General features: G+C 36.1%; 4 protein-coding genes across 6 annotated transcripts; 2 read left to right on the plus strand and 2 right to left on the minus strand.

The window, feature by feature from the left end:
• The first annotated feature begins 1,550 nt into the window (after positions 1–1,550).
• MYOZ2 (myozenin 2) lies at positions 1,551–37,813 on the plus strand. 2 transcript variants are annotated; one of them, XM_027103608.1, is made up of 6 exons: positions 1,551–2,622; positions 3,182–3,275; positions 18,935–19,104; positions 24,147–24,276; positions 29,416–29,599; positions 36,976–37,813. In XM_027103608.1, exons 2-6 carry the CDS (start codon positions 3,200–3,202, stop codon positions 37,208–37,210), a joined length of 795 nt encoding a protein of 264 aa, XP_026959409.1. In that variant the 5' UTR covers positions 1,551–2,622; positions 3,182–3,199; the 3' UTR covers positions 37,211–37,813. The 2 variants fall into 2 exon arrangements, with proteins under 2 accessions (XP_026959409.1, XP_026959408.1); XM_027103607.1 differs by lacking the exon at positions 1,551–2,622 and having other exon boundaries at positions 2,629–3,275.
• Positions 37,814–45,705: 7,892 nt separating this feature from the next.
• On the minus strand, positions 45,706–55,739 carry LOC113619273 (uncharacterized). The gene is made up of 4 exons (XM_027104046.1): positions 55,645–55,739; positions 55,157–55,535; positions 50,570–50,642; positions 45,706–47,921 (listed from the first exon to the last, which is right to left on the minus strand). Exons 1-4 carry the CDS (start codon positions 55,737–55,739, stop codon positions 47,851–47,853), a joined length of 618 nt encoding a protein of 205 aa, XP_026959847.1. The 3' UTR covers positions 45,706–47,850.
• USP53 (ubiquitin specific peptidase 53) lies at positions 55,483–119,899 on the plus strand. 2 transcript variants are annotated; one of them, XM_027103610.1, is made up of 16 exons: positions 55,483–55,685; positions 75,115–75,802; positions 81,899–81,991; positions 85,255–85,389; positions 87,430–87,543; positions 87,624–87,706; positions 89,960–90,065; positions 90,660–90,806; positions 91,602–91,751; positions 96,063–96,225; positions 96,720–96,872; positions 98,238–98,384; positions 99,332–100,070; positions 101,148–101,224; positions 115,159–115,255; positions 116,749–119,899. In XM_027103610.1, exons 2-16 carry the CDS (start codon positions 75,659–75,661, stop codon positions 117,761–117,763), a joined length of 3,363 nt encoding a protein of 1,120 aa, XP_026959411.1. In that variant the 5' UTR covers positions 55,483–55,685; positions 75,115–75,658; the 3' UTR covers positions 117,764–119,899. The 2 variants fall into 2 exon arrangements, with proteins under 2 accessions (XP_026959411.1, XP_026959412.1); XM_027103611.1 differs by lacking the exon at positions 81,899–81,991.
• A 1,141-nt stretch (positions 119,900–121,040) lies between these two features.
• Positions 121,041–128,803, minus strand: ARLN (allregulin). Its single transcript, XM_027104047.1, is given in 5 exon segments — positions 121,041–122,416; positions 123,915–124,241; positions 127,416–127,575; positions 128,613–128,646; positions 128,648–128,803. Coding segments are annotated over 5 exon segments (678 nt in total). The 3' UTR covers positions 121,041–122,415.
• Between the last annotated feature and the right edge of the window lie 13,481 nt (positions 128,804–142,284).

The following is a 142,284-nucleotide window of genomic DNA, read 5'->3' on the forward strand; positions in this document are numbered from 1 at the left end:
AACATATAAAGGTGACCAAATAGGAAAATGGTCTTTCTGAATATATTTTAATTTTTTACTGAGTAATGCAGTTGATTATTCTAAGGTTCTAAATTCTTCCATATTGCAGGAATAAAACAGTAAAAGGAAAAATTAACACTTACTAAACTTTTATTAAGTAACAAGAATTTCTAAAATTGTTACATGTAAAATGTCCATGGTTCTATGTGGTAGATACTGTAACCTCCATTTTACAGACGAAAAAACTAAGAGTTTCAGAGACTTTACTAATAGCACACCACTGTAAATGCTTAAGCCAGGAATATAAAAGCAATTTAGAGATCTTGAGAGGGAACTTAAATTCATTGGCTTGGCTAAATGTTTCTCACTGGTACCTAATTAATAAATTCAATGCAAACTTTTACTTAGAAGCAGTTGCAACAGGTCAGCTTACACCTACCATTTACTACCTTGAACTGTTCATCCTATGATCAGGCACTTATTTTGGTCGCATATAAAACAACTTCTCCCTTAAGTAGCCACCATCATCTCATACTCAATTGACTGTTTATTACAATTCTATTTCCCCCCAAGTGTTTGACATAACAGGAAAATAATTCCAAACTCATGCATTCCACAATCTCCAACCCACTCATTTATTCATTCACTTAATGAATATTGAATGTCTACAATTCTTGCTGCTGAAGATATAAAGTCTAAGTCTTATGAAGTTCAATAGGAAAAAGAGATACCAGATAGATGATAGAGATAGATTGATAGATGGATGACAGCTAGCTAGCTAGCTAGACAAATAGATATAGATATAGGTATAGATAAAATAGTGTTATGCCCTTGTGGCAAAAACTGAGAGTTGTCACCCAGTAATCATTATCTTCTTTGTCAGTAAATTAACCTCTGAATTTAACTGGGCGTGGCCACCCAGAATAAATCTACATTTCCCAACATCTCTTGAGCTGTGTTTGGCTATGTGACTAAGTTCTGCCAAAGGGATGTAAACAAAAGAGATCTGAGCAATATCAGGACATGTTTGAAGGAGACCTTCATCACTTTTTCTTTTTCTTTTTCCTGCTGCCTTTCTCATTACTTTTTCTTTTTTCCTGCTGACTGAAATAAGAGCATGCTGACTAGAGCTGAAGCAATCATGTAAGCCCAAGGGGCTGCATTTTAGGGCCAATGAAGCAAAATGTTAAGAGTTGACTGCGCCCGTGATAATTATGTCAATCACACAAACCCTAGATTATTTACCTCTGGGCAAAATTTATGTGTGAGAAAAACAAACTTCCATCTTTTTGAAATTTCTGTTTTTAGGGTTTTCTGTCACTCCCATTCGACTTTAATCTTAACTAATACAAAAATATTTAAAAAGTAAAGCAGAGTAAGGGATTAGAGTGTGGCACCATGTGATATTTTATTTTTTTCTTTTTGCGGTACGTGGGCCTCTCACTGCTGTGGCCTCTCCCGCTGCGGAGCACAGGCTCCGGACGTGCAGGCTCAGCGGCCATGGCTCACAGGCCCAGCCGCTCCGCGGCATGTGGGATCTTCCCAGACCGGGACACGAACCCGTGTCCCCTGCATTGGCAGGCGGACTCTCAACCACTGTGCCACCAGGGAAGCCCCATGTGATATTTTAGACAGGGTGACTGGGGAAGGACTTTATGAGGAATCAATAGTTGGAGGGAGTCCTGAATGCATGAGTAAGCCAAGTGGTAGGGGGAGAGCATGTTCCAGGAAGTGGGAAATAGTAAGAGCCAAAGCCTGGATGTGGGAGGGAACATGCTTCTGTGTTCAAAGACCAGCAAGGAGGCCAACATGGCCTACCTTCCCAACTTCTTATCCTGATTCCCAAACAGAAATCCTTGACTCCAGACCTTGAAGAGATCAGTCAACTTTGCAGGCACTGTTCTCTACAGGGTCTCTTCAGAAAGACTCATGACCCAGCTGTGAGTCTAAGCTTTTACTCAGATAGCTTCAAGGCTCAACCTCTAAGGCCCATTACAGAATGCTCCCCCACTTCGCCATTCAAATATAACACATTTTTCTGAACTTACTATAGGTTCTCACTCTTGCTTAAGGGATGGCACTATTGATCTGCCCCATATTGCTTTCTTTCTTCTTGAAACTCCTTAGATATTATGGTCAATACTTTCATGTTAATTGTTAATAATCTATCATTCTGTTCTAATTGACGTATTCAATATGTATCTTTTGCCACCTCAATTAAGATGTAATGTAAGGGGTACATCTTTAAAAGTTTTAAAACTCTTTTTTGGCTAGTATCTCTTCAAACAGAAGGTACTCCATAAAAATCTTCTGTATGTTCATTCAAACATCTCACAAACTAGAAACACAATGGAGAGAACCTAATCTTTCTTGGTTCCTCCCTTTTGCCAGGAAGATATGAGTAGCTGAAGTATTTGGTGCTATATATAGTCAGTTGATGTCAGCTGGATGCCAGTCTCTTCAGAAAGGCTCAGTCCCCAGTTTGAGTCAGAGCTAGGGACCATGCTATCCCAGGCTCAAGGATAAAAACCATCGGGCCCAAGTGCCATCCATATTCCATCTCCAGTCTTTCCTCCACAAATCAGGATTCATCCTTCCTGAAAAGCACGGTCTAAGAGCAAGGTAAGTATATTGTTTCCTAAAATGTTCTATTAGTCAGTTGTCCAAGGAAGTTCAGAGTTGTGACTCATTAATGGGCTTTTTTGCTTTAAAGGACAGCTGTTGATGCCAATATTAAAATACTACCACCAAAGAGTTCTGGTTTAATCTGGCGTCCTTTCTTCATTCTTACAATTTGCTGGAATTGATGTACTGTGATGTTGGTACAAATGGAGGCCAGTAAGGAAACAATGACAGATTAAAATAAACTGTGGAAAAGAGAGAGGAAGGGGAAAGGAGTCCAGCTCTTTCATTGTTTCTTATTGCCCAATAATCATTGTACTAGTATATAGATAAGACTGGGCTGGAAACTCTGAGAAACAGCCTCTGTTCACTGTGACATTGCCTGTCAATGAATAGCATGCTCTGTCACCAGACAAGGAATGGTATTAAAGTCTTTCAGTAGAAAGCAATAATAAACTCTTAATAAAGAACAAAGATGCTGTCTCTCAAAAGGATGATTATAAAACACTCCAAATGAGTTCTTGACATTGCCTCAATAATGTTCCTTTATTTTTCACAGGGAGGGAACAAAAAAATCATGCTATCACATAATACCATGGTGAAGCAGAGGAAACAGCAAGCATCAGCCATCATGAAGGAAATCCATGGAAATGGTATCAGTGAAAACCCTTCACAGCAATAATATAGCTCAGCATTAATGTAGACTCTTCCTGATGTTATTTAATATTCTATAGTTTACTTCCTTTAAATTCTTGCTATTCTGTCATAACAAACCTGGAGCTCTAGGGGGTGTATAAAAGCCTATGGTAACTAATCCTTTTGTAGTCATCCTTTCTCATTTGAAAGCTATTTTCAGATGAACAACTGCTCTAAAGGAATGAAGCAATCTGACAGCTGATGTACATTCTACTTGGCTTGCCTTTCACATTTCACATTATAAGTTAATATCACCACTCTCAGATCTTTTTTTCTCTTTTTTGGACAGGTCTCATACAATCTTGTCTACATCGTCCATCCCACAAGATCTATCTTGATTTCTTTTACCTTATATTACATAAATCATTCAAAATCTGTTCTAGCATCCTTTTTTTTTTTTTTAAAAAAAGGTGTTAAGTTGGAATTCATATTCATTGTGAACTTCTTTAACCCTGAAACCAGTCTTCATATTTAGTAACTGATTTACCGAGATATTCTGTGTGGAAATCTACTTCTATTTATAATTTCTAGGAAAATATAGATTTCTTATAGTCTCAAGCATATAACTCAAAAAAAATTTAATATAAATTAGATGCAAGATGATATTCCACTCTCTTCTCTAAGTTCTAGCAAAACACTCTAGAAAGTAATGCTTTATACATTGCATTTTGATTGTTATAAGGGAAATGCAACTTTGATTGTTATAAAGGAAATTGAGCAAAGGATAGCATCAATTTTAAAAGTTAATAAGTAGAATATCTAGATAGTTTTAAGGGCTGATTTGAGCCATTCCAGAATATATTTGTGGAGTTTTCAGGGCACCTCCTTATTTCCCTTCTATTAACAAGGAATGTGACCTTTTACCTGAACAATACTAAGACCTAGAGCAATGAGATCTTTCACCAGGTAGCTGGGAAAAGGCATAAGTATAGCATTTTCATATTTCACCTTCCATAAAGCAAGCTGAATAGAACCAATCAGAGACTGTGTTTGATGCTTCCCCCCACAATGCAGTCATATCTAAAGGGTTCTGTTATTAAGTTTTGTTTTCTATTTTTTTGCAGTACAAAATCACCATACTGGATTCAACTTAGACCCATGTTTTACTAAGATGTCAAACTAGTTTGGAATAAAGTGAAAATAATTCTGAATCAGACACCAGAACTAAATTTGTACCAATGCAAGGTTCCAAAATTCAGGCTTCTTTTAAATTTTTGCACTTCTTTGTATTTCCTGCTTCATGTAGTTTACTTGAAATTGTTTTAATAGTTTCCTTGATCAATAAGGAAAAAATCAGATAATCACTTGAGTTTGAGACTAAATTATTTATCTTAAAACTAGGCTTGGGATAAGTTATCATTTTCTAATTGCATCATAATCATAAATCAATCCATCATTTTAATGTATTCCCAGTTTAAATCATGTGTTGGATTCTACTCTCTTATTTCTGACATAGACCTATAAGAGTATCTTTTCCTTTTTTTATAATATAACTTTTATTTTTTTATGAAATATAAAGAAAAAGTACAATTATATCTCAAGGGGAAAAAAACCCTCAAGACTATAATCTCACCACCAACAGGTCCTGGACAAGTAAAGTCTGCTGAAGCCCTCCCTCCCAAGTCACGGGAAGATTTCTAGTCCCTTAAATGGAGTCACATGCTCTGCCTTTGTTTGGAGGTCAAGTACTACAGATAACAGGGATAATCACAGACTTCTTTCTTAACTCATCTCAGATAAAACAGCTGCAGTACTTTAGGAAGCAGTTTAAATAATTTCCCTCTTTTATTTCCTCTGACATCTTACATGGAACTTTACTATTTGTATATGACATAGTGTTTAGAGATCTGGAGCTAGGGGAGTATCATTTTTTCTAAGGAGGCAGAAATGAGACATGGACTGCAGAGAAATCTTTCTGGGAATAATTCTCCAAACTTTCAAACACTTCAACCAACAAAAACCTGGATAATTTAAGATAAAGCATGCAACTCTTTTGATCTTAATTCTAAGACTAATTAAAATTTGGACTGGATCGTCCTCTACAAAAATGAATAGAGAAGCTATTTGAAGTTCTTCTCCCACTCCCTTCTCCCCTTGTGCATCAAGATTTTTTTTTCAGTATTATAATTCATTTATTTTTTATATCACTCTTCAAAGACATTTAGCCTGGAGGAGAATGAAATGTGACAGTGAGATGGCTAAATGAGCTGTCTTCTAAACCTGAGCTAGGAGTTCAGTCCAGTTCTTGCTGTGGGGAGAGAGACTATAGCTGGTGAGCCTTGAGATGATCAGTAGGAAAATATAAGAATCAAAAAGGAGAGTTTTTCATCAGAGCACTCATTGAATCTGAAGGAGAAATAACCTCAAAGGATTACTGAGAAATCCTACCCATATAGACTAAAATACATAGAACTGGATAGCACAAGTAAAAATGTAGATAACTCACAGCCTCTACTAACTATATGCCAAATTGTTCACTCATTATGGATCCATCATGATTTGGTGTCAAATAATGTACCAGAAGCAAAAGTAATTAATGAAAAGTATCTCCTAACACTAAGGCTCTATACCTTCAGACAGACCATCCTCAGCATCATATCATGATGATCATCAGCATGGTCATCAACATCAATATTAAAAGTGTTAGAGCTGATGATTAGTAGCTGTTTTGTGTTACTACTGTGATGCAAAACCCAGAAGCTTTAAACAGAAATATCAGAGCCATGTTGCAACTGTATAACAAGTGCCATTCTAAAAGACAAAAACACCAAAATACTTTGCCATTATCTGTCATGAATTAGTTGTGGAGGCAAGAAAAGATGGCTTATAATGGTTCCATGCCCACCAGCCCTGTGCTATTTACTCCTGATGCTGTACATATTCTCCAGTGGTGATCATGTTTCTCTCTCACTCAGTAACTCATTTGAGACTTGATTACTGAAGGAAGGGAGAGAGAGAGGGAAGGATAAAAGAATAGGAAGTAATAAGTCTATAGAGAAAGAGAATGGGGAATGAGAATGGAGGAAGGAGAGGCACTCTAGAGCAACTGGCATCCGTCCAGAAATGGTGGGGAAAAGGAATAGGAATTAAAATTATCTAAGAACTGGGAGTATGCTGTCCCCTGATCTTAAGCACAGATATTGCTGACAGTTTAGAAGAAGAGCTTCAGAAATAAAAAGACTACAGTTGTTTCAGTCACCCTACAGTTTTCACACCTGGGCTCTGTGAGGGCTTTTTTGGTATGTTTTTTTTTTGTTTGTTTTTTCCCTCATGACTGGTGAACAGCTTTTCCCAGCACACAGAAGAGGACTGAGCAGATTGTTTTTGTGATTTCAGGAAAAGAGTTTAGTCTGTGGTCTGAAAACAGGAAGCCAGGTTCTAAATGGAGTGCTGTTGTTGATATCGTACCAGGAGCCCTGAGTTCCAGACCAGACAGCAGATACCTCATCTGAAAATGAAGAGGTTGGATCTGTTGAGTCATCTAATTCTAAAATTTCATGATTCTAATAAATTGAGCTATGTGCTCAAACATCAGTGTATTTGAGTTTTTCCACCAATAACAGAGGCAGTGATAATATTAACACAAATTGCAGGGGTACTTTGAAAAGCATAGATATAATGTCTTGACTTTCAGACAAAAGATAATGTGAAGACCGCTTTTACTTTTCCTGTATAAGCATATCTTAAAGTATACTTAATCAAGTCATCAATATAAAAATGAGGACACCAGGAAGGACTTAAACACTACAGATCAAATGTAAAAAGTCTAAGGGAGAAAAAGAACTTAACCTAATGCTTAATGTACAAATTTGTTAGTTTTCTTTGGTTTAAAATTTCACATTAGCATTCTCATAACCCGAAGAAAAAGCATGCTTTATCTTGAAAATTGGTGTGCAATAATATGTTGTGAAATCATGGATTTTTCTAAGCATGCCATAGATTTCTAAACCTCTAATAACGCTCTCCAGCAAAGTAGCAGCAGAGAACTAGGCTAAATTCCAATTTATACCAAAGTTGAAATTACAATGTTTAATTCTTGCCATATTCTATCATCCTAGAAGAATGATGAACATCATTTCTTTGTTGCCTTTTTCACTCTAATATGCTCTAGATATACGTCCTATAAACAGTACTAGATGAATTACTGGTTTGTGTAACTCAATTTGCATAATTCAATACATTGGTAATCTCATTTTTTAAATGTTTATAGATTTACACAGTTATTGAATGGTAATACATTAACAGTAAATTTTTGAACTCAAATCAAGGCAAGGAGATATGAAATAGGAAAATATAGAATCCCAGATGAGTTTCAAAATCAACTTTTTAATCTAGAGAAAATTATTAAAGATTACTAATAAACTTTTAATCAAATGTAGACTTTTCAAGTATTATTCAAAACCACAGTCTGGACTATTAACTTTTATATAATATGTATATATGCATGTTGCAGTATGCAATAATGTATATTTATGGACTATTATTCAATCTACACAGGCCAACTGTCTGTAAACAGGCAGAAAAGTCCTGTTAAGTGTAGAGAAAATCTCTTGGCTTCAATCAGGCTTTTAAGTAAATTGATAGGACCACCCTAAAGCAAATCAATTTCAGTTATCTCCCCTTCTGTGGTTTTGCCCATTTTACCAGAATTGCAGCTGCCCGTGAATCATGGCGAAACAGTTTTAAAAGATCTTTCGTCTTACTACTATTATTTATAAGTGGGTATCTTTACAAACTATGAATTGGATTCACTGATCTAACTAAATATGTAACTTTGGCAGGATCAAAATTACAAATTAAAAATACAGAACTACCTGTGCACACATAAATCCTTGTTGACTAAGTTTTAGGATGTTAACCTATGAAATAAATGTGAAAAAAAAATGTTTTTTGGAGGAATTTGGGTTCAGTGTCTGCTCATAAGACTGCATATTGAAGAAAGGTTTGAAAAAGGAATTGATCACATTTTCAAAGATCACTGATACTCTCCCAATAAAATGCAATTTTCCATTTGGTTTCCAGTACTCATAGTAATATGGTTAAAGTGGAAGGAAAGTATATTCAAAAATCAAAAGTTTGAACTTTTTAATGTAAGATTTTAAATCTTAATTTAGCTACAAAAATAATGCACATTTGAGGACATTACTGAGAAAGAATATTGATTACAATTATTTAATATTTCTAGTAGATTGAAAAATGTGGAGGTTTTTGTGGAAATTAATTTGATAATGGTCAAGACCCTAAAGTTATATTGTAATAGTTTTTTATAATTAGATATTTATTCCAAAATAATCATTATTTCCTTAAAATAATAGCAAACTATAATAGATTAAGTCCTATAAAATCTTTAAAGAATAAATGGAAAATTCTGGATCACTATAAACGACATTAACAGGAAAGCATACCTAGCAATATTATTTTCAATAGATGATCTAATGCCACAAAGACAACCTTCTAATCCATCAGGGCAAGGATATGAACCCTGAATAAGTTATATCATTTATCAGGCATCCAGATTAAACACACTGTTAAGACCCTGCACAGAGGTTTGCAATAAAGGGCAGGGAACAGCTGAACTTGGATTCTATCTGCTCAGTTGACACCATTCTTTTCACTCTGAAAGTTTAAATAAATGAAAGTGTTCATACATTAGATTTCCCAACTCACAGATGGTCTGGGACTCCAGCTCCAATTACATCATAAACTTAACTACTGGAAGGGAAGGGGAAAAAAACCTTGGAGAATTTAGTTTATGTCTTTTATTGTTTGTTTGTTTATGCAAAATATATTGACTTAAAATGTTCCTATGTCTCTATCAGTATGCTAGTGAATATTTAACTGGTTCTTTGGGGGAAAAATGCCTTGGTTTGTAGAATTTGCCAGTTTCTGTGGTATAAATACTCTTGCCATGGCCAATTTTGAGCTACCATCAAGGAGAAACTGAATGCAGAGTTGGGAAGAGATGTGTAGTAATACAACACTATACAGTATTTCCACCATACAGATATAATAGATATAAGAAAACATCAAGAGCATAGATAATAGCAAAAAGGAGTAAAACATTTAGAAAGTGATATTTTTGAGTATTTATTGTTTTCTTTTTAATATAACTTATTATTAAGTTTCTATAATTTAATTTTAATAGTGGTTATGTTCACTGAGTTTAACTACTGGCTAACAGAATTTCTGAAAATTTATCAGTCGACTCTTGTGAACCAGTACAAGCCTGCTCCAGGCACCACTAGATTTCTCATGCAGTGCTTCTGGTCCCAGAGATACACAGGACCTTTAGATGGTCACTCAAAGCCAACTATTAACTCACTGTCTGTTACTTATAGAGTAAGAGGGAGAAAATTTAGGCTTAAAGGTAGTAGAAGGAAGTATGAAGAATAAGCAAAGAGAGTTGAGAGTTGGTCAATTATTTTGTGTGCCTTCTGCTCTTTCCTTTTTGTCTCTTTTATCTCCTCTCTTGTGGTATAAATTTACTAGTAATAATGGATTGTACCAACTGATTATTGAGGGTAGGTAAGTTCCTCATGGCTCTTGCTGCACATCTACTCCTTGTAGCAACCTGGGTGATGATTACTGTGTTTTGCTAAAAAGGAGTGAATGTTTCTTATGAGCCCAAATGAGTCTGGCCAGAGGTATATCCATATTTTATACTTCTGCTCTTTTTTTCCTCTCCTCTTCGAGGCCCCCACTGCTGGGCTTCTAGGCTATTCTTCTTTACTCTTTCTTGATTCCAATCTTAATAGACTTTTTGGACCTACATCAGTGAGATGAAGATCTGAAGAGAATAACCACAGTTAGCATGCTTTTAGTTGAAAATAGCAGAAAATCAGAAACGAACTAAAGGGAATTTATTGCCTCACATAACTGAAAAGTTCAGAGGTGATTTGATAAGTCTTCATCTGGCAGCTCAAGTATGCCATTAAGGACCAGGTTTCTTTCTCCCTCTGCTCTGATTTTCTTGGGGTAAGCTTCACCCCACATCTGGCTCTATCATTTTATCAAGTACATACCAACAGTTTCCTGGGCAATATACATCCGTGCTTACCTGCAGCAGGAAAAGAAAGTATCTTTGACACAATGTACACAAAGAAAAGTCCTGATATTTTGCCTCATTGACCTAGGTCAGGTCACACACCTGTTCCTGTATCAATCACAAAGGTTAATTAATTCCTGTCAAATATATCCCAGAAAACTATTGTAAATCTAAGTGGCCAGAGGGATGGAATTCAAGTAGGGCATGTGGTTATTTCAGAAACATTGGTGGAATCAGCTAATATTGCGGGCCATTAGGAAGAGGAAAATGAGATAAAAACATTTTCTCAAATTTTTGTCTTGGGATCCCCAAATTAAACTTATGCCATAGCTTGAAATTTAGAACTTATAGAAAATAACATAATAATATGCTATTCCTTTTTCTAGCTCCTCTATTTTCATTTAACTGTTTATAATGACTCAAATTGGTAACAGAAAAGGAGAGAAAGAGAAAAGCTGCATCCCTGTTTTGGTTTCCTTATGAAAAAACTTTGTAGCCTTAACTGTAAGGAGAGATTCCATTGCTATAATATAAAGACTGTTGTTTTTGCATTTTCTAGTGGCTGCCTGCTTTGGGGCATTTTTATTTCCTGAAAATGTCCCATTAAAAAATTTGTTTAAAAACATTATTTGTAATATATAAATACATTATTTGTAATATATAAATATTTGTAATATATAAAATATAAATAGAATGTGTATTCCTAGAAGGTTAATGGACAAAAAAATCTATCGATTTCGATTTTCTGTGTTATTATTTTATCCTGTTTCTCTCTCTTGCATTGCTAATTGAATTATTTTAAGAAGCATTTAAAGGAGATTTCCCCTCCACCCCGTAGTATTGCATCAAATTACTATAAGCCATATTGTGTCTTTTTGGTCATTTGTTGATCTAAAGGGAACTTGCTATTTTGATTCCAGAATCAAAAAGCTGAAACAGTCCACTCCTGTCACACTTTCTAGAACACTGAGGGATATATTCATAGACACACTGAAAAATAATCCAGCTCCTTCCATGTTGCTAGCACACAGTAACAGACTCCAAACACTTGCAAATAAACAATAGTGAATATTCCCTGTAGAACTCGGCAGAGCTGGCAAACAAATCCCAGGAAACTGTAAAATACCCTCATCTACCCTGCTGTGCACCTTCATTCCTCTTCCATAAGCTATTTCTGCCAACCCTGGGGACTGTAAAGCACAGAATTTTTTTTTTTTTTTTCACCTTAGAGAGTAGACAATGCCACTCTGCGCTGCATTAGGAAGGGCTATGGAAATTTTTTAAATTGAACATTTTTTTAATAATAGACTTTATTTTTTAGAGCGGTTTTAGGTTTACAGAAAAACTAAACAGAAAGTATAGTATAATGTTCCTATATACCCCTTCTCCTCCCAACACACAGTTTCTCCCATTATTACCATCTTGCGTTAGTGCGTTATACTCGTTATGATTGACGGACCAATATCGACGTAGTATTATTAACTGAAGTCCACAGTTTACATAAAGTTTCACACTGTGCGGCACTGTCCTATGGGTTTTCATGAATGCACACTGTCACACGTCTGCCATTACAGTATCATACAGAAGAGTCTCACTGCCCTAAGATTCCCCTGTGCTCAACCTCTTCATCTCCACTCCCTCCACACAGCCGCTTGGCAGCCAGTGATTCTTTTACTGTCTTCCAAGGTTTTGTCTTTTCCAGAATGTCATAGAGTTGGAGTCATATAGTAGCCATTACAGACTGGCTTTTTTCACTTAGCAATATACATTTAAGGGCCATTCATGTCTTTTCATGGCTTGATAGCTCTATTAAACTTTTAATTTTGATATAAATGTAGTTTACATGGAGCTGTAAGAAAGAATACCAAGCAATCCCACGTACCTTTTCCCAGTTTCCCACAAGAGCAACATCTTGTAAAAGTATAGTACAATATCACAACCAGAATATTGATATTCATGCAGTCAAGAGAGTCCTACCAATCACTAATGTCTCCCATTTATATATATATCTCTTTTCATTTTAAGATGCTATAAAATGGAATCATACAGTATGTAACCTTTGGGGATTGGCTTTTTTCACTCAGTGTAATTCCCTCAAGATAGATCCATTTGCTGTGTTTCAATAGTTTGTTCGTTTTTATTGCTGAGTACCATGCTTTGGATGGACCACAGTGTTTTTAACTTTTTACCTACTCATTAAAGTACATTTGAGTTGTTTCTTTTATTATTATTAAGAATAAAGCTGCTATGACCATTTGTGTATAGGTTTTTGTATGAACATAAGCTTTCATTTCACTGGGATAAATGCCCAGTATTGCTGGTAGTCCTATGTTCAGTTTTTAACAGAGCCTATTAAATTATTTTCTAGGGTGGCTGTACCATTTTACATTTCCAACAGTGATGTATGAGCGATCCAGTTTCTCCACACCCTCCCCAGCATTAGATGCTATCACTATTTTTCATTTTGGCCATTCTGATATGTGTACAGTTATATCTCATGGTTTTAATTTGCATCTCTCTAATGACTAATAATGTTGAACATCTTTTCCTATGCTTATTTGCCATCTGTATATCTTCTTCAGTGAAATATCTCTTCCTGTCTTTTGCCCATGTTCTAATTGGATTGTTTGCTTTTTTACTGATGAGTTTTAAGAGTTCTTTATATAGTCTAGTCTGTTTTCAAATATGTGGTTTGCAAATATTGTTTCCTACTCTGTAGTTTGTTTTTTCATCCTCTTAACACAGTCTTTCTCAGAGCAGAAGTATTTAATTTTACTTAATTTATCAACCGTTCCTTTTATGGACTGTGCTTTTGGTGTCAAGTTTAACAACATTTTGTCCAGCCCTAGATCCCAAAGGTATGATCATGTAATTTTTCTTCTTTAGCCATTTAATATGGTAGAATACATTGATTTCTGAATATTGAACCAATCTTGTATCCCTGGAATAAACCCCACTTATTCATGGTATAGAATTCTTTTTCTGTATTGTTGAATTCTATTTACTAATATTTTGGTAAAGATTTTTGCTTCTATAAGCATGAGGGATATTGATCTGTAGCTTCTTTTTTTGTGTGTTGTTTCTGTTAGCTATCAAGGTAATAAACTAATTGGGAAGTGTTCCTTCATCTTCTGTTTTCAGGAAGAGACTATGTAGCATTGGCGTTAATTCTTCTTTAAATGTTTGGTAGAATTCTCCGGTAAAACCATCTAGGTCAGAAGATATCTTTTGGGGGAGATTTTAGAATTATAAATTCAATTGCCTTATAGCTATAGGATTAATCAAATTATCTACTTCATGTTGGGTGAGATGTGTTACTTTCTGCTTTTCAAGGGATTGGTCATATTTTCTCTGTTTTCAAATTTATGTGAATTTACATGTAGAGTTGTTCATAGTATTCTCTTTTTATCCATTTGCTATCTGCAGTGGCTGTAGTGATATCCCCTATTTTGTTCCTGATACTGGTAATTTGTATCTTCTACATTTCTATTTTTCTGTGTCAGTCTAGCTAGAGGTTTGTCAATTTTACTGATCTTTTCAAAAGCCAACTCTGTGCTCAACTGATTTTTCTCTACTGTTTTTCTGTTTTTAATTTCTACTCTTATCTTTATTATTTTCTTCCTTCTGCTTGCTTTGGGTTTATAGTATAGATTTGATACTTTTCCTCTTTTTTTAATGTATGCATTTAGTGCTATAAATGTCCCTCTCAGCACTGTACTGTCTGTGCCCCATAAATTTGATATGCTCTATTTTTAATTTCAATCAGTTCAATGAATTTTTTATTTCCCTTGAGACTTCTTCTTTGACTCATGGATTGTTTAGAAGTGTGATTTTTTTTTTTTTAGTTTCCAAATGTTTGGAGATTTTTCTGTAAACTTTTTGTTACTCATTTCTAGTGTGATTCCATTGTGATCAGAGATCATACTGTATATAATTTTGATTCTTTTAAATTTGTTGAAGCTTACTTTATGGTCCAAGATATTGGTCTGTCTTGGTATATACTCCATGTGCACTTGGAAAGAATGTGTGTTCTATTGTTGTTCAGTAGAATATTTTATGCTGTTTATAAATATTTTATAAACAGTAGGATTATATCCTACTGGTTGATGGTGTTGTAGATTTCTTTTATATCCTTGCTGATTTTCTCTCTGTTGTCCTATCACTTGTTGAGAGAGGAATGTTGAAGTCTCCAACTCTAATTGTGGGTTTATCTATTTCTCCTTTTAGTTCTATTAATTTTTGCTCCATTTGCAGCTCTGTTTTTTGGTGCATACACATTTAGGATTTCTAGGTCTTCTTGGTGGATTGACACTTTAATCATTATATAACGTTCTCTGTCTCTGGAAATTTTCTTTGCTCTGAAGTCCACTTTGGAATTAACATAAGCGCTTCTGCTTTCCATTGATTAATGTTTGCTTGATATCTTTTTCTATCCTGTTACTTTCAACTTGCCTATATTGTTCAAGGCACTTACTTGAAGTGAGTTTCTTCTAGACAGCTTATATTTGGGTCATGTTTTGTTTTTTTTGTTTTTTTGCGGTACGTGGGCCTCTCACTGTTGTGGCCTCTCCCGTTGAGGAGCACAGGCTCTGGAAGTGCAGGCTCAGCGGCCATGGCTCACGGGCCCAGCCTCTCTGTGGCATGTGGGATCTTCCCGGACCGGGGCACGAACCCATGTCCCCTGCATCGGCAGGCGGACTCTCAACCACTGCGCCACCAGGGAAGCCCTTGGGTCATGTTTTAAAATCCAGTCTGCTAGTCTCTATCCTTTAATTAGGGTATTTAGAGCATTTTTATTTAAGCTCTACTACTGATGTAGTAGAGCTTAAGTCTATCATTTTATTTTTTGTTTTCTGTTTGTTGTCTCTGTTTTTCCCTTCTGTTTTCTTTTTCCTAGCTTCCTACGGATTACTTGCACATGTTTCAGAATTCCATTTTTATTTATCTATAGTTTTTCAAGTGTACCTGTATAGTTTTTGGTAGTTGTTCTATTACATTATATGTGCTTAACTTATCAAAGTTTACGGATATTGTCATTTTATCAGTTCAAGTGAAGTACAGAAAACTTATCTACCTTCATGTCTATTTACCCTCCCCTGTTTATAATAAAATTGTGTTAACTATTTTCTACATATATTTATATCAGAGTTTTATAATTTTTGCTTCTATGATCAAACATAATTTAGAAAACTCAAGAGGGGAAGGGAGGCTTACTGTATTTACCCACGTTTTTGCTTACTGTAATCTTTTTTTGTTCCGATGTTCTAAGATTCCTTATTTTATTGTTTCCCTTTTGTTTAAAGAACTTAATTTAGTTATTTGCTATGGTCTGAATATTTGTGGCCCCCCAGAATTCAAATACTGAAATCCTAATGTCCCTGATGGTATTAGGACATGGGGCCTTTGGGAAGTGACTAGGCCATGAGGGTGGGGTCTTCATGAATGATATTAAAGACCTTATGAAAGAAGCCCAAGAGAGCTTTCTTGTCCCTTCTACCATGTGAGAACACAGTAAGAAGTGGGCAGTCTACAACTCAGAAGAATGATTTCAACTGAACCTACTATGCTGGCACACAGATCTCAGACTTTCAGCTTCCAGGCCTATGAGAAATATATTTCTGTTGTTTATTAGCCACTAGTCTTCGATATTTTGTTGTAACAGCATGAACCATTCTTCTAGGGTAGGTCTCCAGGCAACAAATTTCCTAGTTTTCCTTCATCTGAAGATGTCTCAATTTCCCCTTTATTTCTAAAGAATATTTTCACCTGGTATCAGATTCTGGGTTGACATTTCTTTTTTTTCAGCATTTTTGTCCCACTTCCTTCTGATCTTCATGATTTCTAATGAGAAATCCACTGTCATTCTCATTTTTTTCTCCCTATAGGTAAGTTGTCATTTTCCTCTGGCTGCTTTCAAGATTTTCCCATTGTCTTTAGTTTTTAGAAGTTTATAATATGTCTTGTTGTAGAGTTCTATAGATTTATCTTTTATAGAATGCTTTTAGCTTCTTGAATCTGTAGGTTTATGTCTCTTGCCAAATTGGGGAAGTTTTTAGCCATTATTTCTTTGTGTACTTTTCCAGTCCCACATGCCTCCTCCTCTCCTTCTGGGACTTCAGTGATATAAATGCTGTATCTTTTGTTCTAGTCACACCAATCCCTAAGGCTTTCTTTTTTTTTTTTCCCCAGTCTATTTGTTTTTCTCTGTTGTTTTTATTGGGTAATTTCCATTGTTCTATCTCTCAATTCACCATTTCTTTCCTTTATTCCCTCCATTCTGCTACTGAATCCATCCACTGAACTTCTTATTTTGGGTATTTTATTTTTCAGTTCTAATGTTTCCATTTGGTTCTTTACAACTTTTATTTCTCTGCCATGATTTTTTATTTCTTTGCTAAAATTTTCTATTTTTCTTTCATTTGTTTCCAGAAATTTGTAATTGCTCTTTGAAGTATTTTTATCATGGCTGCTTTAAAATCTTTGTTATTTAATTTTAATATCTCAGTCACCTCATGTTGGCACCTGTCTTTTTTCATTCAGTTTGAGATCTTCCTGATTCTTGGTATGACAAATGATTTTTTTATTTGAGCCTGCATATTGTCATATTATGTTCTAAGAATCTTGCTCTTATTTAAGCCTTCTGTTTTATCTATCCTAGTCTGACTGCTTCAGCAGGGGAAGGAGAGTGCCACCTCATCACTGCCAGGTGGAAGTAGGAAGTCAAGGTTTCCCAGTTGGAAGTCAAGGTTTCCCAGTTGGCCCCTACTGAAACTTGAGGAGGGTCACTTAGTTACTAGTAGGAGGGGGTAGGAGTTCAGAATCCCCACCTGGTCTCCACTAACACTACAGGGATGGAGAGTTGTTACTGGCTGACAGGGATGAAAGTCCCAGCTTCCTCCTTAGCCCCTCTGATACCACCCTTATGGGAGCAGCGGGGCACCTCATTACAGCCTTGCAAGGGTAAAATTCTGGGCTCCCCACTTGAACTTTGTTGATATGGGTGAGGCCAAAGTTTTTCCTGTGGTATTTGGCTGAAGTAGAGTAGCTATTGTCTAAAAGTTTTCTGTCTTTCTAGGTTGTTTCTTTCCTGGTCTTGGCTAGTGAGAACAATCTTTTTGGAGGCTTTTGACTGCACCTTTTGGTGTTTCTGGGTTAATAGCATCTTCAGCTCCAAGTCTGGGATATATGGGGCTAAAAGAAAACCCAGAGAATTCAGTACCTTGTTGTTCCTTGGATCCTGAGGAAGGACCTTGTTGTCCCTAGCTGGTCTGCCTTCTTCTCTCCAACTTCCAGAGTCTTCTTATGTTTATTTTATACATAATGTCCAGGATTTTTAGTTTTTACTTAGTAGAGGTATAGGGAAAAGTAGATCTATTCTATCTTCTCAGAAGCAGAAGTCTTGATATTATAATTTTTATAATTAGTGGAGCTCCTCTCTGGGTAACATCAAAATATATAAACAAATTGATTTTTTTTCAAGGCAAAATGGGGAGAAAATTTGTAAGTAATTTTATTGTTTTATCTCTAAAGACCTCCAAAAGCCTAATTATTAGGGTTAATTTGTTACATCAGAAAATGTTGTCCCCATCAACCAGCATAATTATTTATTTTACAAATGGTCCAATTTTTCTTCTTTGCATTTAAGAGCAGTACACAGTGGCAAAAGAACTCTGTGGGTTACACAAAAAGATATTTCTGATTAAAGGTGCAAGTGGAGGAGTTTTATTTCTTTGGGATTTTAGAAAAGTCCTTCAGTACTAGAAATAGAAAATAACAGTTGTTTACTGAACATCTCCTATATTTAAGGCATGGGGGACACAAAGACAAAAACATAAAGAATGGGTAAGCCATAAAATAAGTAAAACAGAATCAAGTAATTGTGATTCAGTGCTATGGGAATACAGAAAAGGCATGAATAATTATGAATAGAGATTTTAGAGAAGGAATTGACAGAAATGGCACATAAGCTAGATTGAGAAGGATTTGTTCATTTAATGCTTATCATCTACCTACTTTATGTTAGGCTCCTTGGTGCTAGATGCAGAATGAATAGCATTCTGACAGAGACAGGAAAATGGGTGGCATGGGCCAAAGGGTAGACATTCTTGTAACAGAGACTGCTAAAATTGATACAGAAAAATGTTGGGAGTCAAACAGAGCTTATGAAGAGAATTATGATCAGTGTTGTTTGAAAACTCACTAAATAAGGAAAGACTAAATTAATAGTGTCATTAGCTTACTTTCATTCACTCTTTCTATGTGCCAGGTATGATGCTAAGTGTTTGATAAGAAACATTTTATTTAATCCTCAAATCAACCCTATGCAGTAGGTGTTATTATTAGCCCCACTTTAGAGATAAGGAAATTGAGGTTTACAAAAAATAAGTAACATATCTATGATCATACAGTTAGAAAGTAGTAGAGCCAGGATTCAACCCAAGGCAGTCTGAGTAAAGAGCCTATATTTTAGTCACTATACTAGCATATAGCGGGCAATAAATTATGAAATTTAGCAAAGCACTTAAAAATGCTTATCTTGGGGTTTTCATGCACATGAATATTGTTTTACAGATGTAGATGGCATGGACCTGGGCAAGAAAGTCAGCATCCCCAGAGACATCATGTTGGAAGAATTATCCCATCTCAGTAACCGTGGTGCCAGACTATTTAAGATGCGACAAAGAAGATCTGACAAATATACATTTGAAAATTTCCATTATGAATCTAAAGCACAAATAAATGTAGGTATAACTTGATAATGTGGTACCTAAATAAACGGGCAGCACTTCTAAATTTATATGTGTTATTAGATTCTCAAACAAGTATTCTACAAATTTTCTTTTCATTGATTCTGTTAGACTTTTTATTTTCATGATAATGAATAGTTTAGGTGGATAAACAAAGGAAATATTATGCATGATATGAGTATCTTTTTAGTTCAGTACAGACATTGTAAGTTTGTAGATTTGGCACTGAAGAGCTCCTCTGTTCTGCTAAGACCAGGGAGAGGGAGTGGACATTGGGTACTAAAAGTTTCCATGGTCTTATCACCACTGGTTACATGTTTGGGATGGAAATATTTCCAAAGCACACAGTGCTTCATAAAGTAAGTATAAGCATTTTATTGGCTGAATACATCCTGGCAGTAAAACATGCCTGGGAACTACAGACACAGTTGATCTCCTTTCAAAGCATTTATTCCACATTGTGTAGAGAAGTCTGTTATTTATTAACAACAAAACCAATGTGGATAAAACTCTTTGGACAAAAGTTTTCATCAACCAGAAGTTTAAAAAAGCAAACAAATTAATTAAATTATATTTTACATATTGCATGAATACCATATTCTCTTGTCATTCAGAGAGATTTTAGAGGAAGAAGTTCATAGTAGAAAAACAATTAGCTTTGGGAAAATGACTTTAAAAATAAAATACCAGGTATGAAGAATCAAAAAGCAACAGTGCATTGGTTCTAAATTTGAGGAGATGCTAGAGACTACAACAAATATAAGTTGTTTTTTTGTCTTTTGTGTATTTTTATTGAGGGTTTCTTCCTGTAGCTATGAAAAGTCTATAAGTTTACTTATGAATTTAAACCTGAAACCTTTCCAGCTGCCATCACTAGTTAAGTTGTTTTGAATGGACAGCTAAATTCTTTAAAGCAAACAGACTGGTTTCACTGATCTTTTATCATAATTACTAAAACACATTACAGAACTAACAACCGCACTCACAAACAATAAAATTTTTTTCATTTCTGAACTATTTCCCTTGTTATGATGCTGGTTAACGATAAATGGTTAGAGAACATCTTAAACTGTTTCTTTTCACATTAATGAGCATCCTTCAACACCCATGAATTGAATTTAGTTATAATTATGAATTCAGTTAGACATCAAATTTTACTCAACCATAGTATTTACACTTATGAAGGATGGTTTTCACTTGAAGTCATGGATAAATGCAATGTTATGTTACCCTATAATTATGCCCAGTATCATCTTATCAGAAAATGTCTGCAGCTAATACAGCATGAGCCTAAAATAACCCTTAACTCATCTGACAGAGTGTAATTATATAATCATATTCTTTCAATAATGACAACAGAGAAGCAGCTTTGAAGAATAATATGAAATATAGCAGCTTAAGGGAGATTCTCTGAAAAGTCATCTACAAGTCTAGACATCTGAATAAATGAATAAATCTAGTTTTCATAACTTACATTTATATCTCTAAGTATAATGCTTTAACTACAGTTCTGGTGGAAGGTACAATGAGATTTAAAATGTCCATTAGAATAAAGCATATTCTCTTATCACTAGTATTTCCAATTACTGACAATAATCTTATACACCTGTGGTCAAATGTTCTGGTCATAGGTAAAATGTTTAAGAACAGGTCTTGATAGTTTTTCAGTGTTCCTAGAAGATTGGGAACTAAATAAATAAAATAATCCCAAATAGCTATATTGAAATAAGCAATTAAATGCTGATAAATAGCATAGAGCAATAAACAATAATAATATATGGAATAAAGTCACATGTCATTGAGTTACATAACATATTCTGAAGTCTGATGAAATTTACTCTCTCTTCTTTAGAAATGAGGAAAGTAGTATTCAAGGAAGTACATATATTTATTTGGCTTAAGTAACACCATAATAAGTAGACTGAAACCCAGCTCTCAGAATTCTAGAGTTCTTGCACTGACACTTGTCATGGTGTAATTAAAAGAAACTCTGGCCTGGAAACTGGAAGACCAGGGTTCAGTCCTGGCTCTCCCATAATCTGTGTAATTTGGAGTCAATTTAAAACTTTCTTTGCCTTTCTGGACCTGTTTTCTCATTTATAAAATAAGGGATTGATGCAAATGGTTTTGTAAGGTGTTTTCTGGCTTTAAAGATCTGTGTTCTCTGATCCTAATTCTAAAAATGACCTGCATAATAAATCACTGAAGAAGGTAGTGAGCTACATTGTATGATGACACATTTGCTTTATCACGGTATTAGATTGCAACTTGAAGCAAGCATTGATAATGTGACAGGAATTTTTAAAATATTAGGTTCAGGTCTAGTTCCATTCATTTATTTATACTTTTGGCAAAAATTTATTGATTGCCTACCATGTTCTAGAAACTATGCTGGTATTTCAAAGATAAATAGCTCTTGTCTAGTGATAGAGAGACAAAATAACATTGAAAAATAGAAAACAACTATTTACTGATAATCTAATTCTTGAATCATCTTTATATGATTTATATCAAATTAACTTATTGACTACATTTTCTGAAATGACCTTTTCCTTTTACTGCTTCCCTTGAGCTATAGATATTGTCAAAATAATTATTTAACTTATATTTATGCATTTCTTATTTTATTATAATGTTCAGGACATCATTAGATGAAAATATAAATCAACTCCCTGGTAATGAATGCCACTGGTTTAAATATTAAGTGTTATTAAAAAAAAAAAAAGCACAGCTTTGGGCTTACTCTATTGCTGAGAAACTGGCAAACTGAAGCCACACAAAACTTATGTCATAAATAACAACAGAAAATAGGCATTTTTAAAAAGAAATGAAGATACGTTGCTTGCTACATATGCCAATTTTGAAGCCCTAGTTCATGAACTGATCAACTTCTTACAGAAATAGGCAAAAAAAAAAAAAAAAAGGATGAAGAGAATGAGCATTAGAGTGAAAATAGAATAGAAGAATGATTCATCAGAATTAAAAGTCCCTTCTATAAATCACAACAAAAGGATGTTAATCAAAACAATTCACATTTTACAGTTAAGACTACATCTGCTTTTAGTAACTATGGACTTTTCAAAATCCTTAAAATATTAGATAATACTGGGAAAAGGGGAAGTATACTGTAACAAGTAATTCTGAAATAAGACCAAACTAAATATATTGAGATTCTGAACATTTATTTATTTTGTTCAAAAAATAACTTTATAAAAAATAATTTAAGGCTCATATCATAACTAAAATAAGTCACTACCCAACTATTAAAAGCCTTTGTTTGTATACTTAACAATGACAATAGAGCTACTAGGTGTCTCCTGATAATTAATGACTATTTAGAAAGAGTTGATTTTCCTATCTATAAATGAGGTTAGTGTGACAATTTTTAAATTAATGTAGGTAGAATGGTTTGTAAGTTTAGGTGAAATTCATTTCATGGGCACATTTCAGTAATTTGTAAAAAGTAATTTTTATGCATGATACAATTAAACTTTCTATATTTATGTCAACTGGCTTTTATTTATAATTAAAGTTAGGGAGAACTTTTCTCTTTTCTAAGAGGTGGTGTAGGTTCAGAAGTGATAAAAGATATTAATCCAGTCAATTAAGTTGAACACTTAAGACAAGAGCTAAATTCAAAACATGGAAAACTGATGTATCTGAGTATAGCATTACTCATCTCTAGAAATTGTTTCTTATTGCCTCTTGAATAAAATGCAAACTTTCATGCCCAGTAATCAAGACCCTGTACTCACCTAGTTGATGTTGCCTCTCATGCCTTCTTGCATGGCTCCACAAGCCAGCTTACCCCTACTAACATTGCCCTACTCATTTCCACAGCAACTTTACCAGGGTGCTGCCTAGAGTAAAGTGAAGGTAAAAGGCACCTGGAGAGTGGCTGTGGGTGGGAGAAGCCTGAAAATGCAATAAACTTAATTTTCTTCATAATTTTATCAGGTGAGGCCTTAATTTATGGCCTTTAATTATAGTATTTGGATTTTAGGACAAAATAGTCTTTTATCCTCACATTTCTATAAAGTTGAATAAGTATTAAACTGTAAAATTGTACTTTACCTTATCATCTTATAAATAAATACAGAAATGAAAAAATATTTTAAACTACTTTCTGCTTATGTCATACAGAAGAAAGTCAAAATTGGTCTTTATTTGCTATGCCTTTCAATAAATTTTTCCTTCTAAAGTTAAAAGATGATTTGACTTTACGCACTTCTTAAATAGATTGGCTTTTTAAAAAGTATATATATATTTCTCATATATGATTAAAACAATACTTTACCATAGAGATAAGTCCTAGCCATATTTCTGAGGATATAACCTATTACAATGTCTGTTTTTCTCTGTTAAAATGCAACCTGACTGTTTTTAAATTGCTATATTGCCATAGAATAAATCCCAAATTATAAGAGTAAAACAAATTCACCTAAAACTTTAAAGACAAATGCTCTTCTAAGCATTTTATTTTCTAGAAACCCCAAATTCTTCCTTCTATAAGTTCATGCAGCTTAAAGTGCAAATATTTTTTGTTATATATGACTGCTGTCCAAATTTCAGATTAAATTTTAAAACAAGGCATATTAAAGCATATCATTAAATCCCAAGTATAAATAAAATAGTAATGTAACAATGACTAAGCCGTATGTTTGGTGAGTATGCTGTATGATATTAAGTTAGTAAAGACTTAAAAATTAAATACTTAGATTTCCCTTTTAGGTATGTTGTGAATAGCAAATTACATAATTGATACAAAGCCCTAGACACAGTGCCTGGCACACAGTAAGGCTCAATTAATTAAGTGGATTGCCATCACAAAACAGATCTTAGATTGGTATCAGTAAAATTTCTCATTCAATAGCTCAACTAATTACAATATAAATTATTGAGACCTCATGTAACAATGAAGTGGCATTGTATTTAAATTCTAAGTATACAAATGGCATCTTGCACATATGATTTCTCCTATTAGTGTATCTAATATTTTTGAGTTTTCAGTTGAGTTTACTTTTGATCAAATACAGCACAATATTGCCATGCAGAATGAGAAATTGGATGGAAGCAACTTGGAAAGTGGTTCACAGCAAGCCCCATTTACTCCTCCTAACACCCCGGATCCACGAAGTCCCCCAAATCCAGAAAACATTGCACCAGGTAACTAATCCCCTTACAAATAGAACAATAAAGTTGTTATGCACTTAAATATATGACTCAAGTCATTTGGATTCTTTAGTAAATGGTATCTAAATGATACAGCTTTTCTCATTATATATCTACTTTGTAGATAAGTTCAGGACAAATGTAAAGATTTAGACCTAGAGGAGTCTTGTAAAACATTTACAGGAGTCTTACGTTCTTTCAGATGGTCCATTGTATTTGTTGGCAATCACCTATTATATTAAAAATTAAGTTGTTTGTAATTATATTGAAATCCTATTTGTATAGAACTGTATAATTTATGAATTGCTATGATATATATTTGTCTAATTTAATAATAACTCTATGACATTTATTATAATCCTCAGTTTACAAATTAAGAACCTGAGGTTGTGAATAGCTATAAGCCAATATTGACTGTTCAAGAATTAAATCCAGATCTGGTACCAAATTTACAGATGCCTCATGTGAAGCGACCTTGTGGAGATTGCTTTTGTTATTTTCTGCTCTCTTACAGAACCTTAAATGCAATCCTTTAATACTGTATATTTGTTTATTATCTTAAAAGAGAAGCAAATGCTATCCAAATCAGTATATGTTACTTAGAAGTACTGTTTGATTTTGAAATATTCAATCAGAAAAATTATCTGATCTATTTAGACAATAACTTTTCAAAATAACTTAAAGCAAATACCCTTAAGTTTTTCCTCAAGAGTAATGTATAAAGTAGGTTTATAAAATTTTCAACTACTTTTATATTGAAATTAGCAATACTTATGTCATATGTTTGTAAATTAAACAGTTAAATTTAGCAAGAGTACTTCTGGAAATCTTCTCAAATAGCACTAGTGTTTTTGAAAATATATAAGTAAAGCAACTGTATAATATTAAATCTTATTTAAAAGTAAGTTGAATGTCAGTCACTGATGAGCTTAGACTTATCAGGACGTTCTTACTGAACACAATGAGAAAAGGTATTGATAAACATAATAAACTAACATTGAAGGGAACCAAATACACAATTAGAATGCACAGAATTCTGAAGTGAAGCATTGTAATAGAGTTCTCAGATAGCTTTACAATTTTAAGTTCTCGAATACAACATTAAGCACATGGGGGAAAAAGAAGCTTTAGAATCAGACAGACCTGGGTTCAACCTGCAGGCTCCTTTCATTTCTGCCCATTTTACTACTGTGTTGGGAAGGAAAATAAATCTCTTTCAGTCTCAGTTTTCTCCATCTGTAAAATAAGGAAAATAAATCTCACTGCACATGGTCATTGTGAGAATTAAATGTGAAAATGTAAGTATAGTCACTAACATATAATAAAGTATTCAGTTAAAATTAATCCTTTCCCTACCTACCTTTATATTCTTAATACTCAACAGACTATATACATATTCTTTTAGCTCCAACCACTATATTGCAACCTCTTGCTTTCTAATGTTTGGAATGGTAGGGTTTTTTTTTTTTTTTTTTTTTTTTGCGGTACACGGGCCTCTCACTCTTGTAGCCTCTCCCGTTGCGGAACACAGGCTCCGGACGCGCAGGCTCAGCGGCCATGGCTCACGGGCCTAGCCGCTTTGCGGCATGTGGGATCTTCCCGGACCAGGGCACGAGCCCGTGTCCCCTGCATCGGCAGGCGGACTCTCAACCACTGTGCCACCAGGGAAGCCCGGGTTTTTTTTTTAAATAGGAAACAGAAGACATATAGAAAAGTTTATGTTGATTCAATCTGGTACTCCCATTACTAAGTTAAAATGTTTATTATTAATCATTATCATAAACTATGAAATTGCAAAAGGAATAGAAAAATTCATCTCTACCCTCAAGGAATCATACATAGGGAGACAGGACAAATGTCCACACTATATTTGTAGTCTCATTTTCTCTCTGCATATATAATTCAATATCATATGTACATTTTATTTACCATCAGGAATCTATCTATTAATATCTATCTATCTATCTATCTATCTATGTATATATATAAAGAGAGAGAGAAATTTTGAAAATACAAATTCATATAGCTATTTAAAGCTAAATATTCAATTATTAAATATTTGGATACGTCTGTGTAATATAGACTAAGAAAAGGGAGAGTTTGGAGGTTATCAGATAGCTTGTGATTAAGCAAGAGTAATGGATCCTTCCTTCTTGGTCGATGAGTTGAAAAGTATAACAAATTCAGGGGGCAAATTATAGCTTATCCCAATTTAGCAAAAATTTTTATTGATTAAACCTACTATGTCTCCACAAGCCAACTTATCTCAAATATGAATTAATAAGTCTTACGATGCCACAATACTGTAGGAATGAAGTTCCTTTGAATTTAAATAAGTTATATTAAAAATATATTTAAAAATCAAACAAAAATGTTGGCATATAGCATTGTTGAATTGTATTATTTCTCAGAGGTTAAACTATGTGGATTCTTTCTTGTAAATAATTCAGCGTATCAAAAAAGAAAAAAGTTATTAGTTAATTCTGTCTATTAAAAAATCTGAAAACCTGGAATGTTCAAAAATGTGAAAAGATTAGACCATTTATAGTTCCTCAAGTCAATAGATTATTATTAGATTATTACAAAACCCTTAAAATGATCATGAACATGATGTAGAAGCTTTCAAAAGTATTTCAAACAAAATTGATTTGCAATAAAATACAAGATTCCATGTGCACTAGAATTATAGTTATGTGATCATTATGCTTATAGGTGAAGAAAAACGGGAAAAATTGTGTTTTGGTAGTGGGATTTGAATACATTTTTAAAAATACAGAATTTGAAATTTTCCAATTTCTATATGGTTGACTCTGATCAATTTTAGGAAAGGAATAGGAAATAAAATGTGGTAGTCATGGTAATGGAGTTATATATACTATACAAAGAAAAGACATGGTAAAAGGTAACTCTGCTTTCCTGGGAAAGTCAGGAGTGAATAAACAGAAGTGATAACCTCAAGCTAAGGCTTAAAATAGCAATTTGTAGGTGACAAGAGTTAGAGAGAGTATTCCAGGCACAGGGAACAAATGGAACAAGTAGGGAGGCATAACGGGATACAAGCTTCAAGTAGATCCACAGTTCGGGAACATAAAATGTGAGAGGAGCGGGCAGGAGATGAGGCTGGCTGGACAGCTAGGTAGGGCCATTTGTGTCATACTGAATAGTTTTCTTTTTTTGGCCACACTGCATGGCTTGTGGGATCTTAGTTCCCTGACCAGGGATTGAACACAGGCCATGGCAGTGAAAGTGCTAACCATTGGACCACCAAGGAATTCCTTTGCTGAGTAGTTTTGACTTTTGTCCTGGGGAGCCATTATAGAACCTGGAGTAAGGGAAGTAAGTGACCTGATAAAGTTTTCCACTTAAAAAGGTCACTCAGGCAGCAACAGGGAGGTGCCTGGATGAAGGGTTGAGAGCTAAAGGATAAGTATGAAGGCTACTGTGAAAACCCAGGCAAGAGATGTGCAGGGCCTGAACGAGGTAGGGAAAAATGGAAATGAGGAGGAAAGAGGTAATTTGCTAGAACAAGATCTCCCAATGTTCTGTTTGCAAATCACCTGCATACAATTTGTAAGCAATATCTGAAACTTCCTGTCTTTGGAGGGAAGACTCCATTATCAACATTCTAAGTCGGTGCCCAAGGTGATTCAGAAACACAAAGTTGAGGGCCCCTATTTTAGAAATCCTCAAATATAGTTGGTAATACTTATTGATTTGTTGTGGGAATGAGGAATTGTTTAGGACAGTGCTTCTGTCTTGGACATCTGAGGGTAGTAATAACATTTGCTAAGATGACCAATATACAAAAAGAAGCAGCATGTATTGGAAAACGGATACATGTAGGTCTAGATAGGTTATAAAGAGTGCCAGGAGAGTATTAATTTGGACAAATATAATAGGTGGTTGAATAGAAGGGCCTGGAGATCAAAAACAAACCTTGGAATCGTCAATATGTAGGTCACAGTTAAAGCCAAGAATATAAATGAAATTTTCTAGGCAGTGTATAGTCTAAGAAAAGAGCTTTGGGTAACACCAACATTTAAGTGGCAAGCGGAGAGAAGCAGCTTACCAAAGAGACTACCATTTGATACCGGAGACAATCAGAAGAAAATTAAATTACTGCAAAAAATAACTGTCTACTGGTGAAATTATCAAGAGTTTTTGGAAAAGAAAAAGTAATTTTTAGTGTAAAGAAAGGATAGGCATGGTTTGACAGAAGAAAACTGAAAACATTTTAGAGAAGGAAAAGAGCATCAGGGAAACCCCAAAGTAGGAGTGATCACATGGTAGAGGTTTTGACATGGTGGAATAGAGAATTATATGAAAGACATAACTAGGTGGTATGGTAGTATAGCTGGAGAGTAAACAGCTGTGCCTTTGAAGACTTGAAGAATGTCACTTAATGCATGTGAAAATGGTTTCACATTTATGCCAGGAATTTGTGTGACTTTTAAATGGTACTTACAGAAAATTTCTAGCTCATGTGAAAATAAATTGAGGAGGTGAGACTGGAAGAAGAAAAGTTAGAAATCCTCAGGAACAAAGTAAACAAGGGATGGACACATCAGGGAATAAGAAGGGCCTGATTAAGACAGTGGAAACAAATTCCTTCACCATTTTGAAGCTTGAACATTTTACAGACCACTCAGAAATTTAGGATAGTCAACACCTGAACGTTACTTCTAAAGAATCAGCTCCAGAGGAGGGAGATTTTGTCTTCATTGATATTTCCCCAGAACCTAGACCACAGTAGACACTCAATTTACATTTCTAAATTAATCCATTAAGTGTGGTATATAAGGCCTAGTATAAATTAATATAAGAGGCACAATTTTTAAAAAATTAAGTTAATAGTTTCACTGAACAAATACATACTAAGATAGTCAAGGAAAAAATTAACTATGATTTGGTAAAATTAAACACTAAGTGGTTTCTTTTGAAAATTCCATGAATTAAAAGGGGTTTAAAAATGTCTCACACTTTCAGACTACTCTTTTCTGAGAGATCATAAAAAGAATGCACTCTTCATAAATTTACCCCTGCATGAAAAATTAAACATGGGAAAATGTTAGGTGGAGTTTAGTAACTCTTAGGCACTCTGTGTTTACTTATTCTTGCAATATTTTTCCAAAGGATATTCTGGACCACTGAAGGAAATTCCTCCTGAAAGATTCAACACCACAGCTGTCCCTAAGTACTACCAGTCACCCTGGGAACAGGCCATTAGCAATGATCCGGAGCTTTTAGAGGCTTTATACCCTAAACTTTTCAAGCCTGAAGGAAAGGCAGAACTGCCTGATTACAGGAGCTTTAACAGGTAATTCAATTATCCTGGGTGACACTTCAGCATGCAATACCAAGGCTTTTATATCATGGTATGGAGAACTGAATCTTCTGGTAGAAAAAATTTTTTTAAAGACTCTAAATAGCAAAGACTCATTTTTGCAATATTATTAATATGTCAAACCTTAGTCCCTTTTTAGTGTAACAATGAATGCTATAATACAGAAACAATCACTAAGATCATCTCCCACATTTTAAAATGTTATTTCTAATAATTTCTAATTTGAAGGTTGATATTAGTTTATGTGTTGCTCCAAATGACAATGCTGTTCAAGAATTTCAGAAATAATTTGCATGCAGGACTGTGAGAATTACCATCTAACTCTAGGTTCCAATTTATATTTGCGTAGGCTTTAAACCAGATTAAAGGTAATTTAGGGCCAAGACTCCAGCACATATACACACCAATACTTATGCTACCAAAAATACTGCCAAATAATATCTGCATTATAGTTTACACAATGGACATTTATTTTCCCCTGTTATCCATTTTTTATAATTTCCATATATTTTTAATGGTCTCATAATCCATTCTTTGACCACTAGATTTTCATTTTAGAGCAAAATATCTCTGGTATCCTGTCTCACACCCACTCAATTTATAGGCCACTTAGTGATTATTCACTTAAAAATTAATAAATTAAGGAGTACATTTTTGATTTACAAAAGAATGCCACAAAGTCTGCATTTAAATAGTGACCTTCCTTAGTACTTTTCAAATTATTGTACTAGTAACAATTTAGTTCTCACATATTGCTATAGTAATAGTATGAGTACTACATCTATTATTAGTAATACATCTACTAGTATTACACCTAGTACTACTAGCATTATTAGTAATGCTAATAGTATTAGTACTACATCTATTGCATAAATGAGGTATATCATAGAATTTAAGGAGGGTTTGAGGCGTGGCAAAGAAAGGATGTTGAAAGCCTATTCTAATCAATGATATAATTTTTTTCAAAAATGAGAATGTAGAAAATTATAAAAGTAAAACACTAGGAAGAAATGGAAACTAATGGAATACTTGAGGCTTGTTTTTGAGATTAGTGCTTTAGAGATGCCATATGACTTCTGTATACCTTGTGGCTTCAGTACCCCATACCTGCTGAGCAGCTTGCTTCCAGTTCTACAAACACACTATAGTATCTGGGTTGGTTATAAAGAGATGCCTATTGATTGTATAAAGACCAAGTGAGTGCTATAACAATGAACACAATACTATATAATTAGGAAATGTAGCTCCCTGTGTTAAATCAAGGCTTTTGTAAATGTAACACTGTATGTGTGTGTGAAAGAGAGAGAAGGAGGGGGGGAGAGAACTTAACTTGCTAGTAGTTCTCCTTTACCTGAGAAAATTTTATTTTAATATATCTATTTTTTTCTTTTTGTAAAAACAAATGAGAACAGAGACAGGGAGAGGAAGGGGGAGGAAATAAGTAGTTTCCAAATATTCTCAAAGTCTTTTGCAAAGAGTAAAATAATGCTCTTTGGTAGCCCCATATTATTATACATAATTACTAGATATTGTTAATAAAGCATGTAAGAGTGAGATACAGTCTTACAGCCTTCAGCAGTGGTAATGACTAGATGAGAATGGGCTCCCAAGTGTAATCATAATCTCAAAATAGCCCATAGTTTAATACAACTTTGTATTCTTATACTCATTTTGAGATATTTAAATATTTATGTTATATTTAAATAACACTATATTAAACCTGTGTAACATGTGAGGAAAAGTAAACTAGGAGCAAGGAGGTTTCCAGCTCTGCTTCAAAAAGCTGTATGACTTTGGGTATGTCACTTAACCTTTCCTTGTATTAATTGCATCATCTGTAAATACATTGTATGATTATATGATTAAGTACCTTTAAATATATTACATGCGTTATCTATTTAGTAGAGCAATTTATTTTAACTTCTATACAACCATTTTACATAATTTTTTACCTTATAGAATAATCAGTAATTATTATGGGTGTTTTATATGTCCAGCACTATTAATTTTTACAAATGCAAACCAATTATTGATCAATTGAAATAAACAACAACAAACAACAAAACAACAAAACAGATTCATATATTAACTGAATCTGAGTAAAACAAGCTTGTTAGTCACTACATAGACGATAAAGTGTAAAAATCATTTTAAGTCAGATCTATGTTTGAAGAAATTATGTTATGGGAATCACAGAGATGCACAGTGATCTTTTAGTAGAATATTCCAAATCTTTCAGTGGAATTTTTTGCTTCACTAACTAAAACTTGAAACTATTTTCAGAGATCTTAAAAATCTTACAAATAGTCTCTCACTTTGAATGCTTAACATCTCTGTTAAAAGATTTTCTTTACTTTGTGTCCGAGGGCAATAAAAATTTAAACAGGATATAGTCTCAATGGTGCCAAAGAAAAGAAAACTGCTTTTCAAAGAGCAACCTTTCACTGGATAAGCGGTAGGAGGTAGGAGATGGGTGATGAACAGAAGGGAATGTTTTCATTTACAGAAGAAAATGACCCACCAATTGGGTGGGAAAAACAAAACAGAACTGGATAAAAAGGGAAAAGCTAATGCACTAAATGCCAAACCCAAATATTGGATTTCAGTGGCACGGGAACATTTCTTTTTTCATTTAATTCAGAAAAAAAATAAATAAATAAGTAAAGGTGATTACTGGAATTAATAAATACAAGATTAATTGACCAAATTCAGCCTAAATCTAGAAATGCTCAACTACAGCCTCTTGTATCCAATGGATATCTATACTCTTAAACTCCCGCAAATGAATGTATGTCTTCTGCAATTGCTGGAGGCCCCACAATTAAAAAGACCATGGCTGGTTTAATGTTTTGTTTTAATGTTTGAAATTCTTAACAATTTTTTAACAAAGGGGCTCGAGTTTTCATTTTGCACTGTGCCCTACAAAATTATGTGGTGGGTCCTGATCCCAGGTTCTAAACTTTACCCTAAGCTCCTCTGTATTCAGGAAATTTTTCCCTTAAAGTAACTACATTGGTCCGTATGTGTTTTTTTCCCCCCTCACGTTTTACTCTTCTCTTGTCTGTGAGTTCATTGAGATTAAGACCTACTACAATCTTTGAATTCCTAGCATATAGCAGAGTATCTAGATATAATAAGCAATCAGTAATTCGTTAGATGAATAAATGAATGAATCAACGAACAAACTATTGCTTTACAGTGGTAAATTTCTAAAATGACAAAATGTTGTCTTGGACATCTTGGACATCCAAGAATAAGTTTTACTTATGTACTGAGTCAAATTTGAGTCATAAAGACTCTTCAGTTCACTAAATCATGTAACAAAATGTGGGACATTAATCACCTAGTTACATCACGAATGTGATAGCAACCTGGTTTGACACCATTTAGACACAGACAAGTGGTTGAGATTCCTAAATATACTGCTCTACTTAGAAAGTGATCTGAGAAGGCCCAATACTCCTTAAGAATTATCTTGTGCGGGTACGATATAAAGTAGTATAGAAGAGAAGGCCTTCAGTGAATTTGGATGCCTAGATTTAAATCCTGATTCTACACCTTACTAGGTGGGTGACTTTGGGAAAGTCATTTAACTATCTGTGCTTCAGTTTCATCCATAAAATGGGGATATAAAAAGAATCAACTCATAAGTTTGTTGTGAGAATTTAATGAGACAATCATGTAAAGCTTGGTACTCAAAGTGTGGTCAGACCAGCTGTGCTGGCATCACCTGGGAACTGGTTAGAAATGCAGAATTTCAGGACACACACTAGATTGACTGAATTAGCATCTGTACTTCAACAAGATCCCAAGGTGATTCCTATACCAAAAGAGTTTGAGAAGCACTTAAAACAGTGTCAGGTGCACAGTACCCTGTCAATAAATATTAGCTTTATTACTATGCCTTCTGAAGTTTAACAGTCATAAAGCACCTGACTGATGATCTAAATTCTTAAAGTTATTTTCCTAAACAATTTCTCTCACCTCCAGAGTAATGGTTTTAGGCCCTGGAATGTGAAAGTCTATACTGATATGATTGCTGAAATACTACATTAGACTGAGGTTACTGCATCAGTCAGTGATCTGTTTTTATCCATATCTTCCACAGCAATTTGGGGAAAATATTACAAGGTCAGTTATCTGGAGAACAGATGCAATAGAAAGTAAAACATACTGTTCTTCAGAAGGGAGCAAAACACTGGAAGACAAGAAAATTATGGGCCAAGAAGACATGAGATTCTGTACTATATGACACAGTTACATCTGCTACAGCCATTGTTGAGGTCACCTATCCACTCTGTGGACACTGAAGATCTTATCTGGCTTTCCCTCTTCTTCCCCAGTACTATTCCTGTCATCACTTTTTGGTGGCTTAAGTATCCACGTAAATAACCCACTGAACTCTCGGCCCTTTCATGTCCTTCACTGTCTTGCTTTTAAGGATCCGTCTCTCAATCCCACCTTAGTCACTCTTGGCTTTTCTTAAAGTTTATCACTACCAATACCTATTATTACCTTCAAAATCTCAATTTCAAGCATCCCACTCTCTATCACATTTTATCTTTATTTTTCATTTATTCTTTATTTCAATAATGTTTCAATTCCACACATCAAAGCCATCTCACTTTTCAAAGTCTATCAATCATTTTCTCCTTACTTTATCAGACTCCATGGTCCCTCACTATTATCACCCAGAAATTAAGATATTCAAGAAAGATCATAGGTGATTGAGCTTTGAAGAAAATCAGATCTCTTCCAGGCTTTAAAATAGTCTCTGCAATACTGGAAAATCTATATAGTCTTGCCAATTCCATTGTCTAAACGTTTATAAGAATCTTCTAGGTACAATACATCATACAAGTACATATATTGAGTAAGTTACAAAGATACATCAGAGAGAATTCCGGTCCTCTTGGAGTGCAGGCTGGTAAGAAATACAACAGTCAGACCAGTGGATATAATGAAAGATGGAAAATAGGGTTACAGGGGAGGTTAAAATAGAGACCATGGAGACTTAGGGGAGAAAGAGCTTACTTCTGGCTGTGGAAGATCAGGGAAAGCTTCAAGAAGAAAGTTAAATTAGTAAATACTTAAATTACTTATATAACATATTTAGAACTTAAAGAACTTAAAGGGGATTTAGAAATGTAGTAATAAGAGTCAGAGCACTCCAGGCAGAGAAAAATGAATATCTGTAAAGGCAATGAGGTTGGAAAGCATAAGGAAAAGAGCAAGCAGTGTATCAGTTTGACTGGAACAAATAGTATATGAAAGTGAACAGGGAAAAACCAGCATGGACCTTTCCATTGGGATGTCAAGGTAATTTTTTCCACACGTACACCAACCCTGTTCCTCTTTGTCTTCTATCAGCCAGTTGCTGAAACTCTAAACCTAGGAGTAATTCTTGATTTCTACATTTCTCTCACAATTTTTATCCAATTTGTCAGCAAATCCTGTTGACTCTACCCATAGAACACATCTTGAAACCACCCACTTCTTCAAGGAAAACACCTGAAATACAAGCTGCCATAATTTCTCACTTGAATTGCTACAATATCTTCCCTTCTTCCATTCTTGTCCACCTATAATTGTTCACATAGTAACAGCTGCCAGAGTGATCTTTATAAAAATTTAATCAGATTATACTTATCACTCCCCTGTTTAACACCTTATGATGGCTCCCTTTCACACTTAGAATGAAATCCATATTCCTTATTGGACAAAGTTCCACACAATCTACCTCTCTGTCCTCTCTCCTTTCTGCCAGCCCCCTCACCTGTCTAACAAGATAGGCCTTCTTTCTTTTCCTGAGAAGATCAACATTATTTCTGCTTTAGATTCTTTGCATTAGCTACTGTCTCTACCTGAAATGCTGAAGTGCTTCAGGCATACGGTCCATAGCTAACTTTTGACCTTCAGATGGCAGTTTAAATGTCACCTCTTCAGAGATGTCTTCTCTACCTATCCAGTCATTCAGCTGTGCCCTATTATATCATCCTATTTTAATCTTCTCATAGCTCTTTTCATTATTGGATATTTGTCTATATGTTTATGTTTTTTAAAATTTATTAGTTTTTTATTGACATACAGTTGACTTACATGTTTTTTTTCATCTGTAATCCACTGTTGTTTTTTTTAATTTCTATTTTTTTTAACGTCTTTATTGGAGTACAATTGCTCTACAATGGTGTGTTAGTTTCTGCTTTATAACAAAGTGAATCAGCTATACATATACATATATGCCCATATCTCCTCCCTCTTGCAACTCCCTCCCACCCTCCCTATCCCACCCCTCTAGGTGGTCACAAAGCACCGAGCTGATCTCCCTGTGCTATGTGGTTGCTTCCTACTAGCTATCTATTTTACATTTGGTAGTGTATATATGTCCACGCCACTCTTTCACTTTGTCCCAGCTTGCCCTCCCCCCTCCCCGTGTTCTCAAGTCCATTCTCTACATCTGCATCTTTATTCCAGTTCTGCCCCTAGGTTCTTCATGACCTGTTTTTTTTTTTTTTTTAGATTCCATATATATGTGTTAGCATACAGTATTTGTTTTTCTCTTTCTGACTTACTTCACTCTGTATGACTCTGTTTATGTTTTTTAATTGTCTGTCTCCTTCGCTAGAATATGAAAGCTTAGACTTTGACTACATTGTTCTCTGGTATAACCCCAGCACTTAGAACTGTGCCTGGCACTGAGTGAATGAATAATTAATGGCTAAATCAAACGAAGCTAGAATGTTACATGGGACCTTGGATGCCAAGGTAAGGAAGGTGGACTGTATTCAGATGAGTAGAAGGATTCTGAGGTTTTTGAGATAAAGGTGGAAAGATGCAAAGATATACCTCTTGCCTTAGAAGAGCTTATAATTCACAGATGACCCAAACAAAATCGTATTCTGAAAAAGAGAAGCTAACAATACAAAGTACCATATTATAAGCACCTAATGACTCACATAAGACAATCAACGTGACAGGAATTTGGTTAAGAAAGGGAGTGAGGGCTGGTGGAGAGGAGGCACAGAGGAAATATCTTAAGCAAGTATAACATTGTCAGCAAAGGCACAAAGGCAAGAAATGTTGTGATGTCCAGGGAACAGATTAGTTCAGTCCAAAACTAAGAGTACGTACATAAGGACTTTACACCAATTTATTATCAAATATCTGTTTTATCATAAAGGCATGGTCCTTGAATGGAAATGCTTGCCTCAGAGGTCAAAAACTGAAACCCTACTAAGAATATAACACAACAACATGCCCATAAGACCATGCATTAAATTGTTTTCTATTTTCTGTCAAATAAATTTGAATATTAATTAATTTATTCTTTTTCTTTTCATTTCTCACAGAGTTGCCACCCCATTTGGAGGTTTTGAAAAAGCATCAAAAATGGTTAAATTTAAGGTTCCAGATTTTGACCTACTACTTCTAACAGATCCCAGATTCATGGCCTTTGCCAATCCTCTTTCTGGAAGACGGTCCTTTAATAGGACTCCTAAGGGATGGATATCTGAGAATATTCCTATAGTGGTAACAACTGAACCTACAGAGGATACCACCATACCGGAATCAGAAGACCTATGAAAAGAAAGTTGTATGTGACACAAAAACCTGTAAACGTGAATGTTGCTGTTTTATTATTCTACTTACTTGCAAAGCCACTTACACTCTTCATTAGTAGCAATAATTTAATAGCAATTTAGCAATTTTCCTTTTATGACATTTAATTTCAATCTCAGATCAAAATCTAATAAATAATTAAAAATCTTATTTTAAAACCTTTTAAGTCATTCGTCTTTATTCATAATCTTGTTTTCACCTGGTCTAAGCAATCCAGCCTTTTCAATGAGAAAGTCCAGAAAAGTTACTGACAACAAAGGGTTTCATCTTTTTTGCCTTTAATATAAGCTATTACTGAATAAGTTTTTCAAATGGATCTAGAATCAAAATATAGTGCAAGATATTTAGATTAATTCAGAGTTTTATTTAAGGGATGAAAGCTATGGAAGTTGATATACAAACATTATTGATGGAGAAAAGGGTTGGGTTCTTCTTTTCTGACAAGCTTCCATGATAAAATAACTTGTCTAGATGAAGTCTTTTCATTAGTCGTTCTTAGAATTTCTAAAGTGCTTTGTATTTTTCAACGTGCTTTGAATCATTAGGTAATTGTTCCAGATGGCATTCGCCAGAGTTCAATTGGGTTATTATTTTTGTTTAGTATTAAGTCAAGGAGACTGAGAGACAATGACTCAAAGAACGTCATACTATTGCAGTTTTCATGATCAAGGTATGCTTGGAATTCAAGTTCCACAATGTTGTATGTTGATTAGGTTCAACTTTATGTATGCATTTTTAGAAGAGTAATAACAAAATACATGCTAGTATACATACAAATAAATATATGTATACGACGGGGGGAAAAGAGAGTGTGTAATTTGAATTGGCAGCTTTCTTTGCTGAATCTTTAAATTCTGCTCAAATCCTTAAGCACGAGGGAGTATATGCCTAAAACACAAATAAAAACAAGAAATGGAAGAACACAAAAGCATTTGAGAGTAATATAGCATATATCTATCATGAAATATATTAATATATTTGTATAAAAGACTCAAACTAATATAAAGTTATAGATATATCTTAAAATATGGTTGAAGAAATATATGCCATGGAACTGGTAAGACATAAATATCAATTCTTCCCATTTCAATTCAGTTAAAAGTTCTGTGATAGATGTTTATACCACAGAAGAAATGTCTTATCCATAGAAAACTATCTACCACATTAAGTTTAGGAGACTGGAAGAAGGAAAGTGTATAACAGAGTAATGAAAATGCTGTGTAGCAACATCACATACTTACAAAAGAATCTGCATGTAATGTTGAAATTGGTGGTTGTTTTGATCATCTTCTAGTCTTTACAAATTTGCTTATGAAAAATGCAGTGCCTAGAAAGGAACAGTATCTTACTTATGCATATTATCACTGTAGAGAATTTGTATAATCTAAAGTATATCTTTAAGATATCTTAGTTTCGGGGGAAGCGGGGGTGGCGGGGGTGGTGGTAGTGGTATGAATTGGAAGATTGGGATTGACATATATACACCAATATGTATAAAATTGATAACTAATAAGAACATGCTGTATAAAAAAATAAAATAAAATTCAAATATTAAAAAACAAACAAAAAAACAAAAAAAAGATACCTTGAGCTTCCCTGGTGGCGCAGTGGTTGAGAATCTGCCTGCTAATGCAGGGGACACGGGTTCTATCCCTGGTCTGGGAAGATCCCACATGCTGAGGAGCAACTAAGCCCATGCGCCACAACAACTGAAGCCCGCGCGCCTAGAGCCTGCGTACCACAATGAAGAGTAGCCCCCGCTTGCCGCAACTAGAGAAAGCCTGCGTGCAGCAACAAAGACCCAAAGCAGCCACAAATAAATAAATAAATAAAGTTATATTAAAAAAAAGATATATTAGTTTTATTTATGTTTTGGTATTTACCTGTTTTAAAATAACAATGTTGGCATCTACGATAACTCTAGATATGAGGGTCCCATCGTGCCATTTTTTGGTTCATTTTAATCTTTTAATAAATAAAAAATGAGTCATATTCTATTATGCATTTTGATGAAATGGTTTAGTTCTTTATTAGCAATTTGAAATGTTACTACTTTTCATTAAACTGAAATTTTATTGCATTATTTTAACTATCTCCAAATAGTTAAACTCTATGCTCAGTGTCACCACTCTGTCAACCACCAAAAAGGGGCCAGCAATTAAATATGTTAGTTATAGAACAGTATTCTCCACATCATAAAGGAAAATTTTAAAAGGGGAAATCTTAAGTTTTTTTTTAAGATTGGTTAGAAAATGATGGAATAGCCCTCTGCTCACTATCATATTTCTTCCTTTCCTGGAAGTATCTATTAATTCTAATTCAGTTGTCTGACACCTTTAGAAATGCCAAATTTCACAATCTGGTTGCTACACAATTAGAATTTGAAAGGAATTTTGGATGGGTTTTCCACTGACCTAAAAAGCAGCTAAATCTTTCAAAGTCTGAAGAAATATGATAGGCTTTTTAGAACAGCAGAAAGACTGTGGCATTTTTTCCACCCACATTTGTATAATGAAAAATGAAATAAAGGAGAAAGAAAATTAAAAGAAAAAGTAAATGAATGAAAATAATATTTGCTGATGGACTACTAAATGCCAAGCACTATACTCACTGGTTTATAAAGGCTATTTAATGTGTATTATTTTATTTTATTTTACTTTTTGGCTGCACTGCATGGCTTGTGTGATCTTAATTACCCAACTAGGGATAGAACCCAGGCCACCACAGTGAAAGCACTGAGTCCTAACCACTGGACCACCAGGGAATTCCCTATATTTTAAAAATTATTTTATTTTCATGATTATCCTGTGAGAAATGTATTATAATCTCCATTTTATATAAGAAAATTGAGCCTCAGAGAACTAAGGTGACTAGCTTAATTCTAGCTCTAAAGTAGAAGAAATAGGTGAGTCTGGCTCTAAAATAAATGCTCTAAGAACTCATGGTTCATAACTTCTCTTTCAGAATAATTTCAGCCTTAAACTATTTTATTATGTCTAGACAAATAATAAAAAATCTCCATTATATTAATTTTGGGAAAATATAGCTATAAATTGAGTAATTTTAGAGTCACCCTCTAAAGTCATTCAGGCACTCATAATCATAAAAAGTTGAACTTTCAGACTTTCAAACAAGCAATGTGCATGTTTAATTATGAAATCAGAGAAACACAAAAGCATACTCTGATTAAACCTGCTTGTTTCTGCTCAGCATTGTGCACACTTCTGATCGATGTAAACTTTTTTTTTTCTTTCCCCTGTAAGGGGCAAAGAAGGGAGAAAGAAGAAGAAATAAAGAGGACAGAAATGCACAACACTAACCATAAGGCTGAACGAAATCATCTAGTGTGATAACACTCCAAAAACATTCCTTTAAATGAAAATGTTTTCAACTTTTCAAAACTTTAGAAGAATTTCCATTATACTGTTCAACAGACTGACTTCTGGGTCATAAAATTTTATCTCCTATTTTATTTTGCCAATTTCTTGATGATCAGCTGGCCAATTGTTTTCTGGATAACACTAGGTCTGCATTAACAACTACAGCAATAGTTAGATCATTCTTGGCTTTTTTTTTTTTTAATATTTATGTATTTATTTGGCTGCATCAGGTCTTAGTTGTGGTACGCGGATCTTCGTTGCAGCATACGGGATCTTTTAGTTGCAGCATGCGGGATCTAGTTCCCTGACCAGAGATCAAACCCAGGCCCCCTTGCCTTGGGAGTGAGGAGTCTTAGCCACTGGACCACCAGGGAAGTCCTCATTCTTGGCTTTTAACTCTCCACTCCCTTCAATTTTCTCAAGGCTGGTATTTTCCATTTCTTAACTCAATATTTGAAAGGACTAGATAACTTAAAATAACTAATTATCAGTTATTACAAAATCAAGGCAAATATGGACAATAATTTTTAGTCAAAATGACCATTTATCCACTTAAAATTTTACATTTTCTAAATAGACCAATTTATAAATGTTTTAGCAGCGTGGAAATGGAGGGAGCCAATTATTCTCACAAAGGCTAAAGTGGAGCAGAATGTCTAGTCATGAGTGTGAAAGAACATCCTGAACTTTCCAACTCAGGGCACAGCTGTACCAGCCGACTTATTAATTCTGGAATTTCCTCACTCTGCTGCTTATGCAAGATAAAACTTACATGACATCATTGCAGTTTCCCAGCCACAACTGCTTTTTATTAAGCTTAGGAAAGTATTGCTCTGAATGCCCCTTTTCTTATGAAAAATACTTTCAACCTCCACATGCTCTATTCTGTAGGAAGAAGGGCAGTTCACTTTCTATGAAAGGTGGAAGAGTGCCAGGCTTTTGCCAAAAGAGCAAGCAAGGGGAATCTATTCCAAACTAACTGATCAAAGCACTTCACAAATATATCAAAGGATTTTTAGAAAATTATAATGCTTAAAAAAGTTAAACTTTTCAGAACTAAGAAAAATTAAAATTGTGTAAGAATTTCAATGGCTTACACGTTGAAGTATTATTAGATAAATAAAAGGGTACGTCCCTATTTGAATTCCTTAAATAAAAGAACTAGATTTCAACTCAGGATATAAACTTTCTCTGACTTCTCAATATAATGTGATTTCAATAGGAAGATTTGGTACATGTGGGCAAAGAGGGGGGAAAAATTATTTCTAAGCGGTTACAATTCAGTTTCAAAAACAATGTGCTTATTATTCTGGATTGTGTAATATTTTGAAGCACATTTCAATGACAACTTAGGCAGTGTAGGAGATGGCGACAGCTCAGGAAACAGAATTGGAAAGAGTCAGAAGGACAAAAGGTAAATTCAATTACTAATTGAAGAATTGGTATAGAAGCTGCAGCACTAGCAAAATAAATCTAAAAGAACAGGGGGAAAAAAGGAAGGCCAGAATGAAGCAGGCCGAAAGGAAATAACTGTGATATTTTATGGTTTCTAGAGCATTTTCCTTACCCCCTTTGAAGAAGTTTTGTTATATGTATATCAATTGTCTAATGTGAATTGTCACCCAAAATAGATAACTCTCATTACATTTTCTTTATCAACACGCACTTATAAATTGCATATTAAAGCGGTTGTATTTAAATGTGCCAGCTATCTGCTAATCTACCACAAATTAGTAATATAATCTCAAGCAATTTACTTCACTCTGGAAGTTTTCTCCAACTATTTATGTGTTTCAAAGGCCACTTCTGCCTAAGACCTTCCCTGACTACCCTTAAGAGAGCACACTTATAACCCCTTATTGTGCTTTTATTTTTCCTTTATAGCCCTTATTACTCCCTAACATAATGTGTTAGTCTGGGTCCTCTGAGGAGTAGATGCCAAGATGGGGTTAAACCTGCAAAAATTTTATTAGGAAAATTGCCCACATGAGAGAAAATGGGGAGAGAGTCAAAGAAAGGCGGGGAGAGAGTCAAAGAAAGGCTGGGAGAGACCCAAGGGACCTCAGATGGAACTGCATGGATATGTTCTAGACTGCCCAGCAGTCTAGGGAAGATTCAGCAAGGCTGTTGGAGGATCTGTGAGCCCAAGTCACCTGTAGGAGAGGTCCGGTGTTTCCCAGAAACGAGTCTGCCTTAGGGTCACTGTCATGGTCCCTCAGTGGCTGGGAGCAGACTGTGGAAGGCAGGCTCAGCAAGAATGCAGTGATGGAGGTCAGAGGGAGTAGAACTGGGGCCCTCAGACAACTACGTTAAGATCCACAAGATGTAGCCGCCACACATAATGTATGTAGTTATTCCTTTATTATTTATCTCTCCCACTCGAATGAATGTTCTCTGAGGGTAGAGACTTTGCTTTTTTATTAACTACTGTATCCTCTGTGCATGGTATATAGTAAAGAACAATAAAAGTTCATTAAATGTACCTTAATTATGGGGGTAATACTAGTATCTATCTTAAAAATTATATATTATACATTATATTACTGAATACATTGTAAATGCTTGATACATGTTAGCTATTATTATTAACAAAATAAAAAATTATCACACAGTAAGAAAGCAAAGGCATTTAGAATGAAGTTAGATTAGAGGTTACACTGGAACTGCTTTGGGATAAATATATTTGACCCTGATTTGGAGCTAATATATGTTGGCGCAATGAGTATATTAAATACATACATAATCAGAAACACTAATGTGGCCTGACTACTTTTTAGGATAAGCTTGTGCCAGCTCTATTCTCCAGACTCAAAACTGCAATTAAGGGAGACTTTTTAGGATCTTGCTAAAATAGTACTATTTCTTGTGAGCATTCACATATTTTGTAGGTCACTTGAGAATTTTAAAAAATCGATATAGTGGATACTTTCCTTGATCAGTATATACTACCTTTTTAGAAAATACATTATACAATCAGAAAGGAGTTCCTATGGACAGATGGCTACATAATCCTTCTTTTTTTTTTTTTAAACTAAAATGGCTTTTCATTTAAATAACTGTTTGGAATATTTCAAATCAGGAAGTATGTTGCCCCAGAATCCTAATGTTTTGGCACAGTCATCTCTAGAGTACAATGAATAAAAACAATCACCCCAAGTCCCCTTCTCTGGTGGGTTTCCATGTTGCTTAAAGAAATTAGGCATCTGGTAGTCATAAGCATGGAAAGGAGGTGATTCCTCTGTGAGCTGATGCTAACATAATGGAAAATTCACTTAAATACAATCAACCTGAAATAACTTTTTCTTTTCCAACTTATCTTGAAAAAGCAGGAATACTTTCTAAGCTTAATTTTAAACTCAGTTCCTAATATTTATTTTACCTTACTTCTACCTATGTGAAAAATTGGAGCTAATGAAGGTTCTGTAACACAACTGATTTGCCTCAGGTTCCAGGCCTCTTGTGCAAGGCTGTCTCTGAGCCATACAGCACTCTAGGCTCAGTTGCTATTTTGGTACATAAAGTCAAACATAAACATGGACCACATTTATTCAAAAAACATTCTTTACTTATGATGCATAGAAAGAGATGTAGATATAATTTATGGTTAATTACAATAAGTTTCCTCACAAACTCATCAAAATCTATTAAAAACACATTAAACTTATCATAATACTATAGACAATGTGCATGGCCCCCCTAAAATCAATATGGTGAAATCCTAACCTCCATGTGATAGTATTAGGAGGTGGGGCCTTTAGGAGGTGATTAAGTGATAAGGGCGTAGTCCTCATGAATTGGATTAGTAAAAGAGACTCCACAAAGCTCCCTTGCCCCTTCCCCCATGTGAGTACACAGAGAGGACATAGCCAAATATGAATCAGGAAGCAGGCTCTCACCAGACACCAATCTGTCAGTGCCTTGCTCTTGGACTTCCCAGCTTATAGAAATATGGGAAATAAATTTCTGTTGTCTATAAGCCACCCAGTCTATGGTATTCTGTTATAGTAGCCTGAACAGACTAAGACACATAGCAATGCAGAAAAATTATCATGTTTTTAGATGCATATATGTATAATGTATTAATTAGGGTTAATGATCATAATTATCATAATGTATTAGACTATGCATTACTATGTACTAGCCTATGTACAAATCCATACCCTGATGTTTACTTAAGTGTCCTCTTGTTAGCATACCAAAAGGATATTAATATTTAAGATATAATAGGAATAAGCAAAAAAGTTGTATTTTACCAAATACAACCCACTAGTACTATGTTAATAGTGTAACGAAATACTCTCTTTGGTTTAAATAAACAACCATTTACTTAGAATCACAGCACTTTAGAATTAGACTCTATCTTGAAATACTCTAGATCAATTCCCTCATTTACAGAATAGAAACTTAGATCAGAAAAGTTAAGGAACTGGCTCAGTCTCACGTTGCATGTCTAAAATTAGAACCCAAGAGTCCTGCTTCTGATCTAACATTCCTCCCACTAACTTATTCTCTCTCCTATCTCAGTGGAGAACACAATCATCCAGATGATGGGCACAAACCACACACCTTCTGGTAACACAACATACTGTACATGATTTAATATTTATCTATATCTATATAAATATAGCCTTATATAATTTGTATACCTTATTTATTAGCCACAGAGAAATAAAACTCTGAATTGGGGTAATGTTAATAAAATGTGGAACCAGAGAGTAAAGGCTTTTTTTTTTTTACAATATCAAGAAGTTTTACTTTAATCAGTAAAAAATTTTAATGTGACAATATCAAACCAAAATGAATATTCTTTCCTAACTGGAAGGGGGTAAATTTCCATACTGTATTAAAAAAAAAAAAAGAGTAAACATTGCTCCTTCCACCAGAAACCTCTTGGTCCATGTCTTTCAACCTATAGTTGTGTTCAGTTAGGTGGTGTAAAAATTAACTTAGATGGTTATGATCAGCAGCTTTTCAAATGAAACAGAATAAGGGAAAAGAAAACATCAGAGCATATCACTCATAGAAATAGTATTATTTCAGGAAACTACTGATTTTGCTTTATATATATGTTCATGCAAACTGGATCACAATGTAAAATATATTGCATATTCTAGGTTGCAGTCTAAAATGTTTGAAAATTACTGTTGTACCTACTACTAAATGCTGTTTAAAATTTAAATGTCAGCACTGTTAATAGCAAGTGGAATGGCTTTTCTCCATCACATCAAAACTATTATAACTAATTTGATAAAGAGTTATTCAGAATTAAAAGAATTTGAAACAGTAGCAGAACAAAACTTGTAGAAAACAATTTAATCAGAAAACCTTGATTTAAAAATGTACAAAATGGCATTAACACACATTCCAGGGATATTACTTGCCAAGAGTTGGTTTGTTTTTTTCTCCAGCACAATTTCAGTTTGAGGGCTTGTTTTACAGATAAGAGACTAAAAAACTCAAGAGCACTAACAGTTAAGAAATAAAGAAATTAAATACTCTAAAATTTCTGCCTTTACCTATACTTCTTTGAATTATTTCTATCACTGAATATTTTCCAACAATTTTATTACTGTATTAAAAAGTAAACCTTTTTTTCCTTTGACTGTGAAGTGAATTTCAACAAGGAAGTTCAACTTGAAAACAATGGTGCCCTGAATATTTTTGTCATCTTTACAAAGAAAATTGCTCTCCAGGGCAACTTCCTTTGGGTTCATGGCTTTAGCCAATACGCTATGAGCAAAAGATATGGTGTTATTTTACTATTGTATTTCTTGAAGAACTACCTCAAAAACAAGGCAGTCTAAGATATATAGTTGTGTGTGTGTGTGCACGCACACACACGTCACAGAGTAAGTTTGGTAAATTTCCAAACGCCATAGTGTTGTTCATAAAGTCAGAGTACTACCACAGATATCACAATTGAGAAAAAGAACATCTTTTCCTGTGACGTGCTCTTGACTTCTTCCTTATGTTCCCCTTCCCGTGTCTTTCAGAAGGGCACAAAGGTGTCAAGTATGTTTATCACCAGTATTTGAACATAGAAGAAATCTGATTGCACTTTAAGAAACAAAAGAGTACTATCTCCTATGAAACTTTCAGAATATTTCAGGGAAAATATTTCACACCAGGAAAATTCTGTGACTAGGAATTGCTTCTATCAGTGTCTAGCATGAGCCTAGGTAACTTTACCTCCTTGAGCTTAAGTGTTATCATCTGTACAGTGAGGGATTTTAGCAAACTAATCTCTCAGATCCTCTTTATCTCTAAGATTCTAAAGAATTGTATAAATAAAACGTTATAAAACTTGTTTTTGAAAAAAATTAAAGATAAATTATACTAATGCACAAAAATCCTAGTGAATCCTAGGCTTTCAATCAAAACCTAGATGTTTTCGGCCTTTAATTCTGGATCTGTTAGTATAGCACATATTGCCTTCCTCATTCCTACTTACTCTACTGTATTTCCATGGCTGTAACCAGACGTCATACTTAACTGGTAAGTTCCTTTACTTAGTCATTCAGTTTGCTTATTGAGTGCCTCCTATATGCCAGACACTGTACTAGGTACCCCACTTTCACTGTCTCTAACATAAGGATATTAATAATATCCAAATATTAATATTTTATGGTTGTTAGGAAAGTTAAATAATGTAATTTGCATAAAACACTTAGTTTGTGGTGTATTTTGGAATTAAGTAACAACTGGGAAAAGGCCCCATTTCACATCTTCAGCGTTTAGAACCACGTGGCTCAATCCCTTCCTTTATGGATTAAGAGGTTAAAAGAGGTGAGCTGACCTCCCACAGGCTCAGCTCCTTGAGAGCAAGAGTTCCATAACTCTCCATCCATTCTTTCTATCATATTATGCTGCTTCTGAACGTAAGCAATTCCACTATCTGTTTCTTTCATTCTTTCTCTCAGATTACAAAACGTTACTAGAAAAAAAAACATGCAAATAAATGCCCACAGGGGTGGCAATGCTACTAATCCTGTCAACAGTAACCCAGTTAGGGATTAGCTAGGACACCTTGCTATGTATAGATGAGGAAACTGGGTTTTAGAGTAGTTAATAACTGCTCAAGGTCACACAAACAATAAATGGTAAAGTCAGGATTTGAACATAGGTCTGTCCAAGTCTAAAGGCCATGCTCTTTTATGATACCGTGTTGCCCTTAAACACGGTCTCTACTTGGCTTTCTAAACAATTTTAATGCTGCCATGAGGGTTAACGTGGGCTACAGCTGGAGCTGAATGTCAGGAATCCAGCCTTCATCAACATTTTCCTCAATGATTTAGCTGCAGACAAAGAAGATATAATTAATTCTGGCAATATAAAAACTGAGGAAGAATAGTGAATTTTAAGAAATATGGGCTAAAACTTCAAAACCTAATAGGATGTTTTAAAGAAATGAACGAAACAGATGATGAAGATGCTTGTGTTCTGAGGCAATATAAGCATTTGTGTCCAAAAAAACTAATGGCATTAAAATTTGTGAAACTCAGCTTAATGCCAATTCATAAAAACAAAATAATGGAACAAAAAATTTAGTATTTTGAACATAAACTTATATTGGCTAACAAAGTGACATAGCTACAAAATAGGTTAAAACAATCTTACTTAAACTGTCCTGATAAAAACAGTGTCTGAACCAAAAAAGGAAATAATTTCCCCAAACCATAATCAAGCTAATTGCAAAAACCTGTTTTTATTTTTGGGCACCACATTTTTTCAGAAGTTGACAACAAAAGTGAATCCTGAATTCAGTTTCATGGATTATGAAGACTGTTACTGCATTTTCCAGGGGCATGTTGATGAGTCCACTGTCAGTGAACGTAGGTAAGAGCCTCCTTAGATGAAGGCCCACATAGAGGAAAAAGCATCTTAGATGATGACAGAAAAATGTCTTCCTGTAACTGATACCTTAAATATCTTTTTCACTTTTTTTTTTTTTTGTGGTACGCGGGCCTCTCAATGTCGTGGCCTCTCCCGTCGCGGAGCACAGGCTCCAGACGCGCAGGCTCAGTAGCCATGGCTCCCGGCCCCGCCGCTCCGCGGCACGTGGGATCCTCTCGGACCGGGGCACAAACCCGTGTCCCCTGCATCGGCAGGCGGACTCTCAACCACTGCGCCACCAGGAAAGCCCTCTTTTTCACTTTTGATTTTAGATCAAAGTCAAATAAATTTAAACCATGGGCTCATGCATATTTATGTTCTTTAGTTCTCATTCTTTACATTCTACTTGTATTTTAATTTCCCATAGCTCTGATTCTTTTTCTTACTTACATTTGACCATTGTTTTATGTTATATACTAGAATTCATTTTATTTTATTTTTTAGAATTTACTTTAAATCTTTGTAGGATAAGGCGAAGTGTAATGAATGAATGAATGAATGAGTGGATTAGTTTAATATTTACTAGGGCTTCAAAAAATTGTTGAGAGAACTGAGTACTTTTAGCTTGAAAACACAAAAGATGTTTTCAAAGTTCAATAGCATCTTATGGAAAAGAGAATATAGATTTCTGTTGCTATAAAGGACAGAAAATAAGACCAGTGTGTAGAAATTACTAGAAGGTGAAGTTCAACTCACTGTGATGAAAATTTCTTAATAGTTAAAGAGGTCTTAAAAAGGAACAGGATGCCCCACAAAGCATCAGGTTTTCTATCACTGTCACTATATTTGAACAGACGTTGGACAACCACCAGCAGGGATGATCCTTTAGTGAGTGGGAGGCTGGACAGGTGGAATCTAAAGCCTCCTGCATCTTTGAGATTGTAATAAAATACATGTAATAAAATACATATTATGGCAAGAAAAACAATACATAGGTTCTTATAGCATCATGTTATCATTGATGACAGCAGTATTGGTAATCATAATAACAACACTAATGGCCATAATAACACAGTATAAGACTTTACAATTGCTTATATCTGGGGCATCATCAAAAGACATCATATATAAGCATTATTTCTCATCCCAATTTTACAGATAAGAAAATTAGGACGTTTCAAAGTGAAATAACAAACAAAGGTAATGAAATTGCCTAAGCTGACAATAAGTCAGCAAAAATTAAGGAGGTTATTTGCTAAACTACTAACTGGTTAACTAGCTAATGTTGACTCTAGTATATAAGAGGCTTAGAAAGGTTGAGATGTAAGTTTTGCCTAATGAAGAGCTGGCTGAGATGCCACGGATATTGAATTTGATCTTCTGATGTTTAACAACATGTCATGCTGCAGAACTTTGAAGAGTCCAGAGAACACTCAATTCCTGAATTACCTATTTTATAAGAGGATAGAGAAACTTCAGGGACCCTCTCTCTCCCCACTCTCCCCATCTCTGCCTTATTCTTTCAGACCAGATACTATAAATGACAAGGCACACTGCCACAAGAACCTCTGAGCTCACAGTTTTATAGCTTTGCAATCAGAGAAAAAAGGGATCTCTCCTGTAAGCTCTAATTTGAAAACTCCTGGGAAAGAATGCTGATTAGCATGAATCACCCATATACCAATCACCAGAGCCAGAAAATGGTGAAATGCCCCACAAGGAGTTGTGCCCATCCTGTGGTTTAGTGGTGTGGATTACTAAAAGCAGGAAAAGACAAAGCAATGTATGTCCACAATACATATTTTCTTAATTGAAATAACTGAAATGTATAATAACCAGGCACTTCTAAATACATCTTTGAAATGGCTTTTTTTAGATGTGCATATATTAAAAAATTAAGTCTTCTAAACTTAGAGATTACTTGATCAAAAATATTATAATTTTACCTCATTTTTGGTTCTATTCTCCCTTATTTCTTTTTTTCCTTCCAGATTTTTATGATCTCACAGACATGAGTTAATTTGGCCATAATATGACTCTACTTCTGGTTCTGATTGTGAGGAGCTACTTAAGAAGGAAGGGTATTCGTGGAACACATCTGAATACTGACCGCAGACCAGCAGCCTTCCAGAAGACACTCTTAGTGACGACAACTTCTTTCCAGGTGTCTTCACTCTTGGTAACTGTATATTTTAATTTTACAGAAAAAAAGAAAAAGAAGAAAAGAAAGCCTTATTGTTAAGTTTCCATTCAGTGACTTATTGTAGATACAGATTCAGGTGTCGAACAACTCGTTACTGATGCTTACTCTGTGCCACTGTATTAGACTTTACAGAAAGAATGATGATCAAGAGAGAGGTGTTTCATGGGATCTTCTTCCTAGATAGTGAGGAAGACAATAAACAAATAAACAAATAAGCTAAATAATCACATGTTGTGAAAAATGGTATGAGATGAATAAACAGAACACTGTGATAGAGGTAAGCAGGGAGTTCTAGGTCAAGGATGACTTTTCCAAGAAGATGAAGCTAAAACTAAAGTATAAAGGATGAAAAGGAGTCAGCCACTTGGAGACTCAGGGGAAGGTGCTGTAGGTCAGCGTTTCTCAACCTTGGCACTATTGACATTTTGGACCATACAATTCTTTATTGTGGGGGACTGTCTTGTCCATTGTGGGATGTTTAGCAGCATCACTGGCCTCAACCAACTGGATACCAGTAGTGGCACCCCTTCCCCACCCTAACTGTGACCACCAGAAATGTACTGGCCTTTGCCAAATGTCCCCTGGGAGAAAAAAAATCATCCCCAGTTGAGAACCACTGTTCCAGGCAAAGAGAATAAAGAATGTAAAATCCTTGAATAGCATGAGATGCTGTTAGGGAAGTAAGGATAGATCATTAGTCCATTCAGGGGTCTGCAGGCCTTGGCAAGAATTTGGATTTTATTTTATGTAAATAGTAAGCCATTGAACAATTTTAAGTTGGGGAGTAACACGTTGACATTTACAATAGGCTACTTTGGCTCCTGTGTGGGAAATAGATTTAAAACCATGAGGATAAATGAGATCTCAGGACCAGGCACTGTGGAACATTATTTATCTTCATTTAGAAGATAAAAGTAGACTGCAAAGTATAAGAGAAAACAGTATGAAAAGGAGCAACCAAAGAGGTTGGAGGAAAGCCATGAAAGAGGATGGTGTTACAAAAACTGGAAGGTGAGTCAAGGAGGAAGTGGTCGACTGTAACTAGATTTTTCTGGTTGGCCTCATCATCAAGTCACAGACTGAAGATTTCTCTGGAATTGCACTGGCTTAGCTCATCTTCTTGCCTAACTACAATTTCCTCTACAAATCTTCTGTATATAATTCCAAACTAAACAACCTGTTCAAGAACTTATAAAGGCTTCCTATTATAGCCCTGCATTGGCCTTGTTCATTCCTGTTTCTAAAACTTTGCTCTTGAAGTAGACATGTTTCCTCCTCAGTGCCTTCAAATATGCCTACCTATGAACCTTCCAAGCTGAAGCTCATATCTGATCTCCCACAGAAGCTTTCCCCAACAATTTTCGTCCACACGGATGTCTCTATTTTCTAAAAAATCAACAAAACTTCCAGTTTTTCACTCTATCCGCTGAACACATTAGTTAAGGCTCATTGCCTGGAAATACAACAATGAAAAAATACGGTCCCTGCTCTCTAGAAGCTTACTAAGAAAATAACACTTGTCAATATTTCCTTGATGCATTTAGGAAAAAAGGAGTCTGCCTCATATCCAATCCTGAGGGAGCCATTCAGCTATTTCTCTATACTGTATTTCACTTTACCTCACCCAGCTGATTCATGCTTTGCCACGCCTTTAGATGTTGATTACCTCCTGGAACTACTGGATCACAGCTCCTCAGGAAAGAATATTGCTTCTCTTACCACTTATCAGTGACAGGGTGAATATATCCTCAAGATGGTACATCTCCCAAAGTCTGAGTTATAATCACTCCAGAATAATAGTTAAGAGGCGTTTAAGTATGGTGGTGCTGATGATGTAATCTTTGGGTAGGCCTCATTCAAACAGTGTAAGATGATCTTTGGCATTCCAACTCTACTCCCTTTCATGATCTCAAGCCAGTGCGAGGTGCAGACATTTTTATTAATTTGGTTCCACCCAATAAATAACTATTGAATCAAACATACACACATATCCCCCAAGGACAAACAGTAATTCTCAGAGGCAATACATTTAAAACCTATGTTGTGACATTTCTAACTACAAAGTTTTCTAGGAGCAACTCCTGCCCTAAAATGCAGTGCACTGTCAGTTTTCCTTTTTTCTATGTTTGCTTCAGGCTGCCCTCTTGATGCTTAACTTGTGACCTATTATAAGTCTATCATTTAAAACTCAGTACTTAAATATGCCAAGAACTGGTAGAAAGTTTGAAATTACACGATTAAAAAAGTGTACAGTCAGGGTTTAGTCAAAATTTTTTTAAATTAATTCATTAATTTTTGGCTGCGTTGGGTCTTCATTGCTGTGCACGGGCTTTCTCTAGTTGTGGGGAGTGGGGGCTACTCTTTGTTGCGGTGCACAGGCTTCCCACTGTGGCGGCTTCTCTTGCTGCAGAGCACGGGCTCTAGGTGCGCAGGCTTCAGTAGCTGCAGCACGTGGGCTCAGTAGTTGTGGTTCGTGGGCTCTAGAGCACAGGCTCAGTAGTTGTGGCTCACGGGCTTAGTTGCTCAGCGGCATGTGGGATCTTCCCGGACCAGGGATCGAACCCGTGTCCCCTGCATTGGCAGGTGGATTTTTAACCACTGTGCCACCAGGGAAGCCTTTAGTCAAATTCTTGAGCAAGGTGAACTGGGCATTCTTCTATAATCTCGAAATGAGGAAGGGAGATAGTATGAATCTTCATTATCCACAGTCCAAATTATTTTTCAAGAGTGCTCTGTCAGTTACATTTGCAAAGAAATATAGTACAACATAATTGTTATAATATAAATAAGTCCAGAAATGGTGAAAGAAGGGCAAGTCTGTCTCAGGAAGTTATGAAAGGTTCCAGGGAAGAAATAAGTACTCAACTGAGACCTACAGGATCTTGAGAGAACCTAGTAGAATCAAAGAAGTGCAAGGAGTTCAGTATAGCTAGTGTGGAGTAAATGGGCAAGAATGGCAGATGAGATTAACAGTCTGGGGCCAGATCATGAAGAGGATGGGGGCCCCTGAAAAAATCTTGGTGAGGAATATCACGATTATATTTTCATGTTAGAAAAACTATTAATAGGCTGGAGGTTGGACTGGAGTGGGAAATAACTAGATGCTATTGCAATAGTCAAGGGAGATGAGTTAGGAGAGATGATTACTTGATGGATTAAGGCAGTGAGAATGGAGATTAAAAAGAGAGGTGGATTTGAGAGATCCTTAAGGAGATGAGTCAACAGAATTTGATATTAGGATAGAGGAAATGAAGGAAATGTAATAGCGGGGTACCCATGGATTCTTGACTTGGGCAACTGGGTGCTATTATCTGAAATAGGGAATGAAAGCAGGCTAGGTTCCAGATGGTTGGGAAGAGATACGGCAGTAAGAATAGGGAATGGTAAAGATGCCCACGTCAATTTGGGACATAGTTAAGTACCTATATGAAATCCAAACGAAGATGCTGTTGCTTAAAAGTGTCTAACCTGAAGATACACATTTGGGAGTCCATGGTGCCCAGGATACTTAGTAGGTAAGTCCATCATGGGGAAGAGATTGCTCAAGGAGACGAGGACTAACAACAAAAGAAAATGGATAGTTTGGAAACACAGAGGGCACACATAAGAAGAAAAATATTTAAAGTGCATCAAAGAGGTAGTTGCAGAAGCAGGAGAAAGTGGCACTAAGGAAACCAAGTGTAGAATTAATGGTGCTATTTTTTAAATGTAGAGTATTTTTTCCCTCATTCTCCAAACGTTTTAAATTTCCTGAAGGCAAGAATCATGTCTGAAATTTCACTGTATTTTCTTGAGTGCTCAATTCAGCGAAGGGAACATTAAATGTTCAGTAAATTCTCATTGATTCAGTCCCAGGTACTCTTCGCTTATACCGACCTAAAACGTTTTTTCGTTCTGTTTCTTCAAATAAACGTTTAGAGTTACCTACGAGTTTAGTTAAATCAGTTTTTATAATCTCTATGTTGTACCTGCAACAGCTTTGAAATGAGTTCCAAAACCTTACTACTTATTGGGAGGGATCAGTAGACAGTGGGTTTTTCATTTACTACTGTTCCTAAGAAACAAGTTATTCCAAAACAAAGTTTAGCCCATTCCCCAAGCATTAGCTTGCAACTTAAAACCTGTTGAAAGCACAGTAAGGAGGCAGACACATTTTTCTCACCACAATTAACCATTAACCGGGTCAACGTGTTTATTAAGTCTTTCAATTTATTAATAGTCACGAAACAACCAGCTGGGTATATACACTCATACCAATGGAAGTCATTTAACTGCAAACAGATGCTAAAGAGAACTGAGTATTCGCAAGGGTTTCGAGGCCAGGCAGTACAGGTTTTCTCTGAGGTAACAACTCCTAACTTAAAGCCCAGTCCTTGGTGGATTCGCGTCCCTGAGCTTAGAAAATACTGAATAAACAAACGACCAAGCGTATCGGAATAATCACCTCCACCTGAGGAGCTATCCCTTCTTCCCCTCTACACCACACAGACCAACCTGCAGCCACCTTTCTCCAACAGCTAAGCCACAGCGCTCCGCTCCCGCCTTAGGAAAAATGGTCAACCTCCTGCTCTCGCGGGATCTTGCGCCTCCGAGTAAGTCAACTGGATCGCGCGCCCCAACGAACCCCCGCGGGAACACAGTTCGGCAGGTCCCGAAAGCCGGGAAATCGCGTGCGGGGGCGGAGCCAGCTCGGTGAGCATGAAGGCGGGGCCCGCTCCAAGGAGGCGGGGCGGGGGCGAGGCGGGGATTGGGGCGGGGCTCCCAGGACCTGTTGATCGCAGGTGTCACTGCCCTGACTGGCAGTGTTGAGACGTGTGCGCATGCTCCGTGCGCAGGATCGCGCTTTGGGCGGCGGAGACCAGTCTCCTCAGCTCTAGTTCCCGGTGAGACCCGGTTACGGTGGCAGCTGTTGGTGTGTCAGCCTGTTGTCAGCTTGAGGCGGAGCTGGGCCAGCGGGAGGTAGAAGGCCCGTATTTCTCTACCTGAGCCGCACTCTCCCCTCACTAAAAGGACAGAGCTCAAGGTAAGTCTCCAAAACTAGTCCCTGGATGGAGGTCCAACGACCTGCTACCCCCATGGGCCTGACTCGGAGACCCTCATTCCAGTCCCAGGCCTCGTCTCTCCCCTTGCAGTCCCGCGACCTCCTCTCCCACCCCACCCTCCTCGGGGCAGACTCAGGGCTCTTTGCCCGGGTTCTAGCGCCCGAGGTCACGCAGCTTCCCCGCCTCCTTCCCGCCGCGTCCGGGATCTGGCGGAGATGCCTTTGGCCAGGCTGGAGGCGCGCGCGAAGGGAGGAGGTGCTGTACTTACTGGGTCGTGGTTGTTAGTTGCTGCTGTGTTTGAGGGCTGGCCCGGGGCAGAACCTGGGATCCTGCTGGGTCGTTTACAGCATTGGGATTATGAATATTACGCTTACCTGGCGCCTGCCCCTCACTTTTCAAGCCACTGCCTCTCCCGAGCAGCAGCTTTTGAAAGGGGTCCAGGTAGTTATGTTGCCCTCTTCGGAGAAGAGATGATTCGTGAGAATCTTTGGGCTGGTGGTTTCTGGGTGGTAGTAGTAATTTAGAAAGTTAATGTTTAGCTTCTAAATGGCGACTTATGGGACGTTTACCAAACTACTTTTAAACATCGTTGGAGAACAGGAAGTACTTGCACAGGTGTAATACCCTCCGTTTCTAAAGACTGCAATCTGAGCGTGCTCTGAGGTTTTGTTATCCTGCTACAAGGTTTTCTTTATCAATGCGAAGCCTGATTAATGCTTGCAAAATGTACTGCAAGGCTTTATTTGTTAGATAGCAGAGTTGCCAAATGTTTTCTCATCTGGAAAAAAATATGTATTTTTTTGCAAGGAGTTTTCAAGGCTATTTCTGAAGGATGTTTAAATTTAGCAGGGTCTTTGTGATTAGGGTCTGATTCACTTTTCTGTTCTTTAAGGGAAAGCGTTGCTAATTCTCAATATTTAAAAGGAGGAGAAATTGCTAACAAAATTGTGATTGAAATGAACTTTTGGCTAAGTTAATACTTCTTGTTAGTTTAATTTTCTATGTCTTTTCAGTTCCATGATGATAGTCTAGGCATAAATCCTTAATCTTGTAAAGAGAAACTAAAACAAACGAAACTTATTTTGCAAAATCAGAATATATGATTTATCTACCATTGTCATAATTCCAAATAGACAAACTCACTGTAGGTAGGAGTTAATTATGTTCTGAAAAAACAAGGTTTTTGTTTTTATTTTACATTTTAGACGTTTTTAAAATGAGCTCTTTGGACAATTTGTTTAGGTTCATGATTACTGGTGATAAATCATGATGGTGATTTATTCAACTCAACTCACTGGTAGTTAGTGTATTTTTTACTACAGTGTGAAAAATAAGCAACCAAGAACAGATCTTTCCTTTTCCCTATTAACTAAAAAAACCTTTTTATAAATGTATGTAGATTGCGTATAGTTCATGGAACTTGACACCAATAGTCATTCATTAATATTATTTTCTTTAGAAGATACAAAAAAGTAGTTTTTACAAGGAAAGCAATTTTAATGGTGGAAGGGCACCATTTTTCACCTAGTTTTCTTTTTCTTAAAAAAAGAAATCACAAAACTTATGGTTTTAGTATGTACTGTGGGTCAAGATCTTTTCTATTATTTAGTGTCATATGTTTATTTTAAACTGTGTAGTATCAACAATTTTGGGATCATGGTTTAGGAGTTTGTTTTAGCAAGACAAAGAGTTTAAAGATGAAAATTCTGTTTTAAGGTAGTGTACACATTCAAAAGTCAAAATCACAGTTATTTTCCCTGCTGGTACTGTTTGGAACTCACCTATCATGCTAGAAAGGACATTTTTTACCCTACAGTTTTCCAAAAATATGTTTGAAATCTATAAAGTGGTAGATTGAGCTATCCTACAAGGATGTTTAGTTACTAAAATACTTAGCAGATCTTGGTATTTGACAGCTTTAACTATAAGGTTTTTCTTAATTATAAGCCCTAAGGCACGCTACAGTAAGGTAACTTAGATATTTCATATGGAAGTATTTTGACCACAGGGTGTGCTAGATGTGTTTGGGCTCAAAAGATTGTCAGTATAGCCTACTGTTGCTCATGAGCTCTTGGATTAAAGGAGGAAGTGTGCTAATTTATGTCATATTTGGAGAGATAGCTACAAATTAGTGATGATACATATGTAGCATTAGTGTATTATTAATTTTGTACAGATGTAACGATTTTAGAAAATTTTGCATTACAGTATATGCACACAATAGGAACAAGGAATGTTCTACCACAGATAAAATTTTCAGAGGTTATTTAAACTTTAAATAACTATTTAATATCCTAATCTTGGCTAGTTATTTTCTTTAAATAATAGGAATACTACATATATAGAATATTTAGGCAAAAGTATTTTTTCTTTGCTTTTCCAAGTTAATCCATATCCTCTATCAGCAGTTCTTTTATAAACTAAGGGTACATGATTAGAACTGTGGTCTGTGGTTAGGACTGAATTTTAATGTAATTGGTTTTCTTTGGAATCATATATATTCTTTTTTTTTTCTTCCTTTTTAATTTTAGTCCCATGAATTTTATTTTGTGCTTTACAAACATTATTCTGAGGCATCCATAGGCTTCATTAGGCCATCAAAGGTGTCCATGACATACCCCAGAGTGCCACAAAACATTGCATATGGTTGAAGAAATTTTGTTTTAGATGAGTCACTTCAGAAAAGTTGCTTCATATATTTGTAATTCATCAGAAAATAAAATGTTATACAACATAAATCATATTTCAATATCTTAGCTGTTTTAATGAATAAAGTCAGTTATCTGAGCTGTTGTGGTATTTTTGAATTAACTTGGAAATAATTACATTAGTCTTTTAGTCTTCTATTTTTTACAAATATTGACATGCAAAAAGCAGTTTGGAGAAATACTTTTCCTTTGGAATTTGGAAGGTTTTTTTTTTTTACTTTTTGTGATTTTTCCAAGCTAGCAAATTTATCCAGTAAATATTTATTGACCTATTGTTGTATGCTAGGCACTAGAGATTGGAAAATTAATAAGACAATGTTGAAGTAGTCAGAAATAAGAGTTCTACCTTTCCTAAGCCTTGTCTTTGGCTATTCCCAATCCTCCCCCAACTGCATTGAGTTTACAAAGATAAAACAGTCTTTTTCTTACACCCTTGCTTTTGCAACGTGCTGCTTCCCTTCTCTTCCAGCTTCCTAGTCATCTATACCACACCTGTGAATTATCTTCATTTTTGGTTACCACTGTATTTTTTACATCTCATTGTTAAAGATTTATAGAGGGAAGAGGGAAAAACTAAGGGAATGAAGATGATATGTGTATTGCATCTTAAGTGTAAGGAGAATATTGGATGGACAGCACAAGGGTTGGTAATGCAGGTGCGGGGAGCATTCTTACGACCCAGAGACATGATGTGAGCAATGTCAAGGGGCATTTTGGGTGCTCTAGTTATTGTTTATGGCTGGATGGATTGTCGTGTTATTTATGAATTAAAATCGTCATTAAGGAAGTTTTGAATTATTTTTCTGAAAAGTTGTACGTAGGTTGAATTTTTCTAAATTAAATCTTCTCTGTTGCTTACATTGTTATTTCAGAGTTGCTTTCCCTTTATTTCTGATGCATTGCCTTCTAATATTGTAACTCATTTCTCTTTCTCTAGCCCAAACAGCTTGTAAATGAATGTTTAAAATAATACTATGGTGAATCCACTTGTAAAATGAAGCATTCCCAAACATTTTTTTGTAAATTAGAATTTTTCATATTTTAAGTTTTCTTAAAGTAGGATAGTTATATAAATGAATGTGCTTTTTTCTACTAAGAATGACTTATTAATAGATTTTAAAATTTAGAAATTAATACTTTATTGTACAGTTTAGCTGATGCCACTAATCTGGATTAAGGCTTTAGTCAAGATTGATATGTCAGTTTAAGGAAATGGAGAAATAATAAAATGGGGTATAAAATATCATAATACAGCTTTTACTTTTTCTTCAAATGTGTATTTATATTGTTAAAAAATCATTTTATATCAAAGATTGTGTTTTTGCTGTCATTATAATTAGCTTGCCTTTACCGAGTACCTGCTATGTTTTGGGCATTTATTAGGTATTTTATACATGGTTGATGATTCTCATAATAATTCTATGAACCTTTTTATATAGGTTATGATTACAGATGATGGAACTCATCTGCTTTTAATGATTGAGTAGTTGAGTAATGTGCTTTGTTGGTGGGAGCTTTTCAGAGGTAGAATAATTGAGAATCATGAGGTTAGTATCAAAACATGGATTCCATCCTTGTCAAGAACCCATCAGGCCATTGTTTGTTTACCAGGTACTTTGTGCTTTGGCTTCTTCCAAACTTCTCAGCCTGCATAATAAGCTCCTGCCCCTCTAATGATGGCCCTCCCTGTTTTTAGGTGAGCAGGCTGTTTGAACCCTGGAAGATTTTTCCTCCTATAAGGTACTGCTGTATAGGCCTGAGATAATCTTACCGCCTTGTCAGTATAGTACTGACACTAACCTAGCTGCGAGGTGATAGGAAATTGTCCTGTACCCTTAGTGCATAGGTCATCTTTGTTGATTTCAGAGGGTTTGTTGATTGCGGTTTCACTTTATTTCCTGAGCTTCATTCAATAAGTATTTAATAACTACCTACCGTGTACTATGCATTGTTCTAGATGCTTGGAATTCACTTTATATTCTAAGAGGATTGGGAGGAGAAACAATAATAAACAATAATAAAAACAATGAGTCAATCGTATACTATATTAGTTGGCAAAGAATGCCAAGGAGAAAAGAAAATATAGAGCAGGGAAAGGGGAATTGGGAATGTGGAGTGGGTTGCAATTTTAAATAAGTATAGGCCTCATATAGAAGGTGATTTTTGAGCACAGGAATCATGCAGTGAGCCAAGGAGAAGCCCTGTGGGTATCAAGGGGAAGTGTATTCCAGGCAGAGGAATAGACAGTGTAAAGGCTTTAGAGCAGGAGTTTTCATGGTGGCCCATGAAGCTGAAAAGGAGAATGTAAAGGGAAAGTAGTTAGAGATGAAGTTAGAGGTGAGAAGATGGACAGGTGTTATGTAATAAGAAATATATATTTGGTATCTGGCTGTTTCCTGGCACACCACTCCTAAAACTCTTGGAATCTACAAAGTGATAAATGTTTTCTGTGTGCTAATGAGATGACTGGTGGCTGGAGGTTAGCCTCAAAGTGGGAACTTATTGCCTGGAAACCAACCATGTGATTAGTGGATTGGAACTTTCAGCCCCCCCTTTAATCAAGCATGCCTACGTAATGAAGCCTCCATAAAAAGTCCTAACTGAAGGGGTTCAGGGAGCTTTTGGGTTGGGGAACTTGTGGAGGTGCTGGGAGGGTGGTGTTTGTTGAGACGGCATGGAAGCTCCCCTTCCCACATACTTTGCCCTATGCGGGTCTTCCATCTGGCTGTTCCTGAGTTGTATCCTTTTATAATAAACTTGAAATCTACTCAAGTAAGCTATTTTCCAGAGCTGTGCTAGCAAGTGAATTGAATCCATGGAAGAGGTCAGTGGGAACCCCTAACTTGTTGGTTATTGATCAGAAGTACAGATGACAACTTGGAACTTGTGGTTGGTGTCTGAAGTGGGAGGGGGGCGGTCAGTCTAGTGGGACTGAGCCCTTGCCTTGTGGAATCCGACCCTAACTCCGGTAATGTCAAATGGAGTTAAATTGTGATTTCTGCTAAGAATTAGAGAATTGCTTGTTGTGTAAAAACCCACACATCTGGGCTCAGAAGTGGTGTGAGAGTATAGAATAAGGTGTTTTTTACTTTTAGCAGATTTTTTACTTTGCAGGCCATTATAGAGACTTTTTGGTTTTTAATCTGAATTAATAAGGACCGATTACAAGGTTTTGAGCAGAGGCATGACATTATTATTTAATTTTAGAAGGATTTCTTGGTCTAATCTTGGGGATAGACTGTAATGGGTAAGGGCAGAAGCTAGGAGATAGTTAGGAGTCTGTTCTGGCAGTCCTGGGAAGAGCTGATCATGGCTAAGACCAGAATAGTAGAAGTGGAGGTGGTGAGAATTGGTCACATTCTGACTGAGATATGCAAGAAAGAGGAGTCAAAGATGATACCAAGATATTTCTTCTGAGCAACTGGAATGATGAAGTTACTATCAGCTAAGATGGGGAAGAAGATATAAGTAAAGCCAGAGTTCAGTTTGGGGCTTTGTCAAGGCAAAGGAATGTTAGGTTATGCCTGCTTTGGCATGCTTTTCTTCTGAACATGATGTCTTAAAGCAGATTGCCATAAGCCATTACCTTTAATGTTCATACTCTGTGTCCTGGATACCCATGCACTCTTGTTTTTCTCTAATTAGTTACCAGTGAAAACTTGTGATTAGTAAAAGCCAGAAGAAATAAAGCACAGTTCTTTATTGTACACAAAGAAACTGAGCAAAGAAAATACAAAACATTGAAAATTACTTAAAATTTGCTGTTTTTGGTGGTGGTGGTATAGATTGTCCTTATTACTTTAGTTTTATTTTCTGTGTTTGTTTTATAAATTTTCTAGTATAGTCTTCTCCAGTTCCTCTATTTGTAGAGTGACAGTGGTTTTCTCTATCAAAGGACATCTATTCTTCGGTTGTCTTTCTTACTGTAATCCTTTAACTTTGTAAAAATGAGATACCTCTATAACGAATGAGATTTTTTTATTGCTTTAACTTGCTACATATTTATATATAGGTATATTTATCTGTATACCTATAGATAGCTTGCAATCTAGTTATCTAAAATAAAGCCTTAAATACTTTTACTAATAAGATGAACAGTTGTAATATATCAGTGAAAAGTCTTAAGTGTGTCCTTGAGTAGCTGTATTGCTTATTTGTGAAAAGATATTAAAATGAAATTTCACTTTACAGTTTGATGGCTCGGCCAGGGTACTATTAAGAATAATTTCAATTGCTTTATTAACAGTGATTCTGTACTACTATACTACTACTATTCTATCCTACTATACCTAGACTGTAGGTATTTCTAATTTCCTTTATGCAGTATTTATATGTATTTTAGATATCCATATAAAAAAACAAATACTATTTTATAATCAAAACCCAATATACTGAAAAGAACAAATAAAGGAGTCTCATGGCTTTATCAGCTATCGTGTTAGTCTCCTAGGGTTCCTGTCACAAATTACCACAAACGAGATGGCTTAAAACAATAGAAATGTATTATCTCACAGTTCTGGAGGCTGGAAGTGCAAAATCAAGGTGTTGGCAGGATTGGTTCCTTCTCAGGGCTCTGCATAGAATCCTTCCTTGCCGCTTTCTAGCTTCCAGTGGTGGCTATCAATTCTTGGTTTTCCTTGACTTGTAGCTGTATCATTCTAACCTCTGCCTGTCATCTTCACATGGTATTCTCTGTGTGTGTGTGTCTCTTCTTCTAATGACTTCTGCTAGTCTATTGGATTAGGCCTCATCCTGATGACCTCTTCATAATCTAATTACATCTGCAAAAACCCTGTTTCCGAATGAGGTCATGTCCAGAGGTTCTAGAGGTTAGGTCTTCAAAATATCTTTTTTTTTCCTTGGTGTGTGTGTGTGGGGACACACAATTTAACCATAAAATGAGTTCAATTTAAGCTATTATTACCATTTACCTAGACTGTTCTAGTAGCCTAATCAAATCACTGTTTGTTAGAATTTGAATAAATTCTATGTAGCCTAGTCCTCTCCATTTTAAAAATAGGGAAGGAAATTTACCTCAACTAAAGACTTTAGTGTGCTGTAGATTTCCTAATTATTTAAGATACTGGGCTTAAAATTTGGGGGAAGAAAATGGAGTTAGTATCTAGGGTAACGAAGGAAAGAAGCCCTGGAATCTTGCTTTTTGGGGTTAACTTATTACTGGTAAAACACTGATTCATAAGAAAGCAGCAGTGATTTTCTTTCTCTCCTTTTTCTTTTTATTTCCCTTTCAAACTCCTGGCACATTTTCAAGTTCAAATTCAAAATTTTAAATCATAAGTTTGAAATGCTTGCGTAAGATAAAATTGTCAATCCTTCTCAAACTTTTCCAGTTAATTGAAGAGGAGGGAATACTTCCAAACTCATTTACAAGGCCAGCTTTACACTGATTCCAAAGGTAAATAAGGACACTATAAGAGAAGAAAACAATAGACCAATATTGCTGATGAATATAGGTACAAAAATTCTCAATAAAATATTAGCAAAGCAAATTCAGTAGCACATTAAAAGGATCCATCACCATGATCAAGTGGGATTGATCCCTGGGATGCAAGGGTGGCTCAGCATTTGCACAATCAATAAGTGTGATATACCACATTAATAGAAGGAAAGTTAAAAATCATATGAGTATCTCAATAGATGCAGAAACAGCATTTAGCGAAGTTCAACTTACTTTCAATATAAAAGTTCTCAACAAAGTGGGCGTAGAGGGAACATACTTCAACATAATAAAGGCCATACTTTTAAGCCCACAGCTAACATCAGACTCAACTCCAAAGCTTTTCCTCTAAGATCAGGAAGATGAGGGTGCCCACTCTCACCACTCCTTTTCCACATAATACTGGAAGTTACAGACAGGGCAGTTAGGTGAGAAAAAGAAATAAAAGACATCTGCATCAGAGAGAAAAAAGTAAAGTTTCTCTGTTTACAGATGACACGATATTATATATAGGAAATGCTAAAAACCACCAAAAAACTTTTAGAACTAAAAAATAAATTCAGTAAAGTTGCAGGATACAAAATCAACATACAGAAATTTGTTACATTTCTATGCACTAACAATGAATTGTCTGAAAAAGAAAGAACTAAAACAGTCCCATTTATAATAGCATTAAAAACAATAAAATACTTAAGAATAAATTTCACCAAGGAAGTAAAAGATCTGTACACTAAAAACTATAAGATGTTGATGAAAGAAATTGAAGCCAAACAAAGAAATGGAGATACCCCATGTTCATGGATTGGCAGAATTAATATTGTTAAAATGTCTATACTACCAAAAGCCATCTATAAATATAGCACATTTCCTATAAAATTCCCATGGTATTTTTCACAGAAAGAGAAAAACCACTTCTAAAATTTGTAGGGAACCACAAAAGACCCAAAGCTATCCTAAGAAAGAAAAACAAAACTGGAGACATCACACTTCCTGATTTCAAACTGTACTACAAAGCTATAGTAATCAAAACTGTATGATACTGGGGGAGTGGCCAAGGGTTGCAGAGTAAGAAGACCCTGAGCTCACCTCTTCCCATGAATACACCAAAATTACAAATATTTACAGAGAAACTATTGGTGAGTAAAACCAGAAGGCTAGCAGAAAATACCTTCTACAACTAAAGATATATACGAGACAGGTAAGAGGGCGGAGATGCAGTATAGTAAAGACCCATAACCCCAGGTTAGACACCCACAAATGGGAGGATAACTACAACTGCAGAGGTTCTCCCCAAGGAGTGAGTGGTCCATACCCCACATTGAGCTCCGCAGCCTGGGGGTCCTGCACTGGGAAGATGAGACCCCAGAACATTTGACTTTGAAGGCCAGTGGTGCTTACTTTCTAGAGAGCCAGAGGGCTGTGGGAAATAGAGCCTCCATTCCTAAAGGGTACATACAAAATCTTACATGTTCTAGGACCCAGGGTAAGCAGTAATTTAAAAAGGACCCTGGGTCAGTCTGAGTTGCTGATCTTGGAGGTGTTCCTGGAGAGACAGAAGGCAGCTGGGGCTCATCCTGGCCATAGACAGTGGTGGCACCATTTTTGGGAGCTCATTCTACCACATGGACATTGGTGCTGGTAAGCATCATTTTGGATTCTTTTCTCTAGCTTATTAGTGCTGGCACCCGGCCAGGCCCACTGGCCTGTCAGCACAAATACTAGGATGCCTCAGGCCAAGAAACTAGCTGGCCTGAGGCTCAGCCCTACCCACCAGCAGGACTGCTGCTCTAAGATCTTATGAGCCCACAGCCACTGTAGGACCCAGCTCCATACACTGGTGTGCTGGCACTAGCCCCAGGACCCCACAGCCAGGGACCTTAGAACTCCACCCAAGAGTGGGCCAGCACTAACCCTGGGATCCCCTGGGCCTCAGTCCCACCCACCAGCAGGCCAAAACACCAGCTCCAGGAACCTGTAGCCAGGCCCCAGGACCTGGCTCCACTCACCAGTGGGGCAGCACTTGCTCCAGGATCCGCCCTTACCTACTAGTCACTGGGCAGGAACCAGGCCTGGGAACCCCTGGGCCCTGGCCCCACCCATCTGTGGGCAGACACCAGCCCCAGGACCAACACAGCCCCTCAGCCACCCACCTTGGGATCTGGCCCCACCCACTGGTAGGCTAACATTAGCTTTGGGATACACCAAACCCCACAGCCAGCTGTGTCAGGAACGGGCTCTGCTCACCAGCATGCCCACACCAGTTCCAAGATCCCCTAGGGCCCTGTAGCCAGAGACCTGGGAAGTCAGCTCTGTCCTCCAGTGAGCTTGCGCTAACCTGGGATCTGCTAGGCCTGGCCTCACCCCACCAGCAGCTCGCTGCCAGATTGGAGACACGTTGGACCCCTCAGCCAGCTGCCCCAGGATCCAGCTCCACTCACCAGTGGGCTAGCAACAGCTTTGGGACACCATGGACCCTGCAGACAGCTGTGTCAGGAATTAGACCCATCCACCAGCAGGCTGACTCTAGAATGAAGACCCCCACTCCTGCAGCCACCCACTCCAAAACCTGGTTCCTCCCACCAGTGGGGCAGCAATAGTTACAGGACCGCCTCCACCCCGGCCCCACAGCCAGCAGCCTTGTGAACTGACCCCACCCACCAGCAGCTGGCAGTCTCCACACAAAACATGCCTGGCAGTCAACCAGAATGGCAGCCAGCCATGCCTACTAGACTGCCCACAATAGTCAGCCCACCACAACAGCACACTCCCTTCTGATCGTTAGAGCTATTTCAAGAGCACATGGAACATTCTTCAGGATAGATCACATGCTAGGCCATAAAACAAGCTGTGGTAGATTTAAGAAAATTGAAATCATATCAACCATCTTTTCTGACCACAACTCTGTGAGACTAGAAATCAACTACAAGAAAAAAACTACAAAAAAACACAAACATGTGGAGGCTAAACAACCAATGGATCACTAAAGAAATCAAAGAGGAAGTTTAAAAATACCTAGACACAAATGAAAATGAAAACACAACAATCAAAAACCTGTGGGACACAGGAAAAACAGTTCTCAGAAGGGTTTATTGTGGTACAGGCTTACATCAGGAAAGAAGAAAAATCTCAAACAACCTAACCCTACACCTAAAGGAACTAAAGAAAGAAGAACAAACAAAACCCAAAGTTAGTAGAAGGAAACAAGTCATAAAGGTCAGAGCAGAAATAAGTGAAATAGAGGCTTAAAAAAAAGCACTAGAAAAGATTAATAAAATTAAGAGCTGGTACTTTGAAAGGATAAACAAAACTAATAAACCAGTAGCCAGAATCATCAAGAAAAAAGAGGAGAGGATCCAAATCAATAAAATCAGAAATTAAAAAGAAGTTACGATCAATACCACAGAAATAAAAAGGATCCTAAGAGATTACTATGAACAATTATACACCAATAAAATGGGCAGCCTAAAAGAAATGGACAAATTTCTACAAATGTACACCCTCCCAAGACTGAACTAGGAAAAAATAGAAAATATTAGCAGACCAATTACTGGTAAAGAAATTGGATCAGTAATTAAACAACTCCCAAAAAATGAAAGTCCAGGACCAAATGGCCTCAGGTGAATTCTGCCAAACACATAAAGAAGAGTTAACACCTATTCTTTTCAAACTATTCAAAATATTGTTGAGAGGGGAACACTTCCAAACTCATTTTACGAGGCCAGGATCACCCTGATAACAAAACCAGACAAAGATGTCACACAAAAAAAGATTACTGACCAATATCACTGATGAACATAGACACAAAAATCCTTAACAAAACAGAAGCAAACTGATTTCAACAATACATTAAAAAGGTCACATGTCATTGTCAATTGGGATTTATCCCAGGGATGCAAGGATGGTTCAATATGTGCAGATCAGTGTGATTTCCCCATTAGCAAATTGAACAATAAAAATCATATGTTCGTCTCAGTAGATGCAGATAAAGCTTTTGACAAAATTCAATATCCATTCATTATAAAATTTCTCAACAATTTGGGTATAGAGGAACCTACCTCAACATAATAAATGCTATGTATGACAAGTCCACAGAAAACATTTCACATAACAGTGAAAAGCTGAAAGCATTTCCTCTAAGATCAGGAACAAGATAAGGATGCCTACTCCTGCCACTTTGATTCAACATAGTATTGGAAGTCTTAGCCCCAGCAATCAGATGAGAAAAAAAAATAAAAGGAATGCAAATTGGAAAGGAAGAAGTAAAACTGTCACTGTTTGCAGATGAAATGACACTATACATAGAAAATCCTCAAGATGCCACCAAAAACTATTAGAGCACATCAAAGAATTCATTAAAGTTTCAGGATACAAAATTAATATGGAGAAATTTGTTGCATTTCTATACACTAACAATGAACTATCAGAAAGAGAAATTAAGAAAACAGTCCCATTTACAATTGCATCCAAAAGAATAAAATACCTAGGAATAGATCTAACTATGGAGACCTGTACTTGGAAAATTATGTCACTGATGAAATAAATTGAAGACAATACAAACAGATGGAAAGATACACTGTGTTCATGGACTGGACTAATTAATATTATTAAAATGATCCTACTACCCAAGGCACTCTGTATATTCAGTGCAATCCCTATCAAAATACCAATGGTATTTTTCACAGAACTAGAACAAATAGTTCTAAAACTTGTATAGAAGCACAAAGACCTTGAATAGCTGAAACATTCTTGAGAAAGAAGAACAAAACTCGACATATCATGTTCCCTTACCTCAAACTATACTGCACAGCTACAGTCATCAAAACAGTATGATACTGGTGGAAAAACAGACACATAGATCAATGGAACAAAATAGCCCATAAGTGAACCCACACTCATATTGTCAATTGATCTACAACAAAGGAAGCAAGAATATACAGGGGAAAAGACAATATCTTCAATAAATGGTCCTGGGAAAACTGGACAGCTACATGCAAAAGAATCAAACTGGATTAATCTGTTACACCATGCACAAGTATAAATTCAAAGTGGATTAAAGATTTAAATATAAGACCTGAAAGCATAAATTCTGGAGGAATACATAGGGAATACTCTCTTTGACATGAGTCTTAATAATATTTTGGGGGATATGTCTCCACAGGTAAGGCAAACAAAAGTAAAAATAAACAAATGAGACTACATCAAACTAAAAAGCTTTTGCACAGTGAAGGAAACTGTCAACAAAAGGAAAAGGCTACCTCCTGAATGGGAGAAGATATTTGCAAATGATATATCTGATAAAGGGTTAATATCCAAAGTATACAAAGAACTCATACAACATCTGAAAAACAACCTGATTAAAAAATGAGCAGAGGATATGGATAGACATTTTTTCAGAGAAGACAGACAGATGGCCAACAGGCACATGAAAAGATGCTTAACATCACTAATCATCAGAGAAATGCAAATCAGAAGCACAATGAGATATCACCTCACACGTTTCAGAATAGCTGTTATTAAAAAAGACAACAGATAACAAGTGTTGGTGAGGATGTGGAGAGAAGGGAACCCTCATGCACTATTGGTAAGGATGTAAATTGGTCAGCCACTGTGGAAAGTAATATGGAGATTCCTCAAGAAATTAAAAATAGAGCTGCCAAAAAAAGAACTGCCATATGATCCAGCAATTCCACTCCTGAAGAAAACAAAAACACTCTTTTGAAAAGATGTATGCACCCCTATGTTTATTGCAGCATTCTTTACAATAGCCAAGATACAGAAGCAACCCAAGTGCCCATTGTAGATGAATGGATAAAGAAGAGATGTTACATATATTTATATACATATGATGGGATATTATTCAGCCATAAAAAATGAAATCTTGCCATTTGTGACAACTTGGATGGACCTAGAGAACATTATGCTAAGCGAAATAAATCAGACATAGAAAAACAAATACTGTATGATTTCACTTATATGTGGACTCTGAAAAACAAATGAACATACATAGCAAAACAAACAGAGTTATGGATGTAGAGAACGAACAGGTAGTTGCTAGAGGGCAGAGGGTTGGAGGAAGGAAAGAAGTAAGTGAGGGAGCTTAAGAGGTACCAACTTCCACTTGCAAAATAAATGAGTCATGAGTATGAAATGTACAATGTTGGAAATATAGTCAATAGCTATGTAATATCTTTGTAAGGTGACATATTGTAACTTTTTTTTGAAATGTATAGAAATACCAAATAACTTTGTTGTGTAACAGGCACTAACATAATGTTGTAGGTCAGTTATACTTCAAAAATGAGCAAACATAAACTCAATAGGCAAAGAGCAGATTGGTTACCAGAGGTAGGGGGTGGGTGGAGTGGGGAAACTGGATGAAGGTTGTCAAAAGGTACAAACTCCTAGTTATAAGATATAAGTTATAAGAACTAGCGATGTAATGCACAACATGATAAATAGAATTAACGCTGCTGCTTGTTATATATGAAAGTTGTTAGAGTAAATCCTAAGAGTTCTCATCATAAGGAAAATATTTTTTCCTACTTCTTTAATTGTGTATCTATATTTGATGATGGATGTTCACTAAACTTATTGTGATAATCATTTCATAATGTATGTAAGTCAAATCTTTATGCTGTACACGTTAAACTTACACAGTGCATGTGACAGTTGTATCTCAATAAAACTGGAAGGAAAAAAAAGGAATCTGAGTACCCTTTAGCTATCACTTTCTGTGCCCGTACCCACTCGTTCTCCATAACCCCCACTTTTCCAGTCTAAGCAACCACTTATCTACTATCTGTCTCTACATTTCTCTCTTTTGGACATTTTGTATGAATGGAATCTTACAGTGTGTGGTCTTTTGTGACTGACTTTCAATTATCAAAATGTTTTCAGTGTTTGTGTTGTAGCATGTTTAAGTACTTTGTTTCTTTTTATGGCTGAATAATATTCCATTGTGTGTGTGTATACACACACACACTGTATTTTATTCATTCTTTAGTTGAACATTTGGGTTGTTTTTCCACCTTTCAGCTGTTATAAATATTGCTGTGTTAGTTCTTTTCTGCACAGCTTCCCAAATATTTATTGAAAGAATAAATATAGAATCACGTTTAAATTCCTAGAATAAACCTTATTATTTTTTTCAATGGTACATTATTCTTTTGATAGTGATAGATTATGTTTGTTAGTGTTTTATTTATAAGTTTTACATCTTTAATCACATGTCACTGTGGTGTGAGATTTATCATGGTTTGATATTAAGGTTATGTTAGCTTCATGACATGATTTGGGGTTCTTTGTATTTTATTTTCATGTGGCCTGTGGTATTTTAACATTAGAATTAACAGTTCTTTAAAGTTTAGGTAAAATTTAACTTTGAATGCATCTGATCCAGATGGCATTTTCAATGGAAGAACTTTTGTCTCCTTTCCATTTTCTTGTAGTCTTTAAAAAATTTTTCTACTTCACTTGAGTTAATTTTGGTAATTTGAATTTTGCTATGAAATTACCTGCTCCTTTAGATATTCAAAGTTATTGTCATAAGATTTAAGTGGTATTCTTTTGTATTTCTTTTGGTTGCTCATCTATATGTGGTCATTTCTCCTTTATCAATCCTATTCATCGGGGCTTCCCTGGTGGCACAGTGGTTGAGAGTCTGCCTGCCAATGCAGGGGACACGGGTTTGTGCCCCGGTCCGGGAAGATCCCACATGCCATGGAGCGGCTAGGCCCGTGAGCCATGGCGACTGGGCCTGTGCGTCCGGAGCCTGTGCCCTGCAATGGAAGAGGCCACAACAGTGAGAGGCCTGCATGCCACAAAAAAAAAAAAAAAAAAATCCTATTCATGTTATATTTCTCTTTTCTTTTTTCTTTAATCATGCTTGTGAAGATTTTTTTTATTAGCTTTTCAAAAGTTTAGTTTTAGATTTATTTTTTCTTTCTGTTGTTTGCCTATTAATGGGCTTGAAAAATCAGTCTCTTTCTCTCTCTCTCTCTCTCTCTCTCAAGGTTTCACAATTTTCATCCTACTTCCTTTCTTCCTCACATCATGTTTGGATTTTTGTGTTACCTATTGTTTTTCTTTCTGGGTTTTTCAGCCTTTAATTCTGGAAAAATCTTAATCTTTCTAAAAGTGTCTACTTTCTCCCCTTTCTTTCTGGGGATCCTTTTAGATAGTTTTTGACACTTTTAGATTTCATCTGTGTATCTTAGCTTTTTGAAAATGTTTATATTTTCCACTCTGTTTTTTTTAATACTTTTAGGAGAATTTCTGGACCTGGACTTACTGCTCATTAGTATGATGTTTCCTTCTATTCATTTTGCTAGTTAACTCATCCTTTGAGTTTTTTCTTTCAGCAGTTTCAAAAATGTACTCATTCAATTGGTGGATACGTATTAAGTTTATTTTAAATTTGTGTTCCCTTTGGTCTGTTCATTCTGTTTCCTGTGGTGTAGATTGTTCAGTTTGTTGCCTTTCTCTCATAATGCTCATACTCTGCAAGTATCTGGTTATCTTTTTTCCTGGGAGTACCAAGTGATAAGCTAGTAATATTTACATGATGAGAAGAATGAAAGCATTAGGCTCTGATTTGTGTTTCTTTGGATAATTTCAGAGAGCAGAGGTGGGGACATAAAGGCTTGATTTGGGGTGATATGGCTTAAGAGTTGATTCCAAAAAGAACTTCCTGTTTACTCGGTTAGAGGCATGATCTTCTCCAGGTCCTACCATCCTCTGTTCTATTTGTGGAGTAGGGCGAGGATAGAACACGCAGGGGCCTTGCAGGTGTGTGTACTTGTTACCACTTCCCAAACCAACTGTTCTCTGATGCTTACCTGATTTTTTTTTTAACATTTTTATTGGAGTATAATTGCTTTACAATGGTGTGTTTGTTTCTGCTGTATAACAAAGTGAATCAGCTATACATATACATATATCCCCATATCTCCTCCCTTTTGCATCTTCCTCCCATGCTTACCTGATGTTATAATTTCCTTTACCCTCCAGATGGCCCTGGGGTGGTAACAGAGCTTTCCTGTTTCATTGCATTGTGTGGGGTGGGAATTCTCTGCCCAGAGCAATATGAAGAATGGAAAAGGTCACAACTAAGAAGACTTTCCCAGTCTGTAACACTTGGCCCTCTTTATCTCTTGCTGTTTCCCTCACATTCTGGCAGCCAGTTACTTAATGTTTCTCCCTGTTTCTCCTTATACTATCTGTTGCTTTTGTATAATCTCCGGAGTTGGGTTGGAGGAAGGGAACCAGGAGGACATATAGTTTGACATCTTGCACAGGAACAGAAACTACAGTATTTTAAAATTATCTATTTGTGTGTGTGCCCATCACAAAACAACTCATTACGGTAGGGATTGTTTCATGTATCTTATCACAGTTCAGGGTAAGACCTGGTGCCTAGTTAAATGATTGTTGAAAGAATACCATTTCAAAGGATTCTTCCATTAAAAACACAAGTTAACTACCGATACAGAGCTTTCTTAATGTTGTAAAATCGTAACTACATTTATTAAAAATTTGTATGAAAGTTTTTAGGATTATTTAGATCACTTTAGAGGAAGTTATAATCCACAGAGTTACAACAAAAAGAAAAAAACTAACATAATGTAGTGTTTTATAATTCTTGAAACATTTAACCTATGTTAAACAGGGCTGTTATTCTTGTCACCATCTTATAGATGAAGCTATGAATCAGAGATGACAAGAACTTATCTAAGACCAAACAGCTAATAAGTGATGAGCTAATACGTGGGGCTGCAAACAAAAGTCTCCTGACTTGAATTCTGTAAAGACTAATGCCTTTCTTCTTTATTCCTCAGTGCTTTGCTATCTTAGTGGGTATTTGATCAATGGAATTGAACTGACCTATAATGTTCTGTCCTCTCATGTTTTTGTGCTGTGAAGTGAAACTCAATGGCTTTCATCTAGAGTTTAAATTTAAAGCCAAAGTCCTTACACAGGGCTTTTGAGGCCCTTCATGATCTCTCTCTCTTTCCCATCCACCCTTTTCATCTATTCTCCTCTTTGTTCATATTTATTCTGCCACACTGGGCTTCTTACTACCTTCCAGTATGCCACGCATGCTGTTCACTCTGCTAGAAGTGCCTTCTCCAGAGTGGCATCTTCACCTCCTTCAAATCTTTGTACAAAGGTAACGTTCTCAATTACAGTTTCCGAGACTATCCTATTTAAAAGTGCAAACCATCTACCATTATATACACTTCTGATCCCCTTTGCTTGAATTGTTTTTCCATGAGCACTCAGAGCATAACTCTTCTAGTACACTCTACAATTTATTATTCACTGAATTATGGTCTGTCTTTCCTCATTAAAATGCCAGTTCTAGTGCCTGGCATAGTACATGGCTCAGTAAACACTTGTTGAAAGAATGAATGCAGGAAGGAAATTCAATTGATTAAACTAAACTTTGGTAGTAATACTTGATTGTTTTTACTTTAGAAGTTGAACATTTTGAAGTCCTTTTAGCCAGGAGTATGTGTTCATGAATAGTATGGAAATTTACTCTAATTCACTAAGATTTGTTTATCAATTTAATGTTTCTCCTGAGTTTTTTTTTTTTTTCGTGGTACGCGGGCCTCTCACTGTTGTGGCCTCTCCCGTTGCGGAGCGCAGACTCCAGACGCACAGGCTCAGCGGCCATGGCTCACGGGCCCACCTGCTCCGCGGCATGTGGGATCCTCCCGGACCGGGGCACGAACCCATGTCCCCTGCATCGGCAGGCGGACTCTCAACCACTGCGCCACCAGGGAAGCCCTCTTCTGAGTTTTAACGCATGTCAATTTACATAAAATCTATTGACTTTCTTGCAGAAATGATATGATTCTCTGTAACATAGATAACAATATAGAGTCTCTGTAGAGTCTCTGTTTAGTAAACAGCAATACAGTATTGGTAGCAAAGTTAGTATTATTCAAAACACTGCCTGAGATCTAAGTTGATTCTAGTTTTCTTTAGAACATGAAACCATCATATGACCATTGAAATCTTGAAGTAGGTAGCGATTGATGTCACCTTGATATGTTTTGAAAATTTAAATGATGAACTGTTTTCATTTTCATATTTTAAGAACATTATTAGTTCTAATCATTTTATGATTATATATATAATATTTTAATTATGTATTCAATATTTGTATCCATATAGTAAAGTAGGAATTTTCTTTATTAGCCTTTACTTTTATTTAAACATTTCTTTTTTTTCTTATAGGTTTGCTTTGAGGTCACATTGATATGAAATATGAAGTCACCTTTAATAACTTCATCTGGGAAAGAGAAAGACTTCTTTCTTATTAAAGAAACACAAGGAAAACAAATGACCAAATGAATCATACCAAATGCTAACTCTACATCTTTTTGTATCATCTGTTTTTAAAACCATCAAGACAAATGATTTGTGCTTTAAAGAATATGATTTGTTCATCAATGTTACTTTAGCAGTTTTTAAAAAATCTTTTTCACCTTAAACTGTACTCTTATAAAATTTAACACAAAGATTTTTAAATCTTTAAGACCTTGTTTAAAATAGCTTTCTTTTTTAGTTTTCAGAACTTCAATCCTTAATGTACCCTTTTTTTACTTGACAAAGTCCTCAAAACTACAGCATCAGGAAAGATATGGACTTGGAAACTTATGTTATGGTAATAGGCTGCAGCGAATTTAAGTGGATCATTCAAGAAACCATCCATTTTATCATCAGAAGTGTCACATAAGTATATAATTCTTAGCTTTAATGCAAACAAAGTTGCTTGAAAATGGCATGGGTAAAATTCTTACGGAAACCTGGTGGCAATCTTGGAAAAGCTTATCAACCTGGGAGTATGCTATCCCTAGCCCCTACCAAAGGCTTATTGAATGAACCAGGACAAAACAGCTGCTTTCTTAATAGTGCTGTACAGGTGAGACCATAATTTCTTGTTAAATTTTTTTTTTCTTGTTAAATTTTAAAAAGTGCCTTTCAGGAAATTCTTTGCTTAATCCTTCTTTAACTTGTAAATTAAGAATAAAGTTATTATTGACTAGAATGACTTTTTAATATCACTTTTAATAGTAGCAAAATATTTTGACTGGGCATTTTGGTTTTTATAATAAATGGAAATGTTGTTTTCAACAGAATGATACATTGCTAGGATATAAAAATATCTTGTGGCTTAAAATGTTTACTTAGTAAATTAAGAATGTTTCTAAAATACATAAAATTATTTTTTTGAATTAGCTAGTCAACCCCTCTCTCCCCCCTTTTTTTTTTGTTTAAGAAATGCAGTAGGATCCCCATAGACAGCATAAAAAGAAACAAGCTGTGTGGATTGAAATGAGAGCGCAGAGTTTTTTGTTTTGTTTTGTTTTTGCGGTACGTGGGCCTCTCACTGTTGTGGCCTCTCCCGTTGCGGAGCACAGGCTCCGGACGTGCAGGCTCAGTGGCCATGGCTCACGGGCCCAGCTGCTCTGCGGCATGTGGGATCTTCCCGAACCGGGGCACGAACCCGCGTCCCCTGCGTCGGCAGGCATACTCTTAACCACGGTGCCACCAGGGAAGCCCAAGAATGCAGTTTTTAATCTCAGTACTCAAATTCCTCCCCCCCACCCCCGCACCGCACCGTGACCTTAAATCCCCTCTGTAGAATCATAATTTGGACACCACTGTTGTAGTTAAATTAACGGTTAATTCATTTTGCTTCAGTCCTTGTTGAAATTCTTTTAATTAGTAAATATGTATTAATCCAACTTTCTGCCTTACATAAATATCTTTTCTTATGTATGATAGTTTTTATTTAACATTTTCAGATTTTTTAGGGGCCTATATCCTTCTGACCGTTGATTGTATAGTACTAAGGATGAGGAAGATTTAGAATATTGGAATGTTACTCTATTGATGCTAGACTATACCTTAAAAGATTTTATTGAAAATAAATAGCTTTTCACGTGTTTTCTTTCTATTGCTTTTTTTTTCCTCCTGAAAACTGAGAGTAGAAAGAGAAATATTGCTTAATTAACTCATTTGATAAATGAACACATCTAGAATGTGTCAAGTGCTCAGACATCTGACTCAGACTTGTGTTCTTAATTGTCTGCTGTCCAGGACATATGTCAAACTTGAAAGTTTTATAACTCACTCAGGGAAACAGAAGCAATTGGTATTAGAAAAGCATTAATTCTAGTTTATGTTGGGACCTTTAAATGACAGTCACTGTTCTGCCCTGGCTGAAGGATCCCTTTGGCATTAAGTGCTGTGACAAGGGCAGGAAAATATTTATTGAATGACACCTGATATAGAGAAATACCAGACTCCAAAAGACATGGAATTATATGCTTTTATTGAATCAGGCTCTGAGAAAGAGCTTCTGTCATTTCAAGTCTTTTCCTGTTAACCCTTTTCCAGTTCTTTTTTTTACATTTATGTATTTCCCTCTGTGTCTGTCCCTTTTTTTGGCTTCCAAAATACCGTGTATACTTTAGGGAGATGAAAAGCTTATTATAACAAAAGAAAACTCTGAGCAAGGACACTTACGTGGTAAAGAAAATGGAGAAGTATTCCTATGTTGATATGTTTAGAAAAAAAATGAACAGTCCACTGACCTTTGCCATGAAGGTTATTTCTACTTATTACATAGCTACCAGTTATGGTGCTCATCACTCCTTTGTGTGGATCCAGCTTTCCATCTGGTATCATTTCTTCTGCTTGAAGGATGACTTTTGTTATTGAAAAATATTTTCATTCATTAAAGAAGTTTAAGTTGACAGTTTTTCTTTTAGTATTTTAAAGATTTTGCTCATCTGTCTTCTGGCTTGTATTACTTCTCCTGGAAAACTATTGTCATTCTTATCTTTGTTCTTGTGTTTGTAATGTTCCCCTTTTTTTATGGCTGCTTTTAAGATTTTCTTTTTTTAACTGCTTTAAAGCAATTTGATTATGATGTGCCTTGCTATAGTTTTCTACATGCTTCTTGTGTTTGGGTTCATTGAGCATCTTAGACCCATGGCTTTATAATTTTAATCAAATGTGGATGGGCTTCACTGGTGACGCAGTGGTTAAGAATCCACCTGCTAATGCAGGGGACACGGGTTCGAGACCTGGTCTGGAAAGATCCCACATGCCGCAGAGCAACTAGGCCCATGCAGCACAACTACTGAGCCTGCGCTCTAGAGCCCATGAGCCACAACTGTGGAGCCTGTGTGCCACAAGTACTGAAGCCCGCGCACTGCAACAAAGAGTGGCCCCCACTTGCCGCAACTGGGGAAAGCCCGCACGCAGCAGTGAAGACTCAACACAGCCAAAATAAAATAAATAAAATAAAAGTAAATTTTAAAAAAATGTGGAAACTCTTTGACCATTATTTCTTCAAAATTTTCTATCCCTCCCCTTCTTTGGGGGATTCCAGTTATTGATACATATTCAGTTGGTTGCTTTAGGTCCCAGAGTTCACTGATGTGCTCTTCATTGTCTTTCTCATTCTTTTGTTTTTCTCTCTTTCATTTTATAGGATTCTATTGCTGTGTCTTCAAGTTCATTAATTTTTTTCTTTTGCAGTGTTTATTTAATCTGCTAGTAATATCACCAGTGTATTTTTAAATCTCAGACATTGTAATTTTCACCTTTAGAAGTTTGCTCTGGGTCTTTCAAAAATCACTTGTGTCTATACTTAACATGTCCAGTCTTTTCTCTAACCTCTTGAATATATGAATACAGGTATAATAATTGTTTTAATGTACTTGTCTACTAATTCTGTCTGTGCAAATTCTGTTCTTTTTTTTTTCTTTCTAGGTTTGGAATATATTTTCTTGTTTCTTGTAATGCCTGGTAATTTTTTAAAATTAATTTATTAATTTATTTATTTTTGGCTTCATTGGGTCTTAGTCGCTGCATGTGGGCTTTCTCTAGTTGAGGTGAGCGGTGGCTACTCTTCATTGCGATGCACAGGCTTCTCATTCTGGTGGCTTCTCGTTGTGGAGCCAGGCTCTAGGCGCGCGGGCTTCAGTAGTTGTGCCATGTGGGCATCAGTTGTGCCTTATGGGCTCTAGAGTGCAGGCTCAGTAGTTGTGGTGCACGGGCTTAGTTGCTCCGTGGCATGTGGGATCTTCCTGGACCGGGCTCAAACCCATGTCCCCTGTGTTGGCAGACAGATTCTTAACCATGGTGCCACCAGGGAAGCCCAGGTCTGGTAATTTTTGATTGGATGTCAGACGACATTTTAAGTTTTACTTTGTTGGGTGATGGGTATTTTTATATTCCTAAAAATATTCTTGAACATTGTTCTGGGATAGGATTAGTTTATTTAGAAACAGTTTGATCATTTTATGTTTAAGCTTTGTAGGCAGTACCAGAACTGTGTTTATTCTGGGGTTAATTTCTCTGCTAGTGGGGAGGGACAGTTCTTTCTTTAACTGATGCTCTGTGAATTATGATGTTTTCCACTTTGGCTGTTGAGAACAGGCACTGCCCTGAACTGATATGTGCTTTGGGCATTACATCTAATCTTTTGGGATTTTCTTTCCTGGTCTCAGGTAGTTTCCTCACAGTGCTTACCTGAATACTTGAGAGGCCCCCTCGCGAGCTCTGGTGTTAACTGTGTGCAGCTCTCCCCACTGCGGCACTGTGTCCCGCCAACTCTAGCTGCTTTGGCTTCCCTGAACTCCCAGCTCCATCCCTTCAACCCAGGGAATCTGCTGGCCCCTGATGTTAAAATGTCTAGTGTATAAACTAATTTAGAAAGCCAGTCCTCAGTGACAAAACAGCTATTCAAGTAGACTTCTGTCAGAAAAAGCCTGACTTCATTTTTAAAAATTCAGAATATAAATGCTAATACGCAGTTTGATGAGTACTTTTTAAACTGCTGAGAAATAAATTGTGAAATACGTTTTGTAAGAAATTACTAAAAATGGACATTATTAAAATGTTTTGGATGTAATATAAGTAAGAAAAATGAATTTATATGCCATTTCCCCTTAATTTTTAAAAATTTTTTATATTATTTTGAGGTCAGGAATATGATGAAAGGTTTATATTCCTTTATTAAATGCATATGCATATATGTATTAATCTTTGGGGAATAACTAAATAAGAAACATGCATAAACATTCAAAATAACTACACTAATTTTGTTAGGTACCATGTTAAAATGAAACATGGAAATAATGCAAAAGAAAAATGTTTATATTATAAAATTATATTGCTAAAAACTAATTAGTCCAACAACTAGCTTAGGCTTTAATTTAAAACAGGTGGTAGAATATAATCAACATTTTTAAATGAAATAGGATAAAGGTTAACTATAATGCAGATAATTTTTGGTATGGATTTGTGAAAATCATTTTTAAACTTTTATATTGAGTAGTATACAGAGAAGTCACATAAAATATTTTTTTCTGTAGTTTAGATCCAGTGTAAGTTAAACATTTTGCTAACCCTAGAAAACATTACATTTGAAAGACGTAATTCGTAAGCCTTATAAGCAGATTATAGAGTTTTCTCTTTTGGCTGAATAGTTTGAACTTTTATTTGATGAGAAAGTGGTACAGTTAAGTAGGTATGACATAATTGGTGTGGTTTTGAGTTCTGTAAGTTAAAAGCAAAGTTAAAATATTTAATAGCTAACATTTATTGTGCTCTTACTGTGCATTGGTACACTGTGTTTTATCTAATCTAGTTCTTACAGTGATCCTAAGAGATAGGTACTACTTTTATCTTCCTTTCAGTGATGAGAAAACTAAGTTTCAGGAAATATTTTGCTCAAGTCAGCCCAAGAGCTGTAAACAGTAAAGCCGGAATTAGAACCCAGGCAGCCTGTCTTCAGAGGGTGTATCACTAACTACAGTGCTGTGCACTTCTCACAGCTGTGCTGTCGTGACCTTCATCTTGACAAATGAATGAATTTTAATGTATATTTTATGGTATGATAGAATATGATATGCAAGAAAGTTATTAAACATTTTCAAGTGCTCTGCAAAACACTGAGTTATTTGTGATAACTAAATGAATCCTATTAGTTATGCTTTAAGAAAAAGCAACTATCAGAGAAAATTCTGAAATGGCTTTCAGTTACTGAGTTATTAAAAAATAGGAAACTTTTAAAATTATTTGTTTTTATTAACTTTTTTTTTTTGGTTGGGAGAAATGTGAGATGGTGAACGGATTTTCTTGGTTTTATTATTTGAGGAAATATCTTAATTGTTTGTTGTAATAGTATTTACAGCAACAAATAGCAGGTTGCATTCAATGCATGCCACTTGTGTACTGGGCACTGTTCTAAACACTTCACATATTACATACATATATTTAATCCTTACAAGCAGTCTATGAGGCTGACACAGTTATCCCCATTGTATAAATTTCAGATTTTTCTAGAATGATTTTAAGTATTAGGCTGATTTATTTAAACAACTACAGTCTTTTTAATTTTGTTTTTTTTTTTTAGTAGTAAATGATGATTGGATAATTGCAGCAAATATATTCAGGTTATTTTTTAACTGCTGCTTCATATTATGCTGTACCCCCATGACTACACAGATGCCCCCTTCTTCACTCAATATACAATGACCACACAGGCCTCTGCCCTTTTTTCTTGCCACTACATACTGACCCTTATTTGGTACACCCTGACTTTTAACTGCAATTATATTTCCTTCCTAAATTTCAGTTCATTCCAAGTATTATAATCACTTCCTCTCTCAAGTCTCTGCCAAGTCCTGCATTCAGTATCCCTTGTTTCCTGTTCATATAAATTCCTTAACTGAGGAGTTATTTTTTTCTTGTTCTGTCATGGTTTTTACATGTGAATCCATAGTAATATTTTCTAAATCCATCTTTTATATATGAACTACATGTATATAGCACTTTTATACTTATTATTTTTAGTAGTATATATCTGATTATGTGCAAGAGACTAAAAGAAGCTATCAGCCTCCCACAGTTTAAAACATATTTAAATCTGTCTTTCATCCCAGTGAGAAAAATATTACTGTGTTTCTTTCTTTCTTTACATCTCACTATTTTTTAGGTTTTATGGCAATTAGATATATTCCGAAGAAGCTTGCGGGTTCTGGATGGACATGTTTGTCAGGGAGATGCCTGCATATTTTGTGCATTGAAGGTAACCTTTTAATAGTTCCGAAAAATTACTATTGTTTCTCAAAAGATTTAATTTTATTTGATAGTTTGGTTTGTTTGACAAATTTGGTTAGTTTATTTGTAATTAAAGTTATTGTCAAGTGACTTACAGTTTTGAAGAGAAATTCTTAAAGTATGACTTATTCAGGTTTACGGATCCATTTTTCTGTGTTAGGAACATTATATTTTTCATTATTTTGAAATAATCATTTAACAGATGTTTTTTGAGTTACTACTGAATTCTGGGCACTGCTGTAGTTACTAAGGATACTGCAGTGAACGGAACTAATAAAAATCCCTGTTCTCATGTAGCTTATATTCTTGTAAGGGAGAAGAAAATAAATAAACAAAATATAAAGTATGTTAGGTAATAATAATTGCAAAGGAGGAAATATAAATCAGGGATAGGTACTAGAGAGTGTTAAGTAGCAAGGAAAGCCTCACTGAGAGAATGACATTTAAATCACAACTTGGAAAAGGTGATGGAGTGGACTAGAGCCTTCCAGGCAAGCAGGGACACAGCAACTGCAAAGGCCCTGAGGTGGGAGTGTGCGTGACATATTAAAGGAAACCTGACTGGTGGCAGAAGCTTTGTGAGCAAGGGGGACAGTGATAGGAGATGAGCTCAGAGGTAAGGTGAGTTGTGGTGACTTCAAAAATGTCTGCAGATTCTTTTGCACTCTTCTATTGAAAGGTGGAGTCTAATTCCTTGAATATGGGTTGCCCCTAATGTTTCATTTCCATCATATAGAATGTGGCAGAAATGAGATTAGGGTAGATTAGAAAAAGTGATAAAGCTTCCACCTGGCTCTGTCTGTTGGGGTGCTCATTCTTGGAAGTGAGTTGCCATGCTATGAGGAAGCCAAGTTGGTCATAGCTACGGCCAAGTTCCTGGCCAACAGGCAGCACCAACAACCAGCATCAACCTCTAGACACTAGTGAGCGACCTTCAGATGACTCCCAAGTTCCAGCATTCAGACTATTACAGATGACTGCAAGTGGGGCAGAGTTGAGCCGTCCTCACCCAAACTGCAAACTTGTGGCCAAAATAAATGTTATTTTTAGTACCTAAGATTTGGGGTGGTTTTGTTGTGCAGCAGTAGATAACTGGAACAGGAGTTCAGATTGTGTAGGGCCTTCTAGACCTTTGTGAGGACCTTGACTTTTTCTCCTGAGTGATTTAGGAAGTCGTGGGATTGTTTTGAGTGGAGGAGTGATATAACCTGTGTTAAGTAAGTATAATATTTGGACTAGATCTCTTTGGCTGCTTGGATGAGAATATATAGATTAGGGACAAAGGCAGAAACAGGGAGTCCAGTATATATTAGTAACTCATTTATGTCGTTGAAATTTTTGCCCAAGAATTTAAGATTTGATTAATATGTTTTCAGAAATAAATATTTCAGGCTTTTACATTCTTGAATATTCTTAGTACACACACATATACATAATACAGGAAAATAAAAGGTGGTTTTCATGCTTTATTTTGACTTACATTCCTAAAAAGGCTGTTTGAATAAGTCACCAAAGGAGGCAATTTTATTTTTTTTTTTTAATTTTTAAATTTAATTTTATTTATTTTTTTATACAGCAGGTTCTTATTAGTCATCAATTTTATACACATCAGTGTATACATGTCAATCCCAATCAGGAGGCGATTTTATATTCTCTTTTTTATATAGTAAAAATAGGGTTGATGAAGAATGAACTTAGATCAGATTACAGTATTGCATTTTATTTACTCTGCAGTAAATTTTGAATGTTTTGTCCAGTTGTAAAAACTAGTTAAATTTTCTAGCTCAGGTCTTCCCATAGCCTTACACATCACCTGCCTCTTTCCCCTGCTTGCGTCCCCTGCCTCAAAACACCTGTGCGCAGGCGCGCGCGCACACGCACACGCACACTGCACTGTCCTCCTTGCAGTTTCTCAGAGCTGGCTTTCATCTCTGAGTGTTTTCATTATTATTCTTTTTGTCTAGAATGATTTTCTTCCAGATGTCCCTGTGGCTAACACCCTTATTTCCTTTATGCCTCTCCTTAAATGTTATTTTTCCATCAGTGAGACCTTCCCTGACTACCCTTGGTAATAGGTAAGCTCCCTTCCTCTCTCCTACCCCCAGCATGCCTATCCCTATTACACTACTTTATCTTTCTCTCTTGTATTGTATTTCTTTGTTTTTCTCTATTGTACTTATTACATTCTGGCATATAATTACTTATTTGCCCTCTCCTCATTACTACAACTAGAATGTATGCTCCATGAGGGCAGAGTCTTTGTTTTCTGGTGTAGAACAATGCCTCACATATACTAGACAATCAAAAAAATAGATGTTAAATGTGTAGGATTAATATCTTAAACATTACCTGGAAAAGTTGACTACCTAAATAAGAAATGACTTTTGAAAATATTTTTCATTTTTTATCATTTGTAATTGTAGCTAAAAATTTTGGTTCTGAATATCTAATATCACTTGGCATCTTTCTTTTTAAATTTCTTATTTGTAAATTAAATTTTCTTGTATCAGTGGAACAGATTCTTGAAATATTTCCTAGGCTACCATATGTTCATCTTAAATGCAGTTTTTTTTTGAGATGACATACCCCTTGAGCTAATTAATATAGAACTTAATATGATCAATCCTTATTTGGTGGTTTATCACACAGCAAACTTTATTTTTTCCCTACTTTCACTCACCTAAGATGATTGTCATAAAACTGGAACTTATTAAAAAGTTTTTCTTGCTTAAATTCAATAAAGAAAATAGAAGACCAGATTAACACCTATAATTTAATGTTCTTGAATGATGTTCCCACTGTTTCAAGTCTAGTGAGTTCCTACTGTTTTATTTGATTATATGATGTTTATTTTTGTATAACATAATTTTAATTCCTGCAGCACACTTTAAGATTTAAAGCAACTTATCTCAAAACTCTTTCTAAATAACTTAGATCGTAGTCAGCTAGGAGACAGTTTAAAAATGGGCCTCATCTCAATCAGAATCTCTGAGGATGGGATCTGAGAACTTTCCATGTTTAATTCTTATGCACTAACATTTGATTTAGAGACTTGGGCAACCATTTCTACATATTACTCATAGAAATAATTAATTTTTTAATGGAATTTTAAAGCAAAAGACTGTTAGTTTGAGTATAGAGTTTCGAGTTTTGCTGTTGAAATGAAATTGCTCAAGTGTTTTTTAGTTGTTGGTGTTAAACTTACTGGTTGATGTATTTGTTGATTCCCAGACGATATTTGCACAGTTTCAACACAGTCGAGAAAAAGCACTTCCTTCGGATAACATAAGGCATGCTCTTGCAGAAAGTTTCAAAGATGAGCAGCGATTTCAGCTTGGCCTTATGGATGATGCTGCAGAGTGCTTTGTAAGTATTTCTGATAATCCTTAAGTTAGAATGGCAGTTTGCATTCCTTAAATTATGCACCTTTTGAGACAAATGAAACATAAATTTATAGCAGTGGAAAAGTATCAGAACTGCTCAGTAGATCCCTGTCTTACCTACCCTTCAAAGCTCAGTTTAAGTCCACATGTGTTTTGTGTACTTTTGCTTTTGATTATTTGTGCTGCTCTAATTTTTCAGTTAGGCTACTAAAATACTTTAAAATTTAGTTACTGGAGCAAAAAGGCTTATTATGTATAAATCATAGCACTTAAGTCGTTCTGTTCCATGGGATTTACATATGCAACACACTCTCCCAGTAACATTTCTCATTACATGCAATGATTCTCTTTGAAGAGCAGAGGATCTTGATGGGCAGCTGTCAGGGGCAACAATTCTGATATACACGTTACTCCAGGTTGAGAATCACTCACTGAGGTTGATGTTCTGAGACTGTGTTACCACCATATTGATAAGTAGAGCATTCCTTTGATCAGGGATGTACCTTATATACCTTCTTAAATATGCATGTTGATGTTTAATCGTTTCAATAAAATAGATGTCACCTATATTTAAGATAGCTATTTCTTCTCTTAATTTTATATCTCTTCAGCAAATTCTGTAAATTCTTTCATCAGAAACCCTTTTAAGGTTTGCGTCGCCATGTTATTTCCCTGTCACCATTTCTGTTTAGCTCGGGCCTCTACTCTCAGCATTATTTAAGCCTCCTTGCTAGTGTCCTTTTAACCTATATCCTAAGAGTCTTTTTTAGCAGCCACCATATTAATATAATTTTTTTCAGATAAATGCTTGCACTTCATATATTTCTGTGATTCACATCTGACTCTCTTCTGACATTTAAGGCTCTTTAAATTCAAACTCCAGTTTATCTCTTTGCTTCCTTCCTGAATTTTCCCTTCTGGTGAGATAGTTTCAGTCCATTCCTCAAACATGTCTTTTAAATTCCTGTTTTTATAGCCTTTGCTCAAGTTCCTGAAATATTCAAAACTTTCCTAATCTATTTTGGTTAAAGTTCAACATAAGTCACATCTACTAGATAATGCATCATCAAAGCATCCCAATCCATTCTCCACATTTTTGAAGAATTTATTACTCTTTATAGAATTCATTTGGCATTTGTGTTTTTTTTTAAATGAACATCTCAAATGCTTAGCACACTTGCCATGTTGACTAAAATATGACAAAAACAACACACACAGTCATGAAATACGCTTTTCATACTTCTCATGTTTATAATTGCTCCACTGCTTAAAATATAAATGGATATATTTTGTACAATACTGAACTTTATAGTCTTACTTTCACTTAAGTGAAGTATACTAATCCATGATATGATTATTCATGGGATATCTAGAAATCCAGGCTTAAATAATTGAATAGTTATAAATGTCCTGGGGCAGAGGAGGGGGAAGTTAACTAATTAAAATAATCCATTGGTTAAGTTTTGGTAAAAAGGATAATTTGTTAAAGAAATTAATACCCCTTATTGATCTATATTACAAATCCACACTTTCATAAGAAGTTTGTTGAAGAGCAGATTACTTGCATTCGGGTTGTTAGTGCAGGTATTATAAGCCTTTATCATTGATGTTTTGATTTAAGTTATATAGACTATCCAAGTGATCCAAGTAGGATTTTTTTTAATTAATTGCTTTTTCTCAATGTGAGAATGCTGGGAACATAGGAAATCTTGTTTTCTAATATTAAATTCTAGATGTCAGCCACCATGAATTGATTTTTTAAATCTTTATTAAAATCATGTTACATTATAATGTTTTGCTAAATTTTTTTTAAAATCGAATGCTGCAAAAGGTGAAAAATTGAGCAACATTTGAAGGCTCGGTTAAAGAGGGAAGCTGAAAAGCTGACAATGTATATGGCACTTCTGAGTTTGACACTTTGGAAAATACTTAGATTTTTCAATTTGTAATGTTAAAAAGAGTTGTATTTTGAAGTGTCCTATGCAAGATTTGCAACTCATTTGTCTTTTAATTTTTTAATTAGGAAAATATATTGGAGAGGATTCATTTTCACATAGTGCCAAGCAGAGATGCAGACATGTGTACCTCTAAATCTTGTATCACTCACCAGAAGTTTGCTATGACTCTGTATGAACAGGTGAGATGGCTTAACTGTTTTATTAGAGACTATATTTATGTTTTATGATTGATAAATTAGACATATATTTTTACCTGCAGTGTGTGTGTCGTAGCTGTGGAGCATCATCAGATCCTCTACCCTTTACAGAATTTGTGCGGTACATTTCTACAACGGCCCTATGGTAAGAACCTACTAAAGCATATTTACCAAAGATGTTAGTCATATATGTGATCACTTTGAGCCTTTATTTTATGAAACTGTAGCATATATGAATATCTATCTACTCTCTGAGATTAACAAATGTGCTACCATCAGGGGTACTAAGTGATGTCTATCTCAGTTGTTTCTGACTTAACCAAATATAGATGTCACTCAGTGAAATGTACAGAATATTAGTCAAAATGTATATTTATTTATATTTATAGCAAGTTTTTGAAACCGTGAAGGAGAGCTTAAAATGACAAGTTCAAGGGTAAATGGAATTGTACATGATTTCTTCATTTTTGCTAAGGTGTTACCTTTGTAGTGGCCATGTCTCCTGTCGGCTCCACCATGTCCCTGCATAGTGATGGAAGCTAGGGTAAGCAGACAAGAAAGAAAAAAGTGAAAATAATCCTCTGTTAGGTTTATTGCATTTAAGGCCATAACATTCACCTGAAATAAAAATTTGCCATGCTTGTCTGTCCCCTCCCTCCCTAGCCATGAAACATCAGCTTAGGGATCCAAAAATGATCTCTAGACTTTACATAATAAGAGTTGTTTGAACACGGCAACAGGTATTTGAGAGTGTAAATATTTGATGTATGATAAACACTGAATGAGATCATAAATGTTTGCAGATACTTTAGTACAAAAGACAAAACATGGGTCAATAATTATTAATCAGAATGCATCAGTACAGCAGTTAGTTACTAAATGCTACCAATATTTTTATCATTGCACAAAGTGAATATTAGGTGCTCATCCATTTCATTGTATTATTAAACTTCCTTGATTTATTTTGGATATAGCACATTATTTCTTAAAGATCATTGAATATAGCAAGTTGGTAATTTGGATATATACAGAGTTGGGAAACATCGATTTAGGGGAACATTCTTTAAACTTCAGTCATTTGTAGTCAGTTTCATTCACTTTGTTTGAAGAGTAGGGTGGTGTTTGAATCAGGATAGACCACAAACTAAAAGCTGTAAAACTTTAAGTCTACTTTGAAACTCTTGTGTAAAATGACAGTGCTCTGAGACAGTATCAGGTAATAAGAATTAGAGTTCCATCAGTCTCTCTCTGGTCCATGCCATGAATTGCTAAAGCCCAGAATTTGAATTCTAATTATAATCTCTCTCTTTTTATTGGTGATAAGTATTGAATACCAGTTGTTCAATGCTTACTATGTTCCAGGCTTTACATTAATTGTTGCTTTTAATCTTAAAAACTTTTGTTGATCAAGAAATAGGTTTAATATGATTAACCTGGTAAATGGATGAATTAAGATTGAAATCCAGGTCTGGGTTCATTTCAAATTCAAAATGTATCTGGTTAACCACTACTCTGATGCTGTCAATTTTGTAAAAAACCATTATGTGCATTTTGAATGAGCCTGTCAGATTTAGTGCTTTCTAGTGTACTTGTGAAGTGCTTTAGAAGAATTGGTACTTTTAGTTGTTATTGAATATTGTATATTACTTACCACTGAACTGTAAAATATATCCAGCTCTAGGATAGTTAAAATTACTATTAAGTAAAACCAGAGCACCACGAATGGAAACTAGTAGGCGTATTGAGCTTACATTATGTATCTTTTTGGAAATGTTTAAATAGTTGTTTAAAGATACTTAATACCTTGATATGTAAAAATTTGACTCTAGGAGAAGTTGGATACAAAATGGCACTGATACCCTGCCTAGACTCTAATGAAATGGTTAGTAGTCATAATAGGAACAAAAGGCACAAGCCTCATTTAAGTAGCTTTGGTTGTGACTTCTGCATTAATCAGCAAAGGGCCCTTCTCTTAGCTGAAAATAACTTTGTTTATGGGAACTTTAGGCCAGAGAGGGAGCCTTTCCTAAAGTTTCTTGTTCTTGTTAGGCAAAAGTTAAACTCAAGTCCCTGTTTGTTAAGTAATAACGTAAAAGAAACTGTTAACTTAGAATTACCTTCAGATGGAACATCTTACCTCATTCATCTAATTCCAAACAATGGTATGATTTCATGTTATTTTATTCTGTTCTTGACCTTTTTTCATCATAACCTGCCAAATATCATAATTTTTCATTTCATGGAAATTTACTTCATGGTTAATTTTTCAAACAAAATTGTTTTTTAAGACAGAAAAAATGATCATACCTATATTGATAACTTAGTATTTTTGATGCAAATTTACTGGATATTTTTTAAGTTCGTAGGCCAGATTTGGGACTGCTTCTTTCTTTTGTAGCAATGAAGTTGAAAGAATGATGGAAAGGCATGAACGCTCTAAGCCTGAAATGTTTGCAGAATTGCTGCAAGCAGCAAATACAACTGATGACTATAGGAAATGTCCTGTAAGTATAATTTGGAGAACACTAGTGTGCTTCTGTATTTGTAAATTTGAAAATAGACATTCAGAAATTACCATGCAAATATTAATTATATCTGGAATTAATTTGAAGAATTTATTTTTTCAGTGTTTTCTTACGTAACTCTATACCATATGAGCTCTCATTTCTTTAAAAACTTGTAACACTGTGAAGGATTTAAGGTAGCATATGTTCATTAAGTTCTGAAGTCTATCATTTGACTAAAGAGAATTTCTTTTTTGTTTTTCTTTAAATAAACATTACAGATGGTATTATTCTTCCCTCATGTAACATTATTAATGGCTTCAAGGGCTTTATATCTGCTATTTTTTTAGGTTGAATTCCTGTTTTAACAGATTTACGAAAATACCAAAGAAAAGTACTTTGATTTAAAATAAACTTTATGTTTAATCAATAATTAAGACAAATACTTTTCTAGAAGTCTATTTTAATATGCTGAAGAAATAAATTTCTGATACATGTTGAGAATGTTGTTGCATAATACAAACTGTATAAGGCATTACCTGTGGTATATCTGTTTTGATAATTTCAAAAGTTGTCTTTTGTGTTTTTCTTTAGAGTAACTGTGGCCAAAAAATAAAAATTCGGCGTGTTTTAATGAATTGCCCAGAGATTGTTACAATTGGTTTAGTCTGGGACTCTGAGCATTCTGACTTGACCGAGGATGTTGTTCGGAATCTCGCGACACATCTTTATCTTCCCGGGGTATATCAACTCTTTTCATTCTCTTCCTTTTTATTTTTAAATTCCTCTAAAACATCTTCATATATTATAAGGCACTTTGTTTTTCAGAACTAAATTTTCTTTCTAAAGGAAATAATTTGCAGATGTAACTCTGATAAAGTTAATCAAATCAGGCTAACTGGAATGCCTTTCTTGCTTAGACTAGGAATGTCTTTCAGTTACAAACTAAACCATCATGTGCTCTATCCCTGTATCACTATAGAGTGATGATGATATGATACTGTATGCATGTGTGTATGTGTGTGTTTGATAATGATTATAAATATAAATATTAAGCTAGAAAAATTTAAGATTTAAAATTCATCTACAGCTCTTATCTCTTAATATGCTTTTTACCATCTTAATATATTTTGAATTGGTTTATATTACAATTAAACTTTTAAATAGTTATCTTGAGGTAGTATGTTTAATGTATGTTAAAATATGTGATTCAATCATGAATTATCAGGAAATGTGTAATTTACCTCACATTTTGAGTTTATGTATGTAAAGTGTCAATTCTGTGTTAGAGATACTGTGCTACTAAACTAAGTTGTAATAAATACATTTTATTGGACTTAATGTTTCTTGTGGACTAATTGAAAGTAGTAATTCTGTTAACAGGGCAATGTGGTGTCTTTAGTACTAATTTAATATCAGTTTGGGGCAGTATGCATGAGAAATGTTTTTCATAGAGAATCAAATGCATGACTCATCAAATAATTGTTCCTCATTTTAAAAAAGATACAGTATTAAATATACATTATTTTTAAACAGCTTTTTTATAGGGTTACTGATGAAAATGCCAAAAATAGTGAACTTCACCTTGTTGGCATGATTTGCTACACTAGCCGACATTATTGTGCGTTTGCTTTTCATACCAAGAGTTCCAAATGGGTATTTTTTGATGATGCAAATGTGAAAGAGGTAAGTGACGCTTTACTAACTGGAATATTTATTGTGATTTTTACTTTTTAGGAATAAATGATATAATAATGAAATAATTATATAAAATAATTATTATATGTAAGTATTTATATAAAATAGAAATAAGTGAATTTAATTATAATAGCATCATTTAAAGCCCTCCAGTATTAAAATTTAGAAAACCAAATAGATGAAGCAACTACTTTAGACACTGGACGACAGGCAGTTGAACAGAAAAAAGGGAAACCAACAAGATGAACCCTACAATGATCCCTGCCTCCTGCCTAGAGGTAGTTTCTGGATTGCAGTGCAGCAAGGGAGAACCCAAACAAAGCCTAGTAGTCTCACTGAGTTGAGGAAACTGAAATTAGAGTTCAAGGAGGCCAAGATGGCTAAAATTTGCTGGACAGATTACCAGAAAGAAAGCTGCACAGAGGGAAAGTCCTGGAGATTGGCAGAGGGATCCCCTTTAATCTTTGGCTGAATAGTGATCCACCATGTGTAGGGTAAATGAGCACAAGGTGGCAGAAGGGACCACTGGAAAACAATTCCCTAAACTCATGGGGCTAGAATAGTTTGCATCCGTACTAGCAAGAGTGGATACACAGGACATCAAGTTGAATCCTCAGAAAAATATCACCTTAATGGTGGGGCTAAATTATTCCTGGACTGAAGATTGCTCTGGACCTGACATAAAAGGCTTAAAATGATGCCTTCAAAGGACCAAGATGATACCATATGACATAACACATAACTACATGTCAGCAATTTAAAAGGAAAACAAAATAGTTCAATAGCCAAAAATGTAAAATTCAGTGAAATTTCAATATGCCATTTCAAAGTAGCATTCACTAAAAAATTACCGAATATACAAAGAAGTAGGAAGACATGACCCATGCCCTGAAGGAATATCAGTAACAACAGACCTTCTCTGCCATTTCATTTCTTCAAATGACATGAAATGGGGTGAGCAGGCAAAGAAGGGAAATGGAGCACACCTTCTTTTCTCTCAGAAACTTCATCAGCACCTCAAAAACGAGGGTTCATACTAATAACTGATCTCGGAGGTCAGTTCCAGGCCAGATCTGATATTAAATTGCCTTAGGAAAAAAAAAGACCAAAAATGCAGAAGTAGACATATCAAATAAGAAGGTTAAAACTGCTGTTTGGCTATAGAGAGATTTATTAGATAACAGTCAGTAAACATGGACCATAAAACTAGCTGATAAATTGGACTTTGTCAAAACTTTTGCTCTTCAGTAAGGTACAGTTAGGAGAATAAAAAGACAAACCATAGACTGGGATAAAATATTTGTCAAGCATATATCTAATAAAGGCTATATTCAGAATATATAAAGAACTCTTTTTTTAAATTTATGTATTTAATTTAGTTATTTTTGGCTGTGTTGGGTCTTCGTTACTGTGTGCGGGCTTTCTCTAGTTGCGGCGAGTACGGGCCACTCCTCGTTGCGGTGTGCAGGTTTCTCATTGCGGTGGCTTGTCTTGTTGCAGAGCACGGGCTCTAGGCACACGGGATTCATTAGTTGTGGCACGTGGGCTCAGTAGTTGTGGCTCACAGGCTCTAAAGCGCAGGCTCAGTATTTGTGGCGCATGGGCTTAGTTGCTCCACGGCATGTGGGATCTTCCCAGACCTGGGCTCGAACCCGTGTCCTCTGCGTTGGCAGGTGGATTCCCAACCACTGCACCACCAGGGAAGCCCAAGAACTCTTAAACTCAATAATAAAAAGACAAATCAATTAAAAAGTGGGCAAAAGATTTGGACAGTTCACCAAAGAAGATACATGAATGGCCCTTGAAATGATATTCAGTACATCATTAGGCACAAAGGAAGTACAAATTTGATTCACAATGAGATTGCATTACTCACCTATTAGAATGCCTAAAATTAAAAAGACTGACCATACCAAGAGCTGACAAGGACTCTTGTGAGGCTGATGGAAACGCAGAACTGAACAATCACTTTAGAAAACAGTTTATCAGTTTCTTGTAAATTTAAACATGTTTATCATACAACCTAGCAATTCCACTCCTGTGAAAGCATGTATCCATACATAATTTGTACTTCAATATTCATAGCAGTTTTACTCATAGTAACCAAAACTGGAAACAACTCAAATGTCTATCATCAGGTGAATATAAAGAAGTTGTACAACCATACAATGGAATATAATAATCAGCAATAAAAAGGAATGAACTAGTGATACATGCAACAATGTAGAAAAATCTCAAAAGCATTGCGCTAAATGAAAGAAGTGAGACACAAACAGCTAAATAATATGATTCCGCTTATGTGAAATTCTAGAAAAGGAAAAAACAAAGTGACAGAGTAGACCATTGGTTGCCAGGCATTGCAAAGGGGTACAGGGAAAGTTTTGGAAGTGAGGATTACATGATTGTAGACATTTAGCAGAACTCACTGACTTGTACAGTGTAATTGGATGGTTTTATTTTATTAAGTTATATTCAATAAAGCCAGTGAAAAAATTTGGAAATTCATATTCTAAAGTCCACACTTTGCTTGAATTACTTAGTACTTTGATATGGCAGTTTATTAAGAAGTTCCATCTTGAGTCAGTATGCAGCAACATTTTGGCACTCCTATTTTGCATCCTCATAGTTTAAATTGTCAAAATTTGAAGGAAGAACTGGGTAGTCACTCTCTGAGTTTCAGGTTTCTTTTGTTTTCAAACTACTCTCGTTCTTCAAGTATCTCAGAATCCCAGGTAAAGGGGGTAAACAGCTAAAAATGTGTAATTTGGGGCTTCCCTGGTGGCGCAGTGGTTGGGAGTCCGCCTGCCGATGCAGGGGACGCGGGTTCATGCCCCGGTCCGGGAGGATCCCATGTGCCGCGGAGCGGCTGGGCCCGTGGGCCATGGCCGCTGGGCCTGCGCGTCCGGAGCCTGTGCTCCGCAGCGGGAGGGGCCGCAGCGGTGAGAGGCCCGCGTACCGGAAAAAAAAAAAGTAAAAATGTGTAATTTGAACAAACTCCTCAAATTTTTTTAAAGACCCCTTCTCTAATAAAAAGCGAATATTCTAGAATGCTTTGTTTCATTGGTTTTGTTTTGTTTTTAAATGAACTTTATAGAGGTATAATTTACAAACATTAAAATGTACCTATTCTAAGTGTATAGTTTGGATTTTGACAACTGTATACATGCCTGTTTAACCTCCACAATCATTGTATAGAACATTTTCATCACTCCAGAAAATCCTGTCATGTCCCTTTACTGTCCCCAACCCTGGGTCCCAGGAAATCATTGATCTCATTCTACAGTTTATGTGAATGGTCTCTTACAATAGACATTCTCTGTGTTTGGCTTCCTTTGCTAGGCATAATATCTTTTTTTTTTTAATTTCAAGATACTTTATTTATTTATTTTAAAACAGGTCACAACACTAAGCTTCTGGCCCATTCTGCCAATGCACAAGCTACAAATGCTTGCTCAGCAGTTGAGGGGCACACTTTAGTAGCATGTTTGAAAAGTGAATAAAAATCCATGTAAAACAAATGTTCAAATAGTTTCCATAGGAACACGGATAAGTGTGACCCCATCACCTAGTCTTACACATTGTTGCATCTGTGCCAACCCTATTTACATAGACATCTCAAAACTGGCAGAAATTAAGTTAAATGGTCCCCCCCAAACCCTTAAATCAAGCTAAACTCGCAGTTAACAGCTACAAGAATGGTATCTACACATTAATATGAGCTGAAGCACAGGCTTCTGGGTGCTGTTTCATTCCACTCTCCCAAGCACAGGACACAGGCAGAGTGCCAACATCCTGCTCCTCTACTCCGAGTGGGAAGTCGTGGTTCTGGATTTGCTGCTGCGATGTTGGCCCTGACGTCACATAGTAGATGGTCAGTCTCTGGAATCCATTGAAAGTAGAAGCAGCAGCGGCTGCCATCCAGTCATCATACGGCCATCCAGTTGTTCCAGCACCATTTGTTGAATAGACTCTTATATTTCCCCATTAAATTGCTTGAAGTCTTTGTCAAAAGTCAGTCAACATGTATGAACAAAGCCTTTAAAATTTTGATAATCTAGATCTTGATATAGAAAGTGTACAATCTTGCCCATCAGTTTTTTAATGATAATGTTTATATGATTTTTATCTAGACTAGTTACTAAATAAAATTAATCATATAGTGTGATGAACAGTTGAACTGCTAGTGTCTGAGTGTCTTTAAAATTTTTTAATATACAAAGTAATTCAGTCTCTGCCTTTTCATGTAACACATTGATTACAAGGTTTTGTTTTGTTTCTATTCATTTGTAATTTTTTAAGGTTGGAACTAGATGGAAAGATGTGGTCTCCAAGTGTATCCGATGCCACTTCCAACCACTGCTTTTGTTTTACGCAAACCCAGATGGCACAGCAGTTTCCACTGAAGATGCACTCAGGCAGGTCATCAACTGGTCACCTCATAAATCCGTTGCAGAAAATATAGGTAATTGTTTAAAAGTTCTTTTTAGTGTTTTTCTGTTATCACAATCACACTAGGAATACTAATATACTGAATATGAAATGAATGTTGAGGATAATTTCAAAATTTAGTTTCAGTAAAGTGGAGTTCAGGAAAATTCTAATACTTAGAATTAGTCTTTATAAAGAAACCTTTCCTCCTCTGTGGCCTCAGAAGCACCTTCAGCAGCCACCCACGACTATGGTCACACAAACACAGGAGGGGATACTTGGCTGGTAGCTCTTACTAGCAGTAAATATTGAGATTTAAAGTGAGTTAGTACACTGGAAAAGTCCAAAGCAGCGAGGCCATTTTTGAATGCCCTACAAAGCATGTAGAAGTCTTAAAAGATGTCAGTCCTCTAAGTTTTTAAGTAATTTTCTCTATATCATTAAAAATGTCTGAAAAGATGATTCAAATATCTCTTCTGCTGGTGGAGAGGAGGAAGGGGATTATACAGTGTTGTTGGTCTTTTTAAGGATGTGAAAAGTCCTCAATTCATAAGTCGGAGAATTCAAAAGAAAATGGATTTGGTGATCAGACAAAACAGAGAGAAAATCAAAAATTTCAAGCAGATAGTATTTCATCATTTAATCGGAGCCACATTCAAACAAGTGGCAGTAGAGGAACAGGTATGTATTTAAATTGTCATTTTTACATTGTCCTTGAATAGTTAAGCTTCCCCCCTCTTCATAGTTAAGCTTCCCTCTTTCTTCACTTACTGAATCTGTAATTCTTGGTAAGGACCAAGAGGAGAGTCCTTAACTAGCTTTCCTTGGCCATGAAGAGAAAATAAAAAGTAGAAACAAAATTTTGTATTTTGACTTAAGCATTTCTCCGAGACCTATAGTTTTATTTGAACAGTTTGACGTGACTAGTGTTTGAGTTTCTCCATTCACTCAAGGCTGTATGTAATAGGGTGGAGGCAACCTGGACTGTCACCAGAGAAAGCTATGATATGGCCTTTCCTTCAAGGAGTTAATTGTTAACTTGTAGAGGAAAAACATTTAGTTAATAATTTGGCTCTTATGCCAAAATTAAATGTAGTATTAGTGAATGCAACAATAGTTTGAAGTTACTATAGTTGTAGTTTATTTTTAACCTCATTTTTATTCAACTGTCTCTTGTTATTATCATTCCACAACTTTAATTTTCCCAATCCAAGATCTGTGATTAGGGTTCAACATGAAACAATCACAGCATGATGTACAGTTATGGTTTAGAAATATGCAAAACTCTAAGTGGGTGGATGTTGAGGATGATTTTGTAAGGAACTTTTAAATATATTAATGAAATAATGTCTAACCCTAAAAGTAACCCATTTAATCAAGGGTGATAAGATTCAGAATTAACAATTACCATTTACGATAAATGCTTTTAAAAGTTCTTAATGGAACTTTTTCCATTTTATGTATTATTGATACTCTTATATTAAGCCATTTTCTATTTTTCAAAGATACCTACTTTTACTAGAAACTGTATGTGTTTAAGAACACAAACATTGGAGCCAGGCAATTTGTGTTAATAATCCTGTTTCTACACGTCCAAGCTATGTGAACTTGGGCGAGTTCTTAACTTCTCTATGCCTCTGTTTCCGAATCCAAAATGAAGATAGTAATTGTACCCACCTCAGAGAAGTATTGATAAATGAGTTTAGACACTTAGAATAGCGCCTGACACATACTAACCACTCAGTTACCTTTAGCTCTCATTATTTCTCATTATTTCTCAGTTACCTTTAGCTCTCATTATTTCTTGTTTTCCTTTACATTCGCTGTAGAGCTATACATGAAGTTTTAAAACACAGCTTGCATCTCTAGTGACAGCATAAATCACACTGAGTTTTTAGTTAAGCATAAAAATGATTTCATTGTATAGTTTAATCTGTATTTTGTTAATATATAGCATCTTAAATTTTAATATAGTTCAATTTGTACTTTTATTGAGCAATTTGAAAAATGATCTGTATCATTATTAAAGAATGGTTTCTTTTACAGTTAAGTCAAGTCACAATGATCAAAGGGAAAAAATAAAAGACATTTCCAGAGAATGTGCTCTAAAAGCCATTGAACAGAAAAACTTACTTTCCTCACAAAGGAAAGATTTGGAAAGGGGACAAAGAAAAGATTTGGGCAGACATAGAGGTAACTTAAGAACTTACAGCATTCATTGGAAAAGGGGCAGCTAAAATCTTATTTTAAAGCTAAGTTTTATAATTTAATACAATTTAATATAATTTCTTTATATATTATATATATTTATTTAGATATTATGTATCTTAGTATGATTTCTTTAATATACCTATTAAACCTATAAATGTAAAGTTTTCCTAGTTCTTACTCAATTCTAGCCTGGAATACTTGTGTTTTTTATGTTTCAACTTTACTTTTAACTATAAATTCAATTCACCCGTATGGTACATTCAAATAATAAGGAAGGTTATAAAATTAAGTGAAAAGAACTTCTTTTCCTGCAACCCTTGACCTTCACTCTGTTCCACTGTTAATAGTTTCCAGTTCATTATGAGCACGTCTTTTTATGGTTTTATGCTCTTTTCTTTATGAACATAGTATAATTTAACCGATATTGCTAGACTTTAGAACTTGATTTAAGATTCTTGCTGCAGTGAAATCCTTTCACAGGTACTTTTTGCATACAGCCATTAGCATAAAATTCTTTCAGAAAAATTGCTGGGTTTAGGGTATGTTTATTTATTTTCAACTTTGGTAGGTGTGGCTCAGTTGTCCTCCTAAAATACTTGACAGTCTGCACTCCCACCAACAGTGATTAGATGTCTGTTTCCAGCAGCAATTGGTTTAATAAATTTTAAATCTTTACCAATATAATAGGTGGGAAATATTTTTATTTTTATGGTTTTTATTAATTATGAATGAGATAGAATAGTTTTTTAAAATTGCTGTAATTATCTTATGATCTACTTTAGAGATCATTTTTTAAAATAATTATATAACCATTTATGTTATGATTTACTTATTACTGTTTAACATTTCTTCTCAAACAAGGTATTTGGCTTGTGACTAAAAAGTGGCTCTGAAGAGTAGCTCATTTGTATTTTTATTTACTTTTAAAGATTTGGTTAATGAAGACCTTCCACATTTCAAGTCTGGATCACCTCCTGCCCCAAATGGCTTTAGACAAAATGGGAATCCACATCTATATCATAGTCAAGGAAAAGGACCGTGTAAGCATGACCGAATTGCCCATCAGAGTCGAGCTTCTGCACAAACATTAAGTTCAAGTAAATCCCAGATTCTTGCTTCAGGAGAGAAAATAACTGGCAAATTTAAGAGTGACAGTGGTACTGGATATGATACAGACAGTAGCCAAGATTCTAGGGATAAAGGAAGCAGTTGTAATGGCAGCACTAAAAGCCGAAATCGAGGTTGGAAACCTATGAGAGAAACATTAAATGTCGATAGTATTTTTAATGAAAGTGAAAAAAGGCAGCATAGTCCAAGACATAAATCAAATATTGGTAACAAATCTAAATGTAGCAAAGATCAGAGTTTTAACAGTTGTCCAAAAGAGAATCCAAAGCAAAAATGTTTAATGACTATATATGAAGATGAAATGAAGCAGGAAACAGGAAGCAGGAGTTCCCTTGAATTTAATGGAAAAGGAGCAGAAAAAAATAAAGCCCTCAAAGAAACTAAAGTTCATGGTGACAATTGGCAGATGCAAAGGACAGAGTCTGGATATGAAAGCAGTGATCATATCAGTAATGGCTCTGCTAATTTGGAGTCACCTGTTATCGATGGAAATGGTACAGTGATGGATATCAGTGGTGTTAAAGAAACTGCACCCTTCAGGTAATACACAAGTTATGTGAATAATTTCCCCCCACCATTCTTTCTTTTTAGTTATTTGAAGTAACTTTCAAAGGTTGGGGTCAGTTAAATGAAAAGGAAAGAGCTTGAGCTCAGAGTATCCTGGGATATTGCAGGTTATTTGATATATCAAGTTTCTATTTTTAATAGTTATTTCTTGATTCCAAAAATAACAACTGTTTATTTTGGGGAAGTTTAGAAAGTAAAATACATTATCATTGTTGCCACTAAAAACTACTGATGTATATATACTACAGGTTTTAAACCATAGATTTAAATTGGTGTATCTCAGTCATTAAGCTAAGTGTTTAATTCTTCAACCTAGTTAATGTTCATTATCCCATTTCTAACATTTGTAACTCAGAACTGGGGTTATTTTCTTCTGTCACAACCCAGTTCCATGAAAGAGATATTTTTCCTTTAGCAAGTATTAAAGAATACAGCCAAATAACTAAGTTTGTATTCAATTAATTCTTAATTAATTCTGAAATCATTTCTTATATTACAGTTAGCAGTCTATTTGCAGTTCTTTGTGTAACCTCTAAAACATGTCCGCCACTTAGGTCAATTTAGCCACTATTTCTGCTCTTAATCGATCTAAAGCATCTTAATTTGATGTTAGCTGGTGTTTTATTACATTCATTATTGAAAAGCCAGAAAAAGCGACCGCTCATGTTTTACCGAAATAATCACTGTAATAAAGACTTGGGAAGCTTTTTTACTTTGCAGGGTAATTTCATAATACTTCTTTGAAAGGGGTAGCCTAGGGTATTAGAAAGATCAGAACTTTGTAATCAGATAGCCTTGGATTTTAATTATTGGGCAAATTAATTTGACTTTCACAGCCTTAATCTCCTATTGAAAAATGAGGATAATAACTCCTTTTAAGTATTTTAAGTTGTGAGATGTAGATTAATAATGTACATTAATCCCCTAGAACAGCACATGGTATATAATAATTGTTTAGCAAATGTTATTTTCTTTCTTTTTCTTGGGATAAACTAAATAATAATCCATTATAGCTGATGTGTTTGGTGTGTGTTTTATTCTCTTCTCTAGCAACCAGATTAAGACAAGCAATCTAAACATAGATCGTATGAACTGTACCTCCCAACAGAGCAAAAACTACTTGGAAGGTAAAAATTTTATTTAAATATATTATCATAGTAGCAGTAAAGAATAAATCATGGTATTACGAGTAAAGAAGCTAAGGACAGTCCTGTCACTGATAAGTTTATGAGTAATGAGGATGGAAGCTGGGAGAGTTTATGCTTGAAGTCTTAAAAGATGGGAATAGCTACTTCAGGGAATAGGAAAAAGGGGAAGTGTGTCAGTCAGGCTAGGCTAGGTTCTGCACTGTGCAGTGGTAACAACTTGAAAATCTCCATGTCTTAGTACAAGATTGTTTCTTGCTCACAGCACGTGTCCTGTGAATGTCAGCATGAAGTCTCTTCCTAGTAATCACTCAGGGCCTGAGGCTAATGGAACTCCATCTCTACCAGTACTTCTTTGATCATTGCAGTACTGGGGGGAGAGGAGATTGAAGGGGACACAACATAGTGAATCACATGTAAGCTCTTAAAACTTTCAACCCAGAAGTGATAAATGTGCTTCCACTCACATCTGACTGGCCAAGGCAAGTCTTAACAGCCAGGCCTAATTTCAAAGAGGGTGGAAAAGGGTAATTTGCTTGTGCACTGCAATATGTATGAACGGTCCTAATGTCTACCACAGGCGTTAAGGACAGATAGAAAAATTGATAAACAGCCTGCTAGAAAAGTTCACTTTGGAAACAGTAAATATGTAATGGTGTGACATTATTATAGGTGATTTGTTAGCAACACATAGAGGCCCAGAAGCAAAGAAAATCAGATGTTTGTCTACAGAATTCGGCATTGTTACTGAGAGGTTATACCTGAAGGATTTGGGGAACAGGGATCAAGGAAAATGATGAGCAAGGGGATTACTGAGGTTGGAATCAAAGTCATTGTCTTCAAATTTTAGAATTCAGAGGATTAGAAAGGCTATAGTTTTTCACGATAAAAAATAGCCATGAAGAACACATTTTAAAGTTTGTTTTTAGTCTTTATCATCCTTAAGGCTTTTGTGGAGATTATTTTTCAGGTTGCAGATATTGAATATGATTAAATGTTTAATTATTTTGTTTTCATCAAATGGTATAATATCAGAAGGAAACACTTATATTAAGGAAATAACCTTCCTTTCCCATATAAAATGTCTCGCCTGTTTAAAAAATCTGATAAAAGTCTGGTAACCAAGTATTACAGGAAACAGTAAAAGGCTGGCCAGAAGTCAGTAAAAACTGAACAATAACTGCAAGTTCAGTGCTCTTTATAAAATGATGCTTGCTTCCTGATATTAATAAAAACACAAGGTCATAGAAATTTCGATGGTTAGGAGTGCATTGCTATAATAGATTTGTTCTGGGTTTCCCCACTTAATATGAAATAGTATGTATGTAGCCAATTAAAACTAATTTTTTTTATTGTGGTAAAATATACACCACAGAATTTGTCATTCTAACCATTTTTAAGTTACCATTGTCTGATATTAAGTACATGTGCATTGTTTTGCCACCATCACTACCATCTATCTCCATAATTCTTTCATCTTCTCAAATTGAAACTGTACCCATTAAACAACTCCCCATTCCCCCCTCCCCTGGCCCCTGCAACCTCCATTCTACTTTCTGTCTCTTTGAATTTGACTACTCTGGGTACCTCATATAAGTGGAGTCATGCAGGGTTTGTCTTTTTGTGACTGGCTTATTTCACTTAGCACAACGTCTTCAGAGTTCATCCATGTATCAGAGTTTCATTCCTTTTAAGGCTGAATAATATTGCATTATATGATGTAACACATTTTGTTTATCCATTCATCTGTTGATGGACATTTGGGTTGATTCTACCTTTTGGCTATTGTATATAATGCCCCTGTGTAAATTAGTGTACAAATATCTGAAATCCCTGCTTTCAGTTCTTTTGAGTATATACCCAGAAGCACAATTGCTGGATCCTGTGGCAATTCTCTGTTTAGTTTTTTGAGGAACCACCACTCTGTTTTCCACAGCAGCTGCACTATTTTACATTCCCACCAGCAGTGCAGAGGTTCCAAGTTCTTCATATCCTCACCAATACTTGTTATTTTCTGGGGTTTTTTTTTGGAGAATTGCCATCCTAATGGGTGTGAAGTGGTATCTTGTTATGGTTTTATGTACCCCACGTTTTATTTAACTACATAAATTGCATTACATTAAAATTATTTCTTGTTTAATAAACTTCAAAGCCTACCATAGTTCTTTAAGCCAGTGTTTGCTTAGGGAAACTTTATTAATGTTCATGCCTTATGGTATCTGTATGTGTATTTCCCTCCCCTAGTCTTTGAGAACATGTTAAAGTGGGTATAGGAATTTTTTTTCCAAGCTAAAAACTGGCCCTGCGTGGATTTTTTCCTTTTTTTCAGTAAGGCACAGTTTAATTTTTTGTGGCTTGGTATGATTTTCTTGGATTTCTCCTACTTCTTAATTATAAAATGGGGGTACACTTACATTATTGACCTGAAGAATGACTTTCTATCCATAGGTAAAAGACTTTTACAAAGTTAAGAAACCTTAGAGAATTTTTTATTTTCATATTTTGTTTGACATTTAAGTCAGCTTTCAATATTAGTCTGTACAAGTTTATGTGATGGTAGAGAAATTAAAATCTATAACAATGCCATTGTAATTATCTCACTGATAGTTTTTCATTGATAGAGATATTATATAGCCTATTATATTTATGGATTCTGCTGCAAACAAACATACCTACACTGCCTAAAGCTATTATTTGGGAACATTGTTGAAATTCCACAATGCCACTTAGATTATTTTAGCTCCTCTTTTAAAAATGGGTCACTAATGGGGAGAATGTCAAATGCCTTAAATTACATTCAAAACAGAAGAAATGACATGTTCAAAAGCACATGGTCAGGAGAAACTATCACATATTGGAAGGATACAGCTAGTTTGTTATATACAAGGCTGGAATGCATACCTGGAAATTGTGAGATGATGGTCAGAGGATAGAGAGAAGCCAAATCATGATGAAACTTTTATGCTATTTTTAAATCCTAAAAAGTAAATGGAAAGGCATCTAAGGACAAGGAGAGTAGCGTACTCCAGTTTGCATTTAGAAAGGACTCTTTGGTGGCAGTGTAGGGGGTGAATTTGGAGCAGTGGGAGAAAAATTATTTAGATGAATAATAGCCTAGGAGAGAAAAGATGAGGGTATAAACTAAGGCAGTATCAATGTCAAGAAAGAAGATTTGAGAGATTATAAGAATGTGTGGACAGTGGAGTCACTTTCTGTGACAGATTGCACAGTGAGGGAAAAGGAGAAAGCTGGGGGTGGCCGTATTTGGGTATTACATAAGTGGATTCACCATTTACCAAATGGAGGAATATAGGAAGAAGGGACAAATTTTGTGGGTGAGAGAGGATGGCAAATTTATTTTTGGATTTGTTTGGTTTGTCATCTAGGTAAGTAGATTAGTTAGGAACAAATGTCTGGAATGCAGGAAAGATTATGTATTGGTAGCCATCAACATATATGGGAATTGAATGCGGTAGACATGGACAACATCATGCAGGAAAATGGGAGATTTCAGGGGAAAAAAAAATAGACAAAGGAAGAAACATGGGGTTTGCTGACTAAAAGAGATGAGCTAAGAGTAGAGAGAAGGAGCAACTTTGGAAAAGAATGAGGAGTAGCTGGAAAGTATGAGAAAATACAGGAGAGGGAGTTAGCACACGGAAACTGGGAAATGGAGAGCTTCAAAAAGAAAAGTGATCACAGATTAAGCAGAATAAGGATTAAAAAGTCCAAGTTTGGTTTAGCAGTTAGTAAGTCATTAGTGACCTAGTAAAAGCAGTATTAGAGAAACATTAGAATAGAGGGAACATTAGAATAGAAGCAAGATTGAGGTAGAACTGAAGTGTTTAGAAGTAAAGGGTCATGATGTTTGTAACTTACTCTCAAATGGTTCAGAAAAAAAGTGGGGTAAAGTGTTAATAATAGATGAATCTGAGTAAAGGGTATGCAGGTAGGTATATATCTTTCAACTTCTCTGAACTTTATGAAATTATCTTCAAATTAAAAGTTTTTCAAAAAAGGTTACAGTAGAATAAAAAGTAAATAAGAGAATAAGTGCACATGTCTGTCAAAACCCTTGCTGTGAATAGTAAAGAAGCCCTACCTAAAGGAGAAAAATGAAACCAAGAGCTTAGTTTTGCATTTATGTTACAGAGGGTAAGGAACTAATGATGTACAGAGGGTGAGAAAGGTGTGAAGATAAGAATAGGCCAGAACAGTAATTAATGGAGTAAGGTCTCTGGAGGTAGAGTGAGAATGGAACTTCAAAGGAAAGCTTTAAATTAAGGGAGTAGTAGTTTTTCTGTAATGGGAGAGATAAAGGTGAGTGTTGGTACCATTCAGTGTGTATTGTGTTAGATGAGTCAGTTGAAGGAGTTCATACCTAATGGACTCTTTTCTCTATGGAGTAAGGTTATCTACTGAATAAATATGTGTTTGGATATTTATAGATTGTAAATAACAGATCACAAAGGAATTATTAGGTCTTTCAAAAAACTTTTGCCATTTACTTTGGGGTCTGTAATACTTGGCTTAATCTCAGTTAATCATAGAAGTCAGGGTTAGTTCAAGCTGAGAATCTTGATCTTGCAAATGACAAGGAAGAGTGAAAGAAGTTAATCAAGCAGTGGTCAGAAAAATCTGTTAATTCCCTTAATTCTTATTGTAAAAAAATCTGTACCTCCATTATGTTAAGTGAAATATACTACCCTTAATGTTGTTAAATCCTAAAATTAGTAAATGAAAAAAATTTTACTGGAAGAGTTTATTCGTATACGTAAGTTTATTTCCTCTAAGATGTTTTTTGCAAACTTCAGAGTATATTCATTTAGAGAGTATATCTGAAGAATGAGGTACTTTTCACAGTTGGTTTTGTTTCTGTGCATACTAAATTTATTTTCTCTAAGAGTTTCATAGACCATTGAGAGGCACTTGCTGTGGCCCAGCACCACCAAATGTTTATATGTTTTTTAAAACCATAAACTTCCAGTATTGAAATTTAATTTGTAGCAAAATAGCATTATTTGCTCTTTCTTTAAATTATAATCCCAGTGAGGAAAGAAGTTACTGACTCTTGCCTTTTTATTTTGTATCATCCCCAAGTTTAGTATCTGATAGGGTAGATTATTACATATTAAAGTATCTCTCTGTTCCTTTTGGCATGTAGTAAATTTAGCCAGAAATATTTATATAGTTAAAGTTTTGTGATTTTTTTTCTAAAATATTCAAATTTTGCTTAACTGTCTTTTTATAGTAAATCAGGTCATTGATTAGGTTATTGCTCTTGAATGTTTAGACTTTGTAATTGCAGTATTATTATTATAGTCTGAAATCTTCCGATACAACAAGAATGAGGATTACAGTGTCTAGACTAGCAGTTTGGTTTTCTTGCTATGTAAGTCTGTTTTAAATCTAGGTCACCTTTTCAGATTAAGTATATATATTTTGATTTCTTGACTATTGGGCTTTAGGTTTTTTGTATACAGTACCAAAATTAGCATTATTAATTAAAGCATCTTGCCTTGATGTTGAAGTATTTTCTGTGCCAAGTGTTAAAATCTGACTTAGATTTGCAAAGAACCTGAAGCCAAAATTCCCAGTAAAGACACATGGATGTCTATGTCAGCAGAAGAGAAAAATAACACATCTATTTTTAAGTTAGTTGGAATTCTGAAGTCAAACCACTTGGTTGAATGCCTGCCATAGTGATATTAAAATTTCAAACATATTTATAAAACCTCTGCTGCCTCCTGCTGCCCATTGCGTGGATACTTTAATAAAAGTAAAGAAATCTTTAAGAATTAAGTATTTAATTTTTTTTGTATTTGTGAATATTAAACTTGAAGTTCTGGATAAGTTAAGAAGTAAATAAACATTCCAAAGTTAAAATCACAGTGGGTGGGAAATTATAATGTAACTTTAACTTACAAATTTTTCAGACTTTAAAGGTTGAAAAATAAGATTCCTTCTGATATTACTTTTTTTTTTCTTTAGTCATAAAGTAGCTGTCAAAGAGAGAGGCTTAGTTTTTTTTTTTAACAACCATTTTTTAAACTGAGGTATAATTAATTTATAATGTATTAGTTTCAGGGGTACAGCAAAGTGATTCAGTTATACATGTGTATATATATTCTTTTTCAGATTCTTTTCCATTATAGTTTATTACAAGATACTGAGTAGAGTTCCCTGTGCTGTACAGCAGGTCCTCATTGTTTATCTATTTCACATATAGTAGTGTGTGTATGTTAATCCCAAACTCTTTAATTTACTTCCCTCCCCCACCCTCTGCTTTCCCCTTTGGCAACCATAAGTTTGTTTTCTATGTCTGTGAGTCTGTCTGTTTTGTAAATAAGTTCATTTGTATCATTTTTTTAGATTGCACATACAAGTGATATTATATGATATTTGTTTTTGTCTGTCTGACGTACTTCACTTAAGAGGGAGGCTTAGTTTTTGAGACTCAGGCAGTGTGTCAAGGTTACAGGGTCATGAGACTCTCTGTGATATATTATATTGCCTTTTATTTCTGAGACTTTATTAGTATGGCACTTGGTAGATATAGAAATAGTTGGCGGAGGGGAAGGTAGGAAGAATTTGTCTCAGTTTATACTTATTTTGTCTTGGATCAGTGAGTTAGAAATATGGTGGACAGTGTGGAGGTGATTTAAAAGAAGAAAAAACAGTGTTTTTCATTTTTATTGGGAGCTGCCATGTACTGTGTGAGCAGTATGGCATATAGGGTATTAATTTCTCATGTGTATTACATTACTCTTTCTTGGAAATTACTTGTAAGATTTAACTTGCAGAGCCATATAATAACCAATATAGATTTTTTAAATAGGGTAATATTTAGATGTTATGATCAACTATAGGTTCCAGTTGAATTTTGAGTGACAGGGTAGTTTTAAAAAATGTACCTAGAACATCAATTGAGAGATAAAAAGGCATCTAAGATAAAGTTATCTATTGTTTAAAAAAATAAAAGTTGCTTTTTTAATAACTTGATTTTGTTTTCTTTGCAATCTTTGGTTCACAGATTTGGTGTACAGTAGACTAGAAGCATGAGAATGAGAGGAAACTGAAATAAATTAACATGATGAAAAGGTCAACTAAAAATAAGGGAAAATACAGAAAAATTTACTGGAATTGTACAGAAGTATAGGGAATGAATTGAATATTCAAGCTAATGCCATATATTTTGGTATCTTCTGTGGGCATCAGCATGTTAAAGTATATCCTGTTATTTGATGTTCATACTAATGGCGTAGTTTCATCAGAAGGAGATTCTGTATAATGATCTTGTGTTTTAGGCATACATGAAAGAGAGCCTGCAGGTAGTAGAAAGAGCACTGGCTTTGCAGTTAATCCTGGGTTTGTTTGAGTGTTGCCACTTAACCACCTATATGGCATCGGTTAGGACACTTCATTTCCCTAAGTCTCAATTCCTTGGTTGTAAAAAGGGAAGTTTTACAGAATAGTTGTGACTCAGATTTTAAAAAGACACCTATTTGCAATTAACTGGAACGGTTGTTTACAAAAGGTATTGAGGACCTCAAACAGCTTTTATTGCTATATCTATTAAGATTCGCTGTATTAGGCATTAAACCTGAAAATCTTAAATATTTTATTGATTCATTTAAAGAATGAATAAATTCTTTACTCACGCATGATTTTGAAACATCCATGTATCCTCATTTGGAAAATATTGGTTTGCTAAATTATGCAAGTCTTCCAAATGTTGATACATTTCTTTTCTTTTTTTTTTTTTTTGGTAGCATTGTACCTGCAGTGCTTCTTGTTTAAAACTTTTTTTTTTTAATTTTTGAATTTTATTTTATTTCTTTCTTTATATAGCAGGTTCTTATTAGTCATCAGTTTTATACACGTCAATCCCAATCGCCCAATTCAGCACACCACCATCCCCACCCCCCCACGGCTTTCCCCATTTGGTGTCTATACATTTGTTCTCTACATCTGTGTCTCAACTTATGCCCTGCAAACCGGTTCATCTGCACCATTTTTCTAGGTTCCACATACATGCGTTAATATACGATATTTGTTTTCCTCTTTCTGACTTACTTCACTCTGTATAACAGTCTCTAGATTCATCCACATCTCTACAAATGACCCAATTTCGTTCCTTTTTATGGCTGAGTAATATTCCATTGTATATATGTATTACATCTTCTTTATCCATTCATCTGTCGATGGACATTTAGGTTGCTTCCATGACCTGGCTATTGTAAATAGTGCTGCAATAAACATTGGGGTGCATGTGTCTTTTTGAATTATGGTTTTCTCTGGGTATATGCCCCATAGTGGGATTGCTGGATCATATAGTAATTCTATTTTTAGTTTTTTAAGGAATCTCCATACTGTTCTCCATAGTGGCTGTATCAATTTACATTCCCACCAACAGTGCAAGAAGGTTCCCTTTTCTCCACACCCTCTCCAGCATTTGTTGTTTGTAGATTTTCTGATGATGCCCATTCGAACTGGTGTGAGGTGATACCTCATTGTGGTTTTGATTTGCATTTCTCTCATAATTAGTGATGTTGAGTGGCTTTTCATGTGCTTCTTGGCCATCTGTATGTCTTCTTTAGATAAATGTCTATTTAGGTCTTCTGCCCATTTTTGGATTGGGTTTTTGTTTCTTTAACATTGAGCTGCATGAGCTGTTTATATATTTTGGAGATTAATCCTTTCTCCATTAATTCGTTTGCAAATATCTTATCCCATTCTGAGGGTTGTCTTTTCGTCTTGTTTATGGTTTCCTTTGTTGTGCAAAAGCTTTTTAAGTTTCATTAGGTCCCATTTGTTTATTTTTGTTTTTATTTCCTCTACTCTAGGAGGTGGATCAAAAAAGATCTTGCTATGATTCATGTCAAAGAGTGTTCTTCCTATGTTTTCCTCTAAGAGTTTTATAGTGTTCCGTCTTACATTTAGGTCTCTAATCCATTTTGAGTTTATTTTTGTGTGTGGTGTTAAGGAGTGTTCTAATTTCATTCTTTTACATGTAGCTGTCCAGTTTTCCCAGCACCACTTATTGAAGATTGTCTTTTCTCCGTTGTATATCCTTGCCTCCTTTGTCATAGATTAGTTGACCATATGTGTGTGGGTTTATCTCTGGGCTTTCTATCTTGTTCCATTGATCTATGTTTCTGTTTTTGTGCCAGGACCATATTGTCTTGATTACTGTAGCTTTGTAGTACAGTCTGAAGTCAGGGAGTCTGATTCATCCTGCTCTGTTTTTTTCCCTCAAGACTGCTTTGGCTATTCGGGGTCTTTTGTGTCTCTATACAGATTTTTAAGATTTTTTGTTCTAGTTCTGTAAAAAATGCCATTGGTAACTTGATAGGGATTGCATTGACTCTGTAGATTGCTTTGGGTAGTATAGTCATTTTCACAATATTGATTCTTCCAATCCAAGGACATGGTATATCTCTCCATCTGTTGGTATCATCTTTAATTTCTTTCATCGGTGTCTTACAGTTTTCTACATACAGGTCTTTTGTCTCCCTAGGTAGGTTTATTCCTAGGTATTTTATTCTTTTTGTTGCAATGGTAAATGAGAGTGTTTTCTTAATTTCTCTTTCAGATTTTTCATCATTAGTCTATAGGAATGCAAGAGGTTTCTGTGCATTCATTTTGTATCCTTCAACTTTACCAAATTCATTGATTAGCTCTAGTAGTTTTCTGGTGGCATCTTTAGGATTCTCTATGTATAGTATCATGTCATCTGCAAACAGTGACAGTTATACTTCTTCTTTTCCAATTTGTATTCCTTTTATTTCTTTTTCTTCTCTGATTGCCGAGGCTAGGACTTCCAAAACTATGTTGAATAATAGTGCTGAGAGTGGACATCCTTGTCTTGTTCCTGATTTAGAGGAAATGCTTTCAGTTTTCACCATTGAGAATGATGTTTGCTGTGGGTTTGTCATATGTGGCCTTTATTATGTTGACATAGGTTCCCTCTATGCCCACTTTCTGGAGAGTTTTTATCATAAATGGGTGTTGAATTTTGTCAAAAGCTTTTTCTGCATCTGTTGAGATGATCATATGGTTTTTATTCTTCAGTTTGTTAATGTGGTGTACCACATTGATTGATTTACGTATATTGAAGAATCCTTGCATCCCTGGGATAAATCCCACTTGATCATGGTGTATGATCCTTTTAATGTGTTGTTGGATTCTGTTTGCTAGTATTTTGTTGAGGATTTTTGCATCTATATTCATCAGTGATATTGGTCTGTAATTTTCTTTTTTTGTAGTATCTTTGTCTGGTTGTGTTATCAGGGTGATGGTGGCCTCATAGAATGAGTTTGGGAGTGTTCCTTCCTCTGCAGTTTTTTGGAAGAGTTTGAGAAGGATAGGTGTTAGCTATTCTCTAAATGTTTCATAGAATTCGCCTGTGAAGCCATCTGGTCCTGGACTTTTGTTCGTTGGAAGATTTTTAATCACAGTTTCAATTTCACTACTTGTGATTGGTCTGTTCATTTTTTATATTTCTTCCTGGTTCAGTCTTGGAAGGTTATACCTTTCTAAGAATTTGTCCATTTCTTCCAGGTTGTCCATTTTATTGGCATAGAGTTGCTTGTAGTAGTCTCTTAGGATGCTTTGTATTTCTGGGGTGTCTGTTGTAACTTCTTTTTCATTTTTAATTTTATTGATTTGAGTCCTCTCCCTCTTTTTCTTGATGAGTCTGGCTGATGGTGTATCAATTTTGTTTATCTTCTCAAAGAACCAGTTTTTAGTTTTATTTATCTTTGCTATCGTTTTCTTCATTTCTTTTTCATTTATTTCTGATCTGATCTTTATGATTTCTTTCCTTATGCTAACTTTGGGTTTTGTTTGTTCTTCTTTCTCTAGTTCCTTTAGGTGCAAGTTTAGATTGTTTATTTGAGATTTTTCTTGTTTCTTGAGGTAGGCTTGTATAGCTATAAATTTCCCACTTAGAACTGCTTTTGCTGCATCCCATAGGTTTTGGATCATTGTGTTTTCATTGTCATTTGTCTCTAGGTATTTTTTGATTTCCTCTTTGATTTCTTCAGTGATCTCTTGGTTATTTAGTAACATATTGTTTAGCCTCCATGTGTTTGTGTTTTTTACGTTTTTTCCCTGTAATTCATTTCTAATCTCATAGCGTTGTGGTCAGAAAAGATGCTTGATATGATTTCAATTTTCTTAAATTTACTGAGGCTTGATTTATGACCTAAGATGTGATCTATCCTGGAGAATGTTCCGTGCGCACTTGAGAAGAAAATGTAATCTGCTGTTTTTGGATGGAATGTCCTATAAATATCAATTAAATTTATCTGGTCTATTGTGTCATTTAAAGCTTTCCTTATTTATTTTCATTTTGGATGATCTGTCCATTGGTGTAAGTGAGGTGTTAAAGTCCCCCACTATTATTGTGTTATTTTAAAGTCTATTTTATCTGATATGAGTATTGCTACTCCAGCTTTCTTTGGATTCCCATTTGCATGGAATATCTTTTTCCATCCCCTCACTTTCAGTCTGTATGTGTCCGTAGGTCTGAAGTGGGTCTCTTTTAGACAGCATATATATGGGTCTTGTTTTTGTATCCATTCAGCAAGCCTGTGTCGTTTAGTTGGAGCATTCAATCCATTCACGTTTAAGGTAATTATCGATATATATGTTCCTATGACCATTTTCTTAATTGTTTTGGGTTTGTTTTTGTAGGTCCTTTTCTTCTCTTGTGTTTCCCACTTAGAGAAGTTCCTTTCGCATTTGCTGTAGAGCTGGTTTGGTGGTGCTGAATTCTCTTATCTTTTGCTTGTCTCTAACGCTTTTGATTTCTCCATTGAATGTGAATGAGATCCTTGCCGGGTAGAGTAATCTGGGTTGTAGGTTCTTCCCTTTCATCACTTTAAGTATATCATGCCAGTCCCTTCTGGCTTGTAGAGTTTCTGCTGAGAAATCAGCTATTAACCTTATGGGAGTTCCCTTATATGTTATTTGTCATTTTTCCCTTGCTGCTTTCAATAATTATTCTTTGTCTTTAATTTTTGCCAATTTGATTACTATGTGTCTCGGTGTGTTTCTCCTTGGGTTTATCCTGTATGGGACTCACTGAGCTTCCTCGACTTGGGTGTCTATTTCCTTTCCCATGTTAGGGAAGTTTTCGACTATAATCTCTTTAAATATTTTCTCTGGTCCTTTCTCTCTCTCTTCTCCTCTGGGACCCCTATAATGCGAATGTTGTTGCATTTAGTGTTGTCCCAGAGGTCTCTTAGGTTGTCTTCATTTCTTTTCATTCTTTTTTCTTTATTCTCTTCCGCAGCAGTGAATTCCACCATTCTGTTTTCCAGGTCATTTATCTGGATACATTTTTTTATATATCCTTTTTTTTTCGGCCGTGTCACATGGCATGCGGGATCTTAGTTCCCCAACCAGGGATTGAACCCATGCGCCCTGAAGTGGGAGTGCAGAGTCTTGACCACTGGACTGCCAGGGAAGTCCCATTTCTCTCTCTCTCTATATATATATTTATTTATTTATGGCTGTGTTGGCTCTTCGTTTCTGTGTGAGGGCTTTCTCTAGTTGCGGCAAGCAGGGGCCACTCCTCATTGCGGTGTGTGGGCCTCTCACTATCGCAGCCTCTCTTGTTGCAGAGCACAGGCTCCAGACGCGCAGGCTCAGTAATTGTGGCTCACGGGGCTAGTCGCTCCGCAGCATGTGGGATCTTCCCAGACCAGGGCTCGAACCCGTGTCCCCTGCATTGGCAGGCAGATTCTCAACCACTGCACCACCAGGGAAGCCCTCTCTATATATTTTTAAAGAACAGATTTTAAAACATCACCACAGATATTATCAGGAAGTCTTTATAAGTATTGGAAAAGTACAGAACTCATGGTGGTAAATACAAATTTTCCAAAACTCTTTACTTTCATCTAAAAGGTTAAATTTTATCATTGGCAATAAATACTGCCAGTTGTTTTATTCGAAGTGACAGTTTCACTTCTTTTATTTTCAAGAAAATTTCTGACACATACTCAAGTCTGAATAACTGAAGTTCGTTCATTGTCTTTTCAAGTAAAAAGGTGTTCAGTTGTAAAAATTAAATGAAATAATTATTATCAACTTCTTACAACTTGAGTAAGCAGTCAATAAATGGAAGCTAGTTAGTGGTGTGATAACATTTTATGTTATCATAATACCCTCCCACCCATTTAAATTCAGTTGATGTTCCTAATATTTCTGTGACGTTGGTAAAATAGATATCAGCATCTCATTACTTAAAGGCAGAAACCTAGACTGTAAGGTGGTATAAGTTTGTAAAGTTGGTTTTAGGAATATAAAGTTACCAACCAATAAGCTGTGAATCCAAACTTCAACTCAAGCCATCTGTCTCCAAATGCAGCGTTTCCCACCATTTTGTCAGTAAAGAGTAAACAGGGGAAGCACAGCTCCACACGACCCATCTAGAATAACACTTTTTGGGGATTGCTGACATTTTCAAGAGATAATAAATTGAGGATAGGGGCTTCCCTGGTGGCGCAGTGGTTGAGAGTCCGCCTGCTGATGCAGGGGACTCGGGTTCGTGCCCGGTCCGGGAGGATCCCACATGCCACGGAGAGGCTGGGCCCGTGAGCCATGGCTGCTGGGCCTGCGCGTCCGGAGCCTGTGCTCCGCAACAGGAGAGGCCACAGCAGAGAGAGGCCCGCATACCAAAAAAAAAAAAAAACAAAAAAAATTGAGGAAAGAGTCATTGATTTTGTATAAAGGGTTCAGGAAAGAGGTATTATTTGAGCTGAGGCTTGAAGAACTAGTTTTCATCTGTTAATTTGGAAGAGAATTACCTGATTATAGAAAATCTTTTGTAAATTATGGAGAAGTATAGATGGAGTAAATTCTAAAAGATCACTTAAATAATTTTTTCTCATTCCCTTCCTCAGGCTTTAGAAAAGAACTCAAGAACCTGGAAGTAGCCTATAAATCTTATCAGTCCCACCCAGAATCATATCTACAAATAAAAAATCCTTTGATAAAAAGGTAATCCTAGCTATTTGGAATACTAAAATCTTTTAAATTAAATGCATGTATTATAGGAACTCTTTATCAGAAAGGCATACTACCTGTCACTACTCTGCAAGCAATGGGTCTAGAGCAGGGGGCCCCAAGCCCCAGGCTGCAGACTGATACTGGAACTGGGCCGCACAGCAGGAGGTGAGTGGCAGCCGAGTGAGCGAAGTTTCATCTGCCGCTCCCCATCTCTCGCATTACTGCCTGAACCACACGCTCCTTCCCAAGTCAGTGCAAAAATTGTCTTCCACGAAACTGGTCTCTGGTGCCAAAAAAGGTTGGGGACTGCTGGTCTAGAGTATTATGATGCATGTTTTATTGGGGATCATTAAAAGGATGTAAACCTTAATGATAGGGGGCCTACAAAGTACCTTGTACAATATATGATTGTTTGTTTTAAACCTCACAGCATTCTTTTGAGATGTATGGTATTTTACAAAAGAGAAAATTTGGGGCTTAGATTAAGTAATTTGGCCAAAGCAACGGAGTTGAGATTTGAATATAGCTCTTATCTACTTAGCAGAGCCTCAACTCTTTTCATCTTTGTGCTCTAATTGAATTTTGTGCAATTCTCATGAGAAAAATAATTTAATCATATGAAGATAAATAATTTGCAATGTGATATCATTTTTCTTCACCTTAGAAGTTAACTATTACTTAAATAAAGGTAGTCTTTGATTAACCAAATTATTTTTAATTAGTATACTATCCTTATAGCATTATATATCAAAATTAAAGTACCTCTATCGCTATAAACTTTGGGTGGGAAGTGTTTTAGAATATTGAATTGTTTGCTAGTAACATTTTTCTTAAGTCTATGCTACATTTTATCACAATAAATGTAATTTCAGTGTTTTTAAGTTGAATTTTTTTTTTTTTTTTTGGCTGCACTGTGTGGCTTGTGGCATCTTAGTTACCCAAACAGGGATTGAACCTGCGCCTGGGCAGTGAAAGCACCGAGTCCTAACCACTGGACTGCCAGGGAATTCTCTGATATTTGCTTTTTTTGTGTGTGTGTGTGTGGTATGCGGGCCTCTCACTGCTGTGGCTTCTCCCGTTGCGGAGCGCAGGCTCAGCGGCCATGGCTTACAGGCCCAGCCACTCCGCGGCATGTGGGATCTTCCCAGACCAGGGCACAAACCCGTGTCCTCTGCTTCGGCAGGCGGACTCTCAACCACTGCGCCACCAGGGAAGCCCCTGAAATTTGCTTTTTAAATTATACTTCTGGTTATAAATCTGATCTTGGTAATGACGGATGTTTCTAATAAACATTTATGTATTCTGGCATAAAGATTTTGGATTCAGAGAGTATAAATTGTTAATGGTTGCAAATATCTTTCCATTTTTGCTATGTTACACAAATAACATAAGTGCTGTATCGGGAAGTTAAACTACAAATGTTTGTTTTCCCTCCAATTTTGCATGTTTGTGTATGGCGTTTTAGCTTTGTTTTTATTTTTCAGGTCACATATACGTGAAACCAATGGAAAGTTATTCCCTTCATCCAATCCACAAATACTCAAGGACCGTACAGCAAGAGAGCATACCCACCAGTCAGATGAACAGAAACTTGAAAAAGCAAGTGAATGCAAATTTTCTGAGTCGCTTAATATAGAAAATTCTGAGGGAACAGGTTTGCTTTTTCACGTTGATGATAATTCTGCTTCTGCAAAGAGAGTGAACAGTAATGGAACAGTCTCACCATCTTCATTGTGGTCTTCACACATGAGAACTGTGGGGTTGAAGCCAGGAACTGCTCCCCTCATCCAGCAGCAAAATACGATAGAACAGTGTTACTCTGAGAACTCTCTATCCAGGGAACATCTCATTCAGTCAACCTGCAGATCTGATGGTTGTCAGATGCCAGAACTTGTTTGCCAGAATACCCCACCCCCTCTGCCACCAAAGAAATATGCTATAACCAGTGTGCCACAGTCAGAGAAAAATGATGTGCCACAGTCAGAGAAAAATGATGCTCCACCTGCTGTCAAACCAACAGAGATGTTTAAAGCTAATTCTTCTAGTCTTCCAAAGCACAGTTTAAGTACAGTTTCAGAACCAGGTTTAGAAGTGAGTACATATATGAATGATGAAAGACTTAAGGAAACATTTCAAGCAAAACAGTATGTCGGCGACACATCAAACACCCCGTCCAGCTCTTCAGCTGATGATTTTCAGGCCGACTTGGGTACAGCTGTTGGTGCTTCTTGCCAGCCAGAAATAGACTCTAGTTCTACCTGTCCAAATGAGACAGTTTCATTAACTACCTATTTTTCAGTGGATAACTGCATGACTGATACATATAGATTGAAATACCATCAGAGGCCCAAGCTCTGTTTTCCAGAGAGCAGTGGCTTTTGTAATGATAATTCACTTTCTCAGAATGAAAGAGGGCTAGGGCCTGTGTTACATAGTAGTCTTGGTTCAAACTGCCCTTCCAAGCAAAGACATAAACCTGGTATACACTGTAATAGATAAATGATGAAACCGACAGGCTTTTACTTCTGAGGCCATTAACTAGGAATCAAATGACCAAACCTAGTGCTATATGAAATTAAAACCATGGCAATATTTAACTCATTAATCACTTTAACTTTCTATTCAGATATTTTATTTTGTGAAGATCTACTTATTGGATATTTTGGAATTCCCTCTGAATAGTCTTGGCATGCCTCAAAAAATAGAATATCCGGGGGTATGCAGAAAGTCGTTTATCATATGCTGCAGTTGAGTAAAAATGTAATTTGTCCCTTTATTTTCTGACTGGTAGACCCATAGATATTAAACTAACCAGTACTCATATGTAGATTGGTAAACTCTGCTAACTGAAAGATAGATGATATGTAGCTTGTGTAGTCAAAGCAATATTTGCTTTGTGAGGAAGCACTTTCTAATGGGGAGCCAAAAGAGGACTTCACCCATTTGCTTTTGACTTCTGTGATAGTCTACTACATATGATCCCTTTAAGTGTCTTAAAATGTATCGACCCATGAAATTGATGGCATTTGGGCGAAAAAAGCCTTAATGATAAAACAATTTTTAAATTCTCAAGGTCAGAAGAGAAGACAGTTTTGCTCCTAGAATTTTTATCTTCAGAATATCCTTTGTTGTATGCATTCATAAACATTACTTCAGTCATGTAAGCTAAAAATACTTCACTTTAGTATATTTATTTATCTTGTTACATTTTTTCTAATTTTATATGAAATGTGAAAGGTTTTTATTTTGGTTTGGTTTACTTTGGGCTGCTAATAACCAGTGTTAGGAATTAACCTATAGTCCTCTTTTTAAGAATATCACTGTGACTGCCTAAATTTTCCCTGCTATAATATTACCTGTTTGTAGGTTGTCAGCCCATTTTAGTAATTTTCATATTCTTGAATTTGAAAATCTTTCTGGGTTTCCAGATTAAATTTTTGCCTTTCATATAGATTTAATTTTTAGTGAAATGTATTAATTTGAGCATCCCTCCCTTTTTTCTAAACAAATAATTTAATTTTTACCCCACCTATTTTCATGGAGAAGTCTTTCTTTAAAAAAAAAAAAAAAGGGATTTTCCATTATTATGATGACCTAACAAGTGAAAATAAGTAATTGCCTTATTTCATAGTTGTCATTTAATTTTGTACTAAGCTGGTAAACTAATTGTAGTTTAGAATAGTTTTATATTGTCCACACTAGAGAATTGAGAATTTAAATTTTATATATAAAACATAATAATTCCATAAACTAATTAGTAAATTTAATATCTTGACCAATCCCATAAATTGTTAAAATATTCCAAAATGTAAATGAATCTTATTTTCTAGGTAAGTAGAAAGTAATTGCTTGTAGAAGTCTAAGCTCAGAGTTATCAAATCTTGGCCAAATTTCGTCTTCCACCTAGAGAAGTTTTTAATAGCCTTTTCTAGCTATAACAGTAGGTGATTATTACTTTATATTCTCTTAATTTAGAAATACTTGAACATCAACTAAATAAAATTTTATCTTTTAAGAAAGCTTTTTTTTTAACATAGCTTTTAGTATGGGGGGGTTTGTAAATATTGTAAATTTGTAAAATTGTGTTTGAAATGTCACTGTATTTAATTACTGCTTTTATAACATTGTAAAATACTAGAAAAATGAGCTTCAAGTATTTTTAATAGCTTTCAAAAACTTTGTGTAGTTTTGTCCAGTTGAAAATGTATTATTTGAAACATTTAAACTGATTTCTGATACTTATAATCTCATAGATTTGTATGGGATTCAACTCACAGTTGAGTTGCAAATATCAAATAGAAACGTCCAATTTGGGCTCTTTTTAAAGTACTGTCCAGTTGAAACCTCCTGAATCATGTTATAGTACTAATAGACTAGAAACTGACCATTTGTTTTTGTTGATTCAACACTCCAAATATAGATTGAATATGTATTTACTAATCATGCACATGTGAATTTTTTGTTTCTAGGGTGTCTATTTTTATAGATGTTTTCTTCTGGTTATAAGCTTATTATAACTTTTAAAATAACACAGCCAACGATTGTAATGTTCAAAATACTTCAGAGTATCTTTCTGTGAAGTCAGTTTCTTCTGATTCAAAATTTTGGGGGGGGATAAACTGATTTTTAATTTAATATGGTTGGGACTTTTCTTTGCATTCATAAACTGTGGCTTCCTTTCACCTCTGTGAATTATATATTTTATGGGAAATGTAAGTCAATTTAAAGTTAAGGGGTGAACTTGGAATATCACTGATCAAAAAATTTATCACAGGAGACTCCTAAGAGTTCAACCCCCTCAAGGCCTAAAGGAGCGTTCCCACAGGAGTTGGCAAACTTTCTTTAAAGACCCAGATAGTAAATAATTTAGGCGTTGTGGACCATAGGATCTCTGTTACTCATCTCTGCCACTGTAGTGTGAAAACAGCTGTAAGGTAACATTTACATAACAGTATGCAAATGAATGGGCATGTCTGTGTTCCAGTAAAACTTTATAAGCATTGAAACTTGGATTTCACATCATTTTCACATTATGAAATAGTCTTGACTTTTTTCAATCATTTTAAGATGTTAAAAATCATTCTTGGCTCACAGGCCTTTAAAGAGAGGCAAGTGGGCCAGATTTGGCCCATTAGTGTAGTTTGATGACCCTTTTCCTAGAGCATAATTACCTCTACATTAAATGCCCTTACTAAATATTCTGTAGTCTCTGAATGTATTCCCATTACATGTAGGGACTAGGTATATGGAGCACTTCACATCCTAAAATTTTCAGGTTAACAGAACTCTAAAGACTTCCTCACAATTGCTCATTGGCCAGTTGATTTCAAACGGTTATTGAAACAATCATTTCACTTATATGAAATTTACAAAGGAATTTACCAGACTAAAATCACATTGATGTAAATACTTTTGATGTCTCTATTTTTATCACAGCAAGTTTGCCAATTCTTCTTGGTGTCCCATTTACCCAGTTAAAAGCCTTCAGGTATACTATGTTACCCTGAGATGGCACAGTTCAGTGGTAGGCACAATTTCATCTGTAGGAAATATTCAAACCTCATACTGCCACCATTTTGGATACCATTTACAGTCATGTCACAATACTACAATCTTTCTTCTTAGTAGTATCTTCCCTGTACTAGAAATTTTCAGAATATTCAATAGTTGTGGTAGAAGGCTGATTCTAGGCTCAGAAAGGTAGTATGGATTATAAATCTTTGTGTGTGACCTAACACACAAGTAATTTGTTAAAATGAAAGGAAATCAGACCCAATTTACCTGTATAATCAACATTTATTGGACAAAATTACTAGCAAGTAGCACAAAACAATTCATACAATCTGTTTGGTACCCTCAATGAAATCCCAGTTCTGTTTCTCTAGATGCTTCAACCTTGCCTAAAAAGTTCTCCTCAGGCAGGTTTGTTAGGTTCTCTGAAGGCGTAATTGTTAAACTTATAGTCAGCATTAGGCTAAAAGCCTCCAAAATCAATCCCAGATTTCACACTAACCCTAAATGCCATTCTAAAGAACAGAAGATGTAGAGTTTACCAGATCTATGCCCTGCTTCTAAGGGACGGGAAAAATATTTAGGCAATTCCAATATATAAAATGTCACCAATTTCAAGGACAAGAGCCCATTTCTAACATCTGTTATATAATAGGAATAGCTTCTGAAGGGCTTATAGTAGCTGCTTTGGGAATGTGACCTTTTTGACTAAATACTAGCTGATCACTCCTGGGAAATAAATTCTTGTTAACATACTTATATAAAAAAGAATGTAAGCTCCATAAAGGCAAGGATTTTTGTCTGTTTCGTTCAGTGCGGTACCTGGCCCACAGTAAGTGCTCAAACATTTGCTCAAAGAGTAAATATGGTGACTTTGCTGGAGTATTAAAGTAAGTTACAGACATTATAATAAACATGTTTTGGCCACAGACATTCTTAATGCAACCACAATAAAAATTAGGTTTGAAACACACAGTCCTACTTTACAGACTTCAAGAGCTTAAAAGTGAGGGGAAGCATCCAGGTAAGACCCCATGCACTCTAGCCTTCCATTACTGGATATTATATACTTTCTCTAAGATTGTACCAACCTAGCAACCATAACAGAGGTCCACTTAATCTAAAAATTAAACTGGCACTTACAGCAAATATATTGTGGGCCTGCATTTTCTGTATAGCTTTTAACTCCTTTTTTCAAAATTCTTCCCTTGCTTTTGTATAATTTATTTCTAAATATTTCACCTTATTATTTCACCATATTATCTGCATCATACTAAACCTTGGCCAACCCTTAAAATGTTAAAGGAAAAACAATCTATTTCCTAATAAGTATAATAAACCTTCATGTATAAATACTTTTTATGTTCAGCCCCTGTAAAGCCACCAAATAATCTGTAAAAAGTTTTAAAATGTGAATCAGAGCCGAGTTTTAAGAACTTAGCTATGAATGGCTGAGATCATTACCCATTTAATATAGTTCCCGCAAAGAATAACAGAATGTGTAAAATGAAATGAAGGTCTCTTAGAGTCTGAAATTCTTCTGGTGCACAATCCTGCCTTCTTTGTTCAAGAAGTTTGTAGTCATTTTCAGGATCCACTCCAGGAGCCAAAATTCTTAATTTAGGTATCAGGCAAACCATTCTGTAAAAACCAAATAATTGTCAACAATGTTTCCTTTTTCTTTCCCTTTAAATACTTTATGACAACTTTTGAAAACTTTGATTGTCTTAGTCATTTGCCTATTCCTAAATGATTTTCATATTGATAAGAGCAAAAAAAGGCCTGACTATTCTTTATAAGTCTTCCATTTTCTATCCAGAGCTGAAAATTCAGATCATTAAAAAAAACAAAAACAAACAAAAAAACACTGCATTTGAAGTATCACTCAACCAAATATCAGGAGGAGTGGGTGGAAAGATTCTCCTTTACAAATGACTTGACAGAGGATTTTACAGAAACACCCATCTTCCATTGGTCCCATTGAACCCTCGGCCACACCATTCAAGAAATCCAAGGAATCAGAGACAATGGGGCCTCACCAACAGTGAGTTTATGCCCAAATTTTTGCCAAAATTGGGGGCTGGGGGTGAGAAGAAGAAGACATAATTACCGCAAATTCAATAAGCATGATGGCTGAGTGAAATTAACTTACAGTGCTAAAGGATTAGCTCCGAAGTCCAAAGGAGCTGTTTAATGACTAAATGAGCTGCACCGCTTTTCCTCCTTCAGCTCACTGCTCCTCTCCTGAACTTGTCCCTTGTATCATCTCAGTCCTGTATCCTCCTCCTTGTTCTGCTCCCCCAAGCCCCTTCTCTAAGTCCCCTTCCTTTATCCTCTGCCAAAACAGTCTTCTCAGAGGGGGTGGCAAAGAAAATGGAGAGCATGGATTTTCCAAATGGAATCTAGAGAGTTTTGTGACTCATCAGTTGGTGTTTTGGAGTGTGCGGGTGTGTATATAAAGCAATGCGGGAAATCAGAAAATGAGACCCAGGCTTCCGGGAGGAGAAGTGAGTGAATAAAGTTAACATTTACTGAAATGGGGACACTGAAAAGTAAGGTCATCTGAGTACGAAGTCAAGAGTCCAGTTCTGGACCCATGTGAGATAACCGTGCACGGCCTGCTCACGGTCAAACCGTTGTACAGTAACAGTAGCGTTAGCGGAGCGCTGACTGCTGCCAGGCAATATGCAAATAAATCGCTTTTAGATAAGTTGGCGATTTATCTGAAACACCACGCCACACCACACCCCTATGACCTGATTACTATTGGTCCCAAATGGTAAATGTGAATATAAAGCTCCAAAAAGCCAAATAACGTCTCCAGTTTCTTCGTGGTAGTGCAGGAACTCAAACCCAGCCGGTTTCCTCCCAACATAGAACAAAAAATTTATGAAGCCAAGTTTCCTCTATACCTCATCTGAACACCCTCAACTGAGGTGCCAAGGAAGGACATTTTCACTCTGGTCTTCGTTCCACTCCCGCGCCTACCCTATCCTACCACTCGCCAGCTGGATGATGGTGGACAGGCCGTAACTTTCCGTAATGCAATTTCCTCGCCTCTCCCGCACCCACCTCCCCAAACTGGGGTAGATGGTCTCTAAGCCCCTTACCATTTCAACGATGCGTTAAGAGTACTCACCAGGGTAAAAAATACACGAAGAAAAACAACACCACGTCTAAGAGGACGAAGAGCCAGAGATCCAACCAGTAGGAATGTTTTGGTAACCGGTCTGCCCCGGACTGAGGCCGCACTTCGTGGTTCTGCTGCGGCCTCTCGGCTTCATCCAAGCGTCGCCGCTCCCGGGGACCATCCCGACCATCTTCGGCCGCCAAGCCCACCTCCATCTTGCAGCAGTCGCCACGCCACAATCTGAGTAGTCGGAAACCCTCAGCTCCCGCTCTTCCGCGTTCGCCTCGCCGGAAAAGTGGACGAAGTCCGACCCCCCCCCCCCCCCCCCCCCCCCCCCTTCCCCCCCCCAAAGGGCCCCCGTCCCCCCCCCCGAAGTGAGCCCTGTCCCCGCCCCTCCCCGCGCGCAGGCGTCGCCCGTCGGCCCGCTACCTCCGTGACTGCGGACGGACCGCGGCGTCTCCACTTGGAGGCGGGGGAAGCTGTCCGCCCGTTCCGCCCTGCAGCGTCCAGGTGGGAAGCCGGTTATTCAGGTTTCGCTAGAAGAAATACTCTCTGGCCGGACCGGAAGTCACTTCACGTCCCATTCCTGACAGGTGATTGATTCCACCTTGGAAGTGCCCATGGTCGCCTCTCCTTATCCCTGTATTCCTTTTGGGTCCTTATGCCAAGGTTTTAAAAGAGCCTCCTCTAATGGGTTTTGTACTGTCCCTAACATGTTACACTTATTTGATTAAATTCTGTAAACAGCTCTAATGAGGTTGACATCATAAGTGTGAGGGTAAGTTTCTAAAGGGGCCAGAGAGCAAAACGTGAGAATTTTGTATGTACCTCAAAGGAGTGAACTTAAGAATAATCCAAGGGTTTGGGAGTGTGATCCCCCATGACATTAGAACGTTAGCAGAAAGAAAATGATTTACCATAGTAGGCAAGGGAAAATTCTCCTCTACTGTCTTTGGGTCTCCAGCTGGGCATAAGAATTAAATTGACATAAGACAGGTTAACAGGAGAAAAGCATAGAAGTGGTTTTTAGGGTTTTTTTTTTTTTTACATGTACATGGGAACCTTCACAAGAGAATGAAGACCTGAGGAAGTGACCAGCGCAGAAAGCTTTTCTACCTTTTAGAAAAAGAAACAAGTAAGACAAAGAGGTTTGGTTAAGGGTAGTTAATTGTGGAGAAATGACTAGGAAGATAAGGGTTAGTTTAACAAGGTTTGTTTGTATGGATTTTTTGGTCCAATTTCCCATCTCTGGTGATAAAAGTATTTTTCTTCCTCCTGATGTAGGGAGGGCATCTTTTACATGGGAATTTTATCTCCTTCAGGAAGAAAAAGGAAGGTCAGAGTGCACTTCTAGCACCAGCTGTTTCTCAAATGCCTTTAACTGAAAATATTCAATATGCCAAAGTGACATATTTTGGGGTGACATGCTCTGAACTCCTTCATTCCCCTGTCTGAAACTTCCCTAGAAGTTTCACATAAACTCTGAGTTAGTGGCTGTGGAGAGAAGAATTGGGTTAGCAGCAGAGTGGCAAGGGATCTGCAAAGGGAGAGAAGAACATAGATTAGAATGAGGATGAATAAACAGAAAACAACACATCTAAGCACACTTCCCCATATCCCATTAAATCAGTCTCCCATCCCTGGGAATAGGTCAGTCTAATAGAATGGCTGAGCCTCGTTTATCTGATGGAGGGTGTTTATCTTGTCTTCAAAAGGTGCAGATTAGACACTATTTGTCCCAGGTGATTTACATAGAAGCAGCATGCTTCATCAGTGATGGCACAAGCTCCTCTTTCTTGGGCTGTCAGTGTGTCCGGGGCAAGAAGATTTTCAAGTCCAGCAGAGGCTACTAACTTTTGACTGAAAGACTTCTGACATTTGCATACCAATATTGAACTCTTGTTCTGTTACTATGGAAAGATTTAGAACTGCCTTTTCCAACTCATAAGTTCCAAAGGCTAAGAAAAAGGATCTTAGTACTGAAAAGAACTTAGACTTGTGTATACAAGCCAGTTTTCTATAATATCTGGTCTAGTGTGTTTATGTGGCGCTACTTTATGAACAAAGAAGCCAAAGGGTTTTTTGTTTTGTTTTGTTTTGTTTTTTTGCAGTACGGGGCCTCTCACTGTGGGATGAGAGGATGTGGGATCCTCCCGGACCGGGGCACAAACCCGTGTCCCCTGCATCGGCAGACGGACTCCCAACCACTGCGCCACCAGGGAAGCCCCTCCAGTCAGCCTTTTAATAAATGGCGAAAGAAAGGGAGGGCTTTGTGACAAGGAAGCACTTTTTTTCTTTTCATCTGGGACTAGGGAGATGCAATAGGGGAGAAAATAGGTAGAAGGAAGTTTCTTGATCTGTGATCTTGGGAACAACTGTCTACTTCATGATTTTGTCTGCTTCTGGGACCTGGAAATTGGTCCTGGAAATCCTTAGTTTAAGGTCACCTTAGGAATGGTCTTCCAGTTGTCCTGGGAGTGCTGCTGATCTGGGTCAAAGCTGGCAGTGCTCGCATGAATCCAGGAGGATTTTTCCTTTATTTTGATGGCAGTGTAAGTGCTCAGCAGTTTGTAAGGGCCTTCCCAGCAAGATGACAATGCATGCTTTCTTCTAAAAACCTTGATGTATACCCAATCTCCTGGTCAAAGGGGATAGCAAGTCAGTGCATTCCACGCCCTTTTTACTGTCGATAATATCCCCCAAGTATACTAGTTAGTTCCTGTATATGGCTAGTCGTAGTGTCATATTGTTCACTTAAGTCCCTATAGTGTTCACTCAATCCAGAAATGGGAGGTTTAGAGACGCCAGTAGGCATAGGGTGACCAAACACTATTTCAAAAGGGGTTAATCCACACCTTCTATTTGGAGTGTTCTGGATTTTTATAAGGGCCAGAGGTAGTGCTTCTGGCCATTAAGTCCAGTTTCTTGATAGACTTTTCCTAAAGTCCTTTTGCCTCTCCCGCTGCGGAGCACAGGCTCCAGACGCACAGGCCCAGCGGCCACTGCTCATGGGCCCAGCTGCTCCACGGTATGTGGGATCTTCCCGGACTGGGGCACGAACCCGTGTCCCCTGCATCGGCAGGTGGATTCTCAACCACTGCGCCACCAGGGAAGCCACTAAAGTCCTTTTGATGTCTAGATTTTTATGTTCTATTTGCCCTGAGGATTGGGGACGGTGCAGGGCATGAAATTTTAATGAGTACCCCAAAGTTTTTGCAAGCACATAGTTTATTTCTGTTATAAAATGAGTTCCTTGGTCTGACTCAATCCATAAAGGAATACCAAAATGAGAAATAATCTAGTTATTAATTTATTCACTGCTGTGTGGTGTTGTCATGTCTAGTCAGATAGCATTTAGTCCATCTACTAGGTGTACAGACAGTAAACCACTGGGATTAGCCTAGAGCTGGAGGTAAAACTGTGAAATCCATTTGGAGTCCTGCAGGGGACAGAGTGGTAGAGAACATTTCCTTGCCCACAATTCTGGTATCAAGGATGGATGTCACTAACTGGACACTGCTCACTCCAGGGCTGCTGCTGGTGACAGATCCTGGGACCTCTAACATAACCCGGCAGAAGATGAGAATTCTACTAGTCAGTCTCCCAGATTTCTGCCTGTAGTATCCAATAAACGAGAATGGTAAGAGTCTCTTCTTGTCTTTTTCTCTTTCTGAATTTAGATTAACAGGAGAAAACATTTGTTTGAACTGTTTGGGGGGGTTATAGTGACTCTGGTGTCTTCTGTTATGAATACTCTTGTTTTCTATTTCTAATGGCTGTAGAGAAAGAAAAGCTTAAAAAACAATCTCCCTAGACCCCAGCACCCTCAGAGGGTATATTTTTACCCCTCTGAGGGACAGTACCCCATCAAACAACAGGGTCAACTGATCCTCAGCTGCACCCCAGAGCTCACCATTAAACTTACAGTAGAGAATCAGAAACTGGATTTCTTAATTGACACTGGTGCAACTTTACCGTCAAGTCAGAGGATTTATCTCTGTCACCCCTGATTCTATTCAAGCTGTCGAATTCTCTGGGTAATCTATTTTACTGTCCACATTTCAGGCCACCTCAATATCCTTAGGACTTTCATTTCTCTTATTTCTTTTCCATCATTACTACTTTACACACCTATGATAGTTTTCTTTGAGAGTTGTACAGTCATCAAAACTAATTGCTATTTGTTGCAGCTTCTCTTTTTTTTTTTTTTTTTTTCCGGTATGCGGGCCTCTCACTGTCGTGGCTTCTCCCATTGCGGAGCACACGCGCAGGCTCAGCAGCCATGGCTCTCGGGCCCAGCTGCTCCGTGGCATGTGGGATCCTCCTGGACCGGGTCACGAACCCGTGTCCCCCGCATCGGCAGGCGGACTCTCAGCCACTGCGCCACCAGGGAAGCCCGCAGCTTCTCTTTGATCTTCATCTTGACCTTTAGCAGCTCCCGCTATTAATCTGTTTCCACCCCACTCAGCCAACCTGGTGCCCAGCAAACACCCTTTGCTCCAGCCAGATTGATTTCTTCTTCGTCCTCATGGAAACTCTTCTCCTTTTGGCCTTTAGGCTTTGGCACATGTTGTCTTCATTAAACTGAAATGCTTCCCCACCTATCCTAATCCTTCCCATCTTTTTTCAGTTCAAATTGCCAACTTCATAAAGTTTCCCTCGCTACAGTTCACGTTGATCTCTCCATTCTCAGTATTTTTAACACACCAATTGCAAAAAAGTTCACATTTAACTCATCTCCAACTACTTCATATGTCATGCTTTCTTCTTAGGGTGAGAGTTATCTTCTGAAAATTATGCAGTGAGTATTTGTTCCCATAGTTTTTTGCCTTTCTTCTGCATCAATTACCCTCTACATTCTGTAACAGCCACCTGTTGATGAGGTGTCTACTGGTCATTTTTCAAAACTTCTCTACCTTCAGCTCAAAAAACAGTGAAATTTTCTTGACATAGTTTGGTACGTTGGCTTGCTTTGTAGCAAAATTTTATGTAAATTATCTCCCCTATCAGAGTATTAAATATTCTTCAGGATATTTTACCTATCCTATATTTTTACCATCTTTGCAGCCTCTATAGTCTCTCAAACCGTACCTTGAATGTGGAAGAAATTAAATATTTATTCAGTTATGTTTCTTGTATTCTGCAGCCACTAATACAATCTTAATTATCTCTTTTGTAACACAGTAGTATAATGATACCACTGAAATCTACCACTACTGATCTACCACTGTCAGTGAGGATACTTTCTGAGATTTTTCTCAAGTACCAGTAATGGATATACACTAATCCATTCCCCCATTTTGGATTTCATGTCTTTTATTTCAGTGAATACTCCTTGAATGCCTACTGTGTGTCAGGCACTATCTGAGGAGCCATAGGAGATACAGATGCAATAGTCATCCAATTCTTTAGAAGTACTGGCTGAGGACATCTCACAGATATGGGATATTCAAACACTGTCCCAGAGCCCTGGGGTTCCGCATCATGCTTGGGATGTTAGGAAGGCTAAGCAGGATTGGCTGTGAATAAACTGCCTACCCTCTTCCCCCTACCTACTCGCACACATACAGACTTCAACCTTAAGAGCTCAGTTTTGTTTATTTTATATTTTGGGGTTTCATAAAAGATTTTATTTCAAAATAAAGAGGGCATTCTGCTGCATTTTGAAGTTTAAAAACAACTTAATATGGCCAAGCTTAATTGGTAGTCATAGATGACAAAGATGTTAAAACCCACAGCCTTGAAGTCTCATTATGCTAACCAATAGAGCAATCAACCTTTGTTTTATTGAAAGGTGTTGGAGGGATGGTCATTGAGGGTGCAGATTGAAAGGTTAGTCAATACATGACACGTCTTCTCTCATAAAGTCATGTAATAGGCTTCCAAGAGTAGACATGACAATGTTGACATAGGTGTGGGCTAGAATAACAGTGTTAAGCAAATGGAGGCCCAGGTGATAACTGCTATATATAAAATATTAACCTGAATTACACTTGTTTTATAGGTGTGAGAAATGTCAACATGTTAACAGCAGTTAACTCTGGGAGATGGAATGACAGATCATTTTATTCTTTGTGCTTTTTCACAAAGTTGGGAAGATGGGAAGAAAGTTTTTTGAAATAAGTTAGGAAACAAGAAAGAGATAAGTCTAGGTCAAAATGATTACTTAAGTATTTCTAACATCAGATCACAGGCACTAGGCACATAAGTATCAGGGGATTATAATGATTTATAACAGTGTTTTTCAAACTGTGTTTCATGGAGCTCCATGTTTCCTCAGGGAGAACTCAGGGACCAACATGAAATGGAGCAATAGATGCAGGGAATGAGGCTTCAAGCCTCTACTGGAGAACTCAGCTTTTATGTTCATATCTATAAATATGCCCTGTTAGAAAACAGATTTATTTTTTTCTGCTCTGATGAGAACTCTGTCAAAAAACCACCTTGTGAGACCCATGTTCAGAATGGTAGAGTAGGCAGCTCCACGCCTCTGTCCCTCCACGAAACATTGAAAATAAGCAGAAACAACCTGAAATAAGTTTGCCAGAACTCTGGAAACAGTCAAAGGTTTACAGAAACCAAGCAAATCCTAGTCAAAATATGTGAAGACATGGATAGAACTGAGGGAGAAATAGATCTACGATAATAATTGAAAATTTCAGTACTCCACTTTCAGTAATGGGCAAAACATCTGATCTAGACAGAAGATCAATAAGAAAATAGAGGACTTTCAGATAAAGACAAATACTGTATGATATCACTTATATGTGGAATCTGAAAACTAAACTAGTGAATATAACAAAAAAGAAACAGACTCACAGATATAGAGAACAAACTAGTGGTTACCAGTGGGAAAAGGGAAGCAGGGAGGGGCAATATAGTGGCTAGGGGAGTAAGAGGTACAAAGTACTATGTATAAAATAAATAAGCTACAAGGATATATTGTACAGCACAGGGAAATAGGCAATATTTTATAATAACTACAAATGGAGTATACCTTTAAAAACTTTGAATCACTATGTTGTACACCTGAAACTTATATTGTGAATCAGCTATACCTCAATTTAAAAAAAAGGAAAAGAAAATAGAGAACTTGAAGGACATTATAAAGCAATGAGATGTAACAGACATATATAGAATACTCCACACAAAAACTGCAGAGTACACTACATCAGTTGGTAACCCAGGCAGACTAAAATAGAGGGTGTATTGATTTTAGAAACTGGGAAGAATAAATTCATTCCTCAAGGGAGGATTTGTGTTTCTTTCTGCCATGGGTATGACGACATTACAGACCTGAGTCCAGTTTAAATGAGTCCAGAAATGAAGAATTTTAGTGTATGATATTCCTTACCACGTAAACAGTATAAATTTTGATCCTAAATCCATGTCTGAACCTTCCAGTGGCTATAAATTCTCAGGAGAGCTTTTCTCCCCTTCTAGACAGTTTTCTTTCCTGCTTACCTCTGTGAAGGGTTATTTATTCACTTGTTTCTAGTGAACTCTTTTCCTTGTGAATGGCTTTTCCTGAGCATGACTTTTATGCTAGATGGAGCTCTCTGCTCTTGGAAGATGTACAGTTCTGGGCAGCCTGGGTATAAAGGTTCTCCCAGGGCACCCAACTGCTTCAGTTCTCTTTTCTTTCCCTATATTCCTACCACTGCTTTCCTGGAAGCCTCTTGCATTCATTTAAAAATTGTTTCTAGTATTTCATCTAGCAATTTTTCAATGAATTTAGAGAATTATGAATGAATTTCTCTTTTATTTTTTCAAGTAGCATTTAAATACAGTTGGAAAATGGTACACATATTTGTGGGAGAGATCATTGTCTTTTCATTGTCTTTTCTATTGCTAATGTTGAGTACCTCAGTGAATTGGTGTACCACTCAAAATGACGCCATCAATGCTCAGAACTGATGAATTCTGAATAGCACACATTAGAATCATTGTTCATATGAGGCCTGTGAAAACCAATACTCACTTTCCCACTAAGTGATTTTGTTAACCCCTCTGCTGTTAAGCCACCCTTTGGGGCTTGGTTTTTTCCTCATCTCTATGATGTATTGGTTTATCTAGTATATCTTCTCAAGCAATATGGGTTACAGAGGTTGTATGACATCTTGATCTCTATGATCCCCAAGTGTGGCCTCGAGCAGCATGAACTCTTTGCCAATCACTGTTAGTCCCTAGCAGTCTCATCTTTTTATCCCAGTGCCAGACAGTCATAATTTTCCATGTGCACTATGTTGTGAAAAAGGTTAAGAAGCGTGGTCTAGATGATCCTCTAACAGTCCTTCTGTCTCTAAAACTCTTGATTTAAAAAATTAACTATTAATGCACTTTTCCTCTCTGGGCACTTGTTTAGTGAATGAGTATATTGTATGCAAGAGAAAATGGGGATAGGTTTTACACAGAGTTGCTTTGAACTGAAATCTTTAAAAGGAGTTGCATGTCTTTGTGAATGAGGAAAATCTCAAGCATTTTGTGCTAAGTGACCTATTTAGAGCCAGTAATGCCATTCTAGGATTTGAATGAGCCAAGGCCCTTGATGGCTTCTTGGGCACATATCATATTTTATTATAACTAGTTTCATTGTGCTGCTTCATCTCCTCACTTTTGTATGAGTACAATATAATAGAAGCAGCTTATGTGGCCTCGTGTCCTTTCCTCTTTTTTTTTTAATATTTATAGTTGTATGCCTTTGTTTCACTTTGTTTTCAATCCTTCTGTTTCTCTGGTATTTTGAACACTGAAATAAGAGTCTGATTTCACTTCGTAAGGACTCATACCCATAAAACCTATCAAAAACAATGATTGGTTTTGTTTATACCTGAAAGCATGGACCCCAACATGCTCTACTTCTGTTTCTAGCGCGATTCTGAGTCATGCTTTAAAAAGAATGTTTAGCACTTAGCAACCCGGAGTTCAGTCTGGCCCTGAAGTCGCATTGTTTGGTTTGGGATGTAGCGTGTTTTTAAAAGAATGTATTCCTGTCTCCACTCCAGACCTACCAAATCTGAACCTCCATGAGTGCATAAGGGGAGGTGAGGGAATGCAGTTTTACAGAACTGTACTTTTAGCTCTGGGGAATACTTCTTTGGAAACAGCTGAGAGAGCAAGTTATTTGGCTAAAAAAAATGGAGGTAGGGTTGAAGAAGACTTCACAGAAGAGGTTTTTTTTTTTTTTTAAAAAATTATCTTTGAAGGATGAATCAAATATTTGCCTGATGAGGAAGACTAGGGAAGGATATTTTAGACAGAAGTAGCATGAGTCGAGGCACAAAGTGAGACTCCATGGCGAATCTTTCAGAACTGTGAATTGTCTAGTGTAACTAGACTAGATTGATGCCGATACAGGAAGTAGAAATAACAGAAGAAGAATCAAGAAAGTAGATTAGGACTAAATTGTGAAAAGTCTGGATTGATAAGGATTTACATTTTATTTCATGGGAAATAAAAGTCATCAAAGGATTCATAAATATGACAATAATGTGGCAAGATTTTTATTTTATATTATAACCATGGCAGCAATGTGGAGGATGAATTCAAGGGAGAAGAAACTGGAGACAATGAGACCAACTGAAGATATAATTAGAGTAGCTCAGAAGAATGATTATAAGACAGTAGTTGGGGAAATAGAGGAAAAGGGCATACATTTAGAATCATTCATTTACTCACCAAATAGACTATTTTGTATGTGCTAGCTGTGAGCCCTGTGCTAGCTGTTAGGAAAAAATGAAACCAAACCATGAATGTTCTAAGACAAATAAAAAATATATAACTTATGTTGTATGTGTATGAAAAAAATAAATATTTTTAAAATAATGGTATCCTCTTTGTGGAAGAAATATAAATAATTTTACTCTTCTTTAGACATTATTGAATTTTCTAAAGTGTCTATAGTGTCAGTATATCACATTTAAATACTTTTTCTAATTTTAAAGTGTATATATTGTTTTGCCTCCCAAAACCCTGGTGAAAAGACAGACATGTGAACAACCAATATAACAATATTGTAGTTATAATAGTGATATGTTAAAAAAAAATACTGAATGGCGAGCAGTAGTATCTAAACATGCCTTCAAGAGACAGGGAATCTGCATGAAGGAAGCAGCATTCCAAGTGAAGCTTGTAGGATTTGTGGGAATCCCAGAGAAGAGATACTCCAGACAAAGGAAACTGAAAGTAATTGGAAAATTTATCTGAGTGGATAGGCAGATGTCAGATTCTGAAGTCTTGTATTCTTTGTGAAAGTGTTTAGAATTTATCTTATAGTCCATTCTGAAAATGCAAGCAAAAAGAAGACAGAAGATGTTTACACCATGAAGGCCATTCCGCAGCAGTACAGAAGTTAGATTGAGGTGATGTGGAGTGAAATAAGAAGCAAGCAGGAAAATCAGTAAAGAGACACTTGTGATAGTTTAGGTGATAATTAGCAAGGATTAGTGATTTGGTCAGATGGGTGGGGTGGTATCTGTGTGTATTTGCATGCATGTGTGTGTGTATGCAACCCATATGTGTTTGGTGGGTAGATAGTCCAAGAGGCAGAAATTATCTAATTTCTGATGTCCATCAAATTACTTTTTTTTCCTCAAATGAGGGGATAATGGTATTATTCACTGTAATAAGAAATACGTGAATAAGATACTGCTGAGTTATGGTGAGTTTAAAGTACATGTGGGATATTCAAGTGGAAAATTTTATTAGGCAGATGTATATATGAGCATAGACCTCCTGAAAAAGATAAAGGTGAAAAAAACAGTAAGATTTGGTGACTGCTTAGATGTAGTTGGAGGGGTTGGTTGTGAGGTATTCAAATATAGGAAAAAGAATGAGGAAAAGGTTGAAGAGGAGTGAAATACTGAGCTTGACCTTGAGTATTATAAATTATTTAATGACTGTGTAGCAGAGTGATTAAAATGCGAACTCTCATGATCTACCCTACTTGAGTTAAAATCCCAACTTTAGGACTTGCTGAGTGTATCCGCATGAGCAAATTGGTTAACCTCTATGAGGCTCAGGTTCCCCATTTGTAAAATAGAATTAATATTAGTCTTAACCCATAGAGTTGTTGTGAGAATTAAATGAAATAGTTTAAGAAGGGCACTAGAAGTAATACCTGGAGCATAATTAGTATTAGTTATTATTTGGATTATTTACGAAAAATGAAAGAATTTTGCTCTTAAATGATGAAGAACGTAGTTGTGTGAAACTCTTTTATGAAGAAAAAAAATTCTTTGTTGCTTAGTTACCATAGAGTAAGTAACCTTTCTAGCTGTGTTTTTGGTCCATGAATCAAAATAATGCAAAACAACTAGAGTTTTCAATAGAAAAAATAGCTGATATTCCAGCCAAGTTTTTGAAATTTAGTTCACAGTTGTCTGAAATATAAGAGAATAAGACAAAGAACAAATCTGTGATTGTTTCTCAAGACAGGGCCCTGTTGTGTGCATCATGACCATGAGGCTCTCTTGCTCTTTTCCACAGGCATGGTAGATTATTCTGGTTCTCCAAGACAGGTAGTTTGAAGACACGTTTCTCATTGCTTCCTTTTTCTTATAATAAAGCATTACAGACCCAGACAATAGCCACCAAAGGGAAGTCAAAGCCTGGAATATGACGTTTGGCTATGTCCTCTCATTTGCTATGAGTCATATTGGTTATATCCTTTTGTTTCTTTTTTTGTTTGTTATTTTTGTTTGTTTTTTACATCTTTATTGGAGTATAATTGCTTTACAATGGTGTGTTAGTTTCTGCTTTATAACAAAGTGAATCAGTTATACATATACATATGTTCCCATATCTCTTCCCTCTTGGGTCTCCCTCCCTCCCACCCTCCCTATCCCACCCCTCCAGGCGGTCACAAAGAACTGAGCTGATCTCCCTGTGCTATGCGGCTGCTTCCCACCAGCTATCTACCTTAAGTTTGGTAGTGTATATATGTCCATGCCGCTCTCTCACTTTGTCCCAGCTTACCTTTCCCCTTCCCCGTATCCTCAAGTCCGTTCTCTAGTAGGTCTGTGTCATTATTCCCGTCTTGCCCCTAGGTTCTTCATGACCAAGAAGAAATTTTTTTTTTGATTCCATATATATGTGTTAGCATACAGTAATTGTTTTTCTCTTTCTGACTTACTTCACTCTGTATGACAGATTCTAGGTCCATCCACCTCACTACAAATAACTCAATTTCGTTTCTTTTTATGGCTGAGTAATATTCCATTGTAAATATGTGCCACATCTTCTTTATCCATTCATCTGTTGATGGACACTTAGGTTGCTTCCATGTCCTGGCTATTGTAAATAGAGCTGCAATGAACATTTTGGTACTCTTTTTGAATTATGGTTTTCTCAGGGTATATGCCCAGTAGTGGGATTGCTGGGTCATATGTTAGTTCTATTTTTAGTTTTTTAAGGAACCCCCATACTGTTCTCCATAGTGGCTGTATCAATTTACATTCCCACCAACAGTGCAGGAGGGTTCCCTTTTCTCCACACCCTCTCCAGCATTTAATGTTTGTAGATATTTTTGATGTTGGCCATTCTGACCAGTGTGAGATGATATGTCATTGTACTTTTGATTTGCATTTCTCTAATGTTTAATGATGTTGAGCATTCTTTCATGTGTTTGTTGGCATTCTGCATATCTTCTTTGGAGAAATGTCTATTATGTCTTCTGCCCATTTTTGGATTGGGTTGTTTGTTTTTTGGATATTGAGCTGCATGAGCAGCTTGTAAATTTTGGAGATTAATCCTTTGTCAGTTGCTTCATTTGCAAATATTTCCTCCCATTCTGAGGGTTGTCTTTTCGTCTTGTTTATGGTTTCCTTTGCTGTGCAAAAGCTTTGAAGTTTCATTAGGTCCCATTTGTTTATTTTTGGTTTTATTTCCATTTCTCTAGGAGTTGGGTCAAAAAGGATCTTGCTGTGATTTATGTCATAGACTGTTCTGCCTGTGTTTTTTTCTAAGAGTTTGATAATGTCTGGCCTTACATTTAGGTCTTTAATCCATTTTGAGTTTATTTTTGTGTATGGTGTTAGGGAGTGTTCTAATTTCATTCTTTTACATGTAGCTGTCCAGTTTTCCCAGCTTTTTGAAGAGGCCGTCTTTTCTCCATTGTATATTTTTGCCTCCTTTATCAAAGATAAGGTGACCATATGTGTGTGGGTTTATCTCTGGGCTTTCTATCCTGTTCCATTGATCTATCTTTCTGTTTTTGTGCCAGTACCGTACTGTCTTGATTACTGTAGCTTTGTAGTATAGTCTGAAGTCAGGGAGCCTGATTCCTCCAGCTCCGTTTTTCTTTTTTAAGATTTCTTTCACTATTCGGTGTCTTTTGTGTTTCCATACAAATTGTGAAATTTTTTGTTCTAGTTCTGTGAAAAATGCCAGTGGTAGTTTGGTAGGGATTGCATTGACTCTGTAGATTGCTTTGGGTAGTAGAGTCATTTTCACAATGTTGATTCTTCCAATCCAAGAACATGGTATATCTCTCCATCTATTTGTATCATCTTTAATTTCTTTTATCAATGTCTTATAATTTTCTGCATACAGGTCTTTTGTCTCTTTAGGTAGGTTTATTCCTAGATATTTTATTCCTTTTGTTGCAGTGGTAAATGGGAGTGTTTTCTTAATTTCACTTTCAGATTTTTCATCATTAGTGTTGAGGAATGCAAGAGATTTCTGTGCATGAATTTTGTATACTGTTATTTTACCATATTCATTGATTAGCTCTAGTTGTTTTCTGGTAGCATCTTTAGGATTCTCTATGTATAGTATCATGTCACCTGCAAACAGTGACAGCTTTACTTCTTCTTTTCTGATTTCGATTCCTTTTATTTCTTTTTCTTCTCTGATTGCTGTGGCTAAAACTTCCAAAACTATGTTGAATAATAGTGGTGAGAGTGGACAACCTTGTCTTGTTCCTGATCTTAGTGGAAATGGTGTCAGTTTTTCACCATTGAGAATGATGTTGGCTGTGGGTTTGTCATATATGGCCTTTATTATGTTGAGGAAAGTTCCCTCTATGCCTACTTTCTGGAGGGTTTTTATCATAAATGGGTGCTGAATTTTGTCAAAAGCTTTCTCTGCATCTATTGAGATGATCATATGGTTTTTCTCCTTCAGTTTGTTAATATGGTGTATCACATTGATTGATTTGCATATATTGAAGAATCCTTGCATTCCAGGTAAACCCCACCTGATGATGGTGTATGATCCTTTTAATGTTCTGTTGGATTCTGTTTGCTAGTATTTTGTTGAGGATTTTTGCATCTATGTTCATCAGTGATACTGGCCTGTAGTTTTCTTTCTTTGTGACATCTTTGTGTGGTTTTGGTATCAGGGTGATGGTGGCCTCGTAGAATGAGTTTGGGAGTGTTCCTCCCTCTGCTATATTTTAGAAGAGTTTGACAAGGGTAGGTGTTAGCACTTCTCTAAATGTTTGATAGAATTCGCCTGTGAAGCCATCTGGTCCTGGGCTTTTGTTTGTTGGAAGATTTTTAATCATAGTTGCAATTCCAGTGCTTGTGATTGGTCTTTTCATAGTTTCTATTTCTTCCTGGTTCAGTCTTGGAAAGTTGTGCATTTGTAAGAATTTTTCCATTTCTTCCAGGTTGTCCATTTTATTGGCATATAGTTGCTTGTAGTAATCTCTCATGATGCTTTGTATTTCTGCAGTGTCAGTTGTTACTTCTCCTTTTTCATTTCTCATTTCTGTTGATTTGAGTCTTCTCCCTTTTTTTCTTGATGAGTCTGTCTAATGGTTTAATCAGTTTTGTTTATCTTCTCAAAGAACCAGCTTTTAGTTTTATTGATCTTTGCTATCATTTCCTTCATTTCTTTTTCATTTATTTCTGATCTGATCTTTATGATTTCTTTCCTTCTGCTAACTTTGGGTTTTTTTTGTTCTTTCTCTAATTGCTTTAGATGTAAGGTTAGGTTGTTTATTTGACATGTTTCTTGTTTCTTAAGGTAGGATTGTATTGCTATAAACTTCCCTCTTAGAACTGCTTTTGCTGCATCCCATAGGTTTTGGGTCATCGTGTTTTCATTGTCATTTGTTTCTAGGTAGTTTTTGATTTCCTCTTTGACTTCTTCAGTGATCTCTTGGGTATTAAGTGTATTGTTTAACCTCCGTGTGTTTGTATATTTTACAGATTTTTTCCTGTAATTGGTATCTAGTCTCATAGCATTGAGGTCGGAAAAGATACTTGATACGATTTCAGTTTTTACCATGGCTTGATTTGTGACCCAAGATATGATCTGTCCTGGAGAATGTTCCATGAGCACTTGAGGAGAAAGTATATTCTGTTGTTTTTGTATGGAATGTTCTATAAATATCAATTAAGTCCATCTTGTTTAATGTATCATTTAAAGCTTATGTTTCCTTACTTATTTTCATTTTGGATGATCTTTCCATTGGTGATAGTGGGGTGTTAAAGTCCCCTACTATGATTGTGTTACTGTCGATTTCCCCTTTTATGGCTGTTAGTATTTGCCTATGTATTGAGGTGCTCCTGTGTTGGATGCATAAATATTTACAAATGTTATATCTTCTTCTTGGATTGATCCCTTGATCATTATGTAGTGGCCTTCTTTGTCTCTTGTAATAATCTTTGTTTTGAAGTCTATTTTGTCTGATATGAGAATTGCTACTCCAGCTTTCTTTTGATTTCCACTTGCATGGTATATCTTTTTCCATCCTCTCACTTTCAGTCTCTATGTGTCCCTAGGTCTGAGGTGGGTTTCTTGTAGACCACATAGATACGCATCTTGTTTTTGTATCCATTCAGCCAGTCTGTGTCCTTTGGTTGGAGCATTTAATCCATTTACATTTAAGGTATTTATCGGTATGTATGTTCCTATGACCATTTTCTTAATTGTTTTGGGTTTGTTATTGTAGGTCTTTTCCTTCTCTTGTGTTTCCTGACTAGAGAAGTAACTTTAGCATTTGTTGTAAAGCTGGTTTGGTGGTGCTGAATTCTCTTAGCTTTTGCTTGTCTGTAAAGGTTTTAATTTCTCCATCAAATCTGAATGAGATCCTTGCTGGGTAGAGTAATCTTGGTTTTAGGTTTTTCTCCTTCATCACTTTAAATATGTCCTACCACTCCCTTCTGGCTTGCAGAGTTTCTGCTGAAAGATCAGCTGTTAACCTTATGGGGATTCCCTTGTGTGTTATTTGTTGTTTTTCCTTGCTGATTTTAATATTTTTTCTTTGTATTTAATATTTGATAGTTTGTTTAATATGGGTCTTGGCGTTTTTCTCCTTGGATTTATCTGTATGGGACTCTCTGTGCTTCCTGGACTTTTTAAACTATTTCCTTTCCCATATTAGGGAAGTTTTCAGCTGTAATCTCTTCAAATATTTTCTCAGTCCCTTTCTTTTTCTCCTCTTCTTCTGGGACCCCTATAATTCAAATGTTGGTGCGTTTAATGTTGTCTCAGAGGTCTCTGAGACTGTCCTCAATTCTGTTCATTCTTTTTCCTTTATTCTGCTCTGCAGTAGTTATTTCCACTATTTTATCTTCCAGGTCACTTATCTGTTCTTCTGCCTCAGTTATTCTGTTATTGATCCCTTCTAGAGAATATTTTATTTCATTTATCATGTTGTTCGTCACTGTTCGTTTGCTCTTTAGTTCTTCTAGGTCCTTGTTAAATGTTTCTTGTATTTTCTCCATTCTATTTCCAAGATTTTGGATCATCTTTACTATCATTATTCTGAATTCTTTTTCAGAGAGACTGCCTATTTCTTCATTTGTTAGGTCTGGTGGGTTTTTGCCTTGCTCCTTCATCTGCTGTGTGTTTCTCTGTCTTCTCATTTTGCTTAACTTACTGTGTTTGGGGTCTTCTTTTTGCAGGCTACAGGTTCATAGTTCCTGTTTTTTTTGTGTCTGTCCCCAGTGGCTAAAGTTGGTTCAGTGGGTTGTGTAGGCTTCCTGGTGGAGGGGACTAGTGCCTGTGTTCTGGTGGATGAGGCTGGATCTTGGCTTTCTGGTGGGCAGGTGCACGTCTGGTGGTGTGTTTTGGGGTGTCTGTGGCCTTATTATGATTTTAAGCAGCCTCTCTGCTAATGGATGGGGTTGTGTTCCACTAGTTGTTTGGCATAGGGTATCCACTGTAGCTTGCTGGTTGTTGTGTGGAGCTGGGTCTTGGCATTGAGATGGAGATCTCTGGGAGATTTTTGCCGTTTGATATTACGTGGAGCTGGGAGGTCTCTTGTGGACCAGTGTCCTGAACTTGGCTCTCCCACCTTGGAGGCACAGCCCTGACGCCTGGCTGGAGCATCTAATCGTAGTGTGTTCGAATTAGTGCTATGTTTTGCGGAGAAAACATTTACTTACTTAGATTTTACGATTTTCTCTTTGAATTTGGAGCCAATTTGTATTTTGAAGATTTTGTAGACCCTGGGAAGTAGCCTTTTTATGTATGGTTACAGGTGAAAAAAGGATGAAAAGAATCTCAGATGTAAGTTAGGCCTCGTAGAATTCAGTAAAGGCTGTATAATCAGGCAACTTAGCAAAGATAGGCCAATGGAAAATATAATTAAAGATACTATGTGTTTCTGTAAGCGCCTACATTACTTCTTTGTAATGCTTATCACAATTGTTTTTACTTGTTTATTGTCAGTCTTCAAACTCTAGATGCTATGTTTCTGAGCTGGATTCAAATCTCCATGGGAACCAAATTGATTTGTTTACCTGTAAAAGTCATGTCATATGTGTCACCTGCTAGGTGCTTAATTCATATTTGTTTAAGAAATACATACTTTTGGCCACTTAGGATCCAAGGAAGCTATAGTGAACAAGTTATATTTCTATTCATCAGAAGCAAGAATTCATTATCTCCATTTCTAAGAAGCTATTATTTCACCCTCTTTTCTTATATCCAGTTTCTGTTTACTGGAATTCAACATGATCCCTTTTGCCTCATGGCCTCTGTTGTCTGCCTTTCCTTCTATACCTTTCTACTTTTGCCCATTGTCTGGGAGGAAGAAATTTTCCTCTACCCAACTAGGTTCTTCTGGCTGGTCCAAGAATTAAATTGACATGAGACAGATTAGCAGGAGAAAATCAAACAAAAATTAAATAACATATAGACATAGGAGAGACCCAGGAACATGGAGTAACTTGCCAAATTGGCCAAAAGTTCACCATAAATGCCATCGTCAGCTAGAGATAAAAGAGGATGTTGGGACTTCAGAGGGGAGGAAGGCAGTGGTCATGGAGATGAAAAAGCAAATGTTTGATAAACAAATGTTTGCTGGGCCCTGCAGAGAAAATGGGACATTGGGTGGACTCTGATCTCTAGGCCCCTTTTGGGTAGACTCTGATCCCTAGGCCCCTTTTGGGTGGACTCTGGTCCCTAGGCCCCTTTTGGGTGG

Source organism: Aethalodelphis obliquidens, unplaced genomic scaffold (assembly GCF_003676395.1).
Source record: "Aethalodelphis obliquidens isolate GAN/ISIS:26980383/991018 unplaced genomic scaffold, ASM367639v1 scaffold6, whole genome shotgun sequence".
NCBI classification, from domain to species: Eukaryota; Metazoa; Chordata; class Mammalia; order Artiodactyla; family Delphinidae; genus Aethalodelphis; species Aethalodelphis obliquidens.

Bases quoted from the DNA above. Each gene is read 5' to 3' on its own strand.
- MYOZ2 (XM_027103607.1), top strand. From the start codon at position 3,161: ATGTTCCTTTATTTTTCACAGGGAGGGAACAAAAAAATCATGCTATCA. The intron at 24,277-29,415 runs GTAACTAATCCC...ATTTTTCCAAAG, and splicing joins TCCAGAAAACATTGCACCAG to GATATTCTGGACCACTGAAG. The intron at 29,600-36,975 runs GTAATTCAATTA...CATTTCTCACAG, and splicing joins GATTACAGGAGCTTTAACAG to AGTTGCCACCCCATTTGGAG.
- USP53 (XM_027103610.1), top strand. From the start codon at position 75,659: ATGGCATGGGTAAAATTCTTACGGAAACCTGGTGGCAATCTTGGAAAA. The intron at 81,992-85,254 runs GTAACCTTTTAA...GTTGATTCCCAG, and splicing joins GCATATTTTGTGCATTGAAG to ACGATATTTGCACAGTTTCA. The intron at 96,226-96,719 runs GTAATTGTTTAA...GGTCTTTTTAAG, and splicing joins ATCCGTTGCAGAAAATATAG to GATGTGAAAAGTCCTCAATT.
- LOC113619273 (XM_027104046.1), bottom strand. From the start codon at position 55,739: ATGGGGGTAGCAGGTCGTTGGACCTCCATCCAGGGACTAGTTTTGGAG. The intron at 50,643-55,156 runs GTTGGTCTGTGT...TAAAATATACAG, and splicing joins TTGGAGAAAGGTGGCTGCAG to TTACCAAGAGTGAAGACACC. The intron at 47,922-50,569 runs GTCAGTATTCAG...CTTTGTCTGCAG, and splicing joins TGGAAGGCTGCTGGTCTGCG to CTAAATCATTGAGGAAAATG.